This window comes from Anolis carolinensis, chromosome 2 (genome assembly GCF_035594765.1).
Source record: "Anolis carolinensis isolate JA03-04 chromosome 2, rAnoCar3.1.pri, whole genome shotgun sequence".
In the NCBI taxonomy this organism is placed as follows: Eukaryota; Metazoa; Chordata; class Lepidosauria; order Squamata; family Dactyloidae; genus Anolis; species Anolis carolinensis.
This window is the reverse complement of record NC_085842.1, coordinates 297,016,111-297,160,289: the sequence shown is the minus strand read 5'-3', so window position 1 is coordinate 297,160,289 and position 144,179 is coordinate 297,016,111. Positions and strand designations below refer to the sequence as shown.

The 144,179-nt window shown below is 39.9% G+C and overlaps 6 protein-coding genes, 1 long non-coding RNA gene and 3 other non-coding genes across 12 annotated transcripts; 4 read left to right on the top strand and 6 right to left on the bottom strand.

Annotated features, from left to right (window-relative positions):
- Positions 1–4,029: 4,029 nt before the first annotated feature.
- LOC107982245 (chondroitin sulfate proteoglycan 4) lies at positions 4,030–38,138 on the bottom strand. The gene is made up of 10 exons (XM_062972408.1): positions 37,964–38,138; positions 31,187–31,350; positions 25,678–29,235; positions 24,277–24,747; positions 23,486–23,662; positions 19,271–19,469; positions 17,808–17,939; positions 13,227–13,399; positions 11,992–12,169; positions 4,030–10,690 (listed from the first exon to the last, which is right to left on the bottom strand). The coding sequence occupies exons 1-10, from the start codon at positions 38,028–38,030 to the stop codon at positions 8,634–8,636; spliced, it is 7,176 nt and encodes a 2,391-aa protein (XP_062828478.1). The 5' UTR covers positions 38,031–38,138; the 3' UTR covers positions 4,030–8,633.
- A 20,214-nt stretch (positions 38,139–58,352) lies between these two features.
- On the bottom strand, positions 58,353–67,688 carry esm1 (endothelial cell specific molecule 1). The gene is made up of 3 exons (XM_003216214.4): positions 66,945–67,688; positions 62,166–62,321; positions 58,353–60,732 (listed from the first exon to the last, which is right to left on the bottom strand). Exons 1-3 carry the CDS (start codon positions 67,243–67,245, stop codon positions 60,632–60,634), a joined length of 558 nt encoding a protein of 185 aa, XP_003216262.2. The 5' UTR covers positions 67,246–67,688; the 3' UTR covers positions 58,353–60,631.
- A 10,988-nt stretch (positions 67,689–78,676) lies between these two features.
- On the top strand, positions 78,677–79,765 carry LOC134296749 (uncharacterized). Its single transcript, XR_010003592.1, has 2 exons — positions 78,677–79,150; positions 79,234–79,765. It is a non-coding gene; the product is annotated as an uncharacterized LOC134296749 (long non-coding RNA).
- A 5,059-nt stretch (positions 79,766–84,824) lies between these two features.
- On the top strand, positions 84,825–93,476 carry LOC100557669 (granzyme A). The gene is made up of 5 exons (XM_003216186.4): positions 84,825–84,928; positions 87,633–87,771; positions 89,457–89,595; positions 89,746–90,018; positions 91,464–93,476. The coding sequence occupies exons 1-5, from the start codon at positions 84,838–84,840 to the stop codon at positions 91,617–91,619; spliced, it is 798 nt and encodes a 265-aa protein (XP_003216234.3). The 5' UTR covers positions 84,825–84,837; the 3' UTR covers positions 91,620–93,476.
- A 2,769-nt stretch (positions 93,477–96,245) lies between these two features.
- On the top strand, positions 96,246–100,794 carry LOC100557474 (granzyme A). The gene is made up of 5 exons (XM_062972407.1): positions 96,246–96,547; positions 97,879–98,023; positions 99,145–99,286; positions 99,736–100,002; positions 100,585–100,794. The coding sequence occupies exons 1-5, from the start codon at positions 96,406–96,408 to the stop codon at positions 100,741–100,743; spliced, it is 855 nt and encodes a 284-aa protein (XP_062828477.1). The 5' UTR covers positions 96,246–96,405; the 3' UTR covers positions 100,744–100,794.
- Positions 100,795–101,767: 973 nt separating this feature from the next.
- On the bottom strand, positions 101,768–139,950 carry cdc20b (cell division cycle 20B). Of its 3 annotated transcripts, none has more exons than XM_008102786.2 (13): positions 139,669–139,950; positions 138,660–138,737; positions 133,469–133,543; positions 125,354–125,567; positions 121,205–121,299; positions 119,274–119,358; positions 116,235–116,351; positions 114,377–114,573; positions 113,798–113,892; positions 113,084–113,309; positions 112,310–112,435; positions 110,510–110,627; positions 101,768–102,130 (listed from the first exon to the last, which is right to left on the bottom strand). In XM_008102786.2, exons 1-13 carry the CDS (start codon positions 139,729–139,731, stop codon positions 101,985–101,987), a joined length of 1,635 nt encoding a protein of 544 aa, XP_008100993.1. In that variant the 5' UTR covers positions 139,732–139,950; the 3' UTR covers positions 101,768–101,984. The 3 variants fall into 3 exon arrangements, with proteins under 3 accessions (XP_008100993.1, XP_008100995.1, XP_008100997.1); XM_008102788.2 differs by having other exon boundaries at positions 139,673–139,732; XM_008102790.2 differs by lacking the exons at positions 133,469–133,543; positions 138,660–138,737; positions 139,669–139,950 and adding an exon at positions 128,167–128,319.
- On the top strand, positions 128,363–132,229 carry gpx8 (glutathione peroxidase 8 (putative)). The gene is made up of 3 exons (XM_003216184.4): positions 128,363–128,581; positions 129,563–129,824; positions 131,078–132,229. The coding sequence occupies exons 1-3, from the start codon at positions 128,363–128,365 to the stop codon at positions 131,239–131,241; spliced, it is 645 nt and encodes a 214-aa protein (XP_003216232.3). The 3' UTR covers positions 131,242–132,229.
- On the bottom strand, positions 134,736–134,810 carry mir449c (microRNA mir-449c). The gene has a single exon (NR_130004.1). It is a non-coding gene; the product is annotated as a microRNA mir-449c (primary transcript).
- On the bottom strand, positions 135,410–135,496 carry mir449a (microRNA mir-449a). The gene has a single exon (NR_129971.1). It is a non-coding gene; the product is annotated as a microRNA mir-449a (primary transcript).
- mir449b (microRNA mir-449b) lies at positions 137,292–137,381 on the bottom strand. The gene has a single exon (NR_129972.1). It is a non-coding gene; the product is annotated as a microRNA mir-449b (primary transcript).
- Positions 139,951–144,179: the final 4,229 nt, after the last annotated feature.

Below are 144,179 nucleotides of genomic sequence, written 5' to 3'. Positions count from 1 at the left end.
AATAATGTATATGTATGGCTACAGATACACAGGTACATGGATCTATATGTATAAAGGATTTGCAAAGACCTGCAAACATATGAGGGGAAATTCATATATAAAACCTTGCAACGGGTTAATGCCTATATATCTGTAGGCGAGTTTAACAAATATTTCAGGGGAAAATGCTTTCATAAGATTAACGAATATATATTTTTCTTCTTCCTGACTTGCAAGGGTGTCTTTGTCTTTTCAAAACATTCCCTTGATTAAGAGCGAGGGAGGCTTTGCAAAAGAAAACATACTGATAAGGGAGAAGAGAGAAATAGATCACATATTGCAAACAATAGCCTGCAGGCTCTGTTGCTGGCCTTAACCGGATTATAAGCCGGGGGAGACTTTTTCAGCTCATAAATAAGGGCTGAAAAACTTGGCTTATCTTTGAGTATATACGGTAAATAAGTACTGGAAGTATCTTGACGATGGATGCTGATGATGGCAGAAAATGTTTATCCTACAGAATTCTCTGCCTTCTGTTAACCTTTGTGGTATATCCCCTAAAGTTTAATGCTAAACGGGAAGAAGAAATGAGTCGAGAAGAAATTACCTAATAACTGGAAATCCCATTTAATGACATATTTTGAATACACACGTAAGATGGACTTATGCATGTGTATGCTGGTCTGCAACCCTTTGCACACTTTTCAAAACTCTTCCTCCTTCAAAGTCCTGGAGGGCATGCTGCTTCATATCAGTTTGAAGGGAAGAAAGTACAGAAAGGTTTTTTCCTGATACAATTGAAGCAAGAGAATGACCAAGGAGACAGCGGGGCCACTGTTGAGTAAGGATGGGAAAATGCTTACAGATTGCAATTAAAAGGCAAAACTACTCGATACCTATTTTTCAGGGTTTCTTTAAAAGAGAGAACTGTGAGTTTCCAAGTAGCATCGGTGAACTATGCAAGACAAATCAACATCGTTAAGGAGTTAGTTAGGACTATGGAATTAATTCATTTTGGCATCAGTTTAACTACCATGGCTCAATATTATGGAATCATGGGAATTTTGAATCTCAAACTAAATATAGAATAGATGGAAACAGCATTTGATATTCTGTGCTGGTCCGGCCTCATCTGGACTGTGTTCAGTTCACATTTTTAAAAGAATATATAGAATTTCCAGATAGGGAAGGGTGAAAAGAATTATGGGAAACAAAATATATGATGAGGTGATGTTGAAGGAGCTTGGCATTTTCAGCTTGGTTAAGGGATCAAGGGCTGCCACAAAAAGGAAAGTAAAGGCTTATTCTCTGCTGCCTCAAAGTGTAGAACTAAATCTAATGGTCTGAGGTTACATGACTGTAGATATTTGATAGAACATCAGAAGAAAATCTTGACGGTAAGAGATGCTCCACAATAGACCCAATTGCCTAGTGCGGTGGTGGGGTCTGCAAGTTACAACTCTGCTATTTGCTGCGACTTCTCATATTTTTATTACTTCTCTCTTTTTAAAACTACATATGCATGGTTTCTAAATGTGTGTTATGAAACACATTTAAATACCTGTAAAAGTTCATGCATACACATACATGCACTTTGGCTTTGCAGTGATGATCTAGCTTTGCAGGGATGATCAGATGCAGCCAGCTATTCAACATCCTTCAGCCAGGAGACTGGCCCTGACTTCCAGGGCTATCAAATCGAAGCTTTGTTTATAAGACAAATCATTGTAAGAAATGAGTGCATGAGTACTGTCCACTTGCACTGAGTAGGTTGTGGTGCAATTTATCATATAATCACTATTTTTGCCATCTAATCATAGTGGGTTTACCATATCCATATGAGCCCACAGTAGTGCAATGGGTTAAACTCTTGTGCTGGCAGGGCTGCTGGGCAGTTCAAATCCGTGGAGCGGGGTGAACTCCCATCTGTCAGCTCCAGCTTACCATGAGAGAAGCCTCCCACAGGATGGTAAAACACCCGGGCGTCCCCTGGGCAATGTCCTTGCAGATGGCCAATTCTCTCACACCAGAAGCAACTTGCAGTTTCTTAAGTCACTCCTGACATGGAAAAAACCCATATCCATAGGGTTTAGTTCCAAGACCCACCACAGATATAGAAAAATGGGACTGATCATGCCCCATATTATTAAATGATGGTGGCATAAACAAGAATAATTCAGCATGTCCACATTCATCTTGCCACTATGTTCTAATATGGGATGCAGCAACTCATGGTTGCTGAAAAATGTGGGCAGATTGCACAGATCTGGATGGCTAATATAATAAATATTTCAAAGCAAAATATACTAATATACTTATTTTGCCATTTTAGTCAGTAGTGCATTTTCTTTTTTCTGATAAAGCTTAAGTGGCCACCCAACATTCATAATATCCATAACCCGTGTTGAATTACTATGTGTTATACATGGAGTTTAACATCAATAACAGCAAATTCCACACATTTCATCTAGCTTTTCAGTCATTTGTTTCCTTTTCAAGAAGTTTGAAAAACATCCAGCAAAGCTCCGTTCCAGTTCTTAATCTGCTCTGTCCCTTTTCCTCCAGTCTTGCATGAGACTTAAGACTCCCATACTGTGCGAGGTCAAGGAAACTGTTACTCAGCTTAAACCTTTCAACTTGCATACAAACAGCTTAATCAGCGGTTACTGTGGGTTTCTCTCTCTCTTTCCAGTAGGTATAATGTAATGTGACAAAGGAAGAAGGAAACAAATCTTGAAGTGGGGGAAATGCGCATTCTGAAGAAAAAGATTTCACCACAGAGCTGTTTCTCACAAACAGTTTCATAGCCAGGGGTTTCTCAGATTGCAGTGAAAGAAGGCTTTGTGCTGTAAATTAACTTTATTGGCAGTTCTGGAAGGAACTGCTGGTTTCATTTCATTTTGAAACTCTGTTTTGATTAATACAGTATCCATTTTCTGTGTTTGGATAGTTGTTTTCAGCAAGTCAAAAACATGCCTTGACTGTATTCGGTCTAACAGAAGGTAGAGATGGTGCGGAAGATATATGTTTTGTTCAAAGAAGAGCTGGTGTTGCTTTGGCAAGTTTACAGTGAAGCATGGAATGTACTTCCTTGTAAGTATCCTTAAGACTTAAATGTTTCATGACACTGTAGCAATGATCCCTAATTGTTCCTGGCTTGGAACTCGAGACAAAATGGAAAATTCCACTATGAATCCATGATATAGCCCTTTGTCTTTAAATAGTCACACAATATGTCAACGGGTTAGTAATTTACACAGACATGAAAGAGGAAGCTATCAGGAGCTGTAATGTCAGTTCCTATTGTCACCCAGCCCAGCAAGGACTCTGGGACAGTGTAAATTTCAACTCCACCCACCTCCCATTATTCTCCTGGCCTGCATATATACCTCCAGAACTGAATTAAGAAAATGGTTTGCTTTACATGATCAACCATAGTCCAAAAACATCTATGGTATAGGGTTTGGTACTATCCATAGTTTCAAGTTTCCACATGAGGTCTTTGGAGCATATGCCCCCATGGATAAGGGAGGAAAGGATTCTTCTTCTTCTTCTTCTTCTTCTTCTTCCTCTTCCTCTTCCGTTATCACTCATGGCCAAGTATGCTGCCTTCCAAGTGTAGTCTTGGCAGTGGGTCCATGAGTGACTGTAGAGACCTATTCTAGATCCGCATGTTCTTTCACAGTGAGGACGATTTCCAGATGGAAGGCCGATCAACAATGGTTGACTTAATGTGGCATCCTCTTGGCACATTTCTCCCTTTTGCCCTCAATTAGGGCCTCTTCAAAATCCACAGGATTTTGGTAACAGCTGACTTCCAGCTAGAACGCTTGAGGGCCAGGGCTTCCCAGTTCCTAGTGGCTTTGCCACAGTATTAAAGGTTAGCTTTAAGTGCATCTTTAATGTTTTATACTACCTAGTGCTTATGGGAGCTGCAGTTCAATAATACCTGGAAAGCCAAACTCTGCTCTGTACTAAGATGCCATTATCCAAAAAAGGTATCTCAGAACAATGGAAGTCCAGACAAAGAACCATCTAGTAGGCTCCTCATCCTGACTTAGCCTTCTTTTATTTCTCTCTCATGATCCCTTTCAAAACAAAATATTTGCACAATCCTATGCATGACAGTTATGAAGGCCTACAAATGATTTTGGATCACAACTCCAAACAATATAGACACCAATGTCTGTAGGGTTGTGTGGTTGATTTCCTGATGGAGACATGTTGCATTAATTTTCAAGCATGTTTAATAAGTATGACAGAGAAAGAAACATCCCCTTCCTGCTTGATCTATTTAAGGCAGTGGTTCCCAACCTTTTTTTTTTTTGACCAGGGACCACTTTGACCAGGGACTATGCTCCAACATTAGTACCAAAAGGGTTGCAAATCAGTTTTTGGTTGGCTTTAGATTTGATTTGCTTATTTGGGGTGCTGATTCAGAAAATCATAGAATCATAGAACAATAGAGTTGGAAGAGACCTCATGGGCTATCCAGTCCAACCCCCTGCCAAGAAGCAGAAAATCGCATTCAAAGCACTATCCAATCGTACTGGATAGACCCCATCAGCTCTAGTTGCTGAGACAGAACATATGCCATCTGGTAGTCGTCATCTACTCACCCACAGAAAACCATATTTAATAATCTAGAGCTGATGGGGTTTATCCAATGCAGTTTTCTGAATCAGCACCCCAAATAACACCAGGAGCAGTCCTAAAAACGAAGACACCAAGGCGCCTCCGCTTCCAGGTGCCACATGGAATGGCTCTGCTCAGAGGGAGGAGGAGGAGAAGCAGCAGTCAGGAGGCTTGTTGTGCCTTTTGTGGGTAGTCAGTCTCACCCCTCCCAACATTCATGTTGCCTCAGACCTATAAAAGAGTTTTGCGAGACCAGTTGTTCTCATTGCAAAGGTGTAGTAATGGTGAGGCCATATTTTAGTTCATGGGGACCACTGGAGGTCCATGGACCACAGGTTGAGAACCACTGATTTAAGGTAAGATGACCCCATGTTCATACAAAGTCAAACAGCATAAATGTAGACAACTCTCAATAGCACACATAGAGTATACAATACTTCAAATGACTACTTTTAAGCATATATAATATTTGAAAAAGACAAAACAACTTGGCATTATATTTTAAAATCAGATTGCATTTCCACATTACAGATTTGCCTGCCATATATTATTTAGCAGTCGTTATTTTCATGGTACAAAAATATTTTTTAAACTTCTGCAATCACAATTCAGTGCTGTAAATTCAGTAGTATTTATAAAGCAAATGCTATTTAACATCCATTAAAAAAAGTTTAAAAGTGAGAGGCACAATCCATCCAGCATGAGGCAACTTTTGATTTGTCAAATGGTTACTTCTTGAAATAAAAATTGTATCTGACTAAGCAGATGACCATCAAAGAGCATACCTGTCTATATGTACTGGTATTTTATCAGACACAGATCTCTGTGCAACTGACTAAATGACTAAACTGTGTAAACGAAAAGGACATTATTTGGAATGGATTATTTTGGATATTTTTGACATTGTAGTTTTGATTCATAATTTTATTCACCATTTTGCAATTGTACACCATTTTCCTTTTAGTAAATGGTATATAGATATCTTGAACCAGCATGATATAGTGGTTTGAATGTTGGCATCTCTGGAGACTAGGGTTCAATTTCCTGCTTGGCCATACAAACCTACTGGGTGACATTGAGTGAGTCACACACTCTCAGCCCCAAAATATCCCATGGCAGGATTACCTGGGGGCCGTCAGAAGTCAGAAATGACTTGAAGGCACACAACAACAATATAGATTTGTAAGCTAAAATAGAAAACATACAAATATGATTCTGTACCTTTTAAAGCTTAATGCAAATATGCAAGTATGTATATACATTGCTCAAGAGTAAGGACATAGTTGGATCCTTCAGCTGAACTGTGAAGAGAAACATTGCCCAGAACAATCTTTAGAAAAGATACTTGCAAATATGCAACAGTGCGATTTCAACCCAAGTAGAATGAAGTCATACACAGACTGTTCTTCTGGGTTTTTTTAATAGTTATTTTAAGGCTGACTCAGCTTTTGAATTACCAAGCTGAAAATAGCCGAATACCCCTAATAAATCTCCCCCACTCCCTTTACACTTCCTAGGAAAATTTGTAAATATGTATGATGCTTGGAATATTAGTAGCTAGGCTAGTTGCTGATTTTTCATAGATGTAATTAGTTGTTTATTCACATTGATGCGGGGTTTGGTGTGATTTTTTTTAATTATTTTTTTTGGTTTCAGTAAACATGATGAAGAAATGTTGTGACTGGGCCATTTTTCTCCTTGGATACACAGACCTTCTGCTGAACCTACTGCCTTCCAAATGAATCAGTTCTCTTTGTGCTGTCTGGGCAGAATTTGGGCCTGACTTGACACTACTGAAGAAGATATGTTTCTCTAGACGAAACCACAAACATGAAGATATTGCTGTAGACTGGCCGGCAGCCATATAGCTTTGCTGTATGGATGAGAGTTGAAGCATATCTTTTAGAACAATACTCTGCCTGATGCTCAAGCCTTACACTTTGTGATAAAAACATGGGGGGGAAACTTTAATGTTTAAAGTAGCAACTGTCCTATGGCATCCACTTCAAGTGCTCAAGAGAATAATAGGTTTCTTGCTCATTGACTTAGACAAATAGCTGTCAAAATAATCACAGCTTTGTTTGTTTTAGCTTTTGTCTTCCAACTGTGCAAAGGTCAAAATGACATGGTAGAGATTAGCAACTTCTCCATTATTTGCAGAGAAAATAAACATCCTCATCTTTTTGAAAGCATGCAGAATTACAGTTTGAGATATGATGTAACATTACTGATATAATTATGTTTTTAAGATATATATATATATATATATATATATATATATATATAGCATAGAAACATGTGCATACACTCTCAGTTCATTGAAGAAGTAATAAAAGCTTCTACACATACAGTGTTTTGAGTCAAAAATTGCATAATTATTCATGGAACTCTCTAAGCTTAAAATATACATAGAAGGCACAGTATGCAAAGCAGCAAGTACTAGTAGAAAAAATGGAAATCAAAGATACAGAATGGGGGACGCCTGGCTTGACAGCAGTGTGTGCGAAAAAGACCTTGGAGTCCTCATGGACAACAAGTTAAACATGAGCCAACAATGTGATGCGGCTGCTAAAAAAGCCAATGGGATTCTGGCCTGCATCAATAGGGGAATAGCATCTAGATCCAGGGAAGTTATGCTCCCCCTCTATTCTGCCTTGGTCAGACCACACCTGGAATACTGTGTCCAATTTTGGGCACCACAGTTGAAGGGAGATGTTGACAAGCTGGAAAGCGTCCAGAGGAGGGCGACTAAAATGATTAAGGGTCTGGAGAACAAGCCCTATGAGGAGCGGCTTAAAGAGCTGGGCATGTTTAGCCTTCAGAAGAGAAGGCTGAGAGGAGACATGATAGCCATGTACAAATATGTGAAGGGAAGTCATAGGGAAGAGGGAGCAAGCTTGTTTTCTGCTGCCCTGCAGACTAGGACACGGAACAATGGTTTCAAACTACAGGAAAGGAGATTCCACCTGAACATCAGGAAGAACTTCCTCACTGTGAGAGCTGTTCGACAGTGGAACTCTCTCCCCGGGGCCGTGGTGGAGGCTCCTTCCTTGGAGGCTTTTAAGCAGAGGCTGGATGGCCATCTGTCGGTGGTGCTTTGAATGCGATTTCCTGCTTCTTAGCAGGGGGTTGGACTAGATGGCCCATGTGGTCTCTTCCAACTCTACTATTCTATGATTCTATGATTCTATGATTCTAGTATAGGGTTAGTCAGAACATAACCAAAGTTTGGAAAAGTTGGTTTTAGGAACTGTAGTTCCCAGAATGCCATAGTCAACATGACCCCTTTAGTACTGTCTCTCTAGACACATTCTTGGAGTTTCAGGCCAAAAAGGTAAGTCTGGCAAGAATCTTCGTGTAAATAAAAGTCTTCTTTAGATGTCCCACTCAACAAAGAAAGGGCAAGTATGAAAAGCGAAGATGAAATGTATAGAGGTATTAGTGTGGGGCCACTGTTGATTGTTCTGCACCCTCTACTCACATCAAAATGTCCTATTTGGGCACAAAGGCTAAAATAGGCCTAAATTTGTTTCAAGATTTGTTGTACTGCACAGTTTGGGCTTTTCGGGTTATCAGTCAATGGTAAGGGCTGTGGCTGTACCAATTCTATGACTAAATTTAGGACAACGCCCAAACCATACAATCTGACATAACTTAATGGTAACTTTCTATCCCCAACGGTATGCATAAACTGTATAACCTAGAAGCTTCCAGGAACAGCGATTTGCCTTTTAAATAGATTGCACCACCCCCTCTCCAGTGTTTAACATTGTAAAAACTACCTAATTTTTCGAAAAGCAGAAATTGACTCCTGGCCACTTTTGGGTTTGTCTTCTGTTTCTCCCATTTGGGGGCCTTTTTTGGCAGTCTATGTGACTCTTATCCCATCTTCAGGATTCCGCAGGCAAAAAACTGGCCCCAGGAACCACCAAAGCTGCCCATTCTTGAATTAGGGAATGCGATACATTCACTCAAAATATATGCATTTCCTAAAGAGTTGCCAAATGCTTACACATTCTCTATACCCAGTACTGACTGCGTTTCAAAGTCGGATTGGTTGTGCGACAGTGCTGGATCATTTCTGGGTCAAGTTTGGACCAGCTGCTTTGCAGAAGTCCTTCTGTAGCTTGAGAGGCTGGAGTTGGAGTAACAGACACTGGCTGAAGCTGCTCCTGCCTGAAGGCCGAGAATGGAAAAGCTGTTCCTTTGCTTGTGTCTTTTAACAAGGGTGTCACTGTGACTGTAGGAACAGTTAGGCTCCTTTCAGAAGAAAACCCTGGGCTACTAAGAGCTGCCGGTGACTTTTCTGCCATGAGAGATTTGGCCTTCTTTGGTTTGTGACATATTAGGAAGATACAAACAGCAACAGCAACCACAATAAATAAAGCAGTTACAGATGCAAGAGGAATAACGATGAACAGCCAGTTATTGCTAGGCAGGGACTGATCCCTAGTGGTTCTGGCCCTTGTTTTCATTGTGGTCTCAGCCCAAACAGAGTTGTCTCTTGCAGATTCCTCAATATACATTGCTTCTCTGTCTTTCAGATGCACCCAGTGGTTTTGGTTGTGCCGCTGAGTTTGTGCTGGTGCTTCAGTATATGTGTCTTTCCTTGGAAAGACATCAGGTTCATTTTTTGTAATGGTATAACTCTTTAAAATATTTGTGCTGGTTAAAAGAGGCGCTTCGGAAGTAACCATCTGGAGTAACGAAGGATTATGTGGCAATATGGCATAATGAAATTGACCTATAGCAGGCTGCACACTGTTTGCTCGAAGTATAAAGGTGAAGGAATCATTGAGCATATCAACACCTGTCATATTGGCATGTGCTTCAAGAAACACAACACCTCTGTCAAGGTCACTTTGAGTGAACACAACTGATCTTTCAGCTTTAACGCTCCTCAATGGCCTCTTTAACACTCTTCCATAAAGGGGGGAAACAATTATTTCAAATTCAGGATTGCTGTCTGTTAGATTTGCTAATTCTGTGGCATTCAAGTCACTTGCTTTGAGTTTGTAGGCCACACAATTTGAAATGTTCAAGTCATGAACCATTCGCACAAAGGGCTGTACTGTAATATTCAAAACCTGTCCTGTTAGGTTGCTGTCCAAGGTGAACACCATGAATTCCATTGTATCTCTAATGACAGTGGGGTCTGTCATATAATATGACAGTCTTCCTGTGTCTATGTCTGCTTGTTGAAACATGGTTATCTGTTCATTGCCAATCCGAAGATGTCCATACTTGGGGGGTTTAGTTACTTCATACATGATCTCAGTATTTTTCCCATTTGTTGCTCCTGAAAGTTGTAGGTTTGTAATTGTAACAGTGTTTTGTCCCTGTGTAAGGACCACCTCCATTAGATTGACCAAGGTGACTGACATGGGAGTCACTTCAACACTAAAGAGTTTGTACAGTGGACGATGTTTTCCATCTGTTACACTAAAGTAAAAAGCTCCAGATGAAGAACTTCCATCTTGAACAAACAAAACTTTGCTGCCATCAACATCTGCTTGTGTGAATTCTTTGATGGATTCACTGAGATGATTCCAGAATGCTAAATAACCATTTTGGGGATTACTTATGATAGTATATTTGATCTCTTCTGGTGTGTTATCTAAGTCTTCCACTTTCAGGTTTTCTGGTCCTAGAACTGCTGTATCCCCTTGTAGAACATTCAAATGAAGTCTTTTTGTCTTCAGTTCTGGTACTTGGTCATTCACTGGCACAACAGTGATATTAAATAACTCTTCTAAAACACCAGAATCTGTTTTTGCTGTGGATCTGCCCTTCTGATTTAGCCACACAGCAAATAAGAACTGGTCGCTGAGTGATTCGGAATCATCATGCACATAGGTGATTCCAAATTTGTTAACAATGTACTGGGAGAAATTAGGCTTTTCCCTTGAAATGTTTCTTTCTCCCACAACAATTCTCCCATGTTGAGGCAATATGACAACTTCATACCATACTTCAAACATGGAACGCTGGGCCTCAGGTAATTTGTAGAGCAGGTTTGAACCATCCAGGTTAGTTTTGTCAATTGTAACCTGGCCTCCCTCCTGTACAACAGCACCTGTGAAAAGAAAAGAAAAAATTATTAAAGCATTAATTGGCAGGAAGAATAAATCATGATTTGTTTTTTTAAAAGATCACAGGTTTCAAGCCATTTTCTTATCCAAAGCAGAAAACAAAATGCCATTGCCTTTCCATATATAGTATTCAACCATTTGGGTAACTGACAACTGATAAAAAAATATCCTTGTGGTATACAGCAGGGCAAGCAGATAGCTTGTGTGGCACAGACAGAATTCTAGATAAAGCAGATGAAAGGAATTATGAAACCACGCCTTCGGTATCTGCCATCTGAGTCAGCTGCCCCACTATAGGGAACCTTTTGTCCTTCAGATATTTTGGACTACAAGTCCCACAATCTCTTTTTGTCCACACTGACTGGTGCTTCTGAACTTTTGCTGAGGTTCCAAAGTATGCAGAGGACCAAATATTACCTCTCTGTGGTTTACGCAATGAATAGGAAAACACAACCTTCCCCTGAGTTCTAACTATCCAAGGCAAGTGATTTCTGGCAACACTACCAGGGGATTATGTTCTTCCTGAATGGAAATCAGAAAAAATGAGGAAACAGAGAAAGAAGAAGCGAGAACCTGAATAATTGTTGGGAATTGTGGATTAGAATGAAAACACCTAGCTTGTCAATGGAATGTCAGATTGTTTAACACATATATATGTTGGAGTTGAGTTGAGAAAGTTGAGTGTTTCAATGGGCAAATACACCATTGAAATCAGAGCTGGGACACATACACACTACACAGTTATAGCATTATTATCCCACTTCAACTGCCTTAGGTCCATCTTACCAAATTTGTAGTTTGGTGAAGCTCTAGACCACTTTGGCTGTGGAGTCCAAATGTCCCTCAGTGAACTGTGATTCCCAAAATTCTAGAAGAAGGAACCATAGCAGTCACAGTGGAAAACAGTGCTTTAATTCTGTAGTTTTGAATGGGTCCCAGAAAATGTTGGGTTCCAACTACTGTACCCATATGATATTTTAAATAATCTCTTCTTTTATCAAAGTATTTAACCCACTGCTGTGGACATGCTTTTACAAAAGAGCACCTAAGCTTCTCATACTTAAATGATTCCTCCATATTTTCATCTAAGCACTTCCAGTATTCATCCCGGGCTTCCCAGCACACCTTCCTTTCCTTCATTGACAGCACTGACATTTCTTTGAGAAGTTGCTTTTTTCAATGAAGCCCACATCTCAGTGTTGTTTTGAGGTTAAAAAAAGCATAATCCCATGTGGAGCTGCCCTGAGTTCTTTGAAGAGATACAAATGTTAAAAGGTTGTTTTACCTGTGTTTGCCAATAGCTGGCTATTTTGGCCATGTCCTTGATAAGATATATTGATGTGAAATACTTGAGGACCCAGGACAGCTGGTGGGGAGGAGATGGTAAAGGTAAAATAATCTTGGGCATCCCAATCAACTGCTTCCTTATTTGCATGTTCATAGATGACTATCCCTTTATCCACCTTTTCAAAGGAAAACAGAAATGAATACTCAGGTTTCAGTTAAATCTTTGGTCTACAGAAAAGAATTACATCATATATGGACTTTGGCCAAACCTCAGGGTTAAAACCTATAATCCTGTAAAAGTGCGGTGGTAACTCAATAACCACAAAACTTTAATTCTGTGTGTAAACCAAGAGATTTGCCCTCAGGCTAGTTAACACATTCACTGGATCACAGAAACAATCACTGGGAGACCTTGGAGGCCAGTTCAAAGGTTGCTCAACAAGTGATTATTTTCAGACCTATTAATCTAGTATGATGAACATAGTTAATGAGGGAGAATCATTCAGAAGTGAGTGTGGTTTTTAATTTTGAGATCATGGTCTCACTTTACATTTTCAAGTAAAGGTACAAATCATAAACATTGGCACAGAGTGGGACTGTAATATGAGTGCTGAATCCATATGTTTTCATGAATGTGGGAATTTGATAGTATTCTGTAAAGTGAAAAAGGTGATGATAACAAAATACAATAAAATTGTGTTTTAATTAAAATAAGATCTAATAATAATGCTGGAGCTCAAATGCAATTACTCATCTCTAGTTGAGATGCATCTATATATAGATTTTCTAATTAGCAGTTAATTCATTTTACCTATTGTTTAAGTCTAAGAAATAGACAGGTTAGGAGTGGGAATTGTGTGGTCCTCAAGATATTGTTGAACCACAGTTTCCAGCTGCTATGACAAACTCATAAGGGTCTCTCATAACAAACAAAAACCTGTTTTTATATCTCTGCTGACATAATTCATCATGATCGTCCACTCCTTTTTCTTTCCTAGGTTTAGTAAATGTTGACATTTACCCAACTCATTTCATATGATGTGCATAGCACATTGTATAATGTGATCCATAGGTAACGTTGGTTCATTTTTATCAAATGCAAGCTGCACAAAATACCTCCCTCTCACAAATCTTGTCATTTCCCCCTCCAATATGTTTTGGGTAGAGAGAGAAAATTAAGAAATATTTTGTAATAGGCATATTAGCAATGCCCACAATCAGACGGACTCTTACCATCAGTTGTGTAAAACTTGAAATATCTTGTGTGCTGTTACCAGAGTACATGCTGATGAGTCTTCCCTTTTGGGGGGGATTTGTAACAGTGAAAAATATTGTTCTGTTTTTTGCCTCAGCCACATCATTGGTGACAGCTTTCAGGCTGTGAGTTGTAATTGTTTTCCTGGAACCTATGCCATGATGACGACAAAGCAGTTTCATGAATGGTTATCACTAAAAACTGGCATTTTCTTTCTTCTACTTCCCTCTCAGCCCTGTCCTGAGCACACAATTGCTTAATACACAGCATCACATTTAAGTCATTCACGTGCAATGCCGTTCTATCTGTTTCTGTTTAGAAATAATTTATACTGAGTCCAGTGGGACTTACTCCCAGATAAATATGCATAGGATTGAAGCCTTAGGCACTTTAAAGTAAAAGCAAGATAGGCAAAGTTGCAGCTATAAAATGACCGCTGATGCCACTACCATTTCTAATAGCATTTCCATATAACAGTGAAAAAAGTGTCAATCATATTTGCATCCATTAAATACATACACTGAACAAAATGTACTTTAAAAGTAAAACAGAGTGGAAGAAGGAAAGCACTATGTTCATAATCTCTTTCCTCAAAATGGTCAAATTTCTATACATCCGAGTAGTGCAACTAAGCAAGTTGTGGCAGGTAAGAGAAGACACAATAACCGTGTTCCTTCTTCCCTCCAGGAAATGGCACAAGTGGATCCAGAGGGAGAGGCAAACAAATGGCAAATAGCATGATAGGTGAGAAGCTGACTGTCACATTTGGCAAGGGTAGCCACTAAGGGTGTTTTGTCAAAGGCCCATCTCCTCCAGTGATATAGGTTTTGCTGGCATAAGTAGAAATAAACAGTCTTCATGAATTTTTCCACTACTCTAAATAACGTTATTCGATTTAGTACATTTGTTAAGTGTCATGTTCAAATGTATTCAAAGCATTCTGTTAAGAAACTTTATTTTCTTTTAGGACACTAATCTAAACAGAGCTGTATCTGATATACTCTACTTAAACAGTTTAATGTTTTGGGTTGTTGTTTATTTTTTGTTTTTTTTCTTTTGTTTTTTGCTGAATTATAATGGTATTATCCCTAAACTTCACTCATGTACTCCTTGCATTGGATATCTATCCTTTCCAAGCTTTGAAAAATTTGCTTTAGTACAAGTACTTGTACATTCTATTGTAGTAAAGGATGCGTTAAGTCTGGTCCAGACCCAACCAGTAGCTTTGCACTGAGCACAAGAAGAGATTGATACATTAGGCCTTCTCCTTCCATGGGGGTTTCGTATGTGGGACCCCCATGAATTTAGAAAAAATACGAATAAAAACACATTTTTTTAAACCTGGGAAACTATCTCCCTAGAAATTCTAGTTCCTCCAGTATGACTCTCCGGCCCCTTTTACGACCCCTTCTGTGCTGCCATATAAAATCCAGATTATCTGCTTTGAATTTGATTATATGCCAGTTCAAAGCAGATCATGTGGATTATCTGATTTGGTAATCTGGATTATATGGCAGTGTAGAAGGGGCCTATGATAATTACCATTTAAAGGGACAAAACAAACTGGAGCTATTAAGTTACTTGTTAATTAACCAGTGATCATAAAGCAACGGGAGGTACAGTGGAATCTAAACCACAATGCATAATTATCCATTTCATCAATAATAAAATAAATGGTTAAAAAGGAAAAGTTATTTGCTGCTATGTCATATGCTCAACAGATGGCAATTGTGCAATGGGTCAAAGAGTCCAAAGAGGAATTCATCCAAATTTATAGAAAAGACAGTGAAAATAAAGTAAGTCAAAAGAAAATATTTTTTAAAACTAGGTCAATGTTTGGAATAAAGAAAAATGACATGCCAACTTATGTTATGTCTTCAAATTGCTTAGCAGCAGTATCTAATCTTGGTGATTTAAATGCATTTTCTTTTGGATGCTTGTAAAACTGCTGGTATTTGTTAACCAGTTTTGTTTTCTACATTTAGCCTAACCATCTTTCTATTGCTTGGAAAAGTTACATTTCTGGACTACAAGTCCCAGAAACTCCTACAATCAATACAAATCCTAACTATGCTGGCTATGAAATTCTGAAGGTTGTAATCAATAAGTAACTTTTCAAAGCTCTTCATTAAAGATTGTGGAGGAGGGATCAATAAAATAGAGAGCCATGGGAAAAATCTAACTATAGTGCTATATTTCACTTTAAATGCTGTGGCAACATCCCATGGAATCCTGGAATTTGCAGTTTAGGGAGGAGCGTTTGGCTTTAACTTTAGTGCAGTGGTTCTCAACCTGTGGGTCCCCAGGTATTTTGGCCCACAACTCCCAGAAATCTCAGCCAGTTTACCAGCTGTTAGGATTTCTGGGACTTGAAGGCCAAAACATCTGGGGAACCACCGCTTACCAAAGAACCACTGCTTACCAAACTGCAAAGCCTAGGAGTCCACAGGATAGAACCATGGCAGCTTAATAGGAATAATAGTGTTATGATTGTGACATATCATAGATTTTGGAAACTGTTGACCCCCAAGAACCCAGTATTACGTTGACTGGTGACCCCGAATCACATTGTGGTCACAATCTCAGCATCTGCAGTTCTAAGGGAAACAATATCAGAGGGGCACCTGGACTGCCATCACATTTAGTTAGAATTGTATGTTCATGTGTGAATGTCTTTAAGTTGCCTGTCAACCAATGGTGACACTATGAATCTCATAGGGTTTTCTTAGGCAAGGAATACTCAGAGATGGTTTCCCAGTTCCTTCCCCTGAAATATCGCCTACAGCACCTGGCATTTGTTGGTGGGCTCCCAACCAAGTACCAACCAGGGCTAAATTAAGAGAGTCTTTACTAAGCTTTTCAAGGCGAAGATATGGAAAGAAGGGAAAAAAACAGGACCCACTACATTTCTTGTACTATTAAAACCACAAGACCTTGAGGGAACCCAAAGAAGACTTTCTGTCAAAAACTGGTCTTCACAGTTTAATAGGAAGAAACTAAATTCCGGTTGGGGGCCAAATACCACAAGTTCCAAAGTAACTTTCACACTATATAGTACTATAATGGTGTTTGTTTGCATATCTTACTATGGGTGTTTGCAGAAAAAGCTTTTGCTGTGCAATGACCCTTCCTCATTTACAGACCTAAAGAGGATCCAGACATTATCATCTTCTATTTATAATCCTCATGTCGTATTTTCTTCTCACTTTTTTCTCATTACAAAAAAACCGTCCAGGTGGCAAAAATACAGAGAGACAGGACCCTTGAAGGACAGCACTATAACTGGACCAGCCCTAACATTAGACGGAGTGAGGAAGCTGCTTCATACAGCATATTTGGGGTGTCAGGAAAGAGCAGCACATAGCAACTCATATTACAATTGCTGCTGTTTCTTGTTGTAGCAGTTTTACTATCAGGGTTAGAGGCAAATGCTTTTCTGTCTCATATTCCATTGCAATTGGGCTGACAAGGGAAAACATCACCATGTGTAACTTACAAGATCAAGACTGGTGGCTTAGGTATATATTTATAACATTAGTGACAATAAATACATTTAAACTAAAACACTTTGATGCATTGGTTTCAACTTTTTGAGTGAAACTTTGGGGGGGGGGGGGGGTTTGTACCCAAGAGGGGGGAAAAGCCATAAGAAAGCCCAAAGAATCCAGGGTAACCAGTAGGCGAATCCAATCAGTTAAAGCCAGGCAAGATATTTTCTAACTCAGAGGAAAAAATCTTAGCTGTTACTGCAAGCCAAACACAGAACAGTTAAAAGGGCTGGGAAAAATATTACTCCTTTAATGTGGGCAGAATGGAAGAAAAGAGCTACTCCCCCTTCAAAAATGCATCAGGGACAGTTTACTTATAATTATCTTTGGCTCACTAAAGAAATTCCTATAAAAGCTCATGCCTGAAGCTATCTTGCACACCAAAAGCAGCTGCAGGGATAGTGGTTTGGACTGAAAACCCCTGCCATGCATTGTATTAAGATCACATTTATTCAAACTGCAAATCAGTTGACTTCCTGCCTTTTTTGTTAAATCATCTTATTATGGGTAATGCTTCTATGAACCGAAATCAAACACAAATATTACAAATAAAATTTGTTTGTACACATTATGCACATTTTCATGTGCTTGTTTTTCACATTTTCATCTGCTTTCCTCTGCTTAAAGATCCATGACATTAAAAAATAGCTGACAGAAGAATCCACTCTGAACACTGCTCATAGGAAATACATCTTCCACCGCATAGGAAGGTAACTGACATATTTAGGAGGCACAAAGCAGCCATGTATTGCACAATACCACAATGCTGCCATCACCCAGCATCTGCCACCATCTCACGCTACCAAAGAGTAGTGCTGGCCCAGAAAAGTGGAAAATAAAAACCTGAATCAAGGTGATTTTTTTTCTTCTGTTGGCTGGAGGATTCTGAAAGCTATATCCAAAAACAAATTCTCTAAAGATCTGAGTTTTTATCAGACATTCTACTTCATAGCTTAGTTTATTTGTAATACATTGATATTTTAAAATGAAATCTCACAGTGGCAACCTTACCTGGGAAAACTGCCAATCCATTGTTATTTTCTAGTCGAATGACCAAAGTTTGGGCTGTGATGCTAAATATTTGCCGAGGTGAAAAGTTCAGACCATCTGTAACCTGAAAATTAAAGCCTCCAGACATAGCACCTACAAAAAGACACAAGTATACTTGTGTCAAAACAACATTTACTGATAATTTTTTATACTTTAAATCAGAATTTAGTGAAATTGGATAAATAAGTATTTAAATATTGAATGTTCAGAAGACATTTTCAGTGTGGACTATTAATTTACCCACATGGAACCTTGAATTCAGAAGGTTCTTCTTGGAGGTGGATTGAGATAATTTCTTTCTCTATTGACCTGAAACATGTCTCTATGTTCTGGTATCTATATGAAACCAAGTGCTCTGAGTTCATTTCCTGATCCCTCATTTGGGATCAGTACTGGATTTAACCATTAATATTGTCAAATGTAGCCTCGCTTGAATTTACTTGTGACTCACAAGCAAGACAGCCTGAAGCCCATCCTAACATTCGGCAGAGTGAGTCAGACATCAGATGTATTAGACTACAATGTACTGAAAAGACAAAGCTGTGTATCTAGTATGCAACCTTTAAAACTAGTCTGTTGTATATAGGTGTGATGGAAGCACCATGATTTCATCAGTATTAAACTAAAGTTCAGGAGACAATCCACTTGGCTTATGAATTTTTTGGCTGGCTAAATTTAGCTTCATTAGACAACCCAAGGTTATAGTGTCATAAAAGAGGAAGAAAGGTATCTTCCTCTTCCCTAAAGTTAGTATTATCCATGCCACTATATTTCCTATTCCTAGGTATGGTGGTGAAAATTGTACAGTGAAGAAAACTGATGGGAAAGATATCAACTCATTTAAAAGTTAATGCCGGAGAAGAGTTCTTCAGAAACGGTGCACTTCTAAAAGACAAATAAATGGGTCTTTGAGCAAATTAAGTTTAAGCTCTACCTAGAAGCCAAGACAAATTTTACCACATCTTCCCAGGATATGGTGAAAGTACAACAGTCTCAAATATGACTCACTAGAAAAAAAGGCAGCAAGAAAAGAGGAAGACCATAGTGAAGGCAGACTGACTCAATCAAAGAAACCACACCCCTGGGGTTTTGAAGACCCAGTATATTACACTGGCTGGGACAAAAAGATAACCTAACAGAGTAAAAAAAATAGATTTATTGAAATAGGTTCTGTCTGAGCCATTTTGGGTTTTAGTCTATTAAAACAAAACCATACGTAGCAAGCGGTTAAACTTGTAGACAAGAAGTTGTAAACAACTTGTAGAGGTGACAGTATAACAGAATGATTACGATTTATCTAATTCTATGTAGATTCTGAAACAAAATGTAATTCTAGAGAAGTAAAAATTCTCAGCCTGATGAACGAGCTAACAGAATGACATCATTAAAACTGACATGAATATCCCACGGACAGAATGACATACCCCTATGAACAAACACTAATTGTCCTTCCTCAATGTGAGCTTGAGTAAAATTAAGGATACTTTTGTTTGGCGAAGACTTGAGAGCCAAGTGGCCATTGTTTGGAGGAGAAACTGAATACACAAGTTCTGTAGAAAGTGAATCTTTATCTTCTGCGCAGAGATCGTTCATTGTTATCTCGGTCACCGAACCCACCCAGACCTTTAAAAGAAAAGGGAAAGTGTTACATAAAAATAATTCTGTTTATTTCAAGTTGTTAAAATAGAAGGAATAGTAACTAAAAGGAGTACTGAGACAAACAGGTGTCAAACACAAAGGTACTATTAAATCTCTGAGTCATTTGCAATAGATTTGCAAGGATTTTGAACCCACAACCATTTAACACTAGAATATGGCTTTTGTCATCTAAAAGGTTGTTGAAATGAAGAAAGCTTGGGTTAACCACAAGTGGACTTTTGGATAAAATGACAGTGACCTCAGTTCAGTTCTGATAAAAAAATTCTTTGGCTCAAAACGTGCATAGAAGCACTCTATTCTTTAAATTTTGTGTGGGTGGTGGATCCTAGTAAAGAAACAAAGTAGATTGGACAAGCTTGAAGTCTACTCAGCTCTGGTTTAGCACTGAAAATCATTAAGAACTACAGAGACTTCAAACAGACATCAAACAACATCCTGCATGAATTAGTATTTGAAGAAATAGGACAAGACATTGTATAGCCTGGAAGCATATGAATGCTTATGAAAGCATTTTGTATGATTAATTCTAGAGGCACCCAAAAAGCTGTCTCATCTCAATAGCTATTCCAACAGTAGCAGTAGCAGCTTCATTGTAGTCTTGAACAGCAGACAGATCTGTGACTGCAAGGAATGGGGCAATAAATGCGCTGAGCTGATGTTGAAGCCCAGCACTTCATAGATTGGGTCGAAAGAAAGGCGCCAGGCTAAATGGATTGGAAGGAGGCCAAAACTAATAATACCTTGGGTATCCTATTGCCATTTGCAGATGGCTGCATGATACATATTAAAAACACATGTTTACATTCTAATAAAACAGTTGGTTTTAAAGGTGCCACAAGGCCCTGTGGATTTTGTGGTAGCAGAATGATAACACAATTACCCCACTTGGCCAGAATTTTCCGGTTAATTTTCACTCAAAACCTCCTAGCCTCTTTTGAGCTGATTCACTTGTGCATCCATTCGTCACATGAACAAGGCTAATATCCCCTGTTAGGTCAATTGTTTGTATGTTTATCATTTCCGACATTTGTGTTTCCTTGCAAGCCACTAAGTTCAGGTTTTTAAACTGCTGCAGTTGTGACATGGAAGTATTGAAACTAATATTTAAAGGCCTGATAATCTTTGACAAAACATATTTTATACTAATTTATTTAAACAAATCAATTTATATAAGCTAGGGGAAAACAGAGAATTTGATGATGACGATACCCGATGTCTCAAATATGCATTTACAGGGCAGCCCTCTTGAGCTTGGAAGGGTGAGGCGTACTGGTGGGTAAGTCTTCACCCACCCGCAAGCCTGCCGGTAAGAGCTGCTGGCAAAAGCTATGGCTTAAGCGGCTGAGGAAAGGGAAAGGAAAGGGCCTGAGGCTATTAGGAATGGTGGGAGTTGAAGTCCAAAACATCTGGAGGGCCCAAGTTTGCCCATGCCTGCTCAAAAGCCTCACTAGGAAGCACCTAATAGAAATGCACAAAGATTGTTGAGAATCAACTTTATCCAAAATTCAAGTTTAATTAATACACCCTCTTAATATACTCTTCAACTGTCCCAATTTGGCAGGACAATCCAAACAATCCTCTATCATCCCATTTTTCCAGCTGCTTTTAAAATTTCCTGGTTTCTCTTTTCACATCCCTTTCCTTTTCCTTGGTCCTGAATTTACACAAACTAAGTACAAAAGTAGTTTTCACTCATTTAACTCAGGGGGGCTATGCTTTTGGGTTGCCTCTCTGGGTTAAATGAGTGAAAACTACTTTTGTACTTAGTTTGCGTAGATTCCTTTATTTTATCGCTTTTGGACTTGTTTGTTCTGCAATGCTTTTGACACGAAATAAAATAAACTCAGAGGGGAAGGGGGACAAGAGGAGAGTACTGAATCTTGCTCTTCTCTGTGGGCTCAGACAAAACAAAATCCCTGCAGTCTCTTCTAACTTGCCTGATTCTTTTCATTAACGACTTTCTCCCTTGACCACATTCTGATGTTATATGGCTACAGGTGCCCCATTCTTTATCTGTGAAATGTTGGGGTTTGTGAATGGACTTCTTTCAGTCTGAAATTCAACTCACAAATAAGTGGCCTGCTTTTAATCATTTTGTAGTCAATGTTTTCAATATATTGTGATATTTTGGTGCTAAATTTGTAAATACAGTAATTACTACATAGCATTACTGCGTATTGAACTACTTTTTCTGTCAAATTTATTGTATAACATGACGTTTTGGTGCTTAATTTGTAAAATCATAACATAATTTGATGTTTAATAGGCCTTTCCTTAATGCCTCCTTATTATCCAACATATTCGCTTATCCAACATTCTGCCGGCCCGTTTATGTTGGATAAGTGAGACTCTACTGTATTTTTAAAATTTCAAAAAGCAAACTTTTCACCATTTTATATAAGCAATTAACTATATCATTGTATGTAACGGGACTTGAGTATCCACAGATTTCAGTATCTCTGGAGGATACTGGAACCAAATCCCACTGGATAACTTATGTTGTGTTAGTTTCCATATCTATGTTTTTGCAAAGATTTCAGTGTAGGCTAGATGCATTTCTCCCTCTCTACTAGTCAATTAAATTGACTACAACAATGTGAATCATTTTGGGTGAATGGAGAAGTTTCTACAAAACACATGAACACATGCCCTCTGGTGGTTATATTCCTGTAATACGAGATGGACCTTAGCAGGAAAAATAAGCAAATTTTGCTAATTTATGGCAATATAGAAGACTAATTTTACTGAGATCTAAAGAGGTACCAATTTTGACTGCTCAAGACTGGAATCACACTTTAACTAAGTAAGAGACTGTGTTCTGCAAACAGTATTCTTCTGTTAATTCATTATATTATTAACAATTTGTGTTGTAAAAGCATGTTTTATAGCATAATTTACTGTAACTATATAATCATAATTTGATGGTAATTTAAAAATAATACTTCCAAACAAACTTGTGTCCTGGTTTTGTATTAAAAGCATACACATGCACTGGTCTGAATTCCTGAAGATCAGTTTACAGAGGTTATATTCATGCAAAGTAGACAAACCCAGAGGCGGTTCTACCACCAGGCAAACTAGGCATTTGCCTGTGGCGCCATGTTGTCGGGGGCGCCATCGAGGCAACTCCTGTCTCCTGCAGCAGAAAGGAGCCTAGGAAGACAATATGGTTTTTGGGAAGCCTGTGAAGTAAGTATTGCTTATCTTACCTAACTTGGGTGAATTAATTTAATGCATACACACTTATTTAATTGAATGTTCATTTTCTACTGTTACTTTTTAATTTATGGAGCTTGTTTTAATTCATAGGTGAGCCACTTTTGTCCCCATTTATGAGAAAGGAGGGAAATTGTTAAATAAGTCCTAGTACCTTCATTTATAAGTAGAGTTTCCCGAGGATTAAAGTTTTAACACCTGTATGCAACTATTTAGTTTAGCAAAGATATAGAATCTACACTTGCTAATGGATGTGCAAGGCAGAGATGGCAGTAATTAATGTCCAGCACTTCTGGAAAATGTCAGTTTGAGAAAATCTGACATACATTGTCAGAAATAGTTGTACTGATTCAGACTACTGGGTCATCCAACTCCTCCTCTGTAGGAAGTCTAGGAAGCAAGGCAAGTGGGGCTTCCTCTCTGGGGGCATCCTTGGTTGGGGGGTGTTAGTTGGCCCTGATTGTTTCCTGTCTGGATTTCCCATTTTCAGAGTGTTGTTTATTTAGGCTTTCCCTTAATCCCTCCTTATTATCAAACATTTTTGCTTATCCAACACTTTTATTTTTCAGTGATTGGGGTTTTTTTTGGGAGGAGGGCGTCAAAATTTCTGTTTGCCTACACTTGAAAATTACCTTGGACCGGCTCTGGACAAACCCATAGACAATACAGTCTTTTCCATAGGAATAGGAATAGAATATTATCTCTAAGAATTCCACAGACATGAAGATCACAAAATTTAGAGTCTGAAAATGTGCATTACTTACCCGAAGTATATTGTTTCTCTTTATAATTGGAGCTTCATCATTTACTAGTGTAACAGCCACATATATCTTTCGAGGCAGGCTTTGCTTCCACAGTTCTGTGCAATTTGCTAAGATGGTAAAACTGTCAAAATGTTGTTCACTATTATCATGGATATATAAGATTAATCCTTGTTCCACCTAAAAAAAGGGAGTAGCCAAATTAAGAATTTACAGTGTTCCAAAAATTAAGGTATTCAACAGCCATATCAACTCTGCAACATATCATTCTGGGCCTGTTTCATTTGCACTATTACATACAATTACAGAAAAGAATTTCAATTTTTAAAACAGGAGAATCTTATAAGCAGAAGCAATGTAATAAGAAGAATCCTGGAAAAATTATGTACATTCAGCCCTCCACATTTGCTAGGGTTAGGTGCACAGGATCCCTATGAAAGTAAAAACCTACAAATTAAAAAAAACATTTTTTTAACTCAAGAGAACATTTCTCTAGGAATCTCCAGATCCTCCAGCATGTCTGCCAAAGTCTGCCAAAGGTTTATCTTAGTATGACTCTGAAGGACCTAGAAATTCCAAGAAGTGTTCTCTCTAGGCAGGTTTAGGTCCTTCAGCATAACCCTGTAGTCAACTTTTGGAGGGGGAAAAAACATTTCAATAAAAAAAATAATCAAATCTGCAAAAGTCAAACCTGCAATTCCAGAGAATCAACTGTAATTATTTCCAAACAGTAATTTGATTTAAGTTAAGAGTCAAAATACTACTATGCAGAATACAGTGTGTAATATCCTTACCTGTTTCCTTGTAAATTTAGTTAATGCCACTCCAGGAAAGTGAGAGATTGAAATGTGCCCATATTTTGGTCCCTCGATTAAACTGAATTCACAATTCAGCTTCTCAAAATGGCTACTAGCAATTTTAAGAAACGTTTCCTCCAGAGTTATCGATCCCCCTTCAGCAACTGTGAAGTTACACACTTCTAATGGGATGAGCTTTGGGATAATGTCTACCATGATTTTTATCCCACTGAGTGCCTGGATGCCGTTGGTCACATCCAAGGAAAACTGGTCTTGATGTTGATCAGAAGAGGTCTGCACATACTGGATGTTACCATCATTGATATCTTGCTGGGTAAAGGACAAAACTGGATTATCTTCTGGTTCGAAGTAGGCTTCCTCTGATGTAAACCTTCGAAGATACCCATAAAGTGGAGGTGACGTTACTTTGAACTCTATCTCTGATGGCAAACTGTTTTCATGTACAACCTTAAAAAGCAAATGCACAAGCCATTAAAAACATGAGCAGACTTTTAGATGCAGATTTTCATATTTAAGTCTTAACAAATAAAGCGCGGAATATTCATTCGGTGACAGAGTAGTGATGTGACACTTGTGATTGTAGATATAACTTTTTGTGCTGTGTACCTTCACATCATTTCTGATCATTTCCTATCATGGGATTTTTAAAAAAGATCTGTTTAAAAGGCATTTGCCATTGTCTTCCTCCGACACTGAAAAGGATAATTTGCCCAACATCAACTGGTGGGTCTCCATGGCATGGCTGAGTGGGGATTTCAACCCTCATCTTCTAGTACCAAATCCTTGTCGAAAGAGCATGGTAATACATAGCTGTGTCCACATAGGGACAAATAAAGTAGAGTCACCTTGCAACTAAACGTAGGGTTGGTTTCACAGCAGAAACCAGACCAAAGTGAACCATGAAACTCTGGAGTCACTCCGATATGTGCTGAAGTGTGGACAACTGGATTGGGCCAGATCCAGGACAATTTGTGTCCACACGTCAAAACTACTTACTGCCAGCAGCAACTCCAGGCAGTTTCCTGGCAGAACCTTGCCAGTGAAATCACTTTTGAGATCACATGTCTGGGCACCCAGTTTTGACATCAGCAGAAATTATGCTGCCAACGAAAAAAAATGTGACAGCAGTGGCCCACAGGAGAAGAGGGAACTGGTGCTGATGTACTGTAGACCCAGACGGCTGTCTGGACTCCTAAAAAGGCGTCCACAATAGTATATGCAGACTCTCGGTACTACATCTGGAGCAACTTCAGCTCAGTTTACTTTGGAGTATTTCAGTAAGTGTGGATCCATCTGAGTGGATCTGGGAATATGTTTATAGTACACAAAATATATTCAAAATACAGCATTGTTAATTATTAGACTACTTCAGCTTACCAGCAATTTTCCTTTACTGATTTTAACTGGTTTTCCTTCTTCAACCAACAGGCTGCCATTATGTACAATCACTGGTGGACGCTGATGACTTTCCAAGAATATACGAACATTCACTACAGCATCCAGCTGGACTCCTTTAGCATAAACGGTAAAATTAAACATGTCAGCCAAATGGTTACTATCATCATGCCTGTAAGTCACGTGTCCGACTTTGAGATCATGCAGAGTGAATTTGCTCAGTGTTAAATTATTTACAAAGACTTGTCCATACTTTGGAGATGAAGTAATCTTGAATGCAATTTCATGATCACTTCTAATGTCTTGGTTTGTGATAGCACTCAAGTTAGCTGTAGTGATTGTTCCCACTCTTCCTTTCTGAATCAATAATCCTGTTTTGTTTCCTAGATGGATGTAAGGGTCGGAAGCACTTATTTCCAACAATGATGAGGTATAGTGCTTCCCATCAGTGACAAAAAGCACAAAGCGTCCATAGTTTGCTCCACGATGTACAAACAGGACTCGCTTTTGTGCCAGGTCTTCTTGTTTGAACTGATACAGTCTGTGAGAGGTTTCATTGACAAGAACCAAGTCTCCATTTGGAATGCCACGCCTAGTATACAACAATTGCATATCATCAAAATCAATATCAGGGTCATGGTAACAGAGATCAGCCAATGTCAACAATTTCCTTTCATTCTTAACAACATGAAACACCTTATCTACTACACGTACTGGTTTCTCATCATTTTTCAGTTGGATAGAAATGTTAAATGTGATCTCTGCTGATAAAGATGGTTGTGTTCCTATGGCAGAGCTTACCCATTCCCCAGATTGTATGGCAGTAGCTGTGATACCAATTTCATCACACTGTGTCTCAGAGTCATCATGCACATACATAAGACGCTTATCAATTATATCCTGGTTTGTGAAACTAGTAAGATTATTGTTACTTTCTGGAGAATCAGAAAAATTAATAAGTGACAACTTTCCATGGGAAGGACTTCTTGTAACTTTATACTGGAAAGTCTTATTATCAATAGTTCGTGCAAATAATTCCAATTCTGTTATCAGTTTTCCTTCACCCTCAATAATAGTGAGACCAGTGTTTGTCAACAGAATGCTCCATGGATCTGTTTTAACATTAATTTTGAAATCATAGCTATCTGAGACCATATATTTTGTAAAAATTAGAAACTGAAATGAATCCTGGGTTTCTCCATGAGGTCTACTGATCAAGTGATATTCTACTTTATTGTCAGAAATGTTTTGCTGGCTAAAGCTTGAATTTATTTCTAAAGGGACATTATTAAGGAGAATGTTTCCTTTCTCAGGCAAGGACTGTAACTTATAATACAATTCACTTTGTGGTACTTCAACATCTGATATCACAGTAAGAAGATGACTGGAGTTCAGGTATTTTCGTTCTAATTTATCAATTTCTAATGGTACATGTCTCAAGAAGTTATACCTCAGCCATTTCACAGTGATAGGAAACACAAACTCTTCACTTATTGTGCTGCCAATGCTAACTTTAAATTTAAAGTGCTCAAGGACATTATCCAGCTGCATGGCTTTGAAGGTAGAAGCATATCTTACTCGGCCATGTTCAATTGAGCGTTGAGAAAAAGAGTTTGTCTTCTTCCATTCCCCACCATTATGGCGCCTCTGGATTTCTCCAAAGCAGGGTTGCTCTGTGATTTCATATTTTATCTCCAACTCTTGTTGGACAACGTTTATCTCAGTGGCCAAATGATTGAGACTGATCAGGGCCACATTTCCTTGAAGCACCTCAACTCCTGTGTTGTTAACTAAGTTATAATCCAAGGCTATAGCTACAACCCGCAACACAACTGTATTGCTAACTTTCTCCCCATCGCTTGCTCGTAGAACAATTCTGGAATTCTTAACCTCTGTATGGACAAAGAAAATATTGCCATCTTGTAAGTCACTGTAAGAAAAATCAGTAATAGCACTTCCAGGATTTTTGGAATTTTCTAGAAATCCTGCATCTGCATTCAAATTTCCAAGGACCGTAATACTAAGATCTGCTGCACTTGAGTCACTGTCTAAAACAGCTATTGTGTCTACAGTCAAGCGTTTCTTGGAGTATTCTAAAAGAAATAACAAATTCCCATTTGGGACTATAAGTACAGGAGCATCATTTATTGGTTTTACTGTAATGGTAAACATGTAATCCTTGTTTCCTTTTAAATATGGTGGCATCTCTTTTTTGCTGCTTGTAGAAATAGAAAAGGTGAAATAATCATAGCTTTCCTCTGAGCCATCGTGGACATACAGGACTCTGCCTTGCCACAAGTCTAGCATGGTAAACGTGGACTCCTCCTGCTCTGGTTCGACATCCAACCTCAAGTGGCCATGGGAAGGTTGATTTTTAATTTTAAAAACAATTTGTGACTGGCGAATGCCTAGTTTCTTGAATACCAGATTGATTTTAATGTGCTTAGAGTCAAGAGCTGCTTGCCCACCTTCAGGAACAATCAAGTTGTTGACAATCAAAAAATGCTCATGATTCTCTTTCTTGTGGAATTTGGAAACTGCAGAGACAATGGCGGGAACAGGAGCTGCTGTTCCAACAGGTGCGACAATAGGATTTGTAGTAAAGTCACCTTCTCTTTTGCATCCAACTGAAATATCCTTAGTAACAAGAACATTCTTCAACGACTTCCTTTGTGAATCAATTTTCAAATCTTTCAAGCAACCTCTGAATGATCCTCCTTGAGCATATCTCCCAGAAACTGAGGCTAGTCCCAGTTTCAGCACTTCTGCCCGGACAACATCATTTATTCCACCTATATAAAAAGCCTCCTTCAGAACTGGAAGTTTACTCTGTGAGGGCAAAGGTCTTTTAACTGTTTCCTTTTCTAGTGTAAGCTCAATATATTTTGCAGAAATTTTTAGTTTGACTGAGTGCCAGTGGTTATCGTTGACTGGGCTAAGAGAAGAAAACTGAATTCTGTCCTTCCCCTTTGCTATATGAATTTTAATTAGTCCGTTTTCAATTTCCATTGCAACAAAGTCTCCCCCTGGACCAGAACTGTAGAACAACAAGCCCCTCTGAGCTGTGGTTTGCACCATACACTCCAGGACTCCTCCTGCCTGGACATCCCACAAAGGAAAGGAAACATATGACTTTGAGCTAAAGAAACTAATCGGTTCCTCTTCACTTGCAAAAAATTCATCGCTGCAGCTCAATGACACTTCATGAATTTTTTTAAATTTAGGAGAAGGTCTCAGAGATATTAGGATGTCATGGCTGTTAAATATCACATCATTAATACATCCCCTAAAATTAGCTTGAGCACCATCAAAGTAAGGGATATCAAGGTTTCCATTTCCACCAACATAGAGACCATGTTCAAAGTGTAGTTCAGGCAAAGTTCCTGGCAATTTTGTGCTAGCTTGATACTTTTTGTCGATAACTAGCAAGATTGTATCTCCTTCAGATTGCACTTCTACAAGATGCCACGCTAAATCATTCATTTGAGGACTCCATTTGGGAATGAGAACATGCTCGTTTGCTCCAACATTGATTCTGACCTGCAAAAAGAGATTAAATAAAAATGAGGCAAGATATAAATTAATAACAAGATAGTTAAATTAATTGCACACACAGAACGTTTCCCCACAACCACTGTATTTGGAAACAGGAGCAACCGTAAATTCAAACTACAGTAGAGTCTCACTTCAGTATCAGCAATTTATTGCAGTCTATGACCAGCATATATGAAAACCTTCGCTTACCCAAAATTCTGTATTATCCAGTGCAGTCTGCCTCCTGCCCAGATCTACAGCTGTTTCCCTAGGCAGCAACACACAGCTGGCCAACACTCCCAAAAACAACACAAGTGCTGCCCCACTCCCGAACAAGTGGCAGACTTGTTGTAAAACATGATGTTTTGGTACTTAATTTGTAAAATAATAATGTCATTTGACGTTTAATAGGCTTTTTCTTAATCCCTCCTCATTATCCAACATTTGCGCTTACCCAATGTTCTGTCGGCCCATTTATGTTGTATAAGAGAGACCCTACTGTATATAGGACTGGGTGACACTGAATGGAATATGCATGGCTAGTTTAAATGTAAAGGCAAGGCCATGGCTTAGTACTATGACAAAAAACCCATGGTATACTTTAGCTTGTGTATCTCCTCTATGAGCCTTTTGCTCCTATTCCCATGTTTCTAGCTCTAAAAGGGACTTTCTGCCAAGCAACAAGCCCACCACCACTCACTGGGCAGGCCCTCTAACCCTAGAATATATCCAGAGAGATGCTGTCATTCAAAGAGCAAGAATATTAGACTGGAATTAAGACCCCTTGGAACTGGTGTAGGGAGATGAGGTAAAGAGGAGTTTAAACACAATAGAAAAATCAACTTTCCAGAGGCTTTTGAGAGTATTCTTGGCAAAATAGCAATTGGAACGCCCTCCACACACTTTGGTTGCATGTGAAAATAGATGACCTTTGCCAGTTGCCCATCACTCTCACATTTGACCAAACTACGTTTTCCCATTATATCTGCATTTAGCAACTTGTTGCAACAGCTCCCACTGCCATTTCTTGGACAGGACACACCTAGATGATTTGTATATGCTAACCTTAGTGATTTCAAACAATTTTGGATCAAACCATAGTTTCAACACCTAGTTTGTGAACTAACCATAGTTAGCCTCAACAACAATGATGGGAAAAATCTGGTTTATTCAATAGAAAAGGGATATTTTTCAGTCTTCTCTATCTGTGTACAAAGGAGATGAAAGGAAAGCAAGCAAGCTTAGGAGTAGCCATCATCCATCCAGTTCAGCATTTGGTTTGAGCCAGTTGGTATCAAACCAACTGATTTAAAAAGGTAGAATGGTAGGATATAAATATTTCATATCAATCAAAAATAAATATATAAAGAATAAAGAAAGGGTGTTCAAATTGCATTTACAGCAGTTTTAGACTACCAGTAAGTGACTAGATTACTATGCACTTAAAACACTTTGTACATCTCATAACCTAATCTAAAACTCTACTAACTGAACATTGGCGTCTTTATAATTTATGCATGTCTTATTATAAAGTCATCCAGCCACTGTCATTGACATGCTACAACCGTATGTCATTAGCACTGGTAAAACTCAAAAAATTCTGCATCTTTTAATTTTGTATTTCACCATTTCACAGCTCGGGCTGTGGCGCAGGCTGGAGAGCAACTGCAATAAATCACTGCAATGAATCACTCTGACCAGGAGGTCATGAGTTCGAGGCCCGCTCGGAGCCATGTTTGTCTTGTCTTTGTTCTATGTTAAAAGGCAATGAATGTTTACCTATATGTTTAATGTGATCCGCCCTGAGTCCCCTTCGGGGTGAGAAGGGCGGGATATAAATGCTGTAAATAAATAAATAAATAAATAAATAAATGCTTTGGAATGCGGTACTGAGTTAAGCAGGTAAATCTTACAATTCATTTCAATATGTGGTAGCTTTGTATGTTCCCAAGCTTACCTGTACATTTCCAGAACGTAGTTCCGCCAGAAAAAAAACTTCTTTTCCTGCAGCCAGAAAAAGCAATCCATCTGGCTTACTGGTGAGAAAACGTAATTTCAGTGCTGTTGTTGAGGAGGATTCAGCAACATTTAGCTGCACATAGCTTTCACCATAAAATGATGCTACAAATAAATAACAAAGCAAGTTACTACATGTTTGCTTGTATAAAATGGCTCTTTAACATTAGGTGATGTATCTTGCACTAAGAATGTGAAGACATTAGAATGATGCCTTCTTCAAGGCCAGCAAGATTTACTATGGCCTAAATCTACCATCAATTGAATTGTCAAAATGTTCTTTCCCTCCTAAAAACCCTCTATGCTCTTCACATAAATTCTGAAGGTCTATCTACCCTTATCTTTTAAAGGGTTTATGATAGCTGCAGTGGAAGATTTACACCATTCCTGGTTCCACTGGAATTTTCTGTTCTACCTGTGGAAGCCTACCACTGGATCCTATACTCTAAGATTTAAAATATAATTGCTGTAATTCAAATGTGGATCATTGAAGTCCTAAAATGCTTTGGCCTTCATTGCATGCAACTTCTTACCTGGTAAGATCATTACTTTGTTCCATGTCTCACTACACCATCATTGGGTAGGGTCAAGGGTTGGCCCTTTTAATTTAGTCATGCCTGTTTTGGAATGCTCTCACCTGAGGAACTACCCTGTTTCCCCTAAAATAAGACATCCCCAGAAAATAAGACCTAGTAAAGGTTTTGCTGAATTGCTAAATATAAGGCCTCCCCTGAAAGTAAGACCTAGTAAAGATTTTGTTTGGAAGCATGCCCGCCAAACAGAACACCAGAGCATGTAGGATCCGTAAATGTACGTACCATAGAGTGTTGTACATGGAAATAACGATAGTAACAAGAAATTCTTGATAGGATTCACAGTTTGTCTGGTTATGCTGGTTTGTGATGACAACTACTGCACAGTATATAATAAATGTTCATTTTTTGTTCAATAATAAATGTGAATTCTTCATGGAAAAATAAGACATCCCCTGAAAATAAGACCTAGTGCATCTTTGGGAGCAAAAATTAATATAAGACACTATCTTATTTTCGGGGAAACACGGTAGGAACTGAGTCTACACCGTAGAATTAGTGCAGTCTGACACCACTTAAACGGCTATGGATCAATACAATGAAATAATGGGAGCTATAGTCTAGTGAGGCACCAGCATTTTTTGAAAAAGGCAAAATATCTTGTAAAACTACAACTTCCATATTTCCAGAGCACTGAGGAAAGGCAGTTAAATGGCAGATACTTCACAACCTCTGAGGATGTCTGCCATAGATGTGGGTGAAACATCAGGAGAAAATACTTCTGGAATATGGCCATACAGCCCAGAAAACACACAACAACCCGGCAGTTAAATGGTTTCAAGTTGCATTAATTCTACAGCGTAGATAGATACACCTTGAGTTTGGCTGCCATATTTTTGGCATTCTGACACCAATGGGTTAAAACCTTGCTGTTCTGTCATCATGCCTATTTTTAAAATATATGTATATTTATTTTCCCCAAAGACTGTTGACCTGATTTTTCCTTTTGTTGATCGGACTCTATTTTAAATGGGTATATTAATGTAGACTCCGCAACTTTGAATCATTTGTTTTACTAACATTCTCTGGCTTTCTTATCTTAAATTTCATTCCTTTGGAGATTCATATAAGAGAGCAGAAAAATAATGCAATATTTTCAGAAGAAAAATGATATAATGATGGTGACAATTTGAAGCATTTAAAAGTTTACTTGTGGTTACATTTTCATTTTAAAAGGAAAGCAGTCTTGGCCAAAACTCTATTGTGCTATCAAAACAACGTTATAGGAATCAGGGCTGTGGAGTTGGAGATAGGGACTCAGATTTGGAGCAATTTTTGGTGGAGCCGAGAGTCAATAGAAATGTTCCAACTCTGGCCTCAAAATGAAAAACTGTCATACCAAATGCCTAGTTGGTAACATATTTACTTTAATAGGAATTTCGAAACATTTTCTAGTTCAGAAATTTCAATAAAATACAGATGGAGCATCCCTTACCCGAAATGCTTGGTACCAGAAATGTTTTGGATTTCAGATTTGGGAATATCCTGATGATCCACATAGTAGAGAGTGAACTCTTTGCACTACCATTTTACTACAGCAAATATACACGTAAGTTGGAATCAGAGTTGAAAAGTAGAAAAATGAGGCAGCAGGATCAAAGTGATGGTGACCAGTTCCACAACAATGGTAGGAATGCTGAAATCTCCTCAAGTGGGAAACAAAATATGCTAGGAACTAGGCTTGTAATATTTATGTATATACATACACATACCTAACATATTCTGTATATATATCTATACCAAAACTGAATAATAAGATAAGTGTTGCTTAAGCTGACTGCTGCATTGATGGTACTCATTAGTTCCAGGATGTTTTTATTGTTTTTATTACCAGTAGGACTTACTGATTAAAAGCCTACTGTCGTGTTAATTAAGGGGATGGGAGGAGGGAGGATCCTGAATTCCCCCACATTCTACATTCTTCCTGTGGGTGGATGTGTAATGATTTTTGACTGCTGAAAAGGAAAGATATAAACAACCCCTACCTACCTGGCATGTTGATAAGGATGGGACCACACCTCTCATGCACACACCCCACTTTTAATACATATTTGCAGAACATTTGCTTTGTCCCTCAGTGTGCTTGTATAGTACTTTTTTGACACAAGCAGAACATGATGCTGCTCATAAACTACTTTTGCTCATATAGAAAACACATTTTTAAAAAATAGCATGAAATATTTAAGGGTAAAGTAGTGATATAAAATCACTATCAATAAAGAGTAGAGCTGCTAGAGTTTACAGAATGCTGTACTCAAGGCTAAATTTATATATATATTAAATGCAGATGTTGACTATGAGGATATGAAATAAACCATGTGTTGTTAGTTTTGAACAAGAATAGTTAATGATGCAGGTGGAGCTCTGAGTTGATTTCCTTACAGCTAAACCGCCATCAGAACGAGCATCTATTTCTCAATACAACACGCACATTTCTAAAACACTGTTGTGATGAGAATAATTAATGTTCACAGTTTATCCAGCTACATTCAGAGCTTGCTAATTACCGTATTTACTCCATTTTAATGCTCACCTTTTTGACCAAATGACCTTCCCAAAATTAGGATGCCCATTAGATTCGTGTAATATGATAAATACTTTTTTGGATTTCAGGGTTTTGAAAACTGAGGTGCGCATTAGACTCGAGTAAGTTTGGTAGCGGTCTTTAAACCTCCTTATATTAGATAGACGAAGAAGCACTAACTATACATGCCAACTCGCTCTCAAGAGTATCTACATTGAAGATTTAATGCAGTTTAACACCACTTAACTGCCATGACTCAATCCCATGGAATCATGGGAGTTGCAGTTTGGTAAAGCACCAGCACTTTTGGCATAGATAGCTAAAGATACTGTAAAACTATTACTCCTGTGATCTCATAGAATTGCATTATGTCAGATAAAATGGTGTCAAATTGCATTCATTCTGCAATGTAGATGCACCCCAGTCAACATTTTTTCATATCTTGGTACTGTTCCATTATCCAGGTTGAGGCCACTAGGGGGCGTTAGACAGTGAAGGATAGACCATTATACGGGGAAAGGGGGTTGAAGGAATTAAACCATTTCCGTTTTCCTGTTATTCCCCCCACCCATCTCCTTCTTGTCGAAACAACCATTGTTTATGATATGGAAAGGGGGGGGGGGGAAATAACCAGTGAAAATGGGGAAATGGTTTTTCTCCTTCAGCTCCCCCCACCCTCCCATAAAATGTACTAGCCATCTGTATGTCTAGGTCCCCTTTTGGAGTCCACTCGGATAATAGAACAGTACTCATATGTTTTTATAGATCTTGCAGACTTTACTTTTTAAAGCTACATCTCTCAGAAACCCCCAAAATTATGGCCCTTGACCATAAAAGCTGAAAGAAATTTTGGAGTTCTATTTCAGAAGTGAACAAAAATCAATTTAAGAATAATGAACCCCAGGGATTTGTTTTGAGTACCAGAGCTCAGAGTCCTTGAACACAAAAATCCACTTCTGGTTATTCAAAACTTTCTTTCCTTTTCTATAGAATTTGATGATAGGGGATTGGAGGAAGCCTTCTTTTGCTGCTATTCTTGATAGAAAAGTGGGAGCAAGATATTCTTACTGATTCACTATTAACTCCCCAAAGATTTATCAAGAAAACTACCTTCTGTCCACCCCCACTGCTAAACTAATTCCTATTTAATGAGAATATTCCAGTGAAAATGAACTGTGGCTACAACATGAGAGGGCCTGAAAAGCCTTCTAAATGTATCAGGACTGAGTTCAGACTTGGACACTCATGCTATATTACAAAAATACAGTGGACTCTTGGTATCTGCTGGGGTTTTCTTCCAGGACCCAACATGAATACCAAAATCAGCTGGTAAATTGGCTGGGATTCCTGGGAGTTGTAGGCCAAAAACATCTGGGGACCCCAGGCTGAGAACCATTGAAACAGACATATAGTATAAAACAAATTAATATTCTACAGTTCAACTTCAAAGCGGCAATAAATCTTCTGTCCTTGTACAGGCAATTTCTTTGAAACTGCCTGTTATTAAATCTAGAATCTCATTATTCAGAAATCTGATGTCGCACATTCTTTTGCCAGAATGGAGAAAGGCTGCACAATCAGTTCAATCCCCAAACAAGTTCAGACAAGGATTACAACCCATGTTATCATCTTGAAGCTACAGTAGAGTTTTGCTTATCCAACCATCGCTTATCCAACGTTCTATATTATCCAACGCAGTCTGCCTCCCACCCGAATCCACAGCTGTTTCTTTAGGCAGCAATGCACAGTGGGCGAACACTCCCAACAACAACACAAGTGCAGCCACACTCCCAAACAAGTGGCAAGCTTGTGGTGAAAAATAATGTTTTGGTGCTCAATTTGTAAAATCATAACATAATTTGACGTTTAATAGGCTTTTCCTTAATCCCTCCTTATTATCCAACATTTCTGCTTACCCAACATTTTGCTGGCCCATTTATGTTGGATAAGTGAGACTCTACTATATTTCACAATAGCCAGATTCATTCACAGATTATGATTTTACAGGATTATCTGCACTACTGAAGGAGATAAACTTTCAAGCTTCACAAAGCTCTTCATCAGGCAGAGATTGATGTAATTCAGAGGTTACCAACTCTGGCCTCAACTTTGTCCATTTAAGACGGTTTCAAACCAGCACTGAATAAAGTGCTTTTATGCCGCAAATGGTTACATAGGAAGCCCTTGGGGCCCCTTCTACCCTGTTGGGGATTGCAGATGATAGATGAAAGCTCTTACGTGTGCACGTGACTCAGAGACATCCTGCAGAATGATGCACCACTCAGCTTTGCAGAACTAAGTAACACAGGAACTTTTACTAAATCCAAGAGATCAACAGAACATTGATATTTACAATAGTCCCTCTGTTTGCTTGCAGAAATCAGCAGTTATAGGCAGTCCTTTCTTAGTCCATGAATCTGCTTCAGTGAAGATCAGCAGCAAACAAGGCCTCAGAAATAGTCAGGCCTCCCTGAATACAGAGCCATCTTCTCTCCAGCCACTACTCAGAAGTCACGCACAGAGAAACCTGTTCAAACTGGTTCTCCAGCAGCAGGATAGCAACAGTTACAAACCGATTCCCCAGACCTTGCAAACTCAGCCAATCGGCTTCATGCATTTGATTTTCCAGTTAACACACATATAGTATACCGTGCCCTATATTCCAGGATCTGATCCCCGATTATCCGCTTTAACTGGATTATATGAGTCCACACTGCCAGATAATCTGGCATAAGAAGATAATATGGGATCAGAACCTGAGATATAGGATAGTATAGGGCAGACATGGGCAAACTTTGGCCCTCCAGGTGTTTTGGACTTCAACTCCCACAATTCCTAACAGCCTAGGAATTGTGGGAGTTGAAGTCCAAAACACCTGGAGGGCCAAAGTTTGCCCATGCCTGGTATAGTGCCAACCAGTTTCTCCAGAAAAAAGGTACTGATTTGGACCCCTTCTACACTGCCATATAATCCAGACGATCAAATCAGATAACTGGATTATATGAGTCTACACTGCCACATAATATTACAGTTCAAAGCAGATAATCTGGATTTTAAATGGCAGTGTAGAAGAGGCTTGGGACTGGTGGGTTTTGTTGTTGTCGTTTCCATCCTCTGTTATCTTCCTCCTCTGCACCTGCCCTTTGTCCATCACAGGCCATATAACCCAGAATATCAAGGCAGAAAATCCCACCGTATCTGCTTTGAACTGGGTTATCTGAGTCCACACTGCCACATATTCCAGTTCAATTCTAGGTTATATGGCTGTGGGGAAGGGCTCACCGTGGCGACTGAAAACTATTCATTCCTCCAAACCAAGTGCCTCGTTGCTAGGCAACGGCCGCTGGCACGCGCCGCCGGCGATGACCCGCCCCCGACAGGCCTTCCGTTGCCACGGCAACCTAGCGTGGAACGTTGAGTCGCAGTCCGAAGCAGGAAAGCTGAGCACCCTCAACCAGCCTGGCTAAACTACAACTCCCAGAATTCAATAGAACGTTCCTATGTAAATTAGAGGGGGAAGGAAAGCCCGTGCATAGAAGAAAGACACCGCTAGAAGTTTGCAGAAGGAAGGAGGAGAGGGAGGGAAAGGCGTCGGGCCTACCTGCGAGGGCCTCTCGGCGCAGGGCGAGCAGCAGGAGCCACAGGGCGCCTCGGAGGGCCAAGGCCATGCCGCCCAGGCCTCCCCTCTGTGGGGAAAGGCATGCGGGAGGGAGGGATGGAGACCCCCGCCGAGGTAGGCAGGCAGGCAGCAGGGACGGGGATTCTCTGGAGCTCCGCCCGTGGGACGCCCACCGACAGCTGCTCAGCTCGGGTTACAAGCCGAGGCCCAAGGGAGGAAAGAAGAGGGGGGGGGGGACAGGAACCCAAGGTGCGTCTGCACTGTGGGATTAATGCAATTCGACACCGCTTGAACTGCCATGGTTTCATGGCTAGGGAATGCTGGGGTTTGTAGTTTGCACAAGGACCATGTAGAACTACAACTCCCACTAGTCCAGGCATGGGCAGACTTGTAGAACTACAACTCCCTTGTAGAACTAAGGACCTTGTAGAACTACAACTCCCACTAGTCCAGGCATAGGCCAACTTGGGTCCTCCACGTGTTTTGGATGTTAGGAATTGTGGAAGTTGAAGTCCAAAACACCTAGAGTGCCCAAGTTGGCCCATACTGGGTTTACTAGCAAAACTGAATTACTGTGTAATGATACATGAAGTGTGTCACCAACATGACATGTTTGGGAAGCTCCAGTGCAGATGCCTCAAACTATCCTAATCCCTTCTTTTGCCTCAGTTTCATGCCCACAAAGAGGTTTGAGTTGGAAGAGGCCATGGAGATCATGTCATCTAGTGCAAAACCAGATCCATAGAAAATGCAGATTCTAGATTGACAACTGTATAATAAAGAAGCGAAGAAAATGTCTCTTCTAGGGGTCTTTCCACACAGCCATATAACCCAGAATACAGTAGAGTCTCGCTTATCCAACCTTTGTTTATCCAACACAGTCTGCCTCCCGCCCGGATCCACAGCTGTTTCTCAAGGCAGCAACACACAGTGGGCCAAAATGCCCATTAACAACACAAGTGCAGCCACACTCTGACACAAGTGGCAGACTTGTAAAACATGATGTTTTGGTGCTTAATTTGTAAAGCCATAACATAATTTGACGTTTAATAGGCTTTTCCTCAATCCCTCCTTATTATCCAACATTTTCTCTTATCCAGCGTTCTGCCGGCCCATTTATGTTGGATCAATGAGACTACTGTATCAAGGCAGATAATCCATAATATCTGCTTTGAACTGGGATATCTGAGTCCACACTGCCATATATTCCAGTTCAAAGCAGATAATGTGGGATTTTATACAGCTGTGTGGAAGGGGCCTAAAACAAATCATGAAACTGGCCCCTTCATTGCGGTTATCAAAAAGACATGGGGAAAGTTATCAAAAATATATGGGGAAAGTTGATTACATGGCAAAACCTTTGTTAACAAACTTCATTAAAAGTTTCTGTTGTCAGGATAAAGTTTTTGCCCTCTAGTCAACTGTTGCCATTTTTAAGGATACAACTAATCAGGAACAAATATCTGAAACCCAGGAACAAACCGAGATTAAAAATCCCGTGATTTCCGTTTGCAAACATGCAAATATCCGCATTTTAGGCTCACAACCGGGATATTCCCACACCTCAAAATCTCGTGTTTTTTGCTGTTTGTAGCGCCTCCCGTGTTTTGAGGAAATGGCATTTGCTGTTCGCTGCGGAGGCTCCTGTGATAAAGGTAGAGTCTGGATGGACCCCCATTTCAAAACAGATATTGTGGGATTTTCTGCCTTGATATTCTGGGTTATATGGCTGTGTGGAAGGTCCCTGTATAACATCCAGATAATGTTTTCTGAAAATTAAAAATATATTGCTAGTGAAACAGGATTTTGCTTTCCCCATGAAACAGGATTGGGAATCCTATAGATGTTGTTGGACTGTAACTACTATCAGTCCAAGCCTAGTTGATGATGAATGCTTGGAATGGCAGCCCAAAATGTGAAAAGTTGTACGATCCTCACTGTCATAAACATGTGTAAATGCTGTGTTATTGCTTTAAAAACATGGGAAGGCTGCATTAAAGCATCCACATTTACACTCTCTTGCTGGGGACTCCTTTTATTGCTTGTACATTTATTGCCCTACATCTTCAATAGTTAGCCGCCATGCTGAATGAAGGATTCTGGGTGCTGTTTCTTTTAAGAAGACATCTATGGGATTTGGGGTGGTGGTGGTTGGTATTCCCATATTTTTCCTATATGGCCTGTTCAAAGCTTGCTAGTGCTATCATGCATGGAAAGGTATTTTAGGAACAAGAGAAGGAGATTGAGCATACAGAGCATTCAACATAGGGCCCTTCCACACAGCCATATAACCCAGAATATCAAGGCAAATTATCCACAATATCAGCTTTGAACTGGATTATCTGAGTCCACACTGCCATATAATCCAATTCAATGTGGATTTTATACAGCTGTGTAGAAGGGGCCTAAGCTATGGCTTGCATGGCAAGAATGAGATTCAGTGGTATATAGAGTAATAAGAATACACTATACAATTTAGGTTGTGTTACACTTGCCATTTTGAGACTCGGGAGAACCCTAATTATCAATGCAATTCAGGAGCTATTCATAGTTCATTAGTTCATAGGGATTCCAGACTGATTTGGAGATTAGTTGCCGGTTTATATTTATTCTGGCACCTAAGCTAAAAACAGATTGGCATGGGCTAGTTCTACCCGATCCTTTTCTAGTCCCAGCTCTTTCATATTACTATACTGTCAGGTGTATATATAGGGAGAGGCAGAGAGACTGAAGTTGAAGCTGTATAATCACATGCCTGGGAAGGAGCCACAGCATAAACTGGTGGGGAAAAACTGCCAAAAAAGGAATTGCAAACAAAATGGGTTAAATCCACTACTTCCGCTGTCTGGACTGCAGTCCAGACAGCAGTCCAGCAATTTTCTGGGCTAAATTAGCCTGGAAAACCACGAGGACAACAACCTCTCCCCAAAAGTCCTCCAAATCCCTTTTAAAAGTAAAATAACTTACCAGGCCTCCATTAGAGTGGTCCTGCAGCTCTCCTGGCACGTGGGAATGATGTGCCAGAAGATTTGGGGGGGGGGGGAGAAAAATTGGGGAGGAGGTTACAGTGACCGGGTGTCGTCCCAGAAAGTTCCAGGAGAACATCTGGACACCCACCCCAGAAAGCACGGACTTTCTGGGGTGTGGGTGGATAGGCAAATGTTCCCGGTATAAATGCCTGTCTGGAAGCACCCTAGATCATTGCTAGTCCATGAACCATGAAAAAAGTAGACAATTAATACAAATATGGTACCTATGTCAAATAGGGGAGAGAGATAAATGTTTGCTTCTCCGTGAAGTTTTCCTTCGGTACCCAAATTTCAAGCATTGCAAAGAGTGAAACATTTCTAAATGCTTAACTGATAATTAAAGTGACTAAATTTGGAAACTAAATTAAAAGTTCAGGAGGGAGAGAATTTCCTCAAATGCATAGAGCTTCATTTAACCTTTGAACTTCAGGATAGGCAGGAACAATTTCACAAGGACGGGTGGGGAAAATGTGTGCTGCAGGCTGCTGATGGGCCCCATGGCCATGGTTGAGGACCCTCACTCTCTTTTTAAACTAAAAATGCCTCTCATGCCACCCATTTTTAAGGTTCCCTTTTCTGAATATAGGGAGCTCAAATATGGATCCTGCTTTAGTGTTTAAGGAATTTGTTTCCCCCCTATAGTTCCTTAAACTAGTCTCCAAAGAGACTCCAGAGAGGAGGACTCAGCAAAAATCCCTCCCTCCTTCCAACAGGGACTTCCATTGACTTTCAGTCTCTTTCATATACAGGAGCCTTTCCGTTTATGAAAGAGTCACATTTCATGTTCACCTGTCAACATGGCAATTTCATGCATTCTATGAGGTTTTCTTATTCAAGGAATATTCAGTAATGGTTTGCCAGTTCCTTTCTCTAAATTATAGCCTACAGCACCTGGCATTCATTGATGTCCTCTCAGATAAAACTATTAACCAGGGCTGACCTTGCTTAGCTTCCAAGATCAAGTAACTTTAGGGTATTTAAGGCCTACATAAACATCATGAGGCAGGTTTATTTTAGTTAAAAGTTAAGTCACATTGAGATAAGATAAATCACCACTGGAGGGCAATATAGGGCTGAATACTAAGTGGGCAGCACCTCAGTTGAATTATGCTGCAATTCACTTTGGTTCCTATAAAAAACAGTGACTTTGTACAGTAGGATCCATGCAATTCAAAGTCAGAATGAACTTCTTTTGACTGACATCACAGCTTTACAATAGAAAATATAGCTAAGAATATTACATAGTAAATATTGTAGTAATGAGAAACTGTACTTTACTAAATATAGGAAATATGACAATATATCAGCAACCATGTGTAGCTGCTCCTTAATCTTAATCCCAAAATAATATTACTCCAAAACCTTTGAGACCAAGAGAAAGAAATTGGTGTACTGTTCCATTATCCAGGCGGAGGCCACAAGGAAGCGCTAAAGAGAGAAGGATTGTCCATTTTATTGGGGTGGAGGATGGGTTGAAGGGGGAAAACAATTTCCCCGTTTTCCTGGTATTCCCCCCACCCATGTTCCTGTCATGGAAACAACCCTTGTTTATGACATGGGAAGTGGGAGGGGGAATAACCAGCGAAAACAGGGGAAATGATTTTCCTCCTTCAACTCCCTTCCTGTAAAATGGACTATCCTTCGCTCTCTAGTACCCTTTGTGGCTTCCGCCCGGATAATTGAACAGTACTGAAATGGGTAGCTATTAGGTCTTTATAGACTTCAGTCTGATTCATCAAATACATACTACTCCAGGAAAATTTTCAGCTGGATAAATTAAACCATATAAAATTCCTATACTTATTAGGGCTGTACATGAATCTCTTTTTCAAAACGGGCTCTGACTTTTTTAGCCAGCTGTCATTTCCCCCCAGCTGCAACAGACCACCTGGCTGCCCAAAAGAGCTGCCTTCAGTTTCTTTGGCTACATATGGAGTACGGAGAGGGGAGGCGGCCGTGTGCACACCGGTTTCCCTGTGAGGCTGTGAGTCCTGCTGCCTGCCTGAGCCAGTCAGAAGAAGAAAACTGCTCACATGCTCCGTGTTCTGTCTCAGGGCCTTCGCTGCTCTTAGGATCTTGCTTTTGGACTCAATTCCAATCTTTTCCTTTGGTAATTTCATTTATGGGCTGTAAAGTGGCATTGGGGATGGTCTGTTTAAATACTGGGGTGATTTACTGAAGAGAGGGGATAGCCTGACTCCCTTGAGTCCCCACAGGGAGAATTCAATTCCTGCCCAGGTCTAGTTGAAGGATATTAGAGGAAAGGATCCCAGAAAAATGGTTTCTTAAGCCTGATGCCTAGCTGAAGGAGATTAAAGAAAAGGACACCAAAAATAGTGCTTTCTTAAGTCTGATGCCTTAAACTCAGGTCTTGTTGAAGGATATGAGGAGAAACGATCCCAGAAACAGTAGTTTCTTATGACTGATGCCCTAAAAATGACGGAAAGGAGAGCCTCGTAAGTTCCTCATTGCCACCAATGGGCCAAATCTTTTGGCTGCTAAACCAAAAAAATGGACTTCCCCCTGGCTGAATTCAGGAGGCTCCAGAAAAACAAATAGGAGTCACTGAAATCTGGACACCAAAACCAGCATGGGATGTAACCAAATTGCACATCGCTAATTATTGACTTATTAAACATTGACTTATTAATGTCAATGTTTCAATATAGTGAAATGTGCACAACAATTATATTCTGGCTGTAATTAATTTTAAATGCCTTTATTCTATAGAATGCTTTTACACTGTTTTTAGAAAACAAAAATTGCATGTTTTTGTATGTTTTATTCTGTGTTAATTTTAATACTTTGTAAACTTAAAAGAGTCCCAGCACTGTGGAAAAGGTGGGGTACAAATTAATAAAACAATAAACAAAAACTGTTTGTTGTATTATTAATTTATTGGACTGCTGTCCCCACTCTTTCCCATCATTTCTCATATTTGAGTATTATCTGGCACTTTAAACTTCTCTTTCATTTTTCAGTTTACTAAAATTAGTATATAGTAAGTTTCTTTTGTTTCATTCATTGAATATCATTGGTGTGATATTTAATAATAATAATAATAATAATAATAATAATTTATTTCTTATCCGCCTTTCCTCAAGGCAGGTTACAACATTACTAAAATACATAATCATCTAAAAACATTCTATAAAATACACATATTAAAACATTTCTACAAAAACATATTAGAATACACAAATATACAAAACAAAGATTAAACATATGCAAGTTTAAATTTCAGGATTAAAACTGGGTGGAACACAGTCGTATCAAGATGTAGTTTTTACGGGGTTTCAAACGGTATTTTTGCAATTGCTATTTCTGTCTCTGAGGGGAAATCTCATAGCTAATGAGACTGCTTCCTGAATCTAGTTCAAACTGCTTCTGATTTCATTGTACTAGGCATTTAGCCTTCATTTCATTACAATGGGCATTTATGTTTCATCCTATTAAAACTGTTTTCTGTTAGAATAAACTCATTGCATTTGGCAGGAAATTGCTCATAAAAAAATTAGCTGCTTGGGAAAAATCCTGTGAATTGGATTGTCTCAATGATTTATATTAAATTGCCTTTGAAGTGTTGCTTGATTTCCTTTTAATAAGCTTGTGTGTGCCTTGCTGTGGAAATAAAACGGCCTCATTAAACTAATTTTTAAATTGAATATGATGATAATTTGAATTTGAAGTGGGCTTGTATGAATTCTACATGGAAAGTTCAATTGAGGAGGAAATGCAGCATACTTTCAAAACACATTCTTTGCACTGAAAAAGTTCCAGGTTCAATTTGGCTGACTGAGGGGAGACTGTAAAAGAGATCTGTCTAAAGTTATGGACCATCACTGACAGTCGGCATAGATTATACAACCAGTGGTCTGATGTAGGACTCTCACATAAACCTGCTATTGCACTGCAGTCACATTATTCTTGGTAGTTAATACATTCTACATTGAGTAGTTGCATCGATTCACCAAACCATACTTGTAACTCCAACTTCCCACACTACTGCTGTTCCTTCTTTAGCCCAATTGTGCAACTTCAGTATTTAAACAAGGCAAAGATATATTTAAAATACAAGGAAATAGTCACCTTGAAAATAGTGAAGTTGAGTGATGATTAAAACTCTTGTTTTCTCCAAGGCAATCTGACATTAGTTATCATTATATGTTTTATTTAAAGTGATAATAAAATACAAAATGACACATTCAATTAAAGATGCAATGACAATATAGAGATGGACACAATATGGGCATATGAAGGGCATGATTAATCAGTTGCACTCTATTTATTTTGTACCTTTGAAGCCACACTGCATAAACAAAATCAGGCATATATCCACAATTGCTAAAATAGCCACACACTAGTGAAACACAATTTGCTAGTTCAGCACTTGCCAGCAGTTTCAGAGCATTGTTCCATAATGCTTGAATGATTCTTCAGTGTTGATAGATGCGAGAAGATAGCTCCTATTTAGGCCACACTGATGGTCTTTTTCAGACCAGTACTATCAACACTTATAGAAAACATTTCCTCTAACTTTTGAACCATTCTATGTTTCCCATAACAAATCCAGGTGTTCACAGTCATACCCAATATTTTGAAATGTGTCAATCACAAATGCATAATTTGTTAAATACTTTAATAGTGGTGAGTTCTTCTGTGAAATCAGTTTAAAACCTGATAGATATCTTGATTTGATGTGCTCTATTGGAACCAGTGTTGGCACCTGTGAGATCTCCAGGAAAAGGCATTCCTCAAATGAGGTGCTACAGCCCCAAATACCCTCTCCAATGTCCTTCACCATCATATTGGCCTCACTTGTGCAACATTTAGGGAGAGCACTGCTTTAAGTATTGTCACCCTAAACCATTTAAGGACATGTAATGTTATCACTAGCATCTTGAATTCAGACCAGAAATGGTTTGGCAGTTGGTACAGTTTCTTTTAGGCTAGTATAGTGATATATGTTATCTCAGTCAGTAATCTTGTTTCTGAATGTTGTGATACAGTATCTCTACTTTCCAAGTCATCTTTGAGGACAGCTTCATTCTCACTGCAGTAGTCTAAGCAAGACGTTTCCAGCATGTGCGTTACTGTGGCTAAGTTATCCCTTTCCAGGAAAAGCCAACCAAGCACTTCAAGCTAGGAGTCCAATTGGATCTCCAGAGACACTGACAAATCTCAGAGTACTATTACATTACATATTTGGTCCTTCATCTTCATCTTCATCTTATTAGGATTCAGAATCAGTTTGCAGGCCTACTCCCAACCCATTATGACATCTAGGCAGTAATGCAGCACCTGCACAACTCCAACTGATTCTGATGACAAGGAGAAAAAGAGGAAACCTGGGAAACCCTGTCTTGTTCTGAATTAATTCATTTTTACTAGAAGCATCATTTGGATGCCTCTGGTAAAAACCCAGACATGTCCCGCTTTTTGGGCCTGTCTAGATGGGCCCTCTGTTAATCCATTTCAAATAAAATGTGGATTTTCTGATTTGATAACTTGGATTATCTGGCTGTGTAGAAGGGGCCTATGTTGCCCTGACATTGAAAGCTTCTTGGGCCACATATATAAATCCATATAAAATCCACATTATTTATGTTGAACTGGATTATATGACAGCGTAGACTCATATAATCCAGTTCAAAACAAATAATGTGGATTATCTGATTTGATAATCTGGATAATTTGCTAGTGTAGAAGGGGCCTATGTTGCCCTGCCATTAAAAGCTTTATGGGCCACATAAAAATGTGGTGGGCCAGATTTGATGTTTTCCCTTGTCTAACTAGACTTGCCAGAATGAAAACTGGAGAGAATCCTTGTACTTTTAATCACTTGTGACAATCCCACTTCTACACAACCTTTAAAGGTACGGGAAACCTTTTGGTCTGCAAATGCACCTAACTCCTATCCCTGCAGAATTAAAAATGGGGTCCCTGGTAAATGAAGGTTCACATATATATCAGTGGGTACAATATGGGCATATGAAGATTAATCAGTTGCACTGTGTTTATGTTGTAGCAGTGAATATTTTTTGTTCATATGCATATACTTGGCATTCTTTCACAGAATGTTGATTCACAGCTTCGATACTGAGAGGAAAATTTTACTCCAAACATGTCTTCCCCATGCCAGAGTTGTGAATAAAATACTTCTCATCCAACTACGACCTGACCCGAACTGAATTAGCTTTAAAATCTGACAGACCCAAATGGGATTATTTCAATTCACAGGTTATTTTTTCCCCAGACTTCCTCATAAAGACCACATTGTTCTGAGTGCCTTTTACATAACAGCTTGCCCGATTACCTCCAAAATATTTTGGGAGAGAAGCTGGATAAAGTGATGATGCAAGTCCCCACACATATTTTTTAATACTTTATTTTGGTATGCAAAACTTTTGTGGGAACAAAATGACACAGCAAAATGCTGGGGAAATGTGTCATATAATTATTAAAGCAAGGAGCTTCCACTAGGTATTATTTGAGATCCCAGTGGGATGCTTTTTGTTAGGCAATAAGGAACAGCTTTATTTTTATATAAATTATTTTTGCTTTCCCCCCGCTAAGCCCATTTCCAATACCAGAGAAATAGCCCTAGGGATACTAGCTATAGCTAGATAGGATAAAAAAAGAACAAAATTGCTTCTCTTCCACACTTTTTTTTTTTTGAAGAACTAGCATGGATGGAAGACAATTCCCTTTGGTTGGTCACCACTCCCCTCTTTGTAGAGCAGTGGTTCCCAACCTTTAGGCCTCCAGGTGTTTTGGACTTCAGCTCCCACAGTTCCCAACAGCTGGTAAATTGGCTGGGATTTCTGGAAGTTGAAGTCCAAAACACCTGGAGGCCCAAAGGTTCAGAACCACTATTGTAGAGGTATACTGTAGCAATGCCTCCCAGAAACTAATAGGTTGGATGGGACGAGGTTTTTGAGGCAGACTATGAAGGGTAAGTAAAAAAGGCCTTCACATACATCAAAACAAGACGTACATTGGCAAAACCTCCAGTCTAAGCACCAACAAGATCACAGCCTTCTTCCTAGGAGACTGATGTTCTTCCTCATTTTTGGTGCAGACTTTACAATCTTATTTAGTCTGAAACAGTGGCAGAAGGTGACTACATTCAGCACATCGGATATCTCTTTTAAAACTGAGGCTAAAATTTGGAAGGAGTTCACTTTCCCACTGATAGGGTAGCCACTAGCTGCTATTGCCATTAAAGTAGTTAACAGCAACAAATTCCCATCACCACTAAAAGCTTTCTGTTTATTCAGAATCTTCTTCTCAATCCAACCCATGGCCTACTAGTTGTTCCTAGCATTTACTCTTTGCCCAATATTTTCTCCAATGACCAAACCACAAAAATTCCACAGTGCCCTTGGAAAAAACCCAAGGGTGACAAAATCCAGGAAAAATTAATGATTAGTATTCCACATAAACATTGCAAATGTCCTGTGGGACAGTGATGCAATTTTGCCTGTGCCGTGTGTACTTGTGTGCAATTCAATAACTATGTGCACACAAAAGAACACTGATACACTTGATAATTCACTTTCTCACATTTTACCAATCCAACCTTTTGCCAGTCCAAATCTTTCTGTTTAGAGGCATGAACATGGCTGTCTGCTTGATACACTGATAAGTTACAATTGGTTTTCAGCCGCTAACCCAGACGTAACATCATTGTTTCCTGATTAGAATGATATGAGTTTCTATTATTTGCTCTTTTTGCGCCTTGGGAAACAATTCTTTTTTGTTGCAGTACGGTAAACAACATTGCAAGGCCCATATTAAATCATAATTATTTACCATGCTGTTTACGCACCTTTGTCTCTGAGGAGTGTGGTGACGTGAATTTACAGGAAGATCGGGGTATTTCTCACCAACAGCTTCCTGTTATTGATATGCTTTTGTTTGGTTGTGATACTTTTTTTTAACCTTTCGGATTCTCAAGGGGAAAACAAACAAGCACATTCCATTAATCATGGTAATTGAGAGGCCATCGTTGGGTGTCCTGGCAGAATGGGTTTAATTCTGGACACTGGGTTTCACACAGTATTATGTCAAGATTTGAAAACAAATTAACAGATTTTTTAAACATTAATGTGTAGTTCACAAGCCTCAAATCTCATAATGGAATTCAGTTTCACTGAAGTCACTTGCTTCAGAAAATGGTTGTGAGCATGAATACGTCAACACAAAAAGGTGTTCTTTGAAAATTTAGCACATTCAAGTAACTGTGATTTCAGATTTTCCCCCCAGTAGTGCTTGATGCGCTTTATTTACTTTAAGTAGTGCTCCTTTGGCAATGTGTGTTTTGTAGCTGCCGCTGTTTGAAGCAAGTTAGCTTCGAACTGCAGCAACTACAAAACGCACATTTACAAAGCACCACAGCTTCAAACTGGATTATATGGTCTTTGCAGTTGTGCCCCATGTCTCATTCTTATTTGCTATGTGCCAGGAAAAAAAGAATGAGAAATTGTTGTCGAACACAGACCCCCTCCCCCCAAAAGATGTATAGTTTTCCAAGGGCAACAAGCCAAAATGAAATACTATGGCACTTTTCCTCTTACATGAAGTCTCCTAAGCTCCGCCATCAGTGTATATTCACAGGGGGGCTAGCCTCCTTAAATGTGTGCCAGCCAGGATGAGGCGTGGGTCACATGGAGCTGAGTCCAACAGAGAGACTCTCTATGGGTCCAGGAAGCTTTCAGAGGCACCAGGTCCCGACTCTGCCCTGATCTCATGGAGCCAGCCCAGGCTCTCTAATTGGCTAGTCTGAACCGGCGTTTGTCTCATGAGCCCTGGCCTATGGCAGGAGGTCCCACTAGTAACAACTCAATATCCGGTTAACCAAAATGAAACATATCCTTATGATGTTACAATGTATCTTCTTATATAGACTTCTTAGAACCTTCTATCCCTGACTCTGCTCTATTATATTTCCCTATTTTGCTCTGATCATAAGTATATTCGTTGATACTAATACAGTAGAATCTCATTTATCCAACATTAACAGGCCGGCAGAACGTTGGATAAGCAAAAATGTTGAATAATAAGGAGGGAGGGATTAAGGAAAGGCATATTAAATGTCAAATTACATTATGATTTTACAAATTAAACACCAAAATATCATGTTTTACAACAAATCAACAGAAAAAGCTGTTCAATACACAGTAACATTATGTGGTAATTACTGTATTTATGAATTTAGCACCAAAATATCACAATGTATTAAAAGCATTGACTACTAAAAGGCAGACTGCATTGGATAATACAGAACATTTGATAAGTGAAGATTGTATAAGCGAGACACTACTCTTTATGCCTGTGCTCAGGAATTAAAGAGTGAAAAGGAAAGGAAACAGCCTTTCCAGCTCCATCATGCATGCCCACTGTGCTACCATTTTGACACCTCCAGAGCCTTGCTCCTCTCCTCTATCATCCAAACTATGAACTATATTTTATTCCACTTATAAATCAATTAAATATATTTTATTTCTGAAGACAAGAGACTGTTTCACCTCTGATTGACCCAGGGCAGAGACAACTCAAAAATACCTTATTTGCTTCTCAAGCCAAGAGCTGCAGCATGGATTACTTCAGAGACAAATTGTTCAATTGATGGTCTTATGGTTTCCCATCAGATACCATTTCAAGTGGGACCCTGGCCCTCAGCCCAACAGGACATTGGACAAAGACTCAATAGACATCACCCATTACCCCCAGCATCCGTCTTCTGAAGTTTTCTTGTACTCCCACAAAGATTTCACACACACACACCCACACACCCCATAATGTTTGAACAACGCTTGATCCAAAATGTTTTGCTGTATCAGGGAAGACAGCTAATTGGGGGAAAAAATATTCTGCTTAACATTGGGACCCTTCCACACAGCCATATAACCCAGAATATCAAGGCAGATAATCCACAATATCTGCTTTGAACGGGGTTACCTGAGTCCACACTGCCATATAATCCAGTTCAATGTGGATTTTATACAACTGTGTGGAAGGGGCCCTAGTTTGACCCTGAGAGGGACAAATATATAATTGATGCTAGAATCATGATTTTTAGTCTCATTCTAAAGTTAGAATATATGTAGAAATTCTACTAAATGTTTTCTATATATAGAATTTTGTATGTTGATTTTATATTCCTTCCTATGAAATATAGTCTACAGCACCTGGGATTCACTGGTAGTCTCCTGTCCACATACTAAGCAAGGGTAACCCTGACTAGCTTCCAAGCCCCAAAATAATCTGGTGCCTTTAGGGTCTTTAGGTATATATTCTCAGTGTCACAGTCCAATGATTATTGGAGGATTATACTTCACCCAAGTGTGCTATATTAGAAAGTTTAAAAATCTGAACAGACTTCCCAAATCAAATTGGCCGAGAATTTTCCCTTTGCCAAGACAAACATGTACTTCTGAAGTTGGCAAACAGTCATTGGGTTTCCTCTGAAGGAAAAGAAAGAATGCTTGAAATGTGCTCTACAAGGAAGAGCTATAAAGGTATTGGGGGAAGCAGTATGGGCAGCCAAGTGAAATTCAAAATAAAAATCAGGAATAGAAAACTAAAAATAACCCAGAGGAAAATGTGTCACAGCTGCAAGGACCTCTTGAATTCTCCCTTTTCCTATTGTACTTGAATCTTCAGGAACATGCTACTATTAGATTTTTAAAATACTCAATAGCTTTTCAGTTTGGGGAAGGTTTTTTTTATTAATCCCCATTCCAAACAGATCTTTCCCACATGAACAACAACAACAACAGCAGCATATTTATTACCCACCTCTCCTTGCAGGTTGAGGTGGGGTAAAACATAGTTAAAAAGTAGAGCAGAAAAAAGCACTATTAAAATACATATAACATACACACAGATAAAATACAGCCTAAAATGTACCAATAAAATGCAGGTAAAATTTACAACTTAAGGCTTGCCAGAAGAGATATGTCTTAAATTGTGTCTTAAATTCTGACAATTGATTTAGCTGTTCGAGCTCTTCCGGCTGGTCATTTCACAGTAGATTTGTTATTTGTTTCAGCTCCTTTGCCCATCCTAAAAATTCATTTCCTAAGAGGCTGAAGAGGATGAAATTCTTCAGGAGTCATAAAGGTAAAGGTAAAGGTTTCCCCTGATGTTAAGTCCAGTCATGTCTGACTCTGGGGGTTGGTGCTCATCTCCATTTCTAAGCCAAAGAGCCAGCGTTGTCCGTAGACACATCCAAGGTTATGTGGCCGGCATGACTGCATGGAGCGCCGTTATCTTCCCGCTGGAGTGGTACCTATTGATCTACTCACATTGGCATGTTTTCGAACTGCTAGGTTGGCAGAAGCTGGAGCTAATAGCGGGCGCTCACTCCGCTCCCGGGATTTGAACCTGGGACCTTTCGCTCTGCAAGTTCAGCAGCTCAACGCTTTAACGCACTTCGCCACCAGGGTTCCACATACTATTTTGAAAATAAGAAGAAAATTGAGGTCTATTTTCTTGAGTTCTAGTGTTTGTTTTCAATGAAAATCAATGGCAAAACACTATATGTAAAAGTGCAGACCTGAACTGTGTACTTTCAGACTTTTTATGACCATAATAAAGCAATCCAGGAGAGTTTATTCAACTATAGAGTTTCAGCTGCAGTGTATGCATTTTTCAGGTACTTTTGGATGCAGCTCTCTTTCATACTACACAACAACAGCACTTTGATGCCACTTGAACCACCATGGCTGACTTCTATGGAATCCCGGGATTTATAATTTTGTGGGGTATTAGAGCTTTAGCAAAGAATGCCAAGCCCTGTGATTCTATAGGATGGTGCTATAGTACAGTTATATCAAAGTACTATAATTGTCTGGAAATTGATGTCCTTATTGTGATAGACCATGTGAATCCAGAATAGGTCTCTACAGTCACTTACGGACCCATCGCCAAGACTCTACTTCTGGAAGACAATCATACTCTGCCACAAAGGATTGCCTATTATGATTAAATACTATAACTGTGTGGCATGAACAAGGAAGGGGGGAAAGTCTGAGAGTTGTATCGATGGATGTTCACCATGACAGTACATTTCCATGATGGTGGGATTGTGTCCATCTGTAAGGCAAGAGACTATGATGATGGCAACAGTACTGCTACTAGGGTCTTCAGTGTTATACAGGCTTTTGCTGAGAAACCAGACTAAATATGCCAAGCAATAGTAGTGGGGGACAACACTGGTAGGAGATCTCTTAGAGACAATGACAGTGGCATCATAGTTAATACTCATACTTTTATTTATTTATTTACAGTATTTATATTCCACCCTTCTCACTCCGAAGGGAACTCAGGGCGGATCACAATGTACATATATATGGCAAACATTCAATACCATAGACATACGACACACAGAGACAGAGACACAGAGGCTATTTAACATTTCCACCTTCTGGCTTTATGAGGGCATGCTCGATTCCGGCCACAGGAGAAGCTGCTGCTTCATCATCCACTGTGACGCCAAGTCCTTGATGGATTACTTCCTCATCTTCTGGCACACACACTGCTGGACATGCATAAGTGGTCCCTAAATTTCCTACTTGACAGATGCAACTGCCTTTCGGGTTGCTTAGGTAAACAACGAGCTGGGGCTATTTAATGGTCAGTGGCTATTTAATGGTCGGTCACTCAATCCGACCCGGGCTTCAAACTCATGACCTCTCGGTCAGTAGTGATTTATTGCAGCTGGCTACTAACCAGCTGCTCCACAGCCCGCCCCTAGTTAACTATGATGCCACTGTGCAGTTCTCATAGTTAAGAACTGCACAGAAGGAAGCATGGCAAACACCTTTTGAATGTATTTTACCTTGAAAAATCTATGATGAGACTATCTATATGAAATATGAGACAGTGCCAGAAGATGAAGTCAAAATACAGTCAACAATTTACTAGGGAAGAATACAGGACAAAGACAAGTAATGGTTTGACTGATGCCATAAATGGGATAAACCGGTATAAAAGGGGGATGGCTAAATGATGTTTAAGGAAGATGTGCACAGATTCAGATTGACATCTGAAAAACACATGTTAAAAGGTGAGTTTAAAACCCAGTTTCTGCTGGAAAATATTTGCATGTCTGTATATCCCTGCAGTCAAAGAAAAGACATGACTTTGTCCCTTTACACTGGTATAAACTGCTCCAGCGCATGTTCGCATTTTAAAATAGCATTTTAAAATCCCAAAAGAGCTGATGATGGCTGTAAACAAATGGAGTCACAGACTCACAGGTGACTAAATGGAAGCACAATTGGAAAACAATTACAATGATAACTCTCTGCAACCATTCCTTTGTTCTGATATTTATGAAATTAAACAGAGCTTGAACGTACAGTAGCGTGAGGAGAGATAATAAGAAATCTCCTTGTATGTACATTTTGATATCTGCATTGGTGCATATGAGGTCCAGCGCATCTTGGAGAAAGTTTTAAAAAATTAAAGTAAATTTCCACTTGATGTCCTCCATCTATCTTCGGGATTTTAAAATCTGCTACAAATGAAAGTGTCAGGGTGGCTGGGGAGGGTTTACTGGGACTGACAGCTCTGTGTTTGGACTTGCTGTCAGGTCCTGCGATTTTTTACCCTACTTCTTTCACCCGGATTATGACGCTGTCTAGAAGTACCCTTAGGGTCACTATAAGCCAGAAATAACTTGAAGGCACACAACAGCAACAATGTAGTCACAAGTTTAACTGACTAACAGGATTTCAGCCAAAATATTTCATGTTGAAGTATATTTCCATGTATGCAGGTCATAAGTTTAAAATATATTTAATTATTCTAAAACAGTGGTCCCCAGATGTTTTGTCCTTCAACTCTCAGAAATCATAACTGTTGGTAAACTACCTGGGATTTCTGGGAGTTGTAGGAGACCCACAGGTTGAGAATCACTGTTCTAAAAGATTAATATTTAATTTGTCTATATTGTTTCATTGCTATCATGCTGCTGAAAGAGACCATTTAATCTAAGGGTCCCTAAGTGTGGAAGAAAATAATACATTTACATCTTCAAACTTGACATTTTAAAAAAAATGAATAAAGACCCAACTGTAGGTCATCCGAGAGTCTGTCAAGGAACTAGTTTCACCTTGGAAAAATCCTGTTTTCTCCAGACACAATAAAAACAGGAAATATTTACCAAATTCCCAGGTGTCAGGAAGTACTTTCAAAACATCGTGGTGATCAAAACAGACCTTTTGCAGAGATAGGATGCTGTGTGCAGGTGTTAAAAGTTATATTTTCATTCAAAATATATGCTTTGGCACTCAAGGGATGGGTTAAGTCATGCTGTTTAGCACCCTATAATAAGATCAATTCATGCTCATATTCCAGTGACAGCAATCAAATCATGTTTGGGGGGGGGGGGGGGGCAGGAGAGATACTACTTGTGTTCCTGAACTTTTATATTATTATGTTTAGGATAAGCTAGAATTCCTACATTTTGTATCTTAAAACTGGATTGTAATATTCTCATTATTACATATTTACATGTCTGTCTTTTCATTTTGGTAACACGCTTTTTAGACATACATCCTTTCATGGCCAGTAATTCAAGGTGTGGATTTTTTCCCCTTTCTACTTAATGTATCACAGCTGATTCTTGTGTAGTTTTCCATATTGAACTCCATGTAATTCACCACAAACATCATTGTCAACCAATTTTCTTTTTAAAATTAGAAACATATCCATTTTACTGGTAATCACTGCAACTCAATCAACAAATGTGTGCAAATTTTAAAACTTACAACAGTACCTATGCTTGGACAGCACCAGCACTCCACTTCTGTACTGGTTAAACCTCTCTGGAGGTCTTTAAACGGAGGCTGGACGGCCATCCAGGGATGCTTTGATTGTGTATTCCTGCCTGGCTGAAGGAGGTTGGAGAAGATGCCCTTTGGGGGTATCTTTTAACTCTAGTGAAGTATAGACTGTCTGGGGGTCCAGTTGCATCTCCTTCTATGGAGGTTGTTGAATGGAGTCTGGATGGTTTGTCTTTACTGTGTCTTCTTACCTAGCTGAAGGGGGGTTGACTGAATGCCTTTTGAGGGTATCTTCTAATTCTTTCCTTTCCCTCCTCCTCCCTCTCCCCTGGCTCTGGCTGGGGCCACTGTTTGGGGCACCGCCATGGGGGTGGTGTGAGGCAAAGAGGCAAGGATGGCAAAGAGGAGGAAGAAGATGATGGTGGGGCTTCAGGATTGGGCTGGATGCCTTCCAAGTGGCTGCACTGCTCTAGATGTTGATCCCACTGCCTCCACCACCACCACCTCCAGGGATGGGCCAACACAGTCCTTCCAAGAAGATGCAAAGCAGCCTTTGTTTGTGGGGTTGAGAAGCGCCTCACCTGTGGATTACAGGCAACACTACAGTATGTGGCGAAACACACTTTGGAGGGCTCTGCAGTAGACTCTCATTGAACCCATCCCCCCATCCCCCGATTTGGCAAAGGCCAGATAAATGTCGTTTCTAGTTACTTGAAAGTTACTATTCAAAATAATAATAATAATAAAACTTTATTTATACCCCTCCACCACCTCCCCAACAGGGACTCGGGGTGGCTCAAAACTACTCATATTCCTCATATCCAATGAGATAGTTGTTGTAGTTTAAAAGAAACAAAACATTTTGTCAAAAAATTTTAAAATACCAAAAATCGATAGATGTATGAATGATTATCGAACTTGGGGAGGGGGATGATTCCCTGGGAGTTCAGTTCTGCCACAGTGAAGAGGTTAGGAAAAAAGGGAAACCCAATAGACAAAGAGAAAGTGCCAGCTCTCTCTCTCTCTCTCTCTCTCTCTCTCTCTCTCTCTCTCTCTCTCTCTCTCTCTCTCTCTCTCTCTCTCTGCATATACATATACGTATACATACACACACACATACACATATATGATGGTTATCATATATTTCATATATACAAAACAGACCTGGTGCTTTCTCTTTGTCTACTGGTTGTCCCTTTTCTTTTTTCCTAACTTCTTCACTGTTGCAAAACTGCATAATCGAACTCCCAACCCCAATATATTCTGTTTCTACAACTGAGCCCCTGCTGCACAGATTAATTAGACCCAAGGTTATCAAATATCATAAATTATATTATGTAGTGCTTATGTGACTTTGGACTATGTGGCTGTTTTGAGAAACAACATGGATTCTTCTAGTGGACTCCTTGCTGAGAGCCAGATTGCCAGCAACCCCCAGGACTCATTCAGGACTTTGTTTACCCACATGATTGACTTTCCAGTTTCCCAAGCCTCACTCTTTGTGTAGAGATTATTCCAAGTTTCCGAAGTCCAATAGTGCTAAATACAGATTCTTTTCAGTCTTGACAATGGGGCCCACACACTCAGAGGCAGACACAGAAACAAACCTTTAATTTTGAACCCCACCAATCCCAGCTATTTTCTCTGTCTCTCCACCCTGATCTATAATGTCAGAAAGAAGTCTCAGCCAATAAGAAGGTGGATCCTAGAAGGCATGTCTCCTGACCAACCAGGAGAGAGTGTGGGAGGTTTGAATAGCTGCCAAACTGTATAAAATGTGCTACACATTTATGTATGAGCTATGTCAGTTCTTTTGGCAATTATGCTGTTCTGCCTTCCTTCTGGCCAGGTGAATAAACCTCTGTTATTGCCTCCAATTCCTCTTTTTCCTTTTCTTCCTCCCCTACAATTGCTGGGGCCACTGTTTGGGCCGCTGCCATGGGATGGGGGGGGAGGCGAGGTGAAAAACTGAGGATGACAAGGAGAAGGATAGCAGGGTCATGGGTTTCAGCTCAGCATCAAGCCCCTGCGTGGCCACCACTGCTGTTGCTCATGCTGGCATTTCCTCCTCCTCCTCCTCCTCCAGGACCAACTAACATGCTTCCTCAAAGCAGCTGCTAGGCAGCCATTTTTGTAGAGGTGGGAACAGTGTGGGGAGCATTTTTAATGCAACACACCCGAGTACAACCGAGGACACATTTGTGTGTTGTGATACACAGTTCTGAAAGTTCTGTGCGAGCTGATGCTCTGTGTCATACTGATGTGGGTGTGTAGCTATAAGAGTGGGCAGATAAAATCCCTGTGTTTTCAAATAGGAATTCTGGTCTCCAGATGAAAATTTTCTTCAGTCCCTAAATTCCTGTCATTACAACTAATGAGATATTGAATCACACTGCTATAGTTGCTGTGTTTTCAGCTCACCCTACATTTTGCTTCTACAGCCTATGATCTAATTTTAGCATAAAAATTAGAGTATAGAAGCATAAATGAGAGGCCTTAATGCTGTATTAAATCTGGTTATCTCAACAAAAATAGGAAAGTAGCAATATTTTTTCTCCATTTTATTGAGCAATGATAATTATAACAACAACAACAACAATAATAACAATAATAACAATATCTTCTAATAACAGATAGTTTATTATATGCACATTCAAGGATCTAGCACGGTCATGAATATTTGGCAAAGGACCGGGACAAAAGAGTTCAATTCATGTAAATATTCACAGCACTATTTCAATAAACTCTCTCATCCTGCCTGCCAAACCACATGAACGGCTTGCTCCCTTTATTTCAACTCAAAATTTCCTGGAGAAGTTTCAAATCTTACTTGTTTTCAAATGATCCATTTACTTAATAGGGAGATTGTTTGCACTCCTGTAATGTTGATTGTGCTGGCAACTCTCATTGTGAACACTTCAGATTCCTAACTCAGCTAAGATATTCAAGCTAGCCTAAATTCTGGTACTGCTGCCAAGGAGAAAAAATTATTTTACTCTTATGGAAGGCAGAGCCATTCCTAATTTTAGTGCTTATACTTCAGTTATCTGTAAAGAACACGGTTTAAATCTAGGAGATAACATTCTGAAACTTTTAAAATCTCATTAATTTCAAAAGGGGAAAATTAATATTTAGGATTGGCTGTCCCAGAACAGTGGAAGTATTGCACAGAAGTTAAGAGCAAACTCTTTTACAGTACATTCTTAAATGGGAAAGTAGTCATTTAAGACGGCTCCCCTTCCTTTTTACGGCTCATTTCCTTTCCAAATATTCTGAATCTTTAATATCTTGATACTCTCAACCACATTGGGAAGAGGTTTATGCAGCTAACTCTCAGCTAAGCATGTATATGATTGTAGCCCAATTCTACCACTGAAATAAATGAGAATGGGTAAATGTTGGATGTAACCATTTAGTATATTGCCATGTTTGTGAGAAATATTTAAAAGCTCGGATCCTCACGTAGCATGTTGTCATGGGTTCAAAACAGACATAAAAGTAGCAGACATTCTTTTTCTTTTTCCAACTTTTGCCCCATGAACATCTAAAGCAAAATGGTGGAGGGTCTCACTTTAAATATAAAAAGAGCCATAAATTGACCACTAGAGGTGTGTGTGTGAACAAACTCATCATTTCACAAAGTCTGCCATTTTTGGTTCTTCAGTATTAGGAGGCTGGACTAGATGGCTCTTGCGATGCCTTCCAACTCTATAATTCTGTGTTTTCTATTTTGTAAAATATAACACATGTATATTGATATTGATGTTGTTGTATGCCTTCAAGACATTTCTAACTTATGGTGACCATAATGCAATGCAATCATGAGGTCTGTGGGGGCTGACAATGTTTGAATCCCTCCCACCTTTCTGTTGATAATAGCAAGGTTTCCTCTTTGATTCCACTTCCCAACAGTCCTGGTGAAGCTCTTTTAGTTCCATATCCCTGGCATTATTCACAATGAGTATTGGCTATAATATTTAGACACAATCAAGAGCCACTGTGATGTATCTGTGTGTAAAACGCTTTTCAAAACACAGCTGCCGCTACTCGTGCTGGCTAAATTGGTGATGAATATTATAAACTGCAGATATCTAGTTGATGGTATTTTGAAAATAAATGAAACACTTCATCCTTTCTTCTTAAAAATTAGCTTTAAGTTTGAGGTTGCACAGAATCCATCCCAATGTAGCTGTTGAGACTGAAGCAGTCTAGCTTTGGACAAGATAGTTGCTTTCAGTCATAATTTGACACAGAAAGTGTGTTTAATGAGAGTGGTAAATGTTAAAAATGTATTAAGGGAACATTTCTTTGAAAATATCTCAGTAATTTTGGCCATGGAATCTAGTAGCATATCTGGAAAGCTGCATGATTACCCCTGCTGATTTTAAGCAAGTTGCAGAATTCAATCAAGAATGTTGGTTACAAACTGCAATTCCTAACTTTTATTATCATACATTTCTTATTTTAAGATGACTGGATATTTTATGCAGGGCTTTCAGGCTTGAGATGGCTGCTGGTTTTAAATTCTTGTATTTTTTTTAATCAACAGTAATTTTACATTCAACAATTCAAAAAGCATTTGCTACCATCATGCATTTACTAGTCAAATTATTACCAAAACATGTTCTAAAAATCATGTGCTGTACACTGTACATAGTCTTATACAGAAAATTCATGTTTCTTTTTCCAGATGATATACAGAATAGATTTTATTACACATTACCAGTTCCTTTGCTGGAGATCTATGGCCTTTAAAGTGGGTTGTTGAATATTAATTATAAGTCTGAAGACAGCATTGGTTTAAAGTCCCGTATAGGTTAATATCAGCGAGGGTTTAGCCATTTCATTACTGGGGAGTGAATGGCTTTTTCATTGACAAAATCTTCTTTTACAGAATTATCATCACCGGATCCCATGTCATTTTCTGCAAATCAAAACAGAGAAAAAAAGAATAGTCACATTTCCTTTTCAGAATCCTATTTTTGGTATTTAACGATTCCTCATATAATAGTCGTATCCATGATTAGACCACCTCCCTGTTTTAAACAGCCTAGCATTCCCTTCCACTCATCCATCCACTCACCCACCCATCTGCTCACTGCATCACTCATTCACCCACCCATCCACTCGCCCAACCATCCATTGATTCATCCATCCACCCACCCACCCCCTTCCAGGTACGCCACATGAAGCACCCCACTTTTTCCAAGAAAACGAGGGACAAAGTGCAACCATTATGTGATGAAATATAATATCTTATAACTAATGATCATTTTGTCATGCATTCATTTCTCTTTTAAGTATGAGAAATTGAACCCAATTACATCTCCCACAAGGCTTCACTACAGATGAACTAAGAACTTTTGAAAATATAAGAAAAGTTTGAAAAGTGTTGATCCTACTGCTAACTATCATTACCATCCCTTTTTGCCAACAAGGACAGCAAAGCCAACTACGCATCACCATTTCCTAAAGACGGAGAAACACTGTTTATTTGCTTACAAAATATTCTTTATAAAATATCCTTAGTTGCAATAGTTGGCTTTTCACTGTGAGAGCTGTTCGACAGTGGAACTCTCTCCACCGGGCTGAGGTGGAGGCTCCTTCTTTGGAGGCTTTTAAGCAGAGGCTGGATGGCCATCTGTCAGGGGTGCTTTGAATGTGATTTCCTGCTTCTTAGCGGGGGGGTTGGACTGGATGGCCCATGAGGTCTCTTCCAACTCTACTATTCTATGATTCTATGATTCAAATTTGGGATGATATTCACTCTACTATTCTATGATTCTATGATTCAAATTTGGAATGAAAAATGGGCAGGATCTGAATGATCACAAACCACTGCTTAAGGGTCACATGCAGCCATGGATTGCAGTTTCTCCTTACCTACTTTTTGTCATGTAATTACACATAATTCTTTCATTTGGAGAGAATTCCAAGCTCCGCTCTAGATCATAGCCCTATGTTATCAGGTCAGAATCAATACATTTCATTTCAAATGCTCCTACAAGTAGGGCACATCATAGATCAGAAATATCTCCAAACATAGTGGGATGGTAGTTGGTAACTGACCCATCCTCCTGAGCTCTCTGGCTATTCTCATCTAGGGGAGGGGAATGCTATTTGTGCCGTGTGACCTCTTCTAAGACCTGCAAACCAGTCTGCCCTTTCAAGTTCTCATCACCAGTGTTTTGGTGTTGTCAGTCAATGACATTGTAGATGATGATGTCATTTTATCCTTTGCCTCAGGAAGTGGGACACTTCTGATGGTAGTGTTATTACACACATCTGAAATACAACTCATGCAAGAGAATGGCCAAATGCTTTATGTCTCCAAGAAATTAGCACTCTCAGATTTACCTGCATGTGAAATTAATTTCCGTCGGTTGGGAGGTTTTGAGACAGCCAGCTGGAAAAATGAAAACTTTAAACACTTCCCAGTCACTCTGTCGCATATGCCAGATGGGCAATTGCATGTTCTTCGGCATTCCAGTCCATATGTACCATAAGGACACTCTGCAAAACAAGAAATGAAATACAATAGGTATCATGAATGCTGGTCCTAACTCTAAAACTTTGTGGTTATCGTTCTACTTCAAGCTACTTAACTTAGACTGTAATTCTGTTCTAAGGTATTTAGGGAGTAAATTCAAAGTGGAACTTTTTTCCAGGTCAATTGCACAAGATTGCACTGTTTAATTCCATTTTTTAAAAATTGCAGAGCAATTGTCTACTCAGAAGTAAGTCCATTTGACTTATTTCAAGCTAAGTTAATAAAAGCCTGAAACTTCTCGGTTAGACCCAATTAAAGCCATTAAATCAATTGTTGAAGTTGTTCAATTGTTGAACATATAAATAAATCTCATTAAGTTAATGTATTTTCTTCAGTTAAGATTAATGGTGAGATTCACTTTTAGAATGGCATCAATGGTTAAGGTATTTCTAACAAATTTTGAAAACTGTTGTTGTGTATTTTCTATCATTGCTAACAAATTGTTGTGTTGTCTCAAACTTTGCTCAGTGTCTCAAAAGGAAATCCGTATAGTCAATACACTTTTTTCCATTACAGTTTCCATGAAGTTTAAGTCAATGGGCTACATGGTTTGGATCAGTGTCCTTATTTTATCCTCATAGCAATCCTGTGAGATAGATCAGGATGAGAGATTGTGACTATCCCAAATATGTTAAGGGATTAGACACTAACTGAGAGAAAGAAGATTATAGCATAAGTCTTCATAGACTTAACTATATTTATCAAATGTATGGGGTGGAGAGCTTAAGAAAATATTTTTATAGCTCTGAATGAGTAGGTGAATAGCAATAAAAATGCAATTCTTGAGAGTGTAGGGATGAAGTGATCTGTTTTAACAATGGTCTTAAGGGACAAGATAATGCCTAAAGCCAAGGTGAGTAGATAACCATGTGTAGAGTGCTAAAGGGCATTGTTGACAGAAAGTAAAGGGCATTATTGGAAAGTGACCTGATGCTGGCTGGGAACCAGAAAGGAGGTGTAATAAAGTAACCAAGAGGTTTATGGGGTTGGGCTATTAGCTAGTGTTATAATATGTGTGGTCTGCCAGAAAACCATTGCCTCTCTTCAACTCACTGTTGATGGACTGGAGTTTGTAGATCTATTCCAATTATGCCACAAACCCAAATCTTAACTCTGCCCAAACATCTACTTGAGAAATGTCATCACTCACAATATTAGAAATATTTTCACTTGCTCAGCCCTCTTTATCATTGAGATAAACAGTGGGCAATGGCACAGGAGGTTGGGTTGGGGACTTTGCTATTGGGTTGGGGGGGCTTGTTATTGGGATGTAGGGATTTGGAGACTTAGGAGAAGCAAACTGTTAGGGTTCTGGGACATTTTAACTTGTCTTGTAGACAAAATGTTGCTTGAAAATTGATCCATTCCTGCTTTAGTTGCAACATCTGCACATTGATCAGTTTTGCTCATTATGAGGCTTTAAAGCAGACTGGCATATTTATCCATTTATATTAATTTATTATAAATACTTATAAACTGCCGTTCCACAAATACCACCAAAGTGTATACAGCTGCTTTAATGAACAGTGGTGCCCTGTGGCTCCGATATCAGTAGGCTGGGGAATTTGCTTTGCCTTTCAGTCCAAACTTAGAAGGAGCCACTCAAAATACTGAGCTCTATACTTAAAATAAATTCAATACCATAGATAGCTCCTCTAAAATTCATTAAAAAAAACCCTCAGCATGAATTTGTCATTTAACAATAAAACAAATCACATTAAAACATTAGCAGTGTTATTTCAATGTAAACACAAACCTTATATTAAACTGATTTATACTGAGCACAATATTTGATTCAGTTATCTCCCTGGGGAGAAAGGCGAGGTAAAAATGATGTAAATAAATAAATAAATTATAGAAGTAACTCTTCCAAAAACATTTACTATCCATTAGAAATAACTATATATTAATATAAATTGTGCAAGAGAGACACTTTCATACTAAACAATTATGGCGCTGTGATTACACTTTAACTGCCATGGCAACATTTTGTGCAGTCCTAATGTTTGTGTAATCCTAGTTTGGAGAATCAGTGGAACTTCCTGTCACAGGTTCTGTCCACTGATTGAACTAACTATGATTCAAAGATACTACCTTTTGGATTTTTTAGGAGGAGGAGATGGGATATGGCGCAGGCTGGTGAGCAGCCAGCTGCAGCCAGCTGCAACAAATCACTCTGACCAAGAGGTCATGAGTTCGAGGCCAGCTCGGGGCCTGCGTTTGTCTCTGTCTTTGTTCTATGTTAAGGCATTGAATGTTTGCCTATATGTGTAATGTGATCCGCCCTGAGTCCCCTTCGGGGTGAGAAGGGCGGAATATAAATACTGTAAATAAATAAATATTTTCAAGCAGTGGATAAAGAATCCCCGGGTATGGAAGCCCAACTGTATGTATTTCACTGAATAAGTTTTGAGTATAGATCAGACATAATTTTACATTAGTCGTTTTGGAATATATGTTTTCTGTGGAAGTAATACATCACATAGAAAATCTGGGCAAATCTATTTGACCAGTTAGTTTACTAGATGCAAGGGAATTAAGTGTATGAGACAACATTTTTTTTAAAGTGTTCAGCCTGTAGTGATACAATGTAGAATTCTACCATCTATCACAAGCTATCATCTCCATAACAGGTCGTCTCTCCAGTGACCCATAAAGCCATATGCAGTTCACGTCCAGGTTATTTGAAGGACCATAATCTCCTGTATGATTTTCTAGGGAGGCTCTGCTCTCTGTCCCACCACTCCAGACCTACATCTGGTGGGAACATGCTTTTCTCAGTGTCTGATCCCACACTTTCTACTATTACCATATAACTGCAAGCAAATAAAGGCTTTTTCATACTGGGAAGCCTTTGAGAACCTTTTTTATTAGAAGAAACAGGCTTTTTATGTCTTAGAATTTTAGTTGCTGTTGTTGTTAACTGGTTTCAAATTTTATGATGACTTAATAACTATTTAGCTTTTATACACTACTGTATTTCTGCTGTTTTAAGATGCACTTTTTTCGCTATGTGAACATCTCTAAAAATGAGGTGCATCTTAGAATCGCAGGTGTATCATATATATATATATATATATATATATATATATATATATATATATATATTTGTGATAATGGTACTGAAATTAGGGTGCATCTTGCAATCAATAACATCTTATAATTGAAGAAATGTATTAATTTTTAACTCTGTTTTAATTGTTGTATGCTGCCTTGAGTCCCAAATTTGAGGAAACAAAAGGTAATACTAATATAATTATGTTAAATATGAGAGAGAAGCTACTGGAGCTACATTGCTGACAAAAACACAAGTACATCTATACTGATAGATGTAGTGGTTTTATTTGCACAGGTCTTTTGTACATAGTTTCAATTGTGAACTATTGACAAGGGGGTACCTATCATAATATTCATGGTATGACATTTTAGCCTAGGTCTACGCTTCTGAGATTTTTCTTCATGGACCTCCTACTCAATAGTAATGCATTTTTCAATTCAAAGTGTGTCTTTCTCTGTAGATGATGCAGTAGTAGGTAAAGTGCTAATAGTTGAAATCCTTAGCCACAGGTTTCCAGTGACTGCTAAGTGACACTCACTAAGCCTCATCAAACATTTGTAAAACACAAGAACAGCAATGCAAAATCAAGACTTTTGTAGTCAAGTGTTGTAGCCATACAATGCATTTTGGTGGTGTATTTAGAAAATACACCACCAAAACATGAATGCAAGTGTGTCTTCCTACCCATGATCCGCTGCTGTACATCAAATGAATTGATATAAAGAAGCATACTGCCTCAGAAAGTGGATGCAATATAGAGCTATCTTGACTTACAGACATTGATAACCCTTACCACCATAAATGTGTTGTTGTTGCTATCAAGTCAGCTTTAACTTACGGAGAAGTTATGAAGGAGAAACCTCCAAGAGCTATCCTGCTCACGTGTTACAAACTACAGGATATGGCTTCTTTCCATGAGTCAATCCACCTGTAGTATTGTCTCCCATGTTTCCTAGTTCCATACACTATATAAAGCACTATAATCTTTTCCAATGATATCTCATTATATCCTTGAGCTCATGATATCCATAATTTAATTCCCATTGAAAGCTGTTCAAATTGGCAGCCATCGTCAGTTAACAAATAATCTACCTTATAAATTGCAAAACTCAAGGAATTCTGCATGTTAATAACATAAATAATCATATTAAGACGTTTTTCCCATTTCAGAGGAAGCTTACTATCCCAAAAATCATAGAATGACTGCTACCTTTAAATTAAAATATTCCATGAAGGAACCAGATTCAGTCTAATCTTGGATGCTAAGCAGGGTAGCTGTATTTGGGTGGGAGACTGCCAATGAATACCAATTGCTGTAGCTAGGAAGGAATCAGTAAAGCCACCTCTGTGTATTCTTTACCTAAGAAAATGCTACAAAATTAATGAAATCACCATAAATTAACTGGCAACTTGAAGGCACATATGCAGACATTTTCAGGAGCTATCTCCAATTGTGATAGATACATCATCACTAGCATCATCATCATTATTGTCATGATAGGCATCCCATTCAGGGACCATTCTTTACCTTTGCAGATACCAAACTCATCACCAAAATCATCCTCTTCAGAAAAAAATTGACACTTCAGTCCAGGTCCACATTTGACACCATCCATCCCTGCAACGGTCCGGTAGCAAGTCTCCCCCAAAGCTGCAGCACAGACCCTGCAGCAGCCGCAGTCATCCAGCACCATCCGCTTGCAGTGAACTGGGTTTTTACATTCATTGCTGTTGCAAGACTCAGGGCAATCTACTGCATATTTTGCACTCCAGGTAGCTCCAACATACATGGGGACCAGAAATAAAGTGAAGATTAGAAACCCATTCATCTCTTTCGGTGATAAAGGCACTATTCACTCCAGAGAACAGGTTTTAAAAAGTCAGCCCTGAGGTCTTCTCTAGGATGCAGCAGTGAAGAACCCAAAGTAGTAGCTGGAGTTCAGCATACAGGCTTTTGAGCTTTATACAGCCTATTGCCCACAAGGCCTGCAGTCGTCAATTTCCTCAATCTGTCCTCTTGCCAGCCTCCCTTGTTTTACTTTGCGAAATCCAGGATGAAGGTTGGATTAGTGTTGCTACTGCCATCCAGGAATTGAAAAGCCTGAGCTGATGTAATCTGTTATGTTTAGTTGGGTTGTTTTCCAATAGACTGAAAATTCTCTCACATCCGTCTCTCAAATGCTCAAGGGCGTCTGCCAGAAAAGTGCACATAGGGGTGGGATGGTGGGGGGAGAGCAGTAGTAGGTTACACATACCTTCCTTCAGGACAGGAGTAGTTCTGTCATGAGATTTATCCTCTTTTGGAAATCACACTGGTCTCCCTCAAAAGCAACGCTTGCAAAAAAAAAAGGGGGGGGGGGTGTCAGGAAGAGAGATCATATATCTTCACTATATCACTTCTGTGTATTCATCCCACTTCCCCTAAGTTTCTCTAATTGAAAAAATTAATTGTAACTGGAAAAAGAGAGAGAGAACAATGTCTCACCTTTTATAGCTAAAGGAGAATATTAATAGAAATAAAAACAATAATAGGTCAATATTTAGTTAGTTAGATAACTATGGTATTGCATTCAGAGACAAATGTCAAAGATAACAGAATGAGGCAGAAGACAAAGACTTGTGATTTCATCTGAAAATTAATGGCTTACTGTCTTTCAACTCACTTGCCCTTCCCAGAATTTGAGGTTGGAACAATCTGTGGCTCCATTGTTTTCTATCAAGGATAAAATAAGTGTTTCTCAACAATCCAGTCTCCCTGATCTTCATCTCCATTGACTGCATTAGAGATGTTTTCAACTTTCTGTTGAAGAAAGAACCAACACTAAAGGTTCACACATTTCACTCTGCTTGAACGGGTTGCATACTATCAAAGCCATTCCAAGGAAGAGGTGATGATGCAGCTCCACGGAAAACTGACTGAAGAAATACAGTGACATTTCTCCTTATTGAAAACCAGGAGGAGGCCCTCTGTCATTTTGATCATTTCTAATCAGAATTGTTTAACACCATCATGAGAAGTTTTGATCATGGCAGTGATGGAAAGAGACCTGGGAATGTTAGTAGTTTGACCATGGATCCTACTTTGCAGAAAACAATCTTCTATCTCCCTTTTCAGTCCATTTAGATTTCTTTGGAGTCATTCGTGTGATGAACACTTTAATTTCCAGTAAAAAGAAATCTGCCTTTAAGATGAACCACAGAAAGCCAAAACAAGGATCTTGAACCATCAATATTACCTGGACAGCAGGCTGAATGATCAAGAATGTGCATCACCTGGTCATGGTCTTGTTTAGTATGATAAGGCATGTCATGTGTACATGTTCCTGATGTCAACCCTTGAATTTCATAGTATTTTCTTAGGCAAACTTTGAGGTGGTTTTGCCAGTTCCTTCTTCTGAAGTATAGCCTTCAGAATCTTGTCAGTCTCCCATTCAAGTCATATCCAGGAGCAACTCTGCTCAGCTTTCACGATCAGAAAACATCTGATGCCTTTAGGGTATTTCCATCTTTTTAGGTTATATCAATAATTTCCCAATTTGAACATTTTGTGCTGTTCTGTGGCTCATTTTGCCTTCTGTTGATAACTTTCCTTCTTTCCTTCTTTCTTTGGCAATGATAAGTGCCCACCCTAAAAGCAAACGTCTTTTTCTTCATGCTTCTATGCTTTTCCTTTCCTTCCAAAGAAAACTTTTATACATTCCCCATTCTGGGACTTAGTGGATCACTTCAATGAGGCCAGCACAAAATTCATTGTGCACAAAAGGAAGATGTTAACAAGAAAAATATGGGACCCTTGAAAAATAACTTTTCTCCTAGATTGAATTGACCCACACTGACAGCACCTTTAGATATTAACCCCCCAAAAGGCAGGAAAGAAAGCATGAGTGGCTAGTACTTCCTTTCGCTAATCTTCCCCCTTCCAGTTCTCATCGAGAAAAAGGGCATGTTTGTTGTTTGCTGTTGTTCAACATGAGAACAGACTGTCCCCACAAGAAGCACATCCTCTTTCTCTGCTTCTCTAGAACATCTGAAGGAGTGATTATGTTATATTGAACATATGACCAGGGCATGCAAAACTAGAAGTCAGCAAGCAATGTCCCCTTTTTCATCTTTCTGGGGGCATTTTTAGCAATCCTTCTGGATTGAAAGTTCCCATGGTCAGATCATTGTCTCCTTGGCACATTGAATTTGCCCATTTTTGCTGTAAATAACCCCTATGGAGCAGAAGGGGTGGGAATTATGCACCTCTCTAAATTCTGCTGGACTGAAACTCACATCATTGTTTACCAATGGCTATATTGGGAGTTTCAGTCAAACAACTTTGAAGATCTGCATGTGTCTCTCTTCTACTTTCCTACAGTCCTCACTCAATATGTGGAGTTTGTTTCCAAAAGATACCAAATTTTTAAAAAAATTGTTATACGTAGCAGCACATTGTTAGCTAACAAAATGTATCAAATCACCTTGGTGAGTACAGGACTTGGAAAATTGCATTTTACAGCAAATTGCCTTGGACCGCAAGAAGATCCAACCAGTCCATCCTCCAGGAAATAATGCCCGACTGCTCACTGGAGGGAAGGATATTAGAGGCAAAGTTGAAGTATTTTGGCCACATCATGAGAAGACAGGAAACCTTGGAGAAGATCATGATGCTGGGGAAAATGGAAGGAAAAAGGAAGAGAGGCCGACCAAGGGCAAGATGGATGGACGGTATCCTTGAAGTGACTGGCTTGACTTTGAAGGAACTGGGGGCGATGATGGCCGACAGGGAGCTCTGGCGTGGGCTGGTCCATGAGGTCACGAAGAGTCGAAAACGACTGAATTAGTGAGACGACGACAATGAGCAAATGAATGCATATCCTCAGCATGTTTTTTTCCATTCCTCTAAAAAAATTTCAGGTGGATTTAGCACCATTTGGAAACAAACCTCTCATATGTGGACATTAAGGGTGAAGGGCTTGCCCAGCCATGTCACTTGGAATAAGTGAGTCCATCATGGAATTCCTCTTAGTGTGAGTAGATACGCTATTTCTCTGTGAAACAGGTGTATGGAGCTATAATCGGATATCTATTTGCTATCATAAAATTCCAACTTCAGTCAGATGTTCTGGAAGAATCTATCAGGATGAACAAATGGATTCTGATAGGATACATGGCTCCATTTATGTGAAGAATGACCAAAATTATAGATGGAAAAAAGGACGTGGTTCATGCAAAACCTAAAACATTTCAAATGGGTGATCAGAATCGGGGCTGTGATATTTACTCCAGAAGTACAAGAGCTGTTAACTATTCGAGAAAGTTATTATTTCCATATCACACAATGAGAAAAACCAAAAGAAGATTGGAAACATCTAGGAATGTTGGTGATGACTCCAAAATATGACTCATTCTCTCCTCCCTTGGTTACTTTTCTTTGCCAGTCCTACTTGTCCACCCAGCCTCCACACCCTTCCTTTCCTTCTGTTCTACATTGCCCTGCCTTTCCTTTCCAAAGAAAATCTCAAAATGATGAAATATCTGAATGGTGGTATAAACTACCAAACTTAGGGAAAGCAAGTACGTGTGCAGTCACCTGTTGACTAATGGCAACACCGTGAACTTCATAAGGTATCCTTAGGAAAGGAATATTCAGAGGTGGTTTTGTCAGTTCAGCAAATACAGGCACACCACATTTAACAAAGTACATGTTTTCCAGGGCATTACTTCTTTAACAAAAACAAAAAAAATGGTACCAGAATCATAACTAGCATGGAAAGAATTGGGATAGGTTCTTGCTTCATGATAATCAAAAGCAGCTCAGCATGTTTCAGCAAACCTTTTCGTCTAAAACTAGCAATATATACATGTGAAACTGAACAACCAGGTAAGGTAAGACTTTCATAAGCACTGTAAACAAAAGCATTTAGAACCTTCTAGAGAGCATTTCAAATCTTCTTCCAAAATGAATCTCTCATTAGTTTTTCTTGTGAATTCCATTTTGATGATCAAATTTATAAATCTATGCTTTTTTTAACATTTTGGTAGGGAGCTCTTTTCTCTATTTTGCTGTTTACAGTATATATGCTCAGTAAGAAAGTCTGGAAGTAACTGCTATTTACTTGCTTGTTGTAGGCAAGCATAAATGGCTGCAGCAGGATTGACTACAAGCAGAATCTCATCCTTTTCCAGCTCAAGCTTTGTTTATTGCATTGTTTTCTGTAGAAAATGAAAGCTAGCCTCACACATAAGATAACTTATAGTTCAATCAGATTGTTTTTTTAATGCATGAAACAACTGATATACAATTAATGTGGGACAGAGATAAGGAATCTAGATTTCTCAAGATATTTTGGTCTGCTGATCCCCTTATCCCTCAGCACAGCTTGTATGAATTAAGATGACAGGAGTTGTAGTCCAACTTATTTGGCAGTAGTATTTTGCTTACCCAAAACCAGAGAAGTGAATTGACTCCATCAGAGGCATAGTCTCAGCAGTTTAACAAGAAGTCCTTTGGCAGCAATTTTCAGCAATTACAATCACTGTGAATTTAGAAAAGTTTTGAAATTCATTTCCTAGAATCCACTAATAGCAATGTGGGCTACAGGATTCTGGGAGTTGTCATCCAAAGAGCAATTTCTCCTACCAATTTTAAAGGCTACCTTTTGAAAAATAACACTCACTCAGATTGCTGATGCTTGCTGCCAGCTGTGGCCAGTGATGGATAGTAACTATAATGGATAGTGAGCATCAGCCTGAATTTTAAATGAGTTATCCAAGGTGCTGAAATCTTATCAAAACTCAGTCCAGCACCTTGGACAGTTAGAAATTCATTCTAAAAACTGGAGCAGATAGAACACCTCATTGGTATATAAATTATGAGCTGTCATATCACCTGCCAATTGAGCACTTCAGGAATGTATAGTCACCAGTACAATTTCATAGACTCACTGCTGAACCATGCTAACAGGTTTAGTGTTAACAACTACTTCTAAGCGAAGAGAGGGCATGCATTTAATTTACCTACATTCATAACATCTGTATGCAATGCGCTAATATAAAAACATTACTATTTGTCTTTATGTGGGTCAAACAGTGGTGCCCCATCTGAACATGGAATAGCTATAAGGGTAATGGAGTTCATGTATGTTCCCAGCTTTAGCTCAAGACATTTTTCTTCCTGAGATAAAGGGCAATTGTATGTCTCTCCCATCCAATCCTGTCAAGTGGGTCAACGTGGCAGCTGTGTCTTAGTTATGCACAGCAGTTTGAGCAAAAAATTCCACTTCACCTGAGGATAGCAACTTGTCTCGGGAAGATGAGTGGGGTGGACCACATGGCTATGCAATTCTACCTTCCAACTGTGAGGAATGTCCAGAGTGTTCTGGTGTCCCCTCACAAATCTATTATCATCTGATCACACAGGACACAGTAGGGCAGGGGTCCCCAAACTGAGGCCCGGGGGCCGGATGTGGCCCTCCAAGGTCATTTACCTGGCCCCTGTCCTAAACTTTAGAATTAGAGTTGACCTAAGTCTACCTGGTCTTTGGAGGTCACTTTGCTTACCTATGATTTTATGAGACCATCTAGATGGCTTTTGGAGGTCACTTTCTTTACCTATGGTCCTATGAGACCGTCTAAATGGCCTTTGAGGGTCTCTTTGCTGTAGACCAGGGGTCCCCAAACTAAGGCCTGGGGGCCAGAGGCAGCTCTCCAAGGTCATTGACCTGGCCTCTGTCCTAAACTTTAAATTTAGGGTTGACCTAACTCTGAAATTACTTGAAGGCACACAACAACAACAATCCTGATTTTGGACTATTTCATCACAGTCCATCCCGCCAACAGTCTGAGGGACCATGAACTGGCCCTCCACTTTAAAAGTTTGAGGACCCCTGCAGTAGGGTGTAATGGATTGAGTGTTGAACTGGGATGCAGGAGACAGTCCAAATCTTCTCTCTGTGCCATGAAAACCCACTGGATGACCTTGGGCAACACACTCTCTTTCAGCTTGAGAGGAAGGCAAGAGCAAGGCTCCTCTGAATAAATAATGGTAGGTTTGGCATAGATCTGAGTCAACTTGAAGGCAGATAACTACAAGAGAAAGGCGCAACAGCAGCATATAGAAAAAGAGGGATGTGTGTGTGTGAGTGAGTGAAGAACATCTTCTGTTTATGCATGAGCATGCTGTTCCAGGCCTCTACTGTAAATATATACAGGAAGTACTCATTGTGTAAAATACCAAACAATATAGAATGGAATGAAAGAGATTGCGGGCACTTTTGTGTTTCCCTGAGGAAAATATCCTAATGAGGTGATAAAAACAAAGTGTTAACATAAATGTGACAAAAAAAGAAAGAAATACACTAAATATATATAAATATAACAGTGCCAACCCTGTTGGGAATGTCTAAGAGTATTTAAACCAGAACATTTCCCACATTTTGAGCTTCTACTAAATCGAAGGGGGGTCACACAAATAGTGCATAATGAAATCTCTATACCAGGCATATGTTGTGCTATGCACATTTTGTGTTAAATGGATATATTTCACAATCAGAAGTAGGAATGGGCAAGGCTTTATCACACAACAGGGGTAGATGTGTGGTACAATGTGTGAGCAATGGTTGTGTGTCCAAAAATACAATTTTTGGTGTTGAGTTGTTGCCAGCCTGGTTGATTTCTACTGTAGGAAGATGGAAATCATTGAGATTCTATGGCAAATTGGAACAAAAATGCCATTGTAAAACTATTTTCTTAAAAAGTAGCACCCGTAGAAGTCAATGGTTCTCATAAACATACTGAAAATCACAGCCTTCAAGCTGCAGCTAATTGAATGTATTCTCCTTAAGAACGTCTGAACTTAATTATTTTTGATGACATGTGTTTCACATCTGGTCAAAGGAATATTGAATAAAGACCTATAATGTTTATACCATACTGTTTATATAGTATATTTAATATGTTCCCTATAGGGTATAAGTCAGCCATGAGACATCCATTTGAACATCTGAAAATCATATTAGCTGATTCCTAACTTAGACATATTTGTAGAAACCATTCCTCACATTCCAGAACTAGCTAACCCTTCCTGTGGCTTCTTCTACACAAAGCTATAAGCACAATTCTATATATAAAATGAACAGGACTCCCAGGGAAGCCACAATAGGAAGCCAAGCTGTGAATTCCAGAATTAGCTACCAAGGATAGGAAGCTAAAACAACAAAAACAGGGAAGTTACAACAATCCCCTCTTTTTCTCTATTATTTCTCTTCTGGTATCTTTTCAAGAAGTCATTAATTGTGCTTTGTTTCATACAATGTTGTCGCTCAAGATTATTTGTTAAAAATAGATGTCAGAGTTAAAGAGGGGTTATTTCCTTTATAGACAAGAGATGCCTTGTTTATCACCCCAGCATTACTTGATAATTGTCAAAGGGTATTATTTCAGGCTTGGTGGTGAAGAACAGATAGATTTGAGTGTGGGGAGATGAAAAATCCAGCAAGACCTGGGATCCTATCACACTACAGTTATAGCACTATGATTACACTTTAACTGCCAGTGAAATGTAGTACTATTGGCAATGTAGAGGGAGGCATTTAAAATTCCCAGCCAGAACTCTCTAGTGCCTCTTTTAAGCAGCTGAAGAAGTTGGGAGCTGAGATGGCTTTCTACCATATTTAATTTGCCGTAGTTCTGCTTATTAATTACTCTAACACAATGGTTACCAACCTGTGGTCTGTGGACCACCTGTGGTCCCCATCAACTAAAATATAGTCTGCGGCCTCACTGTTACTACACCATTGCAACAAGAGCGACTGGTCTTGCAAAACTCTCTTATAGTGCTGAGGCAACGGGAATGTTGGGAGGGAAGAGACTGACTACCCACGAAAGGCGCAACAACAAGCCTCCTGACTGCTGCTTCTCTTCCTCCTCCCTCCCCCTGAGCGGAGCCGTTCCATGTGGCACCTGGAAGCAAGGGTGCCTTGGTGTCTTCATTTTTAGGCTTGTTCCTGGGGTTATTTGTGGTGCTGTTTCAGAAAATTGCATTGTATAGACCACATCAGATTATTAAATATGGTTTTCTGTGGGTGAGCATATGGAGACTCTGGATGGTATATGTTCTGTATCGGAAGCTAGACCTGATGTGGTCTATACAATGCAATTTTCTGAATCAGCTCCACAAATAACCAAACTAAATCTAAAGTTGACCAAAAACTGATTCATAACTCTTTTGGTACTAACATTGGAGAGTGGTCCCTGGTCGAAGTAGTCCCTGGTCAAAGAGGCCCCTGGTCAAGTTATCCCTGGTCAAGTGGTCCCTGACCAAAAAAAAGCTTGCTCTAACATATCTTCTGCAAGTCAGTGCTGCCATCCTGAGATTCCTTCCCCTCATACTGGGAACTGGAGAAGAAAGTCCAAGCCCTTCAATGATATTATGCCAAATTATAGCATCACCCAGAATGACATTATGGGCTAAACTGTGTTGGAGTAGTATTGCATGAAATAAAAATTCTGGTGACCAGTGTAGGTCAATTGAATATCCAACCTCGCCTCCGAATTTGGTCAAATGATCTGGACTGCTTCTTAGGAATATTTATGGGTAAACTTCTTACAATTTGATTTATTCATTTATTGTGTCAGAAGTGAATTGAGCGTATAATTATAATGTATTTTAAAAAACAAAGTTAAAAACTTAGCATTATGCTAAATGTCCTTTGACCAGAAGCTGGCCACTTGGAGTGCCTCTGGTGGCACTGTAAGAAGATCCTCCATTGTGCTGCGCATGTGGCAGGACTCTGGTTGCATTGTAGTAGGTGGAGAGAAGCCTCCCTGCAAGATCATAACACATCCGGGCATCCCCCGGGCAACGTCTTTGCAGACGGCTGATTCCCTCACACCAGAAGCAACTTGCAGCATGCAACCAACTAACCAAAATATTTGATAAAGAATGGGTAAAGTTTTACCAAAAAAAATTACAAGAGGTTTCAGAATTCCCCTGTCATCATGACCACTATTTTTATAACTTTTAGACCAAAAAATTGGTTGCAATTTGCATTATCACAATTATCACAAGTGTATCACAATCTCATCTATTGTTAGTTCACGTACTGAAAATTACACTTCTCTTTACACAGAAATAAGCCAAGGAGGAATCTCTAGATACTCCAATGCAATTCTATAGTCAGCTTCCAGCGGAGCTTGACCATAAAGTTGTCCTGGAAGATGTAGACATTCCTGGAGTGGTGTTATCTCAGATAAAAGTATAGCAGTTTCTTTATTCGTGGCTTTGCACATTCCCAGGGGTCCTGTGCTTCTAACCTCAGTGAATGTGATGGTGTGAGATCAATACAATTCCAGCTGTGCAGCTGCTTGAATTGATTTCTTTGGATATCTCCCATCATGCTTATGATTATAAACTATCCATCCAAGAACACTGGAAATTACAAATTCTGTTCATTTTTCTAGATCTCTCAGTGATTTCTGATACCATCACCTGCTTAAACAAGTCATGCCAGACTAATCTGATCTCTTTTTTCGATAGAGTTACGAGTTGGGTCAATACAGGGAATGCTGTGGATGTAGCGTACCTAGATTTCAGTAAGGCCTTCGACAAAGTCCCTCACAACCTTCTAGCAAACAAACTAGTAAAATGTGGGCTATACAAAACTACGGTTAGGTGGATCTGTAATTGGCTAAGCAAACAAACCCAAAGGGTGCTCACCAATGCGTTGTCTTCATCTTGGAAAGAAGTCATGAGTGGAGTGCCGCAGGGTTCCGTCCTGGGCCCGGTTCTGTTTAACATCTTTATTAACGATTTAGACGAAGGGTTAGAAGGCACGATCATCTAGTTTGCAGATGACACCAAACTGGGAGGGATAGCCAACACTCCAGAAGACAGGAGCAGAATTCAAAACGATCTTAACAGACTAGAGAGATAGGCCGAAACTAACAAAATGAAGTTCAACAGGGACAAATGCAAGATACTTCACTTCGGCAGAAAAAATGGAATGCAAAGATACAGAATGAGGGACACCTGGCTTGACAGCAGTACATGTGAAAAAGATCTTGAGTCCTTGTGGACAACAAGTTAAACATGAGCCAGCAATGTGATGCGGCTGCTAAGAAAGCCAATGGGATTCTGGCCTGCATCAATAGGGTTATAGTGTCTAGATCCAGGGAAGTCATGCTCCCCCTCTATTCTGCCTTGGTCAGACCACACCTGGAATTCTGGGCACCACAGTTGAAGGGAGATGTTGACACGCTGGAAAGCATCCAGAGGAGGGCAACTAAAATTATCAAAGGTCTGGAGAACAAGCCCTATGAGGAGCAGCTTAAAGAACTGGGCATGTTTAGCCTGCAGAAGAGAAGGCTAAGAGGAGACATGATAGCCATGTATAAATATGTGAGGGGAAGTCATAAGGAGGAGGGAGCAAGCTTGTTTTCTGCTGCCCTGGAGACTAGGACACGGAACAATGGCTTCACACTACAGGAAAGGAGATTCCACCTGAACATCAGGAAGAACTTCCTCACTGTGAGAGCTGTTCGACAGTGGAACTCTCTCCCCGGGGCCGTGGTGGAGGCTCCTTCTTTGGAGGCTTTTAAGCAGATGCTGGATGGCCATCTGTCGGGGGTGCTTTGAATGCGATTTCCTGCTTCTTGGCAGGGGGTTGGACTGGATGGCCCATGAGGTCTCTTCCAACTCTACTATTCTATGATTCTATGATTCTATATTAAATAATTCTTTTTATGGCTGTTGTGACCTATGTGTGCTGAGTTTCCCCGTATGAACCTTTGTGTTTCCAAGGGATTAATTGTGGACAGCATTTTGCTAATTTTTGGAATGATCGCTCCAGACCACCCTCTGCAACTGAGGTGATAGCTAGATGCTCCTCATGTGAGCTGCAGCATAAAGAAATGTAACCTGTAAATTTTGAGAAGACAAATGTTTAAAAGAAAACTAAATATTTTCTGTCCGCTAGAGGGCTCTCGAACTCATCTGTATACTACATAGATGCTATAGATTAGCTACGCTGCTTGAATATACTATATTCAGTTTAGCAGTTAATCACTGAATGGAAGGACAAATTGTTTTAACTATAATTCTTTTGTACTAAAGCTTCCTTCTATTGCTCTAGTCATATTTCTGAAAAGTTCAAATATATATACAATGTTGCCTTGTGTATCCCCAGATTATGCAATATTAGCTTAATACTTCTGTTATGGTTGAGCCTTCTGGCTCCGATACTAGGAAACGAGGTCGTAAGACTCCTCGAGAGTCAGACTCTTTTGATGAGCGCGAAAGGAAACGGCTCCGGGACTTATTTGCAGAACCAACAGACGAAGACTCCTTTGAGGGTTTTACCGAGGGAATGGAGGAAGAGATGGTTAGCTCAGAGGAGGATGACATGGAATGGACTCATGTGAGGGAGGATTTGGGTGTCACTGGCAATGATAGCATGGGAGGCGACTGGCGGGTTGCAGGATCGGACCCGTGGACGGGCTGGAGGGATGGAACGGGATCCACAGCTGGGGATGCTGTGGGGCGTAGTCAAAGGTGTTTTAGTTCTGATGAGGATGATGATGAGGAGGCACCTGGAATTAGGATAGCAGCTGACAGCGATGAGGAGTTATGAACTGGCATAAAATGGGGTCTAGAATCAATGGCTAATTGCGTTGGGCAAGGTAATCTGGACGAACGCTTGGGCTCTTGTTGGGGAACTTCCTGAAGACGGGTGTGATTCGTTTGCTGGATACGTAAGTTACCAAGGACACTGGGCATAGACGGCGGGAGGAACTGTGTGGGCTTTTTCTGTGCAACTTGTGTTTAATCTTGATAGCTTGGACCTCCGTCGTCTTTTTGACGGACATTATTTGCCAACTCTGGATTGACGCTGGACTGACTGACTGACTACGACTCTGGACTATCCCTTCTGTGGCTATCGGTGGAACTTGTGGAACCTTAGACGTCTGCGCTTGGCTTTCGACCTCGGACCGGATTGGGACCCTGCTGACCGTCGTTACCCTGATTGATGTGCCTGGACCTGGTTTTCGCCCGTTGCACGGAGGAGCAACAGCCCGAGTTACTTCTGTAGCTCTTGAGTAGCAGAGGGAAATCTGCTGCTGGGTTTTGTGTTCATTTTGACCTTTTGTTTACCAGTTTTTGTTTGTTTAACTGCCAGGCTGAAGTAAGCACCTTTGATTTAACCCGGATTAAACTTCTGTTTAATCCGGTTTATTCTTTTGAACTGTTTAAACTCAAACGAAGCTATTTTTGTTACTTTTCATACTGAAGACAAGTGTTTGCCTAGTCTTTTGTTTCCTACGGGCAATTTTTAGTTCTGTAACCTCAATAAACTGTGTTGTATTCTATTTGGAGGCGTTCTGTCTTTGACAACTTCAGCAATGAAGTACACTGTAGAATTAATGCAGTTTGGCACCACTTTCACTGTCATAGCTCAATGCTATGGAATTCTGATGTTTCTAGTTCCATGAGGCACCAGCACTCTTTGGCAGAGAAGGCTAAAGACCTTATAAAACTACAGCTCCCATAATCCCATAGCATTAAATCTTGTCAGTTAAACTCCATTAATTCTACAGTGTAGATACACCCTAATTTCCATACCCTTTTTAAATGTACACTTGCAGCCTTCTAGGAGACTGAGGGGAGAACCTGCAGCATTGGATAATTTCTGAAAACAGAAGACTTCAGGTTAAAGAAGTTTAAAAAGTTATATCCTCCACATTTCATCCCCCTGCATTCGAGATGGAACTGAAGACCGATCTCACCCAGTCAATTTTAAATTGTGCATTTTAAATTTATATTCCATTTGTATTTTAATTTGTACATGCATTGTCTTTAATCCTTGCACTATGATTTTTTTGATATATGGCACAGAATAATAGAGATGGCTTTATTAAATCAATATAGAGTGAAAGGATCTTTCAACACATGTTTAAGTTTTATTCCCCATTATCATCATTTCAATACATTCCTGATCTTCCCCAATATTGAAACAAGATTCTAGGTTCAAATTTCCCTGCTACACTTCACTGCATCATGGTAAATTTATCTCCTTTTTTATTAAATTTGTAGTGCCAAACCAAACTTGGATCTGAGTAACAGGGTAGAGATCTGAATCCCCAAATGCTGCCTTTGGAATAAGAACGTATCATGTAACCTGTTGACTTATGGTGACTCCATGAATTGCATAGGGTTTTCTTAGGCATGGTAATAATTACCAATAGTTGCCAATTTGACTATGTCTGTAAGCCCTGAAGTTTGACTCAAGATCAGTTTCTGACATGATGGAAGTCAGTGCTCCCCAAACAGATGTCCTCTAGAGCACGGCTTCTTAAACTGTGGGTCCTGACCCCAAATGGGATCCCCTTCGCACAATATTGGGGTTGCCAAACATTGGCAACAATAAAAAGTTTATCAAGGACAGACATTTACATGAATCTGTTAGCAACAACTAGTAGTGTTTATAATGGACTCTGCAGAAGATTCTTCAACTGTACTTCATAAAAGAGCCTGTTTAACAAGCCTGATTTATTATAAGCAAAATACTGGTTTATATACCTATATACCGCCCTTGGTTTTATTGTTCTACTGTTCTTTTGATTTTGTTTACTGTAGTGTATATTTTCTTTTATTGTATTGTTTAATGCATTATGATTTGTTGTTTTATATTGTATTGTTCTGGGCATGGCCCCATGTAAGCCGCCCCGGGTCCCCGTTGGGGAGATAGTGGCAGGGTATAAATAAAGATTATTATTATTATTATTATTATTATTATTATTATTATTATTATTATTATTACCAGGGTTGCATAAAAATTTCTGGGGTGGAAAGGGATCTTGATAGAAAAAGTCTAAGAGGCCCTACTTTAAAGATCTGTGGGACTACATGAGCATGGCTATTTGGCACGATAGCTGAGTATAATAGAAATTAGAATCCAACATACCAGATTGATTTAAATCATGCATAAACGCACACACACACATATCTTTATTTTATACAGTGAATATATCTTCTGAACATTCCCCCTCTCCCATGTCTAACTAATCTTTCTTTTGGTTCCAAGCTTTTTCACTGCAGTGTTTTGCTCTCCTCATAGCAGTGGAGAGCATTCATTACAAATATTCATCATATGAACACAACAAAGGAAATCCTCCGGTTTAACCTTCTTTCATTTCCTTGGCTGTTATTCTGCCCAAACCTACTGAAATCCCATTAATTTCAGTGAGATTTAAGTAGCCTAACTGTATTTAGGATTGAACTTCTTTTAAATAATCTTTTAATTACGCTACCCGTTTGAAGGGGAATGTGGGAATTAGGACACGGTGAAGTTACTACTGCATGTACACAGAGATGTTTTGTTCTGCACTTTATAAACAAGGTGGTCATGACACGATCTCTCACACTCTGTTTTGGTTCTACACAAAACTCACTGCATTTCCTGCTGGATTTTTCCTCTTTCTTTCTTTGTTGTTGTTGATGAAAGTTCACTTCTGGCTTTCAACAGACAATGAAGAGTTTACTGGAGATGTTTCCTGGAAGAGTGATGTTTTGAGAATGGAACCTGTCCGCTCCAGATGGGACAAATCTCTAGTTTTATCTTCCAGGCAAGAGTCATTCATCCATGTAAATGTTCTGTCAAAGGATATTTCCTCTTTGGTAATGTTATCTGGCCTTAAATGTTTACAAAGCAGGGAACCAACAAGAAGCATGTGCACACTGTCAAAGACTCACGAGAAGGCATTTAAGAAGCTGAGCTTGCAAAGATGTTTTAACAGTCAGAACACAGATCATAATGAAACAAGACTATGTCATTTTAACTGCTGGATCCCACCCCCACCCCAATGTCTGTTCCAGTCTTTTTAAAAACACAAATCAAATGAATCTATAGTACTGCTTTCTGCTTTAAGTTTCATTAAGGACCTCATCAGGTGAGTGGTTTTCCCAGTCTCTGCACATTGCCGGCACAGAGTCTGCCGGAGCCTATCAAATTGCGCAGGTCTACTTTTAGCAACCATGCAACCTGAAGGATTCCTTGTTAGGAAATTCTCCCAAAAACAGCAGAGCATCCAAAAATACAAACAGGATACTTAATTGAACAGTCAGCTCACAGCAAGCAGAAGGTGAAGTGTTGTGACTATAAAGAATTCTTGAGCTTAAGAAGCAAAGAGGCAAAATTCATCTTTAAAGTTTCAAAAGGTTTACTTAAAAATATATAAGAACTACATTTCTTGATAGAAAAGAATTGGGTCTAAGCTTCTCTCTTACTCCATTTCTTCTAAGGTTCAAAACAAGAGGGGAAAAACCTCCAAACACTAAATTTCTTCAAACACACTGACTAGAGAGAGGTCTGCATGCAAAAGTGGAAAAAAACAGAAGTGAGAACATGAAGTTTCAGTTAGAAAATAGGAGGAATAAGAAAGAGAGAACACAAAATTCAGGAGCCGCGGGGGAAGGGATTCCCTCAGCCTAACCTAAAGCTAACTAATTGCTCCTTATTGAGGACTGCAGACTTGAGCAATGTGAGGTTGACTTCCAACACTCCTCAGATAACGATTTGACTCCTCATGGAAGAAGATGGGGGGTAGCACGGAAGGAGATCGGGGACAGCAGGGAAATATTGTGGGATGGCAATCCACAGTTCATGATGGTAAGGGGACAAAGCGGTACACTGCCCCACAGCTTTCCCCACTGAAACCAGCTATCATTTGGCTTCTGGACCTCCATGTGATGAGGTCCTAAGGGTACACTGTCGAACTAAGGCAGTTTAACACCACTTTAACTTCCATGACTCAATGCTATGGCATCATGGGAGCTATAGTTTTATAAAGTCTTTAGCCTTCTCTGCCAAAGAGTGTGTGTGCCTCATGAAACTACAACTCCAGTGAAATAAATGAAAATGAAATAACATAACATAAACATTTACCCCAAAATGTGGCAGGAGGCTACATATAGCTGTCAGTTCATAACCTGCCTATCACTTGTGATATAATAATAATAATAATAATAATAATAATAATAATAATAATAATAATAACTCTGCAAGGAAGCAGATGAAATGATAAATTACATCCTCAGCTGCTGCAAGAAAATCGTGCAGACAGACTACAAGCAGAGGTATAATATCATTGCTCAAATGTTCCATTGGAACTTTTGTCACAAATACCATCTGTCTGTGACAAAGAACTGGTGGGATCACAAGCCTGAAAAAGTTACAGAAAATGAACATGTTAAACTACTCTGGGACTTCCGAATTCAGACTGACAGAGCTTTGGAGCACAATACTCCTGACCTCACAATTCCAAAGGTTTCCAAACCTTTGATCATTTTGGTTGCCCTTCACTGAACATATTTTGGCTTCTCAATATCCTTCTTGAATTGTGGTAAAAGGGTAAAATGGAGTAGCCGTTGGTAAGTACTCTTTGGGTTCAGCCAGTCAACCAATTCCCAATCCACCTAACAGTAGCATTGTCTAGCCCACATTTTATGAACTTCTTTATGAGAAAGTCATGGAAAACCTTGTCAAAAGCCTTACTGAAATCGAGATATGCTATATCCACAGCATTACCTTCATTTACTAAGCTTATAACTATCAAAACAAGAGATAAGGTTCATCTGGCATGACTTGTTTTTCAGAAATCCATACTGACTTTTTTTGCATGGCATTATTTTCTATGTGCGTAAAGATGGTCTCTTTAATGATCTTTCCTGGTATATATGTCAGGCTGACTGGGCGGTAATTGTTTGGGTCCTGTCTTTTCCCCTTTTGAAGATGGAGACCACATTGGCCTTCTTCCAGTCTGCTGAAAGTTCTTCAGGAATTCTCAAAAATGATTGCCAATGGTTCTGAAATTACTTCTGCTAGTTCTTTTAATACCCTTGGATGTAGTTTACATAGTCCTGGAGACTTGAATTAATTACCGATAGCCAGGTATTGCTGTACTTCCCCTTAAACTACCATGACTCGGTGCTATTGAATCTGGTGAACCACCAACACTCTTCGGAAGAAAAGGCTAAATAACTTGTAAAACTAAAGTTTCCATGATTACACAGCATTGACTCATGAAAATTAAAGTGATGTTGAACTGCATTACTTCTACAGTTTCGATAAATAATAATGATAATTCTTTTGCACACCAGTCTTAGATGCACTGATATGACACAAAACATTTTCTATATTCCACACCACAAACCGAGTAAAGAGATGTCAGACTTGAGAACTCTTTCTCTTTTGCTTCATATTGCATTGAGAAGGGCATTGAATGGAAATAGTATGATTAACATTTCATGCCTAGAAATGAACAAGAGATGACTTTCAGTGGTCATATTGGGGCTATGGCAGATTTCTCGGTTTCTGAAAGAATGTACGCATGAGAAAGAAACCAAACCCACTTCCTTTGAATATCATATATAAATCTAATTGATGCATGGGGTAAAACACAAAGGAGCAAGGATGGCTCTCCTCTTTGACATTTGGCTTTCTATGGCCATTTTACTCCTCACAATTTCCAGAGGTAAGTGTGCTGCTGCAAAACTATCTTTGTTTTCTCTCTGCAGGGTATTGACTATAGATATTTAACATGCATATACTGTGATATTATGGAAAGAAACAGCCAGTGCAGCCTTGTGTTCTGATTGTTGCAAAAATGCTGAATCTTGTTATTTACAAAATGAGGGAAATGACAGTGAGATCCATGATGTGAATCAAAACTTCATGCATGTGATTTCAATCACCACATCATTTGTTCTTTTTTCTCACTTCACATAATGAAGCAGTACTTCTTAAATTACATTTGGCTGAGTTATATCACTTTGATCCTGGTGCCCACATTGCAATATGCATTTAGTTGCTGGGGATTTCATGAAAGAGAGCTCGCATTTCATATGTGTTTGCAACAAGGGTGACAATTATTTATTTATTTATTTATTTACAGCATTTATATTCCGCCCTTCTCACCCTGAAGGGGACTCAGGGCGGATTACATTACACATATAGGCAAACATTCAATGCAACATAGAACAAAGACAAGACAAACATAGGCTCCGAGCGGGCCTCGAACTCATGACCTCCTAGTCAGAGTGATTCATTGCAGTGATTCATTGCAGCTGCTCTCCAGCCTGTGCCACAGCCCAATTACACTGAGTCCTGGCATTCCCATTGCATATGGTTTATGATCAGAAAAACTGAAATTACTTTCCTCAGAATGCATCCAGGATTCTATTACATGTGCTTCAAATTTAATACATATCATGTAGTAGTAGTAATAGTAGTAGTAGTAATAGTGGTAGTAGTAATATCCCATTTTTGTCTCAGAACGGAGCCCCAAAGTGACACATGATTATAAAAACTATACAATTCAAAACCTACAAAATTAGAAAAATACTGTAGTATCAAATCTGGATTTTCAGTCTGGAAAATCAGAGATAGGCTAAAGAGCACATTCTAGAGAACATGAAACATGTTGTGCATTCCTCTTATTTCTCTATTTATATATAAATATGTTATATATTTTTCCTGCATCATTAAATCAATAAATATAATTTAAATTAGTTAGTTGGTACTTAGTTACCACTTAGTTGGTACCTAATGTTATCGTGTTTAATGTTCTTCAGTTCTCAGCTTGCTCAGCTTTCCCTGGATGACACTCAGTATTTATAACCCCTAAAAATTGAGTTGTTAGCTGTCTGATTTCTGTGTAGCAACTATATGCTAGTCCTTGTAGCTGGGATAACAGGATTTTGACACAGACGTTAAAGGCTGTTTTGATGTTTTTTGACATGAAAGTGAGCTAATGCTGGTACCGCCACAAAAGCTCCTCTATGGAAGAGGCATGACCTGTCCAGCCCACTTGCCATATATGACAATGGCATAATTGTGTTGCATGGAACAGCAAAACTAGGAAAGTTGGCGCACAGCAAATCCGGGGTGGCTATATATCTTATTCAGAGCTGGACATATCCCCCAGGTTCTGGTAATCCAAAAAGGCAATTTTTCCAAAGTCTTGTTTATTTTAAAGAGAAGAGTCGTTTGTCTGAGTACTAGCCTCTGAGAGATTATTTTTGTTTTATGGCTATCCTAAATTTTGGTTTTAATAATAATACCTGCCTATTTCTGTGGTTTGAGAAGGGATGCAACATTGTTAAAACAAAAGATAAAACATTATTAACACATACAACCCAATAGGCAAAGGTAGAGGTTTTCCCCTGACATTAAGTCCAGTTGTGTCCGATTCTGGGGGTTGGTGTTCATCACTGTTTCTAAGCTGAAGAACCAGCATTGTCCATAGACGCCTCCTAGGCCACGTGGCTGGTATGACTGCATGGAGCACTGTTACCTTCCCACCAGAGCGGTTCCTATTGATCTATTCACATTTGCATGTTTCCAAACTGCTAGGTTGGCAGAAGCTGGAGCTAACAGCGGGAGCACATCTCTCTCCCCAGATTTGAACTGCTGATCTTTCGATCAGCAAGTTCAGCAGCTCAGTGGTTTAACCCACTGCACCTCTGGGGGCTCAACCCAATACACAGAGTTAAAATACAAGCTAATATACAAATTTAAAAACTGGTAGGAAGGAAGAACATGCACTCTGAAGTTGCCCATCAGCACTTAGCATTTGAGGTCCATTCACACTACACAATTATAGCATTATTATTCCACTTAGCCATTCTATGGAATCAAGGAGTTTGTAATCAGGTGAAACCCTAGAACATTCTAGGTAAGAATTATAAATGCCCTCCCTAATCTGCCAGTAAAAGGATTCTGCAAGAACCATGGCAGCTGAATTAGAATAATAGCGCCATAACTGCATTGTGTGAATGGGACCCCAGATAATCTGTTAACTGACTTAGGTGTATCAAATAACAGAAGCAGACAAAAATATTTACAAATAATATTTTGTCCTTTTTTTTGCAGCATGGGTGATGCATTTTCTCTTGGAGAATGTAAGCACTTTTTCTAGTTGATGATCCTCAAGCTTTTTTTACAGCAATATTTGTGTGATTGTGTGTGTGTTTGTGTGACACACACAGTCACCTTGTATTCGTTGGGAGTCTCTTATTCAAGTACTAACCAGAGCAGACCATACTTAGCTTCCAAGATTAGACAGAATTTGGTGCTCTTATGGTACTTACTAGGACTTAGCAGTTTTGTTACTGATGAACCCTAGCACAATGTCTGTGACTCATTGTAACATGCATTGTCCTCTTCCTCCCACTTAGATCAGTGTGCAGACATAACTGGAGGGAGAGAAGCCATTCCACACTCAAGACCTTTCATGGCCCTAATCCAAGGAAACATGATATGTGGAGGAACATTAATCAAACCAAACTGGGTATTAACAGCAGCCCATTGCAAATCGTAAGTTTCCATAAATTATGCTGTTTTTACAAAGTTATTCAGTATTACTTGTTGAAATCCACTTTCTAACAAATAGGTGTGTTTGCAAATTATGCTACAAAGTAGATAAATTTATTTATTTATCGTGTCATGAGCGAATGGAGGATACAGTTATAATGTATTTAAAAACACAGTTTGGTTAGTTGCATACTTCTGGTGTGAGAGAATCAACCATCTATAAAGACATTGCCCAGGGGACGCCCAGATGTTTTACTATCCTGTGGAGAGGCTTCTTTGATGTTCTTTCTTCTGCATTTCTTATGGTTTTATTCAAAACCTCTATAACCAACAGAAACAACAGTGGAGAAAGGGGACAGCCTTGTCTCATCCCTTTCTGTATGTTGCAAGATTTTGTCAGTTCCCCTTTGACCAAAATTTGAGCACTTTGCTCATTATAAATGTGTTTAACCCATCTTTTTACAAAGTTAATTAGCATCACTTGTGTTTGTAAATCACGCAGTGAGGTCGCAAATTGCTTTCGTTAGCATAAGCTCCTGGGTATAAGCTCCTTGTTTGACAAAAATCTGTTTTAGGTTCATACAACGCATGGTCATTACTATACCAGTCTCTGGGATTTCAGGACCAACCCTGAGATCTAGGGCGTTATTGCACCGAGATGGCAAACCTGCATAGAAACCAATGACACGAGATGTTGGCTGCTGATTTGCCATCTTCCCCATAACAAAGCTGTCCCTTGCTATTGATAAGCAAAACCCATGAATAGCCCCTTATTAGGCTATGGTGCTGCACTCTACCTGGTGGTGTGAAGATCCCAGGTGCTCTTGTGCTAGCATGCCATTAACATGGGATTGACAAAAAGTTGCAGGATAGTAGCGTCATTCAATACATTCCCTAGGAAGAGCCTCTTGGGATGTCACAGGAAGCTGGTCCAGGTTACAAGGATGGTGTTACAATAGGCATTCCCTGTCAGTATCATTAAGTATAAAACCTTGAACAATTTCACAAAGTGTGCCATTTAGATTTTTTTTAAAGTCTAAAAAATGTGAAAATGCAGTACTTTCATCCCCTCTATCGTGAACCATGGAGTAGAAGGTCCAAGAGCTATGTCTCAGAGCCAGAATATGACAGATGGCAAACATATAACCCTCTCAATCATTCACTTCTTATTGTGCATTTATAAGCCCAACACAAATCCGACAGGGTTTTACAGCCCAGTTTCCTCTAGCAAGCTACTTCCTCTTCTCCTGCCTTACTTTTTTGTGGCCGTCTGCCTGCTGCACCATTATTTTTTCTAATAATACATACATTGAAGTACTGTAACTTATGCTGCACAAAAATGCGCATAAATAAGAATCCCAGCAGTACATTAGTGAAGCCCCCAATGGCGTAGTGGGCTAAAGCCTCGTGGACTTGAAGGTTGGGTTGCTGACCTGAAAGCCGCCAGGTTCGAATCCCACCCGGGGAGAGTGCGGATGAGCTCCCTCTATCAGCTCCAGCTCCATGCGGGGACATGAGAGAAGCCTCCCACAAGGATGGTAAAAACATCAAAACATCCAGGCGTCCTCTGGGCAACGTCCTTGCCGACAGCCAATTCTCTCACTCATAAAAAAAAGTACATTAGTATTATACTTGCTAGGAATGCACTTTGTAGGTCTTCTGATTTGTCTTCTTTACTTTTGTAATAGAGAAAACCTCAAAGTCACTCTTGGAGCTCATTCACTGAAGAAAACAGAGCGTTCAAAGCAGATCTTGGCAGTTGCTAAACAGATTAGTTACCCATGCTTTGATAAAGAAGCAAGAGATAATGACCTAATGCTGTTACAGGTAAATTGTGAAAAAAATGGTATATTGTGATTCAGGGTTTGTCAGCATGGTGACTTCATGAGTGCCATAGCTAAATGGAGACGTTGAATCTGGGTTTCTTTTGTCATTGTAATTCTCTTTCTCTTCCTTCCCCATCTTACTCCACTAAAGCTTAAGGGTTCAGCCAAGATTACAAAAGAAGTAGCCACAGTCAAGCTCACGAGACTTCCCACCGACATTAAGGCAGGTACCCAGTGTCTTGTAGCTGGCTGGGGAGCTATTCGAGATACAGACAAGAAAGGATCAGATACACTACAAGAAGTGAATGTCACTGTCATTGAAAGAAAGCTCTGCAATGACAACATGCACTATAATTCCAAACCTGTCATAACAATGAATATGGTGTGTGCCGGTGACAAGAAAGGACAAAAGGATGCATGTAAGGTAAGAATGTTTATAGTAGGACAAAAATATGAAATATCTTGTGAAACAGCCTTTGCTCCTGAAAAATTACTTGTGTTTTGTTTTGTACACTCAATTGTTTCACATTCTCTGGGATTAAGAGTGCATGACCCCATAAAAGTGTGGAAAATGCAATTTAAAAAAAACAAACCAAAAAACAAAACACTTTTTTAACCTGTCTTGGAATCTCTAGGTCTCCAGTGCAACTCTTGGGCATTGACCATAGAATCACACCACAGGATGTACAAATGCCTAGAGGAGTGCTCTCTCTAAGGATCTCTAGTTCCTCCAATTCAACACGATGATCACTTTCTGCCAGAAAGTAATCATGGAATCATATTAGAAGAACTAGAGAGAACATATTAATGAAATCTTCAAATCAAAGCCATAAAAGTGAGACCCACAAATGTGGAGAGAAGATTATAGTTCAGCCTTTATGCAAATTGAAATCCATATAGCATTTTTCCAAAATGTCCATAGTGCTGCAGGAAGCATCAATGGCATAATTTCCTATGTGGTGCCTTAAAGTTCTGGCATAAAATGGAAATTATACTATTAATTAGCAGGCTGTTCTATGTGGCTTTGACATGTTTTAAAAGCACAGCTTTTCAAAACAAAGCCATGGTCAGTTTGGGGGTCAATACCAGTATGATGTAGTGTTTTTAGGAACCCACTTGTGTATGCTTTGTCCTCCTTACAAAAGCTAAAAAACATTAAAGTACACCTTCCAAATGCGAAATAAACACCAAAAATGTTTAATATTTCAAAGTGGTTATTTAAATAAAGATGTGTAACACCAGACCTTCAAAAACATGGAAATACAGCAGTTCAGGGGATGCACAACTTTGAACTTGTGAACTATAGAAATTGTGCAGTTCTTCTATTTAAAAAAACAAACAAACAAAAGGGTTCTAACAGTGGTTCCTGACCTTTGGGCTTCTAGGTGTTTTGGACTTCAGCTCCCATAGTTCCTAACAGCTGGTAAACTGGCTAGGATTTCTGGGAGTTGAACTCCAAAACACCTGGTATCCCAAAGATTGGGAACCACTGGGTTATAAAGACAGGGGCAGAACTGATTGGGAGGAGTCACATCCTTGCCTGAATGATAAATTCAGAGTGTTTGAAGCACATTTAAAAAGGGTTTGTGCAGTTAGACGGGAGGCTGGGAAGGCAAGCTTTCTTCTCAGCCAAGACAGGTTTACCATGGGAGAACCTGTTTTCTAAGACCATCCTTAGTAAATGGACAGAATCATCCTTAGTAAATGGACAGAAGATGGCACTCTCAGAAAAATGCATAAATGTTGTTTTTACATTTTTCAGCATTCTACTTATGATATTGTTGCAATATATGATCTTTTAAAAGGGTTCCTATCTACGTCTGTGAATAGTAATGTGAATTCCTCGCCTTCCTTTTTTTTAAAAACTAGGGTGACTCTGGTGGTCCTCTAATATGCGACGGGGAACAAAAGGCTGTGGTCTCATTTGGAGATAAATGTGGAAGTAAAAAGTTCCCTGGTGTTTATGCTCGTCTCGGAAAGGCTCATCTCGACTGGATAAGGAAAACCATAGGGGGTGACTTGTAGATTGTTATTTTTTAATCATGCATTTGTTTAAAGATTCTTCACCTCTTTTGTTTGCACCTGTATTATTCATCCTATCCTGTCAGGTTCCTCAGCTGTAGTCTATCACCTGCATAATCAAATTGGTTTGTTGATTTGATGCACTTCCTTCACCTGGAGGGCCACAAGCTGTGCACCACTGATCAAAGCCTTGAATATGGGTGTATATGCATGTCTTATGACAACCCAATAAATTTGTATGAAATCCCTATGACATCCATAGGGTTGTCAAAAGTCAACAATTAGTTTGAAGGCACACACAGATGTCTTTTCATAAGACTTCCTTAGACAAAAACTAATTGGAGAAAATTTTACCAGTTTCTTGCTAGTGTCACCTATAGAAGATCCATTCAGCTAATAAACTAACATAAAACCATTCTGTGATAGTTTTAACTGATCTTCTTTATTTGGAACAAACCATGACTATCCATGCATAAGAATCCCACTTGGTGTCCTGATTCTGAAAAGGCATGATATAAGTATAGTAAGTTACAACAATAGGATGTCAGGATCAGATTCTTTTTCCATCTGCTATGTTTGTTGGAGAAAGACACAGCAGCAGTGAAGCAAAAGGCAGATTTATGTTATCTTCAATCACTCCATTGCAACTACAATTGTAAGGAGCGGAGAAGTAGTACATTTGATACAAGATTCAGCCTTGTCTCTCCTCTCCATCCATCACTCAATCCAATCTGCAAGTATAAACAAAACTGAATGTGAAACTTCCTGTTCTTAACACCACTGCTTCTCTGTAATTTCTTTATTCATCATCAAAAGAATATAATTTTCCCCACCTTCTTTGAATTCAAACCACAGAGGAAGCAAAAAACCCTGATTTCTTTATGCTGCATTCAAGATATAGCTGTAAAAACATGACAGAGCAAAAAACATAACCTCTGAGATGCAGTACATCAATGTAAACCAAATATTTAGGCATCAGAGCTACCAGTGGAAAGGGAAATTCCTCATTGGAATCAGCATATATATTCGAAATGTACATACAATTTATGAAATACTTCTTTGCCTTTCCCTTCTATGGATTTTCAGGGTTTGATATCTTAGTATTTCAAAGTAATATATCTCTTTCATAAAAGCACTGGGAAGCCTTGACACTGTCTCTGAAAAGAATATTCTGATGAAAGTATTGACTGAGCATTGAGTTTAAAGGCTATAAGAGCCCATTCTTATCTAAACCCACAGAAACTATATTTTCCAGGTGTTCCAATTTGACAGAGACAGTCCTGATGATTACTATGCCATCCCACTTTTTCAGTTGCTTTTTAAAATGTTCCAGTTTCTATATACTCCTCCTCCTTGATCCTTGGCTTATTTCAGTTGCTGGAAATTAGGTTCCAAGTGCAAAACTAGCATAGTCAGGGCTGAAGAGGAAGAAAGTCAACGTCTGCCTTTCCCAATGGGCTCAGGCAAAAGGAAACTGCCACAGCTTTTTCTGGATTATAGATCCTTCCTTATTAATAATTTGTTGCAGATGTGACCACACTCTGATGTTGGTTTACCACACATATCTGTAAAATGATGAAAGGTATGAAACTAGGACAGAATATTTAGATGCTACTTGGTCAGGATTATTTTAGATATGATGTCTAACTGTAGAAATGTAGAGAAGAAGCTATTGCCCAAGCAAAATGTGACTAATCTATTAATGTCAAAGCAGATTGCAGAGAGAAAGTAATATGCTGTTACTAGTTAGAAAGTTTCAAAAAGACTTGTAAATTGATAAATGTGCATGCTTGCTTTATGAATGATTGTCAAGCACCCATTTCTGCAGAAACTGAATAAAAGCTTTGTTTTCACCCTCCATCCCTGTGTGTTAATTGGCTACTGCGCAATGGGCATGAATCCCCTGTCCTTTTGGGTTACGACAATTTGACTAGCTATTAGATCTTGGTCCTTGAATTTAAGTAGTCCAAAAGAAAAATGCCGTCTTTCCTGGAACCCTACATACACACACAATTTCCTACACACACTCTTTCATTTTAGTTCACAAATGAAAACCACTCCATGCATCCATCACTTTATTTATTTCCTTCCTTTCTCCTGCACTGGAAAAGAAGGCAGTTAACAAAAGTGGAAAAGAAGGCAGTTAACAAAAGCAGAAAAATATAATAAGCATGTGGTTAAAAACATGCATGAACTGAAAACAAAACAGTATTAGGGTAAAGGTAAAGGTTTTCCCCTGACGATAAGTCCAGTCATGACCGACTCTGGGGGTTGGTGCTCATCTCCATTTCTAAGCCGAAGAGCTGGCGTTGTCCGTAGACACCTCCAATGTCATGTGGCCGGCATGACTGCATGGAGCGCCGTTACCTTCCCGCCAGAGCGGTACCTATTGATCTACTCACATTTGCATGTTTTCGAACTGCTAGGTTGGCAGGAGCTAGGGCTAACAGCAGGCACTCATTCCGCTCCCGGGATTTGAACCTGGGACCTTTTGGTACGCAAGTTTGCCACTTTGCCATCAGGGCCCCCCAAAAAACAGTATTAAACTATAAGCAAAAATTTAAAACAGTAAATATTCCAGCTCAGATGTCTCAAGGAATGACTGCAGCTCCAACACTAATTTTAACTGAGCAAATACAGAAGCCTAACCATTCTGAATTTAGGAATACATCCAAACTGTGAACTTCTGTCTTTAGCAGAAGTATAATCTCCATATCCAGCACAGGCTGAATCCTAATTCTCTGACCAGGACCACCTTTGCCTTGTCTGAATTAAGTTTCTGTTTGTTTACTGCCATCCAGTCCATTACTGCAGAATATATTGACAATACTGCATGGATGTGGGAAAGGAATGCCTCCAGGGCTGGGACATTACAAATGTAGAAGACTACTACCATGGCCCTATAGCTAAGCTTTCTGCCAAAAAGCAGTTAACAACCATGAAAACATAACTTAAAAGAAAAAAATAAAACTTAAAGGGTTAAAAACACAATTAAAAACAAATAACCTGAATAAAAGGCTTTTTGTTTGTTGAATCAGTTTAGTCTCTCATAGCAAGGAATTCCAAAGATATCAAGAAGGTCCCTGCTTGTATCTCCACTAAATGAGTTTTCCAAATATGTTAGAAAGGAGTAAAACTGTCTCATAAGGGAGATTATTGTTGTTGTTTTGCTATAAATTATGTTTTGATTTATGGTGACTATAAATAAAAGACCTTCAAGATGCTCAGGCATCAGCTGCACTGCTCAGATCTTCCAAACATAGAGATATAGCTTCCTTGACTAAATCAAACCACCCATTGTATGGTTTTCCTACTGTTTTTTATTACTTTATTATTTTATAGGGCTTTATCACAGAAGGTTAAATCACCAGCTGCAAGTAAATCTTATCGATCAAGAGGTTGACAGTTTGAAGCACTGGTCAGGATGAACTCATGGCCTTTAGCCCAGCTTCCACCCACCTAGTGGTTCGAAAGCAAAATGTAAGAGATACCACTTAAAAAGTGGGGAGGTATTTTAAAGGCACCCAGCGATTAGGTCAAGGAGGAAGTTTACGAACAATGCTCTTAGGCAGGGAGATGGAGTGACAGCACACACACACAAACACACAGTAGCCGGAAACGAGCACAAGCCTCCAAGATGCTGAAGATGGGAAAAGCCTATATACCTCTATCTATGTACAATAGTCTGTCCTGTCTGTGTATAAACAGCATTGAATGTTTGCCACATATGTATATTCCGTGATCCGCCCTGAGTCCCCTTCAGGATGAGAAGGGCAAAATATAAATGCTGTAAATAAATCAATAAATACCATCTTTTGCAATGAGTCATGTTTTCTCATGATACAGACAAGGTAAGAGAGCTTTATTTCAGTTGTAAGGGAGAATGTGGTCTTTTAACTAGTCTGATCCAAAGCCATATAGGGCTTTATATATCAAAATATATTATTTCAAAATAAAAGGATATGTAGATTCTACTTGTTAAACAAGTAGCTCAAGATGATACAATCTGGAGAACCAGAGCTGGTCCAACAATGAGGTGAATTAAGCGGTCGCTTGGGGCGCAAAACTTACGGGGGCGCAATTGAGACTGCTTTTTCTGTTGATTTCTTGTAAAACATGATTTTTTGGTGCTTAATTTGTAAAAATTTTAATATAATTTGATGTTTAGTAGGCTTTTCCTTAATCCCTCCTTATTATCCAACATTTTTGCTTATCCAATGCTTTTATTTTTCAGTCATTGGTTTGGGGGGGGGGCAAAATTCTGTTCGCCTAAACTTGAAAAATACCTAGGGCCAGCTCTGTGGAGAACCCAATCAAAGCCTGAAAGGCGAGGCAGCGTACATTGAATGTTGATTTGAGCAGTTTTTGACCCCTATGGGGAGCTGTCCATTTTTACTATACAAATGATATTCTATATGCTGTTCTTCCTATTTTACAGCTGGAGATCAACACAGCTGATTAATATGGCCTAGTTATCTCTTGAAATGTCAGCATTAGAAAATGAAATTCTGTGCTAACATGCAATTCCGGCTGTCACTAAAGGAACAGACTAGTGATGTCATAATCAAGACAGCCAATAGTGAGGTTATTCTAAAGCAACTCTTCGGAATTATGCTTTTCAGCCAACTTCAAAGAACTTTTCAAAATTAAAACGATAACAGCTACAGCAATGATATTTTCTCTCCCTCTTAAGGCTTTATTTCAAATTTGCTATTTTGAGAAAAACAAAATTTTAAGGTCTAGAAATGATATGTCTGTCCAGTACACATATTTCTGAGATTATAAAAGAATGCTTTTAACTGCAACTGTTCTTCCTTTATATGCTTTATGTACTCCACTGATCTCATTGTGGGGAAACAGAAAACAAAAACTATGGAGCTTGAGTTTATTGTGTGCTTTTCTATTGCCAGTTTCCACCTTACAATACCGAGGTATGTCCTATGTATACTTGTGTATGTTTCTCTCTGTCCAGATTTTCCCCCACTCCTGTATATTATTGGCAATGGCTATCCAGAATTTTAGGCAGGTTTCCTTCCTTAGTTATTATCTTTTTTTAAAAAATTATTAAGAGATATAATTTGCCTGTAATATGAAACAACATATATAAGACTACAAAAAAAGCAAAATTCAATTAAAATCTAAACTAACCCTGCAAATTACACTAACATAATATACTAAGACATACATTTTAAATAAAACCAAAATAAGGGAAGGTAATTATCTTCTAGTTTCCCAACTAATGGTTAGTAAAGGTAAAGGTAAAGGTTTTTCCTTGACATAAGTCTAGTCGTTTCCAACTCTGGGGGTTGGTGCTCATCTCCATTTCTAAGCCAAAGAGCCGGCATTGTCCGTAGACACCTCCAAGGTCATGTAGCCATCATGACAGAATGGAGTACCTATTGATCTACTCACATTTGCATGTTTTCAAACTGCTAGGTTGGCAGAAGCTGGGGCTAACAGCAGGAGCTCACCCCATTCCATGAATCTGAACTGCCAGCAAGTTCAGCAGCTCAGCGGTTTAGCCCTCTGCGCAACAATGGTTATAGTTAGCAAAATAACATATTTCCTCTAAAATATATTTAAATTAATTAATCAAGCCCAACCAAAAAAAATTGGTTTCAGCTGAAAGCTAATTTCAAAATGTTCTCCATCGATGAATCTGAATCCATGATGAAAAGCTGCCCCTTTTTACTACACTTCCAACACACATTTTTGTACATTTCAGACAGTTTTATTCTGGTGCTGAATATAATTTATACATCATCTTATTAAAAATCCTAAAGATTATACCTTAAAGTGAGTTTTAAGCTTAGTCCACATTTTCTGGCATTGATTTATTTATATATTATGACCAATATTTTGAGCCCATTTTATCATACATTTACCTTGTTCTTCTTCTATTCCCATTTTCAACAATATGTTATATTTCTTAGCAATTAGGTGCTCCTCCACAGTGTACAAACAGTTGACTCAAAACTATAGATTTATTTTCTTTTTTTAAAAAAAGTTATTTGATCCTAGTCCAGGGGATAGTTGCTATGGAGATATTCAACATCTACCCTCACCCACCACAATCTATACCAGTGGTTTCCAATCTTTGGGCCTCCAGGTGTTTTGGACTTCAGCCCCCATAGTTCCTAATGGTCAGTAACCTGGCTGGGATTTTTGGGAGTTGAAGTCCAAAACACCTGGAGACCCAAAGTTTGGGAACCACTGATCTATGTGGTCCATCCATATGAATACAAGGACTTATTTTCCATAGGTTATCCTTATGATTCGACTGAAAAAGAAGAAACCAGACGACTTTCAAGACCATTCATGGTTGGTCTTTTCAACAGAAGACGTTTATTATGTTCTGGGACTTTGATAAAAGACAACTGGGTATTAACAGCAGCCCACTGTTTTCCGTAAGTTCTGATAAATAGTCCTGCTTTTTACAAAGTGTCCACGGGCACCTCTTCTCATGAGGTCTTCTTCAAGCAGGCATCAGGTTTCACTTCCCAATATGAACTCATGGTGAAATGTGCTTGCCAGTGATAGGATCTGTGAAGCTTAACTGAGCAAAAATACCTCTGTAACTTGGAGACTGAACCACTGCTAGTGGAAGACATTGGTATTCCAATGCAATTTCCTCCAGTTATCTCAATGCCTTAAAATGGGACGTTCTAAGAAAAATAAGATGGCAGCAATGGCAACGATCTTAATAGATCTTGCTGCTGTTCCTTGTCTATTTGCAAACTGGGCAGAAGTGAAGCATTAGTGTCTCCTGCCCTTAATCAGTCCTCGCTGGTGTCATAAATACTTCAACTGGCCCAACTTGGCAGGGACAGTCCTGATGGATCCTCTGTTATCCCACTGCCTTTTGAATGTCCCAGTTTCTCCTTTCTCCTCCCATTTTCTCTCTTTGTCTTCAGCTTACTTCAGTTGTCCAAAACTGAGTTCAGAAATGCAAAAGTAATGTGCACACAATAAACTTAGCAGAGGCACTGGGAGAGGAAATGACAGAATCTTGCCCTTCCCAGTAAGCTCAGGCAAAAGCAAACTGCTGTAGCCTTGTATAGCGTATATATTCTCCTTCATTTTAATATCTGGACCACACTCTGATGTTGCTTGACCATGTGTCCCAGATATGTGAAAATAAAACAGAGCACGGTGTGACTCCTGTCCATTTGCTTTCCCTTTCTATTTGGATACAATCCAAACAGCTTCCCAGATCAAGACAGCACAAAGCAGATGGATGATGCTCCTAGATCTCATTTTTCTTATTGTTGGTGGATTGCAATTACAGGAGGATAACAATGGGATTTGTCACCTCTCACTCCAAGGAATGGAAAACCGGGTCCAAGTCCTCAGATCTGGGAACCCTACACCCAATAGTGCTGGCTCTAGTATCCGCTTTGGAGCGAAGGATGATGCTGGGGGCAGCGGGGAAAGCATCTTGCTCATAATCCATTCAGAACCAATGATGGCCCAGCCCCACTCCTGAAATGAAACTACTCCCAGTTTAAACCAACTTTTATCTTTGCAGGAATGAAAATACCTACGTTATCCTTGGAGCTATTTCACGAACAAAAAGAGAGCCAGGAAAGCGTGTTGCAAACATCACTAAAACATTTTCATATCCAGGCTTTAATCTGCTGACATATGAGCATGACATTATGCTTTTGCAGGTAATTTTTTGATGTGAACATAATGCACAATAGCTAAAACTGTCTGTATAAGTTTCCTTCTTACCAAGTAAGGTATATGTCATTGAAATCAATGTCTGATTCTAATGTGTAGCTCTACTTGACATGCTTATTTATCATACATAGACCCAGGCTGTGTGAGTAGGTTTACTGATATTAGCGAGTAATCTACTTCATGGTTGGATTTTATATGCAAGATCATATTCTAAGATAACATCTTTCCAATCGTATCGGAAGATGTTATGCTAGGGAAGGTGCAGCAAATGGATATGTAGGCAGTGAAAGTGTAAGCTTATTCCCTGATTCAAGTGTGTTGGATATATTAACCAGTTTGGCCTGTAGCATATATGTAAAACAGAAATGTTTCCTGCGCCAAAATCTGTGTCTGTCTCAAGGACCAGTTTAAAGGGTTTCCTTTGTAATTCCTTCAGATTCAAATAAAAGGAAGGTACCATCACGATGGAAAAATCGTTCCACTTTCCAGAACTACTGAGGACATCATGCCAGGAACGTTGTGTCGAGTAATTGGATGGGGAACTATTCATCAAAAGATGGGATCCGACACACTGCATGAAGTTAATACCACTGTCCTTGACAGAAGAATCTGCAACGACCAAAGACACTACCATCTGGAGCCTGTTGTGACAGCGCATATGCTGTGTGCTGGTGACAAGATAGAAAGGATGGACAAATGTTTGGTAAGATTTCCTTTTTAAACCAATTCTACCTACATGGGGAGCTAAAATTAAGACCATTGGCCTATACCAACTCAATAATGTTTAGTCTTTTCACTGATTGTCTGAGAAATCAATTAATTGTAAGTACATTTCTCTAAAAACTTGGTACTTTATATCTTCTGAGAGTTTTCTGACAGTGCTGTATCAAAAAAGCATTTTCATTTGGTTAAGACAAAGAAAAAAGTTGAGTACTGAATGCATAGTTGTTCATAATATTGTGCCATCTTGTGCGGCACATACTTTTTAAATTAAAAGTCTGCTAAACTCAGTAATAGTAAGAGCTGAATTTTTCACATTCTTCTTAAAATATATCTGTAGACCTAAAGCAGTATAACTGTCATGGCTCCCTACTATGGAATAATAGAAGCTGTATTTTTAAAAGGTCTTTACCTTCTTTGCCAAAAAGTGCTGTTGCCTTGATTCTATAGCATCAAACCATAGCAGTTGAAGCAATGTTGAACTGCGTTAATTCTATAGTGCAGATGCTCTCCTAGCTTCTATTGGCAATGCCATAGTCTCTCGCTTGCTTCGTTTCTTTCCCAGGGTGATTCTGGCAGTCCTTTGATGTGCAGTGGAAAACAAAGAGGCATCCTCTCCTATGTTAAAAAATGCAATGATCGTAGGTACCCTGGAATCTATACTCGGCTCACAAAGGACCATCTCTTCTGGATTCAGACAGTAATAGAGTCTCATCAATATTGATTTTATGGTACTCATTCCTATATTGTTTAATGAAATTTTTCTCCTTTTTAAGCTTGTGATTTAGTTTATTTCATTCATCTAGTGTGTAACTGAATTACAACTTCCATTTTCACAAATGGGGAAAGGAGATATTCTTCCCCACCCAAAGGCAATATAGGATGTAAATACACTGCTCAGACCTGATCCTCTCATCTATTTCCAGTGCACTAGCAATACAACCAGAAAAAGTTACCATGAACAAAAAAGTATATGAGTCAAATATAGAAATGAAATTCACATCCAGAAAACTTCTTGACCTTCTGCTGTAATCCAGCCCTAGTCATAGCATGGTTCAACTGTTGCAATCATAGTTTGGAATGCAGAAATACTTATATGAGATCCATAGGATTCAAATCAGAGGCAAGTTGATACACTGAAGTTCTTTATAATAAAAATATCAGTGGTTAACTCAGTTAAAGGGATGTGGATTTCCATTTCAGGGGGTGCATCCATGTTCTCTGGTGTGGGCCCACAGGTTACATATCAGACATGGGTAAACTTTTTGGACTTCAACTCCCACAATTCCTAACAGCCTACCAGCTGTTATATATTATTCCCTTGGTTGGCAGGTCCCGTTCAGACTAAATGTTGGTTCTCTCTCAAGAACATGATAAAGGTACATCCAAGTACTTCTGCTTGTGTACTTGTACAACCTTGAAGGCTACTCTTTGGGCTTATCTGCAAGACAATTGGGACCAGACTGCTGTCTACATGCAGCACTACCACCATCGCCTTTTCCCTCGGCTCATCTGCACATCAGAACATGTGTCAACTGCATGTTGCAAAGCACCTCACTGAAAGGAGAAGACTGGAGGCATCGCTACACGCTGTGCCACTCTGCAGCCCTTCAGAAATCCTGGGGCTATGATGCTGAAAAGGTAGATTTCTGGGAGTAGCATCAGAAGATGTAGCTACAACAAAAGAGCTTCATCATTATAGCCAAGTCCCCTGATCTTGGTCCATATTTCTTCCTATTGCCTTAGAACATTTTTTAAATCTTTTTATTATTTTTTTAAGCATAGAAAGTCATTTAGACCTTATTACAAAGCCTTGTGAGGCAAGCTGAAAGAGTGTAAACTAAAAAGAAGTGCTTTGTAGCCGACGGTGAATCTGAGCTTCTATTTTCCACATCTTCTTATACTCCTCTGAACTGTGCTGGATTAAGTGATGATTGAAGAGCCAGCAGAGGGAATATATCATTGTTAACTGGAACAGTTTTCCTCCTGAAGGTCCACCATCCTTGTTTCCATCTGATACTTCCACACATAAGCCGTCTCATCAGCTGCGGCCGTAAAGATCCTGTTTCCTTCTGGGCTCAGAGCCATATGCAGAACTCTTCCTTTATGGTCTAATATTTGGAGGTGGAAAATGAAGGGAGAAAAACAATACATGAAATAGCAAATAGGTCTCATGCTCAGGTGAAAGAATAAAACATTTTTAAAGCCACTATCTATCTTAAGAGCTAGTTTGCCATTAAGTACAGCACACACACACATACACATCTTTGCAGGATACATTCCAAGACACACACACACATATACCATGGATACCAAAATCCATGGATAAAGGTGAACCCTATATTTTGACAATACTTGGGCTGGAAGTATATCATAGAATTACATTGGAGGACCTAGAGATCCACAAATACTTCTTTGGGTGTTTTTAAAATGTCCCAGTTTCTTTTTTCTATTGGGAAAACCAGGAATCTCCAAAGCCTTTAGGAAGTGTGACCCTTTTGGAGATTAATTAGCATTCACGCTATTTGGAATAATCATAGCCTTTTGGAAAGGCATAATCTTGTTAGAGATTGTAAGCTTTTTGTAAAGTATGATCTTCCTAAGAGTTAAAAACTCACTTGAGTCAATCTTCTCCTTAGTGGTAAATATCCACTAGTGTTCATGCAAGGCAATTTAGCTTTCTCAGCTGTTAGACTGATATACCTAGTTATCTCTCTGAACTGTTAGGAACAAAGATATGCCAATACACTACATATATAACAGACCTTCAGAAATGTTATTTTCAGTTGCACAAAAATACCGCTCCCATTAAATATATTGCTTTTAAATCATGCTCTCAAGAGACCAAAAAATGAGTAGTCTTCGTTAAAAGTTAACATAGTTGATTTACTTACAAACTTTATGTATTTAACATACAGGTACATTGCTTATTGGTTTCATGTTAACTGAATAACATTTCAAACTGTACTATATTGTACTACACTTCTGCTGCAGACAGGCTCATACTCTGACATCTCACTGCAGCATACTGACTATACTGCTGCTCTAACTGACATCAACCGACTCAACTGACTTCTAACTCAAATTGACTCAAATCTCAACTGACTTCTAACTGACTTCTGATTCAAATGCATTCTAAAATGGAGTCTCACTCTGAACATTCAAAGATCAGAGTCACATGTTCTATAGTCCCTCCCACAACCTCTAACAACATAGAGTTAAGGAAAAAACTGCATACCAATATATACATATAATATAGTCAGCAATCTCAATTATATAAATAACAAATAACTAATATAGTGTGATGACTCATGGGCCTTGTAGTCCTGCTCATGACATTGTAATGCCTGATGAAGAAGAAAACTTGGGTTTTTTACCTTCCCAGTCAGAACTGGAATCTTCTCAGCCAGATCTTTCCCAGGCAGATCTGGGAACCTTGCACCTGCAAGAAAGTTGTGTCCCAGAAGTATGTCAAACAAACCCTGAGCCTACATCTCCCGTGTTCTCTCGCCATGAGTTTTGTAAACAACAGAGGGGTTTGGAAGCAGCTTCGCGCAGGAGTGCGAGGATAGCAGCTAAGAATGTACCCAATTAAGTCTGCTTTTCGTGAGAATCTTTAAGGAGTCAGACATCTGGTCTCAGAGTTTAGCTTTCGTTTCTGGTTCCCAGAGAACTGCTTCGGCGGGAAAGTTAGACTCTATATAGGTGTTTTACCCGCGTAGTAACTTCGCGGAGTCAATTCGTCAGCCTCCGGAGCGAGTTGTGTCTGGACAGCGCGCTCCGATTCAAGCCTCGTTCCTGCTCGAGCCTTGCCTTGTTTCCAGCCTCCGCTCCTGTTTCCCAGCCTTTGTTTACCTACGGATCTTGCCTTGTTTCCCAGGACTAACCCTTGCCTTGTTTCACGGATTTTACCAAGTTATTCCACGGACCTTGTTCTTGTTCCTCGTTACCTTGTTCCACGTTTCAAGCCTTGTTTCAAGTATCAAGTTATTTCCTAGCCTTGCTCAAGTTCATGGACTAAAGGACCTTGTCATCTCCCCTCACTTTGCTTGGCAAAGTGAGTGTTTCGGTTATTGGATTACAACTTTGGACCTTAATATTTCATATTGGACATTGTTTCTTTGGACTAATTTTGACCTTTCCTGAAAGGTCTGCTTCTGGACTAACTTTTACATTTGCTTTTACTAACTTTATATATTTCCTTAATAAAGATATTAGATAGAATCTGGCCTCTGCGTATGGTTATTGGTGCTCTGTAGCCTGGGTCGTGACAGTTTGACTCCGCCACCCTAAGCACCAATTAACCTCGGCCAGAATGTCTACCGGAGCCGGACCTGGACCGGGCGGCCAGCCGATTACCTACACCATCGACAAGGATGAGGTGGACCGAATCCGTGATAAGCTCAATGCACAGGATGGGGAAATAAAGGGTTTGAAGGAACGCGGAATCCGTCTTCCGGCCATGGCGTTGCCAACCAAGTTTACTGGAGAAGCTTCTAAGGTTCATGTTTTCCGTCGCCAATGCCAAGCTTATCTAGAGGCCCGTGATGCCGAGTTTCCCCAGGAAGACATCAAGGTGGCGTGGATTTACAGTCTCCTAGACGGGCCAGCGGCTAACTGGGCGACGGCTCTGTTCGACCAAGCCTCCCCACATCTAAGGTCAGCGCAACATTTCTTGGACCACCTTAAGGCGACCTGGGGAATCGAGGACAATTTGGAGGCCGCCGGGCACAAACTCCGCCGCCTCTTCCAAGGAGACAGACCCATGTCTCAGTACATAGCCGAGTTCCGAGTGCTGGCCCACAACACCGGCTGGAACGATGTTGCCCTCAGAGGACAATTTCGGGAGGGTCTCAACATTGAAATGCTGGAGGAAATCTCCAAGGTGGATCCTCCCCAAACGCTGGAAGCACTCATCGATCAATGTTTACGGGCTGAAGTCATGATTGCCAACAGAAAACAGTGGGTCCGAGGCCAGAGCGGTAGAGCTGGGGCAAAACCCTCCGCTCCCGCCAGCGTTCAGCCGCGTCCAGTGTGGAGACCCCCACCACCATCCCCATACCCCAGAGGGAGCGAGGAGGTGCCGATGCAGTTGGGCAATGTGCGTCCCAGATTAGATGCCGCCGAGAAGGCCCGCCGCCAACGCCTAAATCTCTGCTGGTATTGTGGGAATGGGGGCCACTTCGCCAGAGAGTGCCCAGCCAAAGGGAAGCCCGCCGCCCGTCTTGCGGCGGCGTCCTCCACGGAGACGAAGGCGTCTGAGGCGGCTGGCACACAGCCGGCGGGGGAAGCCAACGACCGGGCGTAGAGAGGCTCGCCAACCCGGTCAAGAAACCCGTTCAAGAGCCGCCAACCGGGGTCCTGTTCCTTCTAGTGGTCACCTTATGGTCAGCAAAAAGGGGACCCGTCATGATCCACGCCATGATAGACTCAGGAGCTACCAACAATTTCATTGATAGAGAGTATGCCGACTCTCTGGGATTACAATATCATGACTTCAAGAATGCCCGTGTGGTGCAAGCCATTGATGGTCGCCCTCTCAAGACGGGCCCCGTAAGCCAGTGGTCGGAACCCACCAGGATGTGGATAAGGGAACATATGGAAGAGATTTCCTTCTTTGTTACTGAGGTTCCCCATTTCCCTGTGATTTTGGGGATTCCATGGCTGACACTTCACGACCCAAGCATCTCCTGGTCCAACAGAGAACTGCAGTTTGCTTCAAAGTACTGCCAAAACCATTGCCTCGTAGCCAAGGTCTGCCATGCCACAGACACCGAGCCCATTATCACCTTGCCAAAGAAGTACTCCGAGTATTGGGATGTATTCAATGAAAAAGAAGCCGAAAGGTTACCCCCACATAGACCTTATGACTGTGCCATTGACTTGGTGGAGGGGGCCCCGATCCCGCGAGGGCATCTCTACTCCCTGACTGAACCAGAGCAAGAAGCTCTCAGGGAATTCATAGAGACAAACCTTCGCAAGGGATTCATCAGACCCTCTCAATCCCCAGCCGCCTCTCCAGTGATGTTTGTGAAGAAGAAGTCAGGGGAATTACGCTTGGTGGTGGACTACAGAGCATTGAATAATATCACCAAGCGGAACAGCTACCCCCTGCCCTTAATCTCGGATCTACTAGACCGACTTCGAGGAGCCAAGGTTTACACCAAGCTGGATCTTCGGGGAGCTTACAACTTAGTTCGCATCAGAGAAGGGGACGAGTGGAAGACCGCCTTCCAGACTAAATTCGGATTATTCGAGTCCCGAGTTATGAATTATGGATTATGCGGAGCTCCCGCAACGTTCCAGCATTTTGTCAATGACATTTTCCAGGACTATCTAGATAGGTTCTTGATAATCTACCTGGACGATTTTTTGGTGTTTTCTAGATCACAATCAGAACATGAGAACCACGTCAAAATGGTGTTACAACGATTGCGGGATCATGGACTTTATGCCAAGCTGGAAAAATGCGCTTTTGATCTACAAGAGGTAGATTTCCTTGGATACCGTATCTCGCCTCTAGGGCTCTCCATGGATCCAGCCAAGGTTTCCGCAGTATTGGAATGGCGGGCGCCAACTAACAAGAAGGAGGTGCAGCGATTCTTGGGGTTCGCGAACTACTACCGCAAGTTCATTCCAGATTTTGCCCGCTGGTCTGACCCAATCACTAGCTGCATCCGTGGAAAACGGCCCTTCCGCTGGACTGATCAAGCAGAGAAAGGGTTCCAGCAACTAAAGAAATTATTCACATCCCAGCCAATCCTTCAGCATCCAGATCCTGAAACCCTTTTTGTGGTGCAAGCGGACGCCTCTGATGTGGCAATTGGGGCTGTGCTCCTACAACCGGTGGGAGATCACCTTCATCCTTGTGCTTATTATTCTCGTCAACTAACCGCACCAGAGAGGAACTATACCATTTGGGAAAAAGAACTATTAGCCATAAAGGCAGCTTTTGAAACTTGGAGACATTGGCTAGAAGGGGCCAAATTTCCCATTGAAGTCCACACTGATCATCGGAATCTAGAACATCTAAGAACTGCCCGCAAGCTAAATCAAAGGCAGCAACGTTGGGCTTTATTCTTTGAACGTTTCAACTTCCAGATTCATTATGTGACCCCAGCCCAAACCAAGCAAGCAGACGCCCTGTCACGTAAACCGGAATACGCTGCAGGACGCAAGGAGACCTTTGAATCCCAACTACTACAACCCGAGAACTTTGCCACGCTCACAGTGGGGAACACCAAATCCACTCCCATTGATTCAACTCCCCCTAATCCAGGGCCCATCTGTGCTCAAGAAATCAGGGCTAGTCAGCAAGCAGATGCCTGGGCGCAGGACCAACTTCGTCAAGGTCTGCACTTTCCCTTTTCGCTTAAAGATGGACTGCTTTGCTATAGAAATCATGTTTATATCCCACCCGGACCGGGCAGGGAAAAAGTACTTCGTCTGTGTCATGACTGCAAACCAGCAGGGCATTTCGGACTATTTAAAACCATGCATTTGATCCTAAGAGATTTCTGGTGGCCCAAGATCCGCAAGGATGTGGAAAAATATGTTAACACCTGCCCAGTATGCCAGCGCTCCAAGATAAGAAGGGAGAAGCCCTCAGGGCTTCTACACCCCCTTCCTAACCCATCTCGCCCATGGGAAATAATTTCTGCGGATTTTATCACTGACTTACCACCTTCCTGTGGATTCACCACGATCCTAGTGGTGGTGGACCTTTTCACCAAGTTAGCCCATTTCATTCCCTGTGAAGGCCTTCCCACGGCCCAAGAGACTGCAGATTTATTCCTCCAACATGTTTTCAGACTACATGGATTGCCCAAGAGTTTGGTCACAGACCGTGGATCCCAATTCACCTCTCGTTTCTGGAAGGCACTACAAAAACTATTGGGCATAGACTCTCGTTTATCTTCAGCTCATCACCCCCAAACGGATGGGCAAACGGAGCGCACCAATGCCACTTTGGAACAGTACCTTCGCTGTTATGTAAACTATCAACAGGACAATTGGGCTTCTCTGTTACCACTGTCGGAATTTGCCTACAACAATGGAGTCCAGGCTTCTACAAAAGAAACGCCGTTCTTTGCAAACTACGGCTTCCATCCACGTTTCTTTCCCCCTGTCATTGAAACTTCAGAAGTTCCCGCAGCAGAAGATTGGCTGCAGGAACTCACAGCGGTGCAACAACTTTTGCTCCAGCAACTGGAACAAGCCAAGGAGGACTATAAACGTCACGCGGACAAACATCGCCAGCCGGGCCCCGAAATCAAGGTAGGAGATCGGGTTTTTCTGTCCACTCGCTTTTTGCCCTCCCACCGCCCTTGCCGGAAGTTAGATGCCCGTTTCATTGGCCCCTATCCAGTGGTGGCGCAATTAAACCCCGTGACTTTCAAACTCCAACTTCCACGTTCAATGCGCATTCACCCAGTGTTTCACCGCTCCCTGCTCCTTCCGGCGGATGGTGTGCGGCCAGATGTAGACCGGCCGGCCCCCGTCCCTATTTTGGTGGATGGGGAGGACGAGTTCGAGGTTCAGGACATTTTGGATTCTCGCTTTCACCGCCGCCGCCTGCAATATCTCATTGACTGGGTGGGTTTTGGCCCTGAGGAACGCTCTTGGGAAGACGCCTCCACAGTCCATGCTCCTGATCTAACCCGTCGCTTTCACCAAACCTATCCCGCCAAGCCACGACCTCGCGCCTCGGGGAGAGAGTCCCAGTTTGGGAGGGGCCTTGAGGAGGGGGATAGTGTGATGACTCATGGGCCTTGTAGTCCTGCTCATGACATTGTAATGCCTGATGAAGAAGAAAACTTGGGTTTTTTACCTTCCCAGTCAGAACTGGAATCTTCTCAGCCAGATCTTTCCCAGGCAGATCTGGGAACCTTGCACCTGCAAGAAAGTTGTGTCCCAGAAGTATGTCAAACAAACCCTGAGCCTACATCTCCCGTGTTCTCTCGCCATGAGTTTTGTAAACAACAGAGGGGTTTGGAAGCAGCTTCGCGCAGGAGTGCGAGGATAGCAGCTAAGAATGTACCCAATTAAGTCTGCTTTTCGTGAGAATCTTTAAGGAGTCAGACATCTGGTCTCAGAGTTTAGCTTTCGTTTCTGGTTCCCAGAGAACTGCTTCGGCGGGAAAGTTAGACTCTATATAGGTGTTTTACCCGCGTAGTAACTTCGCGGAGTCAATTCGTCAGCCTCCGGAGCGAGTTGTGTCTGGACAGCGCGCTCCGATTCAAGCCTCGTTCCTGCTCGAGCCTTGCCTTGTTTCCAGCCTCCGCTCCTGTTTCCCAGCCTTTGTTTACCTACGGATCTTGCCTTGTTTCCCAGGACTAACCCTTGCCTTGTTTCACGGATTTTACCAAGTTATTCCACGGACCTTGTTCTTGTTCCTCGTTACCTTGTTCCACGTTTCAAGCCTTGTTTCAAGTATCAAGTTATTTCCTAGCCTTGCTCAAGTTCATGGACTAAAGGACCTTGTCATCTCCCCTCACTTTGCTTGGCAAAGTGAGTGTTTCGGTTATTGGATTACAACTTTGGACCTTAATATTTCATATTGGACATTGTTTCTTTGGACTAATTTTGACCTTTCCTGAAAGGTCTGCTTCTGGACTAACTTTTACATTTGCTTTTACTAACTTTATATATTTCCTTAATAAAGATATTAGATAGAATCTGGCCTCTGCGTATGGTTATTGGTGCTCTGTAGCCTGGGTCGTGACATATAGGAGGCTTGCAGAAGGGTGCTATTTCCAACATTTCTCCTCCAACTTTCCCTCTTTGTCATCAGTTTACTTCAGTTACTGCAAATTGAGTTTAAAGACAAAAGTGGTTTGCACTAATTTAACTCAGCCTGAGGGAGAGAAGGGAAGGAATCTTGCCCTTCTTTGTGGGCTCAGGTCAAAGCAAACTGCTGCAGCCTATTTTAGATTAATAACTTTTGCCATCTTGATCACACTTTGATGTTGGTTGAATACGTCTGTCCCAGTTTCCGTCTGTGAAATGTTGGAGGGTATGGTCCAACAATATTTTTACATTAATATGTATCAGATAAGCCACATGGAAATCAAACTAGGGATAACTTTGCAAGAAGACTCCCCAAGAATATGTGTAAGAATAGGCTCACTGCTCATAGGAAATGATATTGAGCAAATGTGTAAACAAACATGCTAGCTGTGGTTATCAGTGTGCTTACTGTAAAATTGCAATTTTTTTTGTACAGTGCCTCGGTGGTTTTAAGAAAGTAGTATAAAAATGCTATAAACAAACAAAATACATACATAAATAAAAACGATGATATCTAAGAATCAAAAATACCTATTTAAAAGCCGGTTGACAATATTTTCCCCAAGTTCCAACACATTGTAATTATCTTACATGCAGAACTAGCTTATCTGAGAATGGAGCAAAAGATTCAAATGAGATGTTGCTGAGCAAATGCGTAAACAGACACAACGTCTGTGGTTATCACTTGTCAACGTACTTACCATGAAGTTCTGCTGAATTTGAAAGTACAGGATATCTCCAGATGTTCACCTTATTTTGAGGATGGCCTTGCCCCGTCACTATTTCTTTGGTATTTGGTAACCACAGCAGGGAACATATCTAGATTATATTTTTAATTTGAAAAGCCCATTTTATTTTTGTAGAAAATAGTTTAGATTTTTTTAAAAAAAAAAAAACCTTAAAATCTTCATTAAAATGTTTAGCACAATTTTGGTTACAATCATTTTTATCCTACAAACAACTGAATAGATCAATAATGCCAGAGTGGCTACATTCACATAACCCCCAGACCCAATTTTTCAAAGAAATGGGCAGGCGGTGATTTGGATGGAGTGATAATATGAATGGATGTGTGCTTAACTCTTTCCCACCTTGTGTTCTGTCTTGCAGTTGGTTCCCAGTATCCTCTCCTCATCCTTCGCTCTTCGGGGGAGGCCCTCCTCTCGCTCCCACCACCTTCGTAGTTGCGGCTGGTGGGGACGAGAGAGAGGGCCTTCTCCGCTGTGGCCCCCCGCCTCTGGAACTCACTCCCGAGGGAGATTAGACAGGCCCCCACCCTCCTTGCCTTTCGAAAAAGCCTTAAAACCTGGCTTTTCCAGAGGGCCTTCGACAACTAATTTTTGGGGGTTGATTTGTCTGCCCATTTAATTTAATTAGAGAGTGTTCTGCCATGATTATTGATACCTTGCTGAGTACTTCTGCCACGAAGCTACAGAAGCCCTCTATTTCGGCCTAGAACTGTTTTATCTCCTTGTTTTTAACATGTGATGTATGTATTGATTGTATGACTGCTTTTCATGTTTGATTTTACAATGTGTAATTTGTCACTGTTTTTATTATTGTTGTGAGCCGCCCCGAGTCCCCTCGGGGAGATGGGGCGGGATATAAGAATAAATTTTATTATTATTATTATTATTATTATTATTATTATTATTATTATTATTATCATCCAACTGAGCCTGAAATTGAATTTTGGGGTGTTTTGAGATGGGGAGGACCCAATGGCGGTGTAAGCTGAAGCATAGGAAAAAGGGACGGGGAAAGGATTGAGCACCTCACAGCTTTTGTCCTCAACCATGTCCCATCCTGAAGTTTTTCTTTCTTGGTTTTCTTCCTCTTTTAAAGCTTCATTATATTTATTTGTGTTTGCAGTCATCTCTCTGTACACTTGGTGGATTAGTTATAGGACTCACCCAATGAATACCAAAATCCCTGGAACCTCGAGTTCCTTATATTTTTACTTGACCTACATGATCTCATTTCTGCTCCCTCAGTTCAATCAGACTAGTCATTCCATGAGCCACTCACTGAGGGATTCCTTCTGTATTACAAATTGCCATAGCCTTAATGATGGAAGGCAAATAATGAATTAAACCAGTGCCATTCAAATTGATGGTCCATCAGCTAATGTTAATCTACAAGTCATCATCTGTTGATCTTGAGAGAGTTTCCAAATACAGTACTTGTCCTTGGAGCTCCAAAAGTGAGACACAGGAGTTGCAGAAGGTGACAAAGCAAAGTCCCATGAGAACAATGTCCAAGGCACATAAACAATTCACCCTGTGCCAGTTCTCAAGAACGGAACTTACCAGTTGTGCTGTAACAAAAACTATTGGGCATGATGTTGTCCCATTAACAATTTTCCCATATTACTTGTATATTAACCCGCACAATCACTCATTTCTTTGAGTTGAAATGATACGATACTGCTCTTTTGGGATACTGAACAACTATGGAATGGAAAACCTAAAGCAGGCAGAGTTTTCACATTATGGTTTTACCTGAGATTTTGAATTTACAGTTCCAAGGGTTTTCATGCTGCTTATGTTCCAGATGCGCAGACATCCGTCTTGCATTCCACCTCCTGTGGCAATTACGTCAGATTGCCATGGACACCACCCCATTGCCTAATGAGAGAAAGAAGAGCACAAGCATGACTTCTAAAATGATGGTCCTGGGCAGCCCTGGGCATATACATCAGGCAACAGATAGGCTATTGCAAAAAGAAATTCTAAAGAATCACTTCCAGGCTAAATAAGTAAATTGTCAATGTATATTTGTTTATTATTGGCTTTAATTGTCCTTAATTTTTAATTATTATTATTATTATTATTATTATTATTATTATTATTATTATATTTATTTATACCCTGCTTTATCTTTCCTGAAAGTGACTCAATTATTATTTCTTTGTTTTCAGTTAGATAACCTGTTTTTAGTGGGAAAACACATTTCATTTTTAAAAATAAATATATACCGTACATATATATATGCTTTCAAGTCACCAGCTGATTCATGGCTACTCCATGAACATCATAGGTTTTCTTTGGCAAGGAATACCTCTGAAGGAAGCATCTGTAATTCATTGAGGATCTCCTATCCAAGTACTAACCAGGGCTGACTTTGCTCACCTTCTAAGATCAGACAAGATCTGGCACCTTTTGGATATCTGTATGTTCTACTTTGCACAACAGGCATTTTCAAGTTGGCCACAGCAAAACAACAGTAGCATAAATGTAATTGAATTACATATTTGTACATTCTTGTCATCATACCTTGACTGCGGAGGAATGGTGTATGGTGTTCAGTGGTGTACACTGCATTGTCACACCTAGATCATGAGACCAAATATTCAGTAGGCCATCGCTAGAACCACACGCCAACAGTTCAGTGTCTGGTGACCACTGCAGGCTACTAATACTCTGTTTACTTTGCCGAACCATCCCAATGTAATCCTGAGCTCGAATGTCATGATGAAGAATATATCCCAGCCTTGAGCCACTGTGAACAATAGGAAAGAGCACTGTTTAACATGAATGAATGTCCTATTTAGTAGTTCCAGGAGCAACCAAAAAAAAAAAAAGATAGCTTGTGGGGAAAGTTCCAGTTTCCACCTCAACCAACACACAAATTCGGTTCACACAAGTGTGTATCTGATAAATTTCAACGTAATCTTAATCTATTCACTGAAGATTGAATTGGAAAATGAACTACAGTGTTGAGTCACAATATCTGTTATTCATAGATGGAATCATATAAAGATATGTGAAAACATAAAACCCAAACGGAACATTCTTGATCACAACTGCTGTGGTTAAAGCAGCATGTTTTGGTAATAGAAACTCTCACTGCTCTGCGACTCTCTTATTTCATGCACTATGCTTCTCCAAGTTAATGTAAAACCTGACGGGACTGTTTCCATAGAGCCAAATCCTGGGGGGGAAGACCAGCGACAGAATTTAAGGGCACAAATATACTTCATTGCTCACCTGCTAAGTATGTATCCATTCCAACTCATGGCTCCAATGACAGATTTATGGCCAGACATATTTCTCAGCTTCTTTTGAGTTTCGACATCCCACAACTGGCACAAAAAAACCCATACAACAATCACATATTTATATTTCAATTAGCACACTTATTCTGCGTTTAATTTTAAGTTGATTATTTTTGCACACTAATTTCTTACTGCATAAAATACCAGTTTCGGTGGAGAGGAGGTTAAAGCATTAGCTTAAGTGTTTATTCTACTTGAACAGAGGAGGTAAATCAATATCAGCATCCTTTTAATTTAATTTTAACCAGGGATTGGAAAAATTACTTTTCTAGAAATTTGCTAGGTCCTCCAGGGTGACTCTAGGATAACTTCTGGCACTTGGAAGACCTAGAAAATTCCTAGAGAGGGCATATTTTGTCAGGTAAAGAGAGGTGAAACCACAGGACCTGACCCCATGGCTACAGAAATATGATTGCATATGATTCATGTTATTTAGAAACTCATGCATAGAGAGCTCAATGGCACCATATTCACTTTGTCTAAAATAAGACTGTGAAAGTTAGAACTCTACCTGTACTTCTCCATCACTAGTGCCAAGTGCAAGATATGAATTTTCTCTCATCCATGCCAGAGAAGCAATGTATTTGGAACCAGAATATAATTGTATGCTTTCAAGTTTTTCACTTCTTCCTCCTTTCCAAATGTGTACAACAGACTCCAGAGCAAGAGCAAGAAGATTCTGTTGACTCCAGTCCAATATGTTTAGATCTGGAAAAGGAAAAACAAATCTATTTAAAATGAACACTTGATCTATCCTTGAAAAATTGGGTTTTTAATTTAAGTTGTTTCTTTATATTGTTTTTAACATAATGAAACCCAAAGACAAACATTATTTCAAAAACAGGATTAAACATAATTAGGTAAAATGAAAAAAAAAAAGTCTCATATTGTGAATACCCGGGTTATTTTGCAGGGCAGGAAATAAAACTCAAGGAAGGATGTATATACTTCACACGCTGAAAACGACACACGTCGTTTATTTTTTTATTACATTTATGTCCCATCGTTCAACTCCAAAGGATGTCAAAGTAGCTTACAAAGTTTTGTTCTTTTCCCAACACCTTTTCTTCAAGATTTGGAAACCAAGCCCCATGTGGAATTGCTTAGGGAGCTGAATATGTTTAACGTGAAGAAAAGAAAACTGAGGGGGGACATGACAGACAGGTCTAAATATTTGAAAGGATGTCACATTGAAGATGGGCCAAACCTGTCTTCTGCTGCTCTGGAGACTAAGACGCAGAGCAATGGATTCAAATTACAGGAAAAGAGATTCCACCTAAATATTGGGAAGAACTTTCTGACAGTAAGAGCTGTTCAGCGTGGAATATGCTGCTTTTAAGCATGGTGGAGTCTCCTTCTCTGGAGATTTCTAAGAAGAGGCTGGAGGATCATCTGTAGAGAATGCTTTGATTGTGTGTTCCTGCATGACAGGGCGTTGGACTGGATTGCCCTTTTAGTCTCTTTCAATTCTATGATTCTATGAACTGTGAGGTAGATTAAGCTAAAAGATGGTGCTCAGACCAAGGTTACCCAAGAAATGGCATGATGAGTCAGTATCTGAACCTGGCAATGCTGGATATGACTGCCTCCAGGCAACTTATTAGCTTTGAATCACAGGGCTGCCTAACCACATCATTCTCGAAGCCTTATCAAGTCAAAAGAATCAGTCTGTTTCTGAATGTACAGGAGTCTACTTTTAATATCTACTTTTGTTTTCTGCTGCTCTAGGGACTAGAACAAGGGTCCTCAAACCTTTTATGCCAAGGGCCAGTTCAGACTTTTGGAGGACCAAAACAAAATCCTATGCACACTGCACCGATCATATTTGTAGTGCAAAAAAAATGAAAGAACAATACAGTATTTAAAATGAAGAACAATTTTAACCAACATAAACTTACCAGTATTTTAGTGGGAAGTGTGGCCCTGCTTTTGGCTGATGAGATAGTCATGTTAATTGGGACTGTTGTGCCTTCAAGTCGTTTCAGATTTAGGGAGACCCAAAGTCTAATGTTTAGGACAGGGACTGGATAAATGACCTTGGAGAGTCACATCTGGCCCGTAGGCCTTAGTTTGGGGACTCCTGGACTAGGACATGGAGCAAAAGGATTCCACATAAACATTAGGAAGAACTTCCTGATGATAAGAAATATTAAACAGTGGAATACATTGCTTTGGAATGTAATGGAACCTTCTTCTCTTGAGTTTTTTAAGAAGAGGGTTAGATGGCTAGCTGTCAAGAGTGCTTTGATTGTGTATTCCTGCATGGTAGGAGGCTGGGCTGGGTGGCTGGTGTGGTCTCTTCTAATGCTATACATTTTATGCTTCTACACAACAAATATAATATTCTATGAAAAATACATGCAACTTACAATAGTCATCGCGCAAACCTGTAACATGAAACCTAATTTCTGGTTGCAATGGACAGGACTCAGTGTGAGTTGGAATGCCTTGAGCTTCACATTCATCCTTACTCCCAGCTTTGTAACCTGTGGGAATCAGTGGATACGATAACGGTTCATTTCTTAAAGCTGCATAATAACTTTATCTTCTCTTAAGGTGGCTATGAGCAACAGCAAGATCCAAGAAGAGCCCATGCACAAAAGAAAGTCAGTCCAGTTCATAGTAATATGTAAAATGGGTGCAGACCCACCAACCAATCTGTCTACTTTCTAGTAGGCAACCTAAGCTCCTACCCCAATGGCTGATCCATTGAAATGAGGTAGAAAATGAAATTCTGGTACAGCATCTATGACATGTCAGAAGATGCCACTGGAAAGAAAAGCTGATACACTTCTATGTATGTGCAAATTGTATATATAATTACTCATGCTCCTCAAAATATGCTGTGAGTAGGGGTACAAGTGGGTGGGTGATAAAGCTATCAGTGTTTAGTGGTTGGGTGGCTTTATACAAATTATTTCCAATACACCGTGAAGGTGACCTATCCAAGCAAACAGCCATTACTGCATCTTGTGGTGGAGGAATTTATATATTAGTCATGCACTGTGTAAAGAAAAAGCTAACATAAAAACATAATCTGAATAAACCTCACATGAGACAGACAAAGGGTACCATCATTTAATCCAGTGATGAGCTGAAAGCCATCAGCCATCTACTGATTCAAGAGTCACATGCTATGGCTATCAACAATGCAGCAACTACCATCACTACATGTGAGCTTGAAATTCAGCAGCATGGCTTCTCAAATTGTGATGGAGGTCCAAATGTATGCATTTGTTGGAAACACAATGTCTGCTTGTTCAGGCAGCTGGATCCAAGACTAGGAGATAGTTATTATTTCTAGTTTACACCAAAGCAAAGGAGCCCCCGGTGGTGCAATAGGCTAAATCCTTGTACTGGCAGGATGCTGACCAATAGGTCGGTAGTTTGAATCCGGGGAGAGCACTGATGAGCTCCCTCTGTCCACTCCAGCTCCCCATGCGGGCCGGGCTGTGGCACAGGCTGGTTAGTAGCCAGCTGCAATAAATCACTATGACCAAGAGGTCATGAGTTCGAGGCCAGCCTGCGTTGGAGTGACCACCCGACAATTAAAATAAAAAATAGCCCTGCTCGTTGTTGACCTAAGCAACCCGAAAGACAGTTGCATCTGTCAAGTAGGAAAATTTAGGGACTGCTTATGTGGGGAGGCTAATTTAACTGATTTACAACACCAAATGAAGAAGTATTCCGTCAAAAAGGACTCGTCATCACAGTGGATGATGAAGCAGCAGCTCCTCCTGTGGCCGAATCGAGCATACCCTCACAAAGCCAGAAGCTGGGAAGTTAATTAGCCTCTATGTCTGTCTGTCTCTGTGTTGTATGTCTAATGGTATTGTATGTTTGCCATGTATGTGTACATTGTGATCCGCTCCAAGTCCCCTTCGGGGTGAGAAGGGCGGAATATAAATACTGTAAATAAATAAATGCGGGACATGAGAGAAGCCTCCCTCCCACAGGATAGTAAAACATCAAACATTCAGTTGTCCCCTGGGAGACAACCTTGCAGACAGCCACGTATCTTACACTAGAAGCGACTTGCAGTTTCTCAAGTCGCTCCTGACATGAAAAAATAACCAAAGCATAATTAAAAAAAAATAAAGCTCTCGTTTTGAAATATCATTGAATTATGGCAATTTTTTCATTCTCCGATTTAATTCATCCTGGTAGACTTTAGAAAGAAAATGTATACTTATATTGTTGGGCGTTATTAGGTGTAAAAAGTTCTAACGTTTTCTTCCCACAGCAAACACCATTCATATCTGCATATCTATCTCATCTTCATGAGAGATTTCTTTCCTAAGATACTGCATGACCACAAACCTCAAGTAATGACATACACCCCGCTGAACTGATACCGCTGTTGGTTTTAGTTCTCATTAAAGAGACCCCAAAATGCAAGCCTTCGGGAAATGACATCCCACATCACACTAGTTTTCTAATCTCTGATCTAAACACAATCTAAAATATCTCATAAAAGTTATCATGACTGTCTGAAAAGGATGAGGGCTAAAACCACATAAAAGGAAACAGCACAGCCAAGGGAATGCAGCAACCTTCGATTTAAACTTTGCCGATAAAATAGTCTTGGACATTTATAATGTTGTGATTCTGCTTCATCCTATGAAATCCTGAGGTTTGAAGTTTGATGAGGCACTAGAGGAGTGGTTCTCAACCTGGGATCCCCAGTTGTTTTTGGCCTACAACTCCCAAAATCCCAATTTACCAGCTGTTGGGATTTCTGGGAGTTGAAGGCCAAAAACATCTGGGGACCCCAGGCTGAGAACTACTGCACTAGAACTCTCTGGCAGAGAATTCTGACTACCCCCTAAACTGCAAATCCCACAATTCCATAAAATGTTGCCATTAAAGTTAAAGTGGAATTATAGCAACATTCCTGAGCAGTATGGGAGGGTCCTAAGACTCTGGCATTTCTAGAGACCCGTTTATACATGGTACAGCACTGATAAGCTTGAATAGATGATTGTGCAAATCGGCCTTCTGCAATATAGTACTTTCCAGATGTCTTGGCATCATCACCACTGCCACCTCACAGCATGGCCGATTACATTGGTGTATTTTATTCATAGTGAACAACACTTTTTCCTAATTTTGGGACTCCATCATGGCAATTGTCTCTGCTCTCTGGGAAAGATGGTAATTGTAGTCCAGCAACATTTTGGAATCCAAGATTGGGAACCACTGGTCTAAATGTTAATACTATGGAGCTACACTTGCCATGAAACAAATACATGGATAGTTATATCAGTAACCAGAGCTTGAAAAAAAGACATTTTGGATTACAAAGTTTTCTAATCTGCAAGGCCATTGGCCACACTAGCTGGAGGTTTGGCAGTTGTAGACTAAAAAAAATTTCAAAACTCAGTCAGTAATGCTGACTTTTGCTATACCTTTCCAGGGACAATCAAGCTTTTCAATTTTGATGCTTCCTTTTTCTGAATTGACTTCTCTTGTTAATGTCGGGTGGAGGTACTTCTGTAAGAAAGTGAACATGAAATGAAAGTAATAAGATATAACAGAAGTCTAAAGCTATATCTTCTATATATTGGACAGAAGTCTGTCCAATAGGTCTGCTGATTGAGCATACACTTTGGATGCAGAAAATTCTTGATTCAATCAGTTTCCAGCATTTCTCAGTAAAGCAATCAGGTAGCAGCTGTCCTGTCTGAAATCCAGAGCCTTTTCCAATTGGATGACTTCCAGATGATTTGAACTCTGGTTTCCAGTATCCACAATACAACACATCTGGAAGCCATAACACCTGGAATGGATGGAATACCATCCAGTTGTAAACACAAGGCTTTTTACTATTAGCATGTTATAGACGACATCTCCCAGAATCACTCAGCCAGCATGGGAGGCATTCATGATGGCTGGGGCTAATGGGAAGCACAGTAAAAAGAAGTCTACATTTCCATAATCTGGTAATCCATAGTTCCCCTGATAATGTTGACTGCAATCTGATCAGCACTAGTCAGAATAGCCAATACTGGGAAATAATGAGATTTACAGTCCTACAACCTGTACTATTTGTCTGTTAGTTCTTTGTTGATTGCCCAGAAGGTACATATTAGAATGGAGTAAAGGGAGAAATAAACTTTCTGTTCAAATGTATGTATGTATTTATTTATTTATTTACGACATTTATATCCCGCCCTTCTCACCCCGAAGGGGACTCAGAGCAGCTTACAAGTTACAAGTTACGTACATACAATACATACAATACATTATATTTTATATAATATTGCAACTCACTATATGAATGAGCAATCCCTTATCTGAAATTCCAAAATCTGAAACACTCAAAAATCCAAAGTTGTCCACTGAGGGTGCTTCTACACAGCCCTAAAACCCATACCAAAATGATTTAAAATAACCCTCTTCGGCTCAAGTTCCAGTCACCACCTCCCAACCCAAACCGGGCCTTTACCCGGGGCGCGGGGCAGATACATGCCATCCCACTTTATCTCAGGATAGCATGAAACCACCCAGAAGCCCCCCCCCCCCATTTACCCCCTAAAACTTACTTTAAAAGTCCCTGGCCACCATAATTCTTCTTGCATCTTTCTGGCACGGGAAAATAACACCCGAGGAGATGGGAGAAGTGAAAAATCCCTCCTCCTCCTCCTCCCGTCTCCTCACGCATCATTTTCTCATGCCAGGAGGATGCTCAAAAGGTGCAGGATGACTATGGAGACTGACCCCCGGCATTGCAGAACGGGACTCCGGGAGTCAGTCCCTATAGGCCCAATACCTCCTTAGATCTGGGCCTTTCAGGTAGGCCCAGATCTGATGAGGAATTTAATTAATTTGGAATATATGGGTTTATTCTGAATTAATTAAATTCCTCATCAGATCTGGGCCTGGGTGGGCCCTGAGATAGTGACACCTTTGCTTTCTGGTGGTTATTGAACACACACATTTTGTCTTGTGTACAAAATTGTTAGAAATATTGTATAAAATTATCTTCAAGCCATGAGTACAAGGTGAACATAAAACATACATAAATTTAGTGTTTAGACTTCAGTCCATTATTCAAGATAACTTATTATACATGTATGGTATGTGTAAATGTAGGTATTTCAGAATCCACAAAAGAAATCCAAAAATCAAATCACTTCTGGTCCTGAGCATTTTGAATACAGGATACTCAACTTGAATCACAGTATGTACGTTTGGTTCAGAAGGCATATTCCTACTGCTTATTCCCAGCAGCAGCAACTGAGGACATTTTACAGACTTTTATTTCAATTAGATTTAGAATCCATCTACAAAAAATATTTGAGAAAGGCTAAAAACTATCAGGTACATTGCTACATACCTGTTTATTTGATTTGCGTCTTTCAGACAAACTAATGGCATTGATAAATGCTTTGGGTTCATTGACTGTGGCTTCAGGAGGTGTCTTAAAATGCTCTGAAAGATAGACAGTAGTGAAAGAAATGCTATGTGTATAACCAATAACTATATAATGCACGGTTAATTTCCCTATATACTGAAAACAAACTGTTTTTTCCAACCATGGTGGCTCTTTCCTGGGAAAAATACATACAATAAACAGCCAAACATGACTGATATATTTAGTGACCACCGAACGGTGCATCCTATAAAAGCTCATTTCCAGCTGGACAGAACTTGTGCATGTTTTGTTTGCAGATATCATGCTCTCTCCTGGGAAACACCAAAGTAATTTCTCTCTTTCCAAATACAAAAGGTAACTTCAGATTAATCTTTTTTCATGACATACCATGGGACAGTATTTTCTACTGTACCTGAAGACGAAGGCTAACTTGGTTGGCACACAGCCCCCTTTTTTGAACATCTTGTCTCTGCCTTTCAGTATCTGCTCCATGTTTCATTTGGTTGTTTTTCCTCATTAATAACTTGGGCAATATACATGAAACAATTATGTAGTACAATCATAACACAAAAATGTGAGCTCTTTTTCAGTTGTACAATTTTGATCCCAACTGATCCCATGCTGGTTTACTCAGTTACTCAAAGTGATACATAAATCGTTGATAACAGGAAACATGACTCTCAACAGCTATTAATCATAACGGCAATATATTATCTTCTATATCAGATGCACTATACCTTTTGGTATCAGTTTCTAGGAAACACAAGCAGGAAGACATTACAGAGTTCAAATCCTGCTTCTGACTTTCTCCTAATCTGTTGGTTGGCTGTAGTGGGGGAAAATGCTGGACTAGACAGATTTTTGGTCTGATCCTAGTTAATCTGGTCCAAGGTGTTTGGGTTCCTAAGGCAAACAAACTGGTGCCACATGTTATTACAAAAGGTGACTTCAGATTAAACTTTTTTCATGATATACCACAAGATAGTATTTTCCAGTATTTTTCATGACATAACATGGGCAGGAGCTAACTTGGTGGACAAAGGGAAGTCTTTGGCACACAGCCCCCCTTTATTAAGGGCCGGGCTGTGGCGTAGGCTGGTTAGTAGCCAGCTGCAATAAATCACTATGACCAAGAGGTCATGAGTTTAAGGCCAGCCCATGTCGGAGTGAGCACCCGACAATTAAAATAAAAAATAGCCCTGCTCGTTGTTGACCTAAGCAACCCGAAAGACAGTTGCATCTGTCAAGTAGGAAAATTTAGGGACCGCTTATGCAGGGAGGCTAATTTAACTGATTTACAACACCGGATGAGGAAGACTCCATCAAAAAGGACTCGTTGTCACAGTGGATGATGAAGTAGCAGCTCCTCCTGTGGCCGGAATCGAGCATACCCTCACAAAGCCAAAAACTGGGAAGTTAAATAGCCTCTGTGTCTGTCTGTTTGTATGTTGTTTGTCTAAAGGCATTGAATCTTTGCCGTATATATGTACATTGTCATCTGCCCTGAGTCCCCTTCGGGGTGAGAAGGACGGAATAAAAATACTGTAAATTAATTAATTGACTAATTAACACCTTGACTCTGCCTTTCAGTACGTGTTCCATGTTTCATTTTGCCTAATGGTATATCCAACCACATAGGAGTCACACAGTTCAATCATCTTTTCACACTGTGTAATCGATTTTCATCAGTTTTGTGGTTCAAAACCAAATTTGGTCAAACTTTCCTAAGTACTCATTTGACTTCTACTGGCCATGATAGGGTATCAAACAGGAAAACGGTTCTTGGTAGAGAAACTGTACAATAGAATAGTGAGATCTATAATAACCTGTGCTGTATATTAAGAGAAGCCTTCCTAGTACTTTAGGTGGGTACTTGAAACAAGTTAGAAGACACAGTCAGAGGAGTGTTAAGCAGCCAGAGGACTCTGGTTGTAGGGAAACTGCTCTACACAGATCAAAGTCCAAGTAAACTGGGGGACTTTTATAATTTGCAAACAGGACTGGCCTAAAATGTTTTGCTCTCTGAAGCAAAAGTAAAGATGGTCTTCCCAACAGCCACCACCTCAACTAGTAGTAAAGTCTTACTTCAGTAAGGATACTCAGACAGCATTTACCACTTCAACTGAAGATGGTTTGGGAGGAACACAGAAAACGGTAGAGCACACACAGCTAAGTTCTCCAACAAAAAATAAGAGACAAAAGAAAAGGCTGGTGATGTGTGGTCGTCTGAGTGCTGGAGAAGGATTCTGGAAGGCCTGGGTTCAAATCCCTGCTCAGCCACTGGGTCATCTTGGGCAAGTTACACTGTCTCAGCCTTAGAGGAAGGCAATGGCAAACTTCCAAGAAAGCCCTATGAGTAGATAATAATAATAATAATAATAATAATAATAATAATAATAACAACAACAGAGGCACAACTATGTGGCCCAAATGATTCATTGGAACTTATGCCTCAAGTACCACCTCCCAGCAGCAAAGAACTGGTGGGATCACAAACCTGCAAAAGTATTGGAAAATGAGCACGCAAAGATACTGTGGGACTTCCAAATCCAGACTGACAAAGTTCTGGAACACAACACACCAGACATCACAGTTGTGGAAAAGAAAAAGGTTTGGATCATTGATGTCGCCATCCCAGGTGACAGTCGCACTGACGAAAAACAACAGGAAAAACTCAGCCGCTATCAGGACCTCAAGATTGAACTTCAAAGACTCTGGCAGAAACCAGTGCAGGTGGTCCCGGTGGTGACCGGCACATTGGGTGTCGTGCCAAAAGATCTCAGCCGGCATTTGGAAACAATAGTCATTGACAAAATTACGCTCTGCCAACTGCAAAAGGCCACCCTACTGGGATCTGCATGCATCATCCGAAAATACATCACACAGTCCTAGACACTTGGGAAGTGTTCGACTTGTGATTTTGTGATACGAAATCCAGCATATCTATCTTGTTTGCTGTGTCATACAAAGTTGTTGTGTCAATAATAATAATAATAACAATAATTTTATTTATATTTCGCTTTTTCTCTCCATACAGAAACTAAAAGCAGTTCACAATAAAAAGCATTACAATACAACTTCAAATACATAAATATTAAAACAACATTAAACCTCATTAATATTAAAAAATAATTCAGGTTAAAACCATAAAAGCATATAAACCACAGAAGCCCCTGACAATCTTAAAAACCTTCTCCTTTAAAAGCCTGCCTGAATAAAAAAAGGTTTTAGCCTACTGTCTGGGAATTAACCTGCAGGCTGTTCCCAGACTCTGGAACATCTTTCCAAGAAAGGCTGGACTGGAACACTCCTTGCTATATGACTGTAAACATGGCCTTTTTTCAGATGGCCTCTAAAGATTGATTGCTCAAGTAGAACGGATCCTGAAGAATTGCGCTATAGTATCTATTTGTGTTTATTTGTACTTTTTAGTAGGCATTGAATTAGTGTGAGGCATTGGTTTGAGCAATAGACTATAACTTTGAAGACCAAGGTTCGAATGTTCACTGGACAAGTCACACTCTATCAACTTCAAAGGAAAGCAAAGGCAAATCTGCCTCTGAGTAAATCATGCCATTAAAACCCTGTGATCGGTTTAACTTAGAACAACTTGCAGGCATACAACAATGACTTGAGTCGCTTCTGGGGTGAGAGAATTGGCCGTCTGCAAGGACGTTGCCCAGGGGACACCTGGTTGTTTTGATGTTTTACCATCCTTGTGGGAGGCTTCTCTCGTGTCCCCGCATGGAGCTGGAGCTGATAGAGGGAGCTCATCTGCGCTCTCCCCAGGTGGGATTCGAACCTGGCAGCCTTCAGGTCAGCAACCCAACTTTCAAGACACAAGGCTTTTATCCCCTAGGCCACCGGAGGATCCACATTTTAAAGTTAATGTAATGATATTTTTAACTTTTGTATTTGGCATATTATCCAACACGGCCTGAAAACTAATAGTCATGCAAGCTGAGGATGATTGGAGAAGTTGGAATCATACCTATCTAGAGGGCACCGGGTAGAAAAGTCTGCTTGTAAATTAAACAGACTGCAGGCATATTAGAAATCTGTTGGGTTTTGAAAACAGTCCCACTTGGAATGCACCATCTGACACAATACCTTGAACTGCTGTGATCTTCCTAGCTGCACCTTTCAGATCAGAATCAGGAGCAAAGGTGGAATATCTGGCAGGAGGGAATGTTTGCTCTGCCTGGTTTCCAGTGCATGCCTGCTGCCATCTCGTGGAAATGGGGCTACTAGCAACTGGGGTCTGGAAGGCCAGCTTCTTCACTATGCAGCTTTTAAACTCTGAATAAGAGGTCTTGCTAGGAGTCTGCTTTCAACAAACACATACACAAAGAAAACAAATAACAATAAAGACATTTCTTGAGATATTGAGGAACTTAAATTCTGTCAACTAAATATATGTCAGAGAACTGGCTGAAGTATATGTAGTTAGAGGTGGTTTTTATCATTTTCATAGAATATAATGTTTGGGGATCCAGACTAAGGTTGCAGCCTAATACACACTTAACTTGGACTAAGATCAATTTAATTCCACAGGACAAGCAGACAAAAGCAACATCTCACTGTTAGGTTATTGGGATCAATGTTTCATCTCAACTTACATGTCATTCAATTCACCTTAGGAAATGGGAACTGACTTATGTGGTGCCTACACCAGGCAGTTTAGCATGCTGTAAACCAGAGCAGTACAGATCCAGAGCACAGATGCTGAATCTGAGGCCATTGTCCAGATAAACCAGGACCACATCAGAGTTGTCACCTCTTCTACATCACCACTGCCACCATCACTCCTAGGTGGCCACAGAACTTCATCCAAGTGCCTGGCCATCATGTTGGCATCTGTGATTTCAGAACAGGGCACCAATGTAGTCAACAAAAAGAATGGGGTTGATCTTCTCTCCTTCTTGCTGCTTTCACAGGTACCTTGCTCTGACATCCCAGACACAAAAAGTAATGGCCAGATACTCGCTAGTAGTGGTGGTGACATAAGCCATGCCCTTTCCCCATGTTGATCAGTGTGGGGAAGGAGAGATAGAGGCAGTGTCCATCTGGATGCATGATCAGCAAAATTTGGTTCTGGAGTACCCCTCCCCCATTTTGCCTAAAGCAAGGCAAAATCAGTCTCAAACAAAAAAAAAATCTAGGATACTTACTGAAAGCCACTGTGTATTCACAGTGAATCTAGGTTTTTTGGCCCATGCAGACAAGCTCATAAACTGGGGTTCCAACTTACTATTTCTAACTGCTCAGAAATCCGTCTGGTTCCATATGCCTACTGGGACAGATTTGGCGGGGGGGGGGGGGGGGGCCTTTTTAAGACTTAATTAGTTCAGTGAAGAAAATGCTTAGCAGATTCACAAACTGATAAGACCACTTAAAAGCAGGACGAGTGTAATGCTAGATGCATATGAATAAGGGTAAAAATACTGCAAATATTTCAACTTGGGTATAATACAGGAAGTTGTCTTACTCTGGCTACCTCAGGATAAGAGAGAAATTTGGCAACAGTCAAGGTCGCATGGACTTTCCTTCTCTGTCACCTAGTAAAAACTTTACATGGAATTGAGCAGATCCTAGGGCAAATTATTTTAGTGGATCCCTCACCTCTGCAGCAGTTCTGATGACCAAGAACAATGGGGAATCCCAGAAATAGCTGTTCGACATCTGGAGAACTACATGATTTACAAGTGAAACCCAATTGTTACTCCAACTAGAATAGAGCCACAGAATGAAGTGGTGAGATAATGTGGTCATCGGTCAGCCCTACATTCAGTTCTAGTTGGGACAAGCATTTGTATATAGGCAAGTGTATTTACATTAACCAACATGATGTGGTTTAATCATTGGACCATGGCTCTAGAACCCCTGCTCAGCTATGGCAACCCACTGGGTGACCTTGGACATGTGACATTCTCAATCTCAGAGGAAGGCAAGGGCACCTCTCCCTAAACAAATATTGCCCCCCACTCTCATAAAAATAAAACTTTAGTAAGTTTGCCTTAGGGTCACCATAAGTTGGAAATGACTTGAGGGTATACAACAACAAATATTCTCATTAGAGACTAATTCTGTACAATTTGAATTAGAGTCCAGTTGGATGACTCTAAGGAAAAGGGCTGTGGCTATCGGGAACAAGGAGAAGAGGGCAAATTGACATTTTCTTTCTGTGTTCATGTTCTAGAAGATGGTAAATAGGACAGTTTAAGTGTGAACCATTTTCAATTTGAAATGCTAAGCATTTTGTGACCAAAAGGACATTTCTTGAGAAGGAGAGAATTCCTGTTGTGGGCCAAAGTCCTCATTTGGCCCTACCCTCGTATCTAAACCATTGGATAGGTTTGAGCATTAGACAATGGCTCTGAAGACCAAGGTTCAAATCCCCTTCCCGGCCATGAAAACCCTCTGGGTGACCTTGGGCAAGTTACAATCTTTCAGCCTCTTCCTCCTCTAAACAAATCTGGAAAAGAAAATTAAGTAAACAGGACAGTAACGTTTTAACAGAGGAGAACAAGATTCTTTTCCTGTTTATGCAAACTGCAGATGCACAAACAGCAAAACAAGGAAAAAAAGCTAATACCCAGTAGGTTAAATCTCCCAGTGTGACCACCAAAATGGAAATCTGGGAGACAAAATGTGGAAGCTGGTAACAGAAAAAGTAATCTCTGGGTACTTTTGGGATAAGTTTTTAAGTGTTTTCTATAAATTTGTTATTTCCCTTATGTGAGGCTTACCTAACCTGGTTGTTTCATTTCACATAAACATATTTTTCATTTTAGATTAAAAAAAAATTGCTAAAACATACTGAGCTGTTCTTTCTTTGTAGTACAGAAACTTTCCCTATTATTTCCAAAGGTTTTGGCAACATATGTGCAAAGTACAATAACAAAGCAATTTTTAAAACTTGCATTATTTCCTACGAGCTTGTCTTGGAGGTGAACAGAGATTGCGCTGACAGTGTTTAGCAGCATGCAGCCCAAGGAAAGCACCCCTCCTGCCCTACTTCTGAGCCACTGTTGCGGCTGTGTGTTTGGCTGTGTGTTTCGTGTTTCAGCTCCTCCTCACATTCCAGGCCTGCTGAGACTTCCCCTCAAATTCCCCAAAATGGAGCCGACTCTGCCTCTGCCTCTTGCAGCGTGTTCTTTGAAAAGCTCCAAGCTGAAAACCAGGGTTTATGTTGTTTTCTTCTCAATGGTGCTATTCACCGCCTTGCTGGGCCTCCTGCAGCTTAAGTTCTTCAAGGCCAGAGTCAAAGACTTTTATGCCTTTGAAGTGAAGGATTCAAAAGGAAGGACTGTTTCCTTGGAGAAGTACAGAGGCAAAGTAAGTGGGAGCTTTTGTTTCTGAAATCATACAGACAAATTGCACCCATTCTGGGTAACAGTTCGTTTTATATCTTTCACAGGGAGGGAGATGGCAACACTGTTGTCCCTATAGATAGATTTTTAAGAAACATTTTCGCAGGGTACGGAAATAGGAAAGATTCTGGAGGAATGTAATATTTGCTTACGTATACAGCCAAGCTGCAATGAAGGAATTTTAAGACAGTGTGATGGTGAACCACTGGCTTTCCAGATGTTGATGTTCTGAGACTCTGGGCCATAATTCATCACTGGCTAAGCTGGCTCATGGGACATAGAGTTTAATGTCATCTGAAAGGCTTTCCTTGCCTTTTGCTAAGGCCTCCTTGTATTTGCAAATGAGGAAGACTGCTTATTTCAGACATTCTGCAGTTGGCGACTGAGCAGCTGATCTAAAATTCCAGTTCTTACATAATTCATCAAAATAATTCTGCATTTTATTAAAGTGATAAAATTCCAAACAGCAGCATTTTGGAGATTTAAGTATGATCCAGTGTTTCTTTGATTTACGTAACAGACATGTCATGATTCAAAATTATTGAGATGTTCTTTTTTTCCCCTGGACTTCAATTCTTATGTCATTCTGAGCCATTGGAGACTTGATACGCTTGGGGTTGATAATGTTAAATATTTTAAGTGCTACCTATTTCAGCAAGAGTTAATTTTATTTATTAATTCTTTCCATTTTTAACAAATTCAGCTTCAAAATATTTCATTTTACCTAACTGTGTAGTTTGCTTCTATGCAATTCTTATGAGTTTTAACATAGTAGAAAGGCTAAAAAAGACTTATATTGTGATGGACGGTGGCATTGTTTTTTTCCTGAATTGAAATTAAATTGAGCACATGAGCTTTTCTGCTTTTAAATTGCTGAGATGACCAGGACGGAGATACATGTTGTGTTAATATTTTTTCATTGTCCCATTCCCCCTCTTTCTGGAAGGCATCTCTGGTTGTAAACGTGGCTAGTCATTGCCAGCACACAGACAAAAGCTACGTCATGCTGCAGGAGCTCCACAGAGAGTTCGGATCAACCCACTTCACGGTGCTGGCCTTCCCCTGCAATCAGTACGGAGAATCAGAGCCCGGCACAATCCAGGAGATCACTTATTTTGCCAAATCAAATTATGGAGTATCTTTCCCCATTTTCAACAAAATTAAGATTCTAGGGACTGAAGCATCACCAGCTTTCAAATTCCTGATAGGTAAGCTTGGGTCTCTTTTGTAATGCAAACTGTTTTACATTTTTCTGCAACAGTACATGTAGGGAATAGGTGGCTAGCAAGTACATATAGAATACAGCTTATCAACTTTTATTTTATAAGAACATGGGTAATAGTTATCTTTATTAATTGCTATGTACACTGGAATTGTATGGGGGTAACAAAACTTCTAAATGGGTGAAGATGTTAAGTGTGTCCTGCTGCAATCTTTGGTTGAGCTTAGCATATTCTTCTATTTTCTCCTACCCTGTCCTTCTCTGGGATTTTGCAAGTAGGTAGTTACTGTGGAGCCTCTGGTGGCGCAGCATATTAAAAGCGCTGAGCTGCTGAACTTGCAGACCGAAAGGTCAGCAGTTCAAGTCCAGGGAGCAGAATGAGTGCCCGCTGTTAGCCCCAGCTTCTGCCAACCTAGTAGTTTTAAAACATGCAAATGTGAGTAGAGCAATAGGTACCGCTCCGGCGGGAAGGTAACAGTGCTCTTTGCAGCCATGCCGGCCACACTGGAGGTGCCTACGGACAACACCGACTCTTCGGCTTAGAAATGGAGATGAGCACCAACCCCCAGAGTCAGACACGACTGGACTTAATGTTAGAGGAAAACCTTTACCTTTTTTACTAGTTACTGTGGCTTACACTAAGCAAATGGAGTGTAAAGCTACTTTCTAAATCACTGCTGTTGTGAAGGAAAGAGCCACAGCTGCTGTTTACTGGTGGGGTGCAGAGGAAAGCAGAATAGAAAATGCAATAGTCTCTAGAAATGATTAAGAAGAAAGGGCCAATTGAGCATCTCATAGGAGAAGGAAAGCTTTCAAGAGGGAAGGATAAACAAAAGCAATGGCTAAATGATGAGGAAGGCTGAAGTTGACGTTCTGACTTGAATCCATCTTGAGCTGCAGACCTGTTGTTGTTGTTGTTGTTGTTGTTGTTGTGTGCCTTCAAGTCATTTCTGACTTATGACAACCCTAAGATGACCCTATCATGGGGTTTTCTGAGGCTGAGAGTGTATGATCCGGTGTGTTTCCATGGTCGAGTGGGAAATCAAACTCCAGTCCCCAGTATCATAGTCCAGTGCTCAGTTATACTGCACTGGCTCTCTAGTTTCCTATTACAAAACCTAAATGAAAAAGGTACAGCAGTGCTTCCATTTCAGAGAATCAGTATAATTTTAGCCCATTGCCTCTACTGATGAAAACTTGCAGCTTGCAACCTAAATGTGCCTTTTGTTGTTCTTGCAGAGTCATCCAAGAAAGAGCCAAAGTGGAATTTCTGGAAGTATCTTGTCAGTCCAGAAGGCAAAGTTGTGAAATTCTGGAGGCCTGAAGAGCCCATAGAAAATATCAAGCCAGATATTGCTGCTCTGGTTAGACAGATCATTTTGAAAAAAAGAGAAGACCTCTGAAAAGGCATTGATGCCTTGGGACTGCTGAATGACACAATTTCTGCTAAATGTTTTCATACATTTCTCCTGAAGTAGGGTAAAAAACAACCAGCTGGACATTTTGCTGATGAATTTCATAGTAGCATCTGACATGTTTAGGGCCCTCTGAGGATGATGCCTTAATACAGCACTTTATCCAACTTAGCCCTGGAGATGTCCTCTTCAAAAATGCATGACCAGCATATCTGACTAATGAAACCCATGTAAAAGTGACAGTGAATATGATATTGAGCCATAATAATCTAAGGTGCTTTTCCAGGTGATGTCCCGCTTTATACAAAACTAAGTAATTGGTCACATGATTTAAGGATAACAAAAAAGTTCTACAAATCCTGGCTTCAAAAGATCACTGTTTAGTATACCAGTAGTTAGTATACATCCTTCGGGAGTCTCTTCCATAATGCTCTCAGTTTGCATAACTATACTATTCCTTTTAGCCTCTGACTGAACTTGACTATCCCTAGGTTAGGCATTGCCCATGGGAATAACCAGATAAAATGGTAAAAGAAACCTACAGAAACAATGCCCTAGTATTATGTGATGCAGCCCATCATTTCAATCCAGAAATGAATCATCACCTGAAAATCCTCCTATTGATTCCATCTTGGTTCTTTGGAAGCTGGGCTAATTTTCAACATGACTCTGGAATGTTGCATTGAAAAGCAATATGGTGTGCAAATACAGCATTCTAAATTGCAAAACACACTCCATTAGTTGGAAACTAACTGAATGAAGATATTTTTGTTTCCGAGCAAGTTATTTAATATATCATTTGCCAATGATATTTCAGATTTTCGAGACATTGAATCATTTCATGCAAAATTGTATATTCACCATACAGACTAGCTTTGTAGCAGGAAATGGTTGCATTGTGTGGGGAAATGCTCCAAAATTGTAAATACAGTAGTTTTATTTAATTTTATTTTTTAAAGAGATAGGAAAATCCAAATCTGGTGTGTTTTTTTATTTGAAACATTGGTTTGCACAAAAATACAGAAAACTATGTTGTGCTATGCACTGGGGAATTCATTAAGAACATTCTTGAAAATTATTGTTTCAGTTAAAAGGAGAAAAAGTAATGTACATATGCTGAATTTTTTTCTAATCAGATTATCATGATTTTAGGGTTATACTCAGTTTGTGGAATTATGTTCCTTTTTGGTTTCCAAAATATCTTGGAAGGGAAATGAAAACCATGTGTTGTTGAAGGCTTTCATGGCCAAGAATCACTGGGTTGCTGTGAGCTTTCCGCGCTGTATGGCCATGTTCCAGAAGCAGTCTCTCCTGACATTTTGCCCACAACTATGGCAAGCATCCTCAGAAGTTGCGAGGCATATTGGAAATTAAGCAAAGGGAGGTTTATATATCTGTGGAATTATCCAGGGTGGGAGAAAGAACTCTTGTCTGTTGGAGGCAAGTGTGAATGTTGTCATTAAAGACCTTGATTAGCATCTAATGGCCTTGCAGCTCAAGGTCTAGCTAATTCCTGCCTGGGGGAATCCTTTGTTGGGAGGTGTTAGTTGGCCCTGATGAACCACGAAAACGAACAAAATCTGACTGCCAGTATTTTTAAAAAACTCTAAAATCAGGACAATAAAAAAAGAACAACACTCTGAAAACAGGGAAATTTCAGGCATGAAACAACCAGGGCCAGCTAACACCTCCCAAGAAAGGATTCCCCCAGGCAGGAATTAGCCAGGCCTAGAGCTGCAAGGCCATTAAATGCTAACAAGGTGATTAATGACAACATTCACACTTGCCTCCAACAAACAAGAGTTATTTCTCCTACCCTGGATATTCAATATATATAAACCTCCCTTTGCTTAGTTTCCAATATACCTCACAACCTCTGAGAATGCCTGCGATAGATGTAGGCGAAACTTCAGGAGAGAGTGCTTCTGGAACATGGCCATACAGCCCGGAAAACTCACAGTAACCCGGGAATGAAAACAGTTCAATGACACTGAGCACACTCACCTGTGTATAATATAAATCATCAATTCCCAACATTTTGTTATAATCTAGCACTGTGGTCGGCCAACATGGCACTCAATTGCTATCAGCCCTAACTAGCAGATGGGAAAGTTTCCATATTATATTTGGAGAGTCAAATTTCTTTTACTTTATTCTGTCTTATTCACAGCTTATATATTGAGGCCCATTTAGAAGAATTCCGACATATTTGTACCTCCATTATTGGATTCTCCTGGTTAGCCAACTTTGATATGTTTCTCCTATGCAGCAGCTGTGAGTCAACGATGTCCTGTGAAAATAGATTTAGACACCCAGTAAACTCAGGAGTTCAGTTTTCCACCCTGTTACAATTGTTCAGTGTCACTATTATGTTGAGATACAGGCTAAAACCTTTATTACATAGTTTTCCTTATGTTGGTACTCCCAAAACCACTCATGGCAAAGTCCCATCATCCCAATAATCCTAAATAATGTTGATGTTTATGAGATTAGTAGTTTCAAGAAAAACTAGATGTCCACAGAGTCTCTTCCCTCCAGTCTAGAATGCTTAAATATCCCTTGAACCTCTCTCACAAAAATATTCTGTGTGGAACTGTCAGTTATAATACTGAACAAAACAGCAGAGTGACTCTCAAATAACTTTTTGATATTTTGAACTTTAATTCCTAGTAAGCCCAGATTTCAGGGTTTGAAGTCCAAAAATCTAAAAGGTCAAAGCTTGAGAAGTGTCACAAGAGTAAAAAGGCAAAACGAAATCCATGTTGCAACTAATATCATCTTAAATATTCTCATTAGAGACTGATTCTGTCAAATTTGAATTAGAGTCCAGTTGGATGACTCTAAGGAAAAGGGCTGTGGCTACTGGCGACAGGGAGAAGGGGCAAATTGACCTTTTCTTTCTGCGTTCACATTCTGGAAGATGGTAAATAAGACAGCTTTCAGTGTGAACCGTTTTCAATTTGAAATGCTAAACGTTTTGTGACCGAAAGGACATTTCTTGAGAAGGGGGAGAATTCCTCATTTTGGCCCTACCCTCATATCTAAACCATTGGATAGGAATCATATAGCTCTCCATATTGTCAAACTGCAGCTACCAAATTGCACAGCTTATGTAGGCCAATAATGTGATGGTATGTTAAATATCTGACACCATTAGCTTCCCATCTTTAGTCCCAGATGTTCTTGGCCATCACCTCTTAAGAATCTGAAAGCCAGCAACACCTTGAGACCCTATACTTACAAATTCAAAAGTAGCACAGGACTCACAAAGTAATAACTTACTTTCCCCCTTCCATCAGCTGACAATACATTTTAACAGATAAGGTAATGTAGAATGGATGGATCAAGCAATTAGGTAAAGAAAGAAAGTGTGTGCAATACACAGGGCACATATTTCTCATCTCTGGTTTACACAGTGATGGCTGCTGCAGTTCTCTCACAGAGAGACACATTTAAAGCATTAAGCAGTGGTGCAAAGTCATGCAATAATATGGAAGTGTATTTAGTTGCTGTAATATATACAACAGCTAACTAAGAGTACACTGCCAAACCATCACATACAGAGAATACTGATACCATTATGGAATCAAATGCTAGGATGAGAACCATCTCGTGAAATAAGACATTTATTTAAAGAGATAACTCAAAGAATTGCAAGCTTTCAGAACTCATAGAATCCCTCATATGACTGTCCAATGCAAACATTAAAAAGTAGAATATTCAAAGAAATACTGCAGAAGGCAACAATGTTATTAGTAAATACCTAGTATCCTAGATAGATAGATAGATAGATAGATAGATAGATAGATAGATAGATAGATAGATAGATAGGAATGAATAATTTGTTGTGATCAACAGATCAGACAAAATAGATAGATAGATGGTTAATATGTAACCAGAGACATCAATGTTAGTGTAAAAGGTTAATGTTAAATGATCTAAAAGTCTGTTGATGTTACATTGCTAAATAATTAATATAGAATTTATTTGTTGATCAATTTTTATTTGGCTAGTTAAATCATTAAAAGTCTAAAATACAGTATAATTTTCAAATCACTAAAAATAGCCAATAACAAGTTAAAGCAACAAGAAAGAGTAGCCATTACTTAAAAATAATATTTTTGTTTAGGTCAAGTTTGGTGGTTTGATGATCCAAATATGTGCCGTAGATTGGCAGCTGAATGTCAGCTGGGGGCATTGAGATACTCATCCAGCTAACAATACACTGCCATTCCACCACACACACACAGAGAGAGAGAGTGACTCAGTGGCACATTTTTCTAGACATCCATTCCTGCAACATCTAAGAGTTCAATAACAACTTCAGGAGTTGTATGAGGCAGCCAACAAAACATGATAACAAAGTCAAAGGATGGTGCCATTTAATAGTCAAGCGGTCTCAAAACAAGCTCCAATTGAGAGGATGTGACACTAACTTTTATGTACTGAAGAAATTTATGATTCAACAATTTGGTTTCGTACTAACATATTCAAAGCTTGCAACAATAAATTACTAAAAATAAAAATAGTTCAGTGCCAATCTTACAAAATAATATTTAGTAGAAAAAGGACTTCTTAAATAAATGCATTTCCATCTGTCCAAAGAGGTTATCTCCTCAGCAAATTTATGCAACTTCAATCCCACTGATACAACTCCTTTCCCCCAGAAGGTTTGAGCAGCATCTAAATAACCTCTGTATGGCTCCAAGAATCCACTCCATACACTTATAGTTTTTGTCCTATATTCCTGACCTCATATATAATGACTGCTCTCTTATGCAATCATTTCTTCAACTCACTTTTTTTATGTGCCAAGGAAATTAACATTCAGGACCTGAGGATTACATATTAGCCCTATGTCCTCACTAGTTGAATCCAGTCAACTAGGATCTATCTCACTGGTTCTTAACCTGTGGATCCCCAAATGTTTTGGCCTTCAACTCCCAGAAATCCTAACAGCTAGTAAACTGGCTGGGATTTCTGGGAGTTGTAGGCCAAAACACCTGGGAACCCACAGATTGAGAACCACTGACTATCTGAATATACTTCAGCTCTACTGAAATCGTTAGTTGGATTAATAGAAGTATCTTCACCATATAGATTTTTAGAATTTCTTGTAGTTTCAGCATTGGACTACAACTCTGGAGACCAGCATTCAAATGCTTGCTCAGCTGTAGAGTCTCACTGAGATTTGGCATGTCATGCATTTTCAGGGTGCATCTACACTGTAGAATGAATGCAGTTTGACACTACTTTAACTGTCGTGGCTCAATGCTATGGAATCCTGGGATATATAGTTTAGTGAGGCAGCAGCACTCTTTGACAGAGAAGGCTGCAGACCATGTAGAACTACAACTTTCAGGATTCATAGCATTAGCCATGGTAGTTAAAGTGGTATCACACTGAATTACTTCTACAGCCTATATGGACCTATAGCCTCATAGGAAAACCAAGGAAAACCCCCTCTGAATAAATCTTGACAAGAAAAGCCTATAAAATGGTTGCCATAAGTCTCTAAACCAGGGGTCCCCAAACTAAGGCCCGGGGGCCGGATGCGGCCCAGCGAAGCCATTTATCCGGCCCCCACGGCACAAGGGCAGAAGGGGGTTGGAATAAATGACCCAAGGGATCTCTTCCAACCCTCTGTAGTATTATTATTATTATTATTATTATTATTATTATTAACATTGATTCTGGGTGGCCATCTGTCAGGGGTGCTTTGCTTGTGCTTTCAGTGCACAAAGGCAGAGGGGGATTGGACTCAATGGGCCAAAGGGTCTCTTCCAACCCTTATTATTATTATTATTATTATTTATTAATTAATTAATTATTGTTCGGTGGCCAACTATAGTCCGGCCCTCCAACGGTCCGAAGGATCGTGAACTGACCCCCTGTTTAAAAAGTTTGGGGACCCCTGTTCTAAACCAACGTTAACAACAACACCAGAACTACTAGTCATATTGGTCTGAAATATATAAGGTGAACATTTCAGTAGCGTACACAAGGGGGTGCCATTTCATTACTCTTGCAGTGTTTTGGACTGCATCAGTGTGGAGTGCAACTAACCACTGTAAAAATGAATATATCTCAACAGCCAGCTAGTAGTGCACTGCCAAAGCGACACAGTCCCATATTCATTTTATCTGTCCACTTTATCATGTACCACACAACAATTACTATAGGCACTGAGGTGTCTCAATGATAAATATCATCAGCATAATGTGCCCCATCCACAGTGCCATATCATGCAATTTGAAATTGCATTAGATCATTAGTGTAGGCTCATATAATGCAGTTGAATTGCACTGAACTGCATTTTATGAGTCTACATTGACCATATAATGCAGTTTTAAATGGTAGCGTGAGTGGGGCCTGAAAGGGAAAACTTCACAATGGATGAAACAGTTTGTAGAGAAAATGTCACAAAGAATTAATTCCACAGGGTTGCTATGAGTTTTCTGAGCTGTCTGGCCATGTTCCAGAAGCATTCTCTCCTGATGTTTCACCCACACCTATGGCAGGACTCCTCAGAGGTTGTGAGGTCTGTTGGAAACTAGGCAAGTGGAGTTTATATATCTGTGGAATGTCCATGGTGGGGAAAAACAACTCTTGTCTGCTTGAGGCAAGTGTGAATGTTGCAAGTGGCCAGCTTGATTAGCATTGAATGGCCTGCAGCTTCAAAGCCTGGCTGCTTCCTGCCTGGGGGAATCCTTTGTTGGATTTTGTTCATTTCCATTCTCAAACAATATGTTGTGTCCAGGTTGGTTCATCAAGTGCTCTGCTATGGCTGACTTCCCTGGTTGAATTAGTCTGCAGTGCCTTTCATTTTCCTTGATTCGTGTTTAAGAACACAGAAATTTTGGACCACACTAACAACCACCATGTCAGACTACACAGAGAAGCCGTTGAAATCCACAAGCATGTGGACAATTTCAACAGAAAGGAGGAAGCCATGAAAATAAATAAAATCTGGCTACCAGTATTTAAAAAAAAACTCTAAATAAAGAACAACACCCAGAAAACAGGGGAATTCCAGACAGGAAAAAAATCAGGGCAACTAACACCTCTCAACAAAGGATTCCCCCAGGCAGGAAGCAGCCAGGCGTTGAAGCTGCAGGCCATTATTTGCTAACCAAGCTGGTCAATTGCAATATTCACACTTGCCTCAAGCAGACAAGAGTTCTTTCTCCCCCCCCTGGACATTACACAGACAAATAAAGCCCACTTGCCTAGTTTCCAACAGACCTCACACCTCTGAGGACGCCTGCCATAGATGTGGGCGAAAACTGGAGAAAATGCTTCTGGAACATGGCCATACAGCCTGGAAAACTCACAGCAACCCATTGATTCTGGCCATGAAAGCCTTTGACAGCCCATTTATTCCACAGTTTCACATATTGCCTCACCTTTCTTGGTGTCCTATTGAGCGAGTGTTGTTCTCTGGTCCATCTGAGGTCTCTCCCAAGGGTTCTCATTATTTTTTCCTTTAAAACAATCATACGGGCATTTAATTATCATCATCAAAACCATCATTTGTTTACATAACAGCGTTATTGTACATGGTGCGTGACAAGTAAACAAACAACAAAATAGATGTGCTGTTTATTTTCCAGGCATTGGATTTAAACTACAGTAGAGTCTCACTTATCCAACATAAACGGGCTGGCAGAATGTTGGATAATAAGGAGGGATTAAGGAAACACCTATTAAACATCAAATTAGGTTATGATTTTCCAAATTAAGCACCAAAACATCATGTTATACAACAAATTTGACAGAAAAAGTAGTTCAACATGCAGTAATGCTATGTAGTAATTACTGTATTTACGAATTTAGCACCAAAATATCACAATATATTGAAAACATTGACTACAAAAATGCGTTGGATAATCCAGAACGTTGGATAAGTGAGACTCCACTGTATGCTGATGTCAATCTATTCTCATTGATAAACATATCATTGAATGGGGTTGTTGTATGTCTTTCGGGCTGTGTGGCCATGTTCCAGAAGTATTCTCTCCTGACGTTTCGCCCACATCTATGGCCGGCATCCTCAGAGGTGTGATGCCTCACTACCTCTGAGGATGCCTGCCATAGATGTGGGCGAAAAGTCAGGAGAGAATACTTCTGTAACATGGCCACACAGCCCGAAAGACATACAACAACCCTGTGATCCCGGCCATGAAAGCCTTCGACAACACATATCATTGAATGGTTGTTTGTTTACTCTCAGGTTAAAGTGAAACCAAACTGCATTAATGCTACAGTGTAGAGCATTCATGGGCAAACTTAAGTCCTCCGGGTGTTTTGGACTCCAACTCCCACCATTCCTAACAGCCTCAGGCCCCTTCCTTTTCCCCCTCAGCCACTTAATGTTGCTCTGGAGTCAAACTGCGATGATGGATGCGAATTTACCCACAAGACATCTTCATCCGTCTTGACCTTGGGGGCTGCAGATCTTTCTAGCTTCCATTCCATCCCTTAAAGGGACAGACTAAGGGAAGGTTTGCCTTATGGAGCTCAATTTTGGCAGGGACTGAACCATCGCCTGCCCTTTCCCTAATGCATGGACTTTCCTCTCTTAGGCTATTTCCAGACCCCTGGGAAAGCTAGCCTCCCCTTTCCTGCTCTTCCACAGGCTCCCACTGGAAAGGACTGAGTCCCTGCCCTGGTCTTTGCGCCCTCCTGCTGGCTGCATCCCCCTCCCCACGAAAGCCGCTCCAAGTCGGAAGCATTTAAAGAGACAGAAGAAGCGGCAAGTGGAGCGGGAATCCCTCGCCCCTGGATCCTGATTGGCTGCGCGGCCCAGTGACGAAAGGAGGTTCCCCGGGATGGAACGTTGTCCCGGGCAAAGCCCCGCGCCCACCGTCGCCATGGTTACCCCGGGGCAATGGCGGGCTGGACCCGAAGCCCAGCGCCAAGGAAGCCGAGAGCGGGCAAAGGAGCGCGGAAAGGGGAGGAAGCGAGGAAGGAAGTAGCAACAACGAACAACAAGTTGTTTAACGTGTTGTCGAAAAGTGAAGGCTCAGCTCTGAGGACGCCTGCCCTAGATGTGGGGAAACGTCAGGAGAGGATGCTTCTAGAACATGGCCATACAGCCCGGAAGGGCTGTGGAGCAGCTAGCTAGTAACCAGCTGCAATAAATCACTACTGACCGAGAGGTCATGAGTTCGAAGCCCGGGTTGGGTTAAGCCCCCGACCATTAAATAGGCTTGCTGTTGACCTATACAGCCCCAAAAGACAGTTGCATCTGTCAATTAGGGAAATTTAGGTACGCTTTATGCGGGAGGCTAATTTAACTAATTTACAACGTCATAAAACTGGCAGCAAAACACGAGGAAAGGAATGAGGAAGTACAGCCACTAGTGGACAGTGAAGCAACAGCTCCCCCTGTGGCCGGAATCGTGAAGCTGGAAAAAAATGTTAAATGCCTCTGTGTCTGTCTATATATGTTGTTTGTCTGTTGGCATTGAATGTTTGCCATATATATTATATTAGTTAAATTTGCCTCCCCACTTTATAAGTGGTACTTTATTTCCTACTTGATAGGTGCTACTATTTTTCGGGTTGCTAGGTCAGCAACGAGCAGGGGCTATTTTTTATTTTTTTTAATTGACGGGTGCATCTAGGTGTTTAGTATTTCTACTCCTACAATTCCTAACGGCCGGTAGGCTGTTAGGAATTGTGGGAGTTGAAGTCCAAAACACCTGGAGGGCCAAAGTTTGCCCATGCCTAATCTAGACAATTCCCTTCTTCCTATACATTGCCCTGAAAGCTCCACGGATCAATCCACAAAGAATGACTCACTCTTGCTGCCAAATAATGAGAGAAAATCAGGAATGGAAATATATGGTTTCTTGAAGAGTGAAGAAATATGCATTTCTTTGTCCTGAAAAGAATGAAGATTGTTTATCATGTGGGCAGTGTACGGTTGACTGTTCCCTTCAGTTTTGATTTCCTCATTTTAAGTGCTTGACTTTGTCACAAATGATATGACAGCCTAACTGCAGACCTGTTACTTGGGAACTTTAACTGGTTTTGGGAACAAGGTGGTGACAGTTTGTGGTTGCGGGGGAATAGGGGAGTTAGTCTAAACAATGGCAAGCCAGATTTTACAGACAATGTAACTGTACATAACACTTTGCTCATGCTAACAAAATTACATAGAAAAGTAGAACAGCTTTTTGCTTTTTATGGGGGGGTTAGGTGTTGCAAAAATCTGGGGGGTAGATGGGGACACTTGCTTTTTCTGCCTTCAAATTCCTTTTTGCCGTTACAGGTGAGCAACTCGAAGGCTGCATCTACACTGTAGAATTAATGCAATGTGATACAACTTTTACTCTCATGGCTGAATACTTTGGGATCCTGGGGTTTCTTATATGGTGAGGCACCAGCATTCTTTGACTTTGAAGGCTAAAGTCGTTGTAAAACTACAACTTCCAGGATTCCATAGAATTCCATGGCAGTTCAAGTGGGTCAAACTGCATTAGTTCTACATTGTAAATGCATCCCAAGTCTGCCATGATTGTTGCCCAAGGGACAGAATAAAAGCTCTAAATGGGCTCTTATTAAATATCAGCTGTTCCCAGGTAGAATTCTTCCTCACTAAATCACATTTCTTCTAACTGTGAGGCAGGGAAGAGTTATAACTGGGGAGGTGACAAGATCATTGCATTCTAACCTCTGGTTTTTGAGTGTCCATTTTTTAATCAAGGAGCTAGTTTGTGGTTGGGTGCCTTCAAGTCATTTCCAAGCTGTGTCAATATTAAGGTGAACCTGTCACAGGGTTTTCCAGGGTCCCTATTAGGTTTTCATGGCCAAGCAGGGATTCAAACCTTGGTCTCCAGAATCGGAATCAGACACTCAACCACTAGGCGTAATAAGTTCACAAAAAGCAAAAGAGTCCTGTCAACGCCTTCATGCACATATTGGATTTCTGGATCACAGGTACGAGTGCCAAACCACATTTTACTCAGGTGCACATATTTCAACCTAACACCTGTTTCTTGTAGTAAAAAAAGTTTTGAAGAGTATATGATCTTCACCAAATGCTTGATCATTGCAATGGTTCCTCCAACAGCTGCCCTGCTTTAAACAAGAGCATTAGAATCGAGAGTAGTTCTTTTCCATTTCTGTTTTACAGAGCAACGTCATCATTTTCTATGTTCATTTCCCCCTTGGAATCCTAGGATTTGATCTCCTTTCTTGGAGTACATCTTCCCAGCAGCCAGCAAAGCTGGGTGAGAGCCCTGCAACTGGGAATCCAAAAACAGTAACATTCCCAAATTCTGATTAGACCATAATGGCAACTGGTGAAGTTTATTGATGTAGTTGAATTCTGGGGATTTTTGCAAATTGACAGTAGCTAGAATTATCAATCAAAGCATATTCAGATTTCTACTCTTAATAGATTCTCTTTGAAAAGGAAGATCACCGAAGTGGTGGGGAAATGCAGATTAACAATGGAAGCAGATGTAATCTGGTAACTAGTCTATCTGATATTCAGCTAAAGAAGAGGTGCAACTACATAATAAAAAACTTGAGCAGAAGCATCCTGGAAATCTAAAGTGCAATAGTCAAATGCTGTCTTTCTTGTATCGTTTTGCAGTTGTATATGGCACAACAAACACTAGGTGGTGCTGATTCTTTGTGTTTCATATAACCCATAATACAAGCACTCACAGAAACTGATGTAAAGATTTATTCTTTTTTCCTCCTGATTTCAGCAGATAATAGTATGTCTTGAATATCTGTGATTTTATCAGTCCAGGTAATCTCTGTACTGATACACCGTTTGCCCCTTTGAGTCTCTTTTAGAGCAAAAAGCAATACATAGGTAAATACAATGATAATTATGATGGTCATGCACTACATTTGTTTTCCATACTGCCTTAAGCCCCTTCTATACTGCTTTATATCCCAGGATCTTATCCCAGATTATCTGCTTTAAACTGGATTATATGAGTCTCCACAGCCAGATAATCTAGGATAAGAAGATAATGTAGGATCAGATCCTGGGATATAGGGGCAGGAAGAGATCTTGGTCTGTGGGATTTCTATCCATTGCCTCCGAAGAATCCTCCATGTGGGATTTACCAAATATGCCAGAGGCTGCCTTCTTGTACTTTTCACACCATGAAGATGTTATTTACTAATTAGTTTTACTGATTTTATTTGAATGCTGCCTTTCTCTCAAACTAGAATCCAAGACAGATTCCAGAAAGTCATTTTTTAAATTAACAATAAAATCACTTGACAGGCATTCAAAAGTTGAATATTCTCTTTAAAAGCTTCTCTTCTAATACATCAAAAGCATACTTAAACAAAAATGACTTTGCCTGCCATGAAAGGAAAGCATAGCAGAAGGAAGTTTCAAAGTTCCAGAAGATACCGGTGCTCATTGGATATTTCCTGTTCTGCCCATTTGACAACTTCATATTCTTCCACAGTTGTGTGTAACTTTGATGATGTCTAAAGACACTTCTAGTCTGCAAAACGCCAACAGGGCAATGCTGCACTAACATCTAAAGAGGTTTAGACAACCCGCTACTATCTGTAAAAAGATCTCGCCTGCCAAACAATATGGAATTAGTTAAAATATTATAACAGTGAATGTTATCACGTATGTGCATATCAAATTAGCTCTGCTGTAACTGGGGCATCTCCAAACAGGAATACAATCAATCAATGGTCGTAAATATTACAGTCCAAGATCACCTGTGACTCCATCATTCTTACTTACAGGAACCATGTGATCTGGCATTTACAGTAGGTCCTCCATCTCACTTCATTCCTTCTATGTCAATGGTTCTCAACCTGGGATCTCCAGATGTTTTTGGCCTTCAACTCCCAGAAATCCCAACAGCTGGTAAACTGGCTTGGATTTCTGGGAGTTGTAGGCCAAAAACATCTGGTGATGCCTAATA

Excerpts from the sequence above, each read along its gene's own strand:
- LOC107982245 (XM_062972408.1), bottom strand. The coding sequence starts at position 38,030 with ATGGCCTTGGCCCTCCGAGGCGCCCTGTGGCTCCTGCTGCTCGCCCTG. Across the intron at positions 23,663-24,276 it reads CTAAATTTACAAGGAAACAG|GTGGAACAAGGATTAATCTT; the intron begins GTAAGGATATTA and ends CCCTTTTTTTAG. Across the intron at positions 10,691-11,991 it reads CCAGCTATTGGCAAACACAG|GTGCTGTTGTACAGGAGGGA; the intron begins GTAAAACAACCT and ends TTCTTTTCACAG.
- esm1 (XM_003216214.4), bottom strand. The coding sequence starts at position 67,245 with ATGAATGGGTTTCTAATCTTCACTTTATTTCTGGTCCCCATGTATGTT. Across the intron at positions 62,322-66,944 it reads TGAGTTTGGTATCTGCAAAG|AGTGTCCTTATGGTACATAT; the intron begins GTAAAGAATGGT and ends CTTGTTTTGCAG. Across the intron at positions 60,733-62,165 it reads GAAATTAATTTCACATGCAG|AAAATGACATGGGATCCGGT; the intron begins GTAAATCTGAGA and ends TTTGATTTGCAG.
- LOC100557669 (XM_003216186.4), top strand. The coding sequence starts at position 84,838 with ATGCATGGGGTAAAACACAAAGGAGCAAGGATGGCTCTCCTCTTTGAC. Across the intron at positions 84,929-87,632 it reads ACTCCTCACAATTTCCAGAG|ATCAGTGTGCAGACATAACT; the intron begins GTAAGTGTGCTG and ends CCTCCCACTTAG. Across the intron at positions 89,596-89,745 it reads ATGACCTAATGCTGTTACAG|CTTAAGGGTTCAGCCAAGAT; the intron begins GTAAATTGTGAA and ends ACTCCACTAAAG.
- LOC100557474 (XM_062972407.1), top strand. The coding sequence starts at position 96,406 with ATGCTTTTAACTGCAACTGTTCTTCCTTTATATGCTTTATGTACTCCA. Across the intron at positions 98,024-99,144 it reads ACAGCAGCCCACTGTTTTCC|GAATGAAAATACCTACGTTA; the intron begins GTAAGTTCTGAT and ends TTATCTTTGCAG. Across the intron at positions 100,003-100,584 it reads AAAGGATGGACAAATGTTTG|GGTGATTCTGGCAGTCCTTT; the intron begins GTAAGATTTCCT and ends TTTCTTTCCCAG.
- gpx8 (XM_003216184.4), top strand. The coding sequence starts at position 128,363 with ATGGAGCCGACTCTGCCTCTGCCTCTTGCAGCGTGTTCTTTGAAAAGC. Across the intron at positions 128,582-129,562 it reads TGGAGAAGTACAGAGGCAAA|GCATCTCTGGTTGTAAACGT; the intron begins GTAAGTGGGAGC and ends TCTTTCTGGAAG. Across the intron at positions 129,825-131,077 it reads AGCTTTCAAATTCCTGATAG|AGTCATCCAAGAAAGAGCCA; the intron begins GTAAGCTTGGGT and ends TTGTTCTTGCAG.
- cdc20b (XM_008102786.2), bottom strand. The coding sequence starts at position 139,731 with ATGGAATGGAAGCTAGAAAGATCTGCAGCCCCCAAGGTCAAGACGGAT. Across the intron at positions 113,893-114,376 it reads CTAGTGATGGAGAAGTACAG|TTGTGGGATGTCGAAACTCA; the intron begins GTAGAGTTCTAA and ends TTTTTGTGCCAG. Across the intron at positions 112,436-113,083 it reads ACCATTCCTCCGCAGTCAAG|GCAATGGGGTGGTGTCCATG; the intron begins GTATGATGACAA and ends TTCTCTCATTAG.